This window comes from Kogia breviceps, chromosome 13 (genome assembly GCF_026419965.1).
Source record: "Kogia breviceps isolate mKogBre1 chromosome 13, mKogBre1 haplotype 1, whole genome shotgun sequence".
Lineage (NCBI taxonomy): Eukaryota > Metazoa > Chordata > Mammalia > Artiodactyla > Physeteridae > Kogia > Kogia breviceps.
Window position 1 is genome coordinate 56182991 of NC_081322.1, and position 144179 is coordinate 56327169.

General features: G+C 38.3%; 1 protein-coding gene across 3 annotated transcripts; it reads left to right on the plus strand.

The window, feature by feature from the left end:
* Nucleotides 1-3138: 3138 nt before the first annotated feature.
* TRMT11 (tRNA methyltransferase 11 homolog) lies at nt 3139-67078 on the plus strand. Of its 3 annotated transcripts, none has more exons than XM_059083315.2 (13): nt 3139-3268; nt 17818-17883; nt 19714-19787; nt 24100-24181; nt 24270-24362; nt 24601-24735; nt 26221-26377; nt 33446-33526; nt 36605-36769; nt 38110-38182; nt 38327-38458; nt 45943-46063; nt 65492-67078. In XM_059083315.2, the coding sequence occupies exons 1-13, from the start codon at nt 3182-3184 to the stop codon at nt 65621-65623; spliced, it is 1398 nt and encodes a 465-aa protein (XP_058939298.1). In that variant the 5' UTR covers nt 3139-3181; the 3' UTR covers nt 65624-67078. The 3 variants fall into 3 exon arrangements, with proteins under 3 accessions (XP_058939298.1, XP_066866804.1, XP_058939302.1); XM_067010703.1 differs by lacking the exon at nt 3139-3268 and adding an exon at nt 9520-9685 and having other exon boundaries at nt 65492-66039; XM_059083319.2 differs by lacking the exons at nt 3139-3268; nt 17818-17883; nt 19714-19787; ... (1 more) ...; nt 24270-24362; nt 24601-24735 and adding an exon at nt 31908-32019 and having other exon boundaries at nt 26253-26377; nt 65492-66039.
* The last annotated feature ends 77101 nt before the right edge of the window (nt 67079-144179 follow it).

Consider the following 144179-nt stretch of genomic DNA (forward strand, 5'->3'; position numbering starts at 1 on the left):
GGTGTGAAATCTTGTTGAGTTTCAAAAAAATCCACCCACACCAAGCATTTCAAACACCTAATAACCAAACTTTTGCAGGGCAAGGGGAAAGTGTCATCTAGCTCCTGCCATCTTGTTGACTCTCTTTTCCTCTACTTCTCTCCTTGCCTTTGGAACACATTTATCTTATTTTCACTCTGGAATTTTAAAAACTTTCTCTGAAGCCTTAGTTCTAGTCAACATGCCTGGTCCACAGGAAGTCACCTAACTTTGGAAGCTATACTAGGTATTTTCTCAGCTAAGGAGATTATCTTAGATTCTCATTCTGACTAGTAAGACAGGGATATTCTTCTTGTATCTTCTGCTGAGAAAAATATTTGCAGCATTTTGCAAATTTATCACCTAAATTCTCTCCCCAAAGTGGGTGTGAAGAAGGCAAAACGTGCTATTATCTGTGGTACCAGGGAATCAGAGCCCATCCATCCACCTACACAGCTCTCTCCCAGGCAGTGGTTCTCAAATCTTAGTGTGCATTAGAACCACGTGGTAGGCTTATTTAAAAGACTCCTGGGCCCCACACTGGAGTTTCTGATTCAGGGGTGGGGCGGGACAGGGTTTTGCATTTCTAAGTGGTTCCCAAGGTGATACTGATGCTGCTGGTGACTGCAGATTAAGTCAAACGCTGAGGAGCTTTTAAAAATGTCTATGTTCAGGCCACATACCAGACAAATTAAATTTGAATCTCTGGGGATAGATTCTGGGCCTTGTATTTTTAAAATCTCCTCCAGTAATTCCAATGTGCAGCTAAATTTGAGAACCTGTGCCCTGTGGGATTGAATAAAACTCTTTGGGCCCTGTTATAGTAGACGCTCAGGAAAATCCCTTTTATGGGACTTGAGGCTATCTATACTATATATAATTATTTTCCTACTCATGGGAAGCAACTAGGAGCAAGAGATGGTGATTATTGGGAATTGTGCTTAAACAAGAATCTGTGTTTTTTTTCCTAGGAAAGCTGCACACCTACTTTGAGACAATATTTGCAAACTACCTGGCAAAAGCCTTTCTTTCTTTCTTTAGAAATCATATTTGCTTCTTTTATTTTAGGAAGGAAAGAAGGAAGGGAGAGAAGGAAAATGAGAAGGAGGAAAAGAGGAAGGACAAAAGATCTGGCTCAAATGAAGTAAATGCACTGTGAACTTATCCCTAATACACCAGTTCTGCCCAAGAGAAGTAATAAATGGCATTCCATTCAAAGATGTGCAAAGCCACCTAAGCTACAAAGCTGAAGCCTGGAGCAGCATAGATGATATCCAGGTCTTGCATGGCCTTGTATTTGAAGTGGAATAAAAGACTGATACCATTATTGGTATCTTGCAATCTTGATCTCATTGCAAACAAAAGAATCAAATTAAGGACTAGCCCAAAGAGGAAAGGCATCCCTAATTTTGGCAGGCCCTAGGTTAGGCTCCTTTTGGAAAGCTGTTTCCATTTCATGCAGTTGCTCAGACTGGGGAGAGCTGGTTTCCTCTAGCTTAACTCAATTATGCTGCCATCTTACATCTGCCTGGAAATGTATGGCCCTTGATTATTAGAATTGTGGCAGAATTAGAGTTTAAGGATGACCAGGAGAGAAGGCTGAATCTCCAGCCTGTTTTCCTTCACATTTTTTCCTATGCACAGATCTTGCTTCAGAGGAAGCAAATTAGTTGGTCTAGTTTGCATTTAGGGCTTCAGGTTTGTTCTGGGGAGTCTTTTCACCAGAGGATGAGATCTACTTTTCTCCACTTCTGGAGTTCTTGCTTGTTGGAAATTGGACATCAAGGAGCTGAATCATATTTAAATCCATTGCAGTTGCTTATGTCTGAACAGGTGCCTCAGAGTCCCAACTTGTTCAGTTTTGTTTCCTGAGAGCAGCCAGTGTTTTTTCCTCTCTTCTCTTCTTCCTGAATTATCTTCTTTAAGACTGAAGATGCTGAGGACCCTTCTGGAATCTTGTGAAATAGAACTCCCTCAGGAATGCTTCACTATAGTGAAGTTTCCATAGTTCTTATATGACTTGTTACAATAAAACTTTACTCTCCAAGCTGTTCAAAAACCCCTTGGTTTTTACTCATTGCAAAAATCTAGTCTTACTATGTATGAAGAGAGCTTTTCTCCCTCTCATTGGTCCACAAATCCCTATGGTTCTAAACCATAGGGACACCTAAACCCTTTTCAAGTGATAGATGTTTAGTCAGATGTATGGGCAACTTTGACATTATACGTGACTTCTGTCACTGGGACCTGTTAACTCGCTAATTTCCTTTCTTCACTGACTGTGTCCTACTAGTCTCAACACTGTAGTGACCTGTTATATAACCAGAACTCAAAATTCTCCTTTCCAATTCCTGGTCCTTCCCAGGAATACCTCTGGTTTTTCAATAAACAGCAGCCTATACCAGAGGCTCCAATGCTTACACAGTAGTAATCTCACAAGAGGGGCCAGGTCTCTACGAGATCTGCCTTGGTGCGCAGGCAGAGCTTTGCATCTGTCCAGGAGACAGACTGAACCTCTTTGCCCCTTCCAGTACAATTTTTTGAAAAAACTGCAGATGCAAACTAGTATATATAGAATGGATAAACAGCAAGGTCCTACTTAATAGCACAGGGAACTATATTCAATATCCTGTAATAAACCAAAATGGAAAAGAATATAAAAAAGAATATATATATGTATAACTGAATCACTTGGCTGTACATCAGAAACTAACACAACACTGTAAATCAACTAGACTTCAATAAGTGTAGCTAAGTCCAGCTAAGTCAGTCCCCAAAGCCTGGAGTGGTTAGAGAAGCCCGCAGGGAAAAAACAGACATTTCAGTTCAGTTTCGAAGACCTAGAATTTGAAGAGTTGTAGGGGAAGTTAAAAGTACATTCCTGATGGAGGATCATTGGGAACTACACTGTCTCATCGCAGACTGCTCTTGAACACAACACAGCTTCTCACACCAGCTCCTGGTACACCGGGACCGCAAACAGAACGCACCCGACAGCTGAGGAAACCTCTCCTGGAGCTGCGGGGCTCAAATCCCGCAAGCCGGGAACCTCCGGAGAGAACCGACTCTCCCCACTTCCGCTTCTGGCTCCTCAGGCTCCGCCTTAGCGGAAGCGGTCTGTAGGGGAAGAAAAGAGTGAGACTCGCTCGATGGCGCAGGCGCGATGTGGGCTGATGGGATGGCGCTGCCGGGACCGCTGAACAGGTATCTTCTGCTCATGGCACAGGAGCACCTGGAGTTCCGCCTGCCGGTAAGCGCCGCAGTGACCTCCACCTCTTTCTTCTGTAGAGGACGGCGGGGTGGAGGTTGGTGTGCGGGCGGAGGCGACCCACGCAGTCCGAACCCGCGGGCATTGGGGGTCTGTGCTTGTCGGGGAGGTCATGCGTCCCCCCAGTCCCTGGGCCCCTGGTATTGGTCTGAGCTCTGCGGAGGGTATGCGAGAGAAGTCCGAGACAGCCTCTCAGCCTTGCTAAGCATTTTCATTCATTCTTAAGCCCATGTGCCAGGTACCGGAGTCAGGCAGGTGAATATGACCGGTCCTCTCTCTCCTGGAGCTCTTCATCTAGAGAATAGAGACAGCTGACAGAAGTGCACAGGGTAGTGTTTTAAGTATCGAATATGCGGGTCAGGTTTCGTGGGGGTTGGCATAGTGATGGTGATGGTGGGTGGTAGGGTTAGATGATGGAAAAGTTGGGGAAATTGTTTTATTTATTCATTCAAGAAACATTTTCAGAGTACCTGTAATCGAATATTCTGGACGCTGGGGATATAACGATGACGGAGTTTCTATCTTCAAGGAGTTTACTGTTTAGGCTAAGGGGTGAGCAGATGCATAAACATAGCACTATGAAATAACGTTGGTAAGTGCAGTGATAGGTAGGGAAATATCAGCATATAGAAGGGAAATATGACCCACCTGAGGGGGTGGGTGATGTTGGCCATTAAGATGGCTCCCAGGACGGCATGACACTTTAACTGTAACCTAAAGAAGAGTAGGAGTTAGCCAGGCCAAGGAGAGACATAAGTAAATTAGAATTACAAGCTATTCATTATTACGGGATTACCAAATATATATAGCAAAGAATGACAAGAAGAGAGCAGGAGAGGAGGGTAGGGTTCAGAAAATGCAAAGCCTTAGATACTCTGGATCTTAGAAGGGGGCTTTATTGAAGAATTTTAAGGAAGTGACAGAATCAGATTTTTTTTAAAGAAATCACTTTGGCTGCAGTACGGAGGATGGATTTGAGCAGAATAAGGTGTTAGGAGTTGAGTCTCTTGGAATAGTCTTGTTAATAAATTAAGAAGGCCTGAACTAGGGCAGGGGGTAAGAGGATGGAATAGACTGGGGAAATATTTAGGTGGTAAAATCACCAGGGCTTGATGATTGATTGAAGGTGAGGGCATGAGGGACCAATCAAGGATGATTGCTGGTATGGATATAAGGGTGCTTCCACTTAAAATAGAGAGCACAGGCAGCTGTATGATTTAAATTTTGGTTATGCTGAATTTGTTATGCTTGTGTAACATCAAATGGAGATGACCAGGAGGCAGTGAATATGAGTATGCACAGATGTTGATACAGATTCATGTACTGGTAATTAATATTTGGGAGTCTTCTGTATATGAACTCTAGGAGAGAAAATGAAATTATTCAGAGAAAGCATAGCTTCAAAAGAGTGGTGGGCCAAATGCAGGTACTTGGAAGCATTGATATTAAAGGGAATTGGGAAAAGGAGGTCATGAAGAAGATAGGCAAGTGTCAGAATAGGAAGTATGTGAAACCATAAAAATCAAGAGGGCAAAGTTTTAGGATTTTGCTAGAGTGGTTGTGTAGTTTTAGGCGAAGAAGCCAGATTGCTTGGTTTAGTGGTCACTGGAAAATGAGGAAGGGGAGATAGACTGCTCTTAACATAAGAAGGGAAAATAAGAAATTGGTTAACAGTTTGAGTGGGCCCTAGAGTCAAGGGAGGATCCCTATCCCTGTTGGAGAAATTGGCATGTTTGTAGGCTGAAGGGGAAAATGGATATAAGGACACAGTGGGAGGTGTTGGCCTTTCAGTAGAAGGGGAACGTGGGCAAAGGAGACTTAAGATGGGTGTGGGTAGTTGCCTGAGGGCCTGTTTTTTGGGTAATGAATGAGTCAAGGTTATTTCTTGAAAGATGGGGGACCAAGAGATTAAATGGAGAAATTGAGAAAAATAGTAAAATCTGAAATAATCATTGAGAGCAAAGAGGGAGCTGATGAGCTACAACAGTTGAGTAGAGAAGAACTCAGGTGTTACAGCGAGGCTGAAAACCCAACTGAGGGTGAAGAGCATGTATTTGTAATTGTGCCAAGATTCTGTGATTTTCTTCAGTTGTGTTCAACTCACTGGCCTTAGGAGTTTTGAAGGAAGATTGTGGCATTGATTCAGGACTAATGTGTTGCTGGGCAGGTGCGTTGATAAGATGGGGTGCAAGGACATAGAGTTTCATGGAAGAAGTAATATTTTAATTAGATCTTAATTGATAAAGGAGATATTCTGGGGATGAAGAGGACCAGAAAGCCCATTTCAGTGAGAAACGAAAGCAAGTGTAGAGACACAGAGGGATGGTTGATTATGGTGGTTTGTGTGTGGAATGTGAGGGGAAGGAGGATGAAGTAATGGGCACTGAGGCTAGAGAGGTGGGTAGGATCCAGATTTTGGAGTGTTATGAAACCATTGGAAGGAATTTGGATTTTGTTTTAGATTTAACGGAGAGCCATTGACTCTTTTTTTTTTCCTTTTTAAGCCAGAAAGTGACAAACATTTTTTCTTTTTAAATCACTAAGTGACTAGCAATCATTTGTGTTTTTAAAAGATAGTTCTGGAATACCAGAGAAAGGATACCACTTAGAGGATACTGGGGTGGAACTAGAGAGAAGCCAAGGAGGGTGAGTGCCTATAGTCAGATGATGCAGGGAGAATGGAGTGGTTAGGCTGCAGTCTTAAAAATAGCATCCCTAGTATTTGCTGGTTTTACCTGTTTTTTCTTTCTTAAATTCTTCTTGGAATCTTTCCCTTGTGCCAGTTTAATCTTCCAAAAGCTCAGCCCTCTCTTCTGTCTCCATCATCCCAAGGCTGAAACTCTAGTCTGGCATTCAAGGCCTGCAGTTGCATGGTTTTCTCCTCTGTATCCTCCTACCCCCTCCTCCCATGAACAGTGCAGCCAAAATAGACTTCCCCATTATTCCCTGAATGATGCCCTCTTGTTTAGGTCTTTCCTATCCCACACTTCATTTTACTGATTTTATATAGTCAATATTCATTTAGATTTGCCCACATATTTGTTTATTTTAGGTTTATATTTTTTACTTGATTCTTTTTCAAATGTGCAATTTCCTTTTTTAAAAAATCCTCTACCAAAATTCTTAATTTTGTCTTTTATCCCCTTCAATATAGAAAGCACAGTTATGTTAAAGTATGTAATTGAAAAAAGGGGTCCTATGGGTCTATTTCTTTTATGTATTGTTTCTTTTGGTTCTTTTTCATATGTGTGCTGGGTGTTTGTTAAATATATACCAGATATATTTGAAAATTTATTTGAAAAAATAAGTGAGGGCTAGGATGATGTAAATCCTCTTGAAGAATATAGGAGCATTAACACACTAGGATCACTTGAACTCATTTTCAGCCATTAAGTTCTGTTTCTGTTCTGATTTGCACATACTGCTAGTGTGTATAGCTTTTGGGGAATGCCAGTCTAAACTGGGTGGTTTATCAAACTTCCTTTCCTTCTCATTGTTGGCCCTATCCTCTTTTTGTTCCTCTAGCTCCATTAAGCTGTCAAAAGGGCTGTCCACCCTCATAGCTGCTTTTGGAATTGGTAAATATCCCAGGGAGAGAGTGACTGCACCTTGAGATTTCTGTCCTCTCCTGGATCTTGGTTTGGTAATACTTGTAATCTCTTGATGCCTTCAAGCAGAAGTCAGGTTTTTAAAAAAAATTCTTTTCAGCAGGAGGCTTAATCTGAATCACCTAGTTTGCCATCATTGGAAGTGAAAGTCCTCTCTCTGTACAGATTTTCCCTGTGTTTCAGGGCTTAAGTGAGTTTCCATTGAAACTTTTCTTCGAAAACTGAAGTAATCTTTTCTTCCTTTGTACTCTGGTACAATACTTCTTTGCTTCTTTAAGGGCACTCACTGTTGTACACCTCACTTTTCAGTTACTGGATTAAATGTTAGTTCTAGTAGAGCTTAAGCTCCCTCAGGATAAATATATATTTATCTTTACATAGCTCAGTGCCTTGCATATATTAGTTGTTTAATAAATACTGAATTGAGTGAAATAGGATCTCTTCAGGGAAGGCACTCAAAAGGACAGTCTACACTTTTGGACCCATCTACTGTATGAGAACTGCTAGGCAGGAAAGCTATAATGAGTAGATGCCTTTATGATTTAAAATGAAAGATTGAGTGCAAGTGTGGTCTGGTTTTAGCTCTGTGCGGTTAATCAGGGCCAGTTTTAGTTGGCAGCTGCCTTGTTGTACTAAAAGTAAAATTCAGACCCCTGGGTTTTATTTCTGGTTCTAAAGCAAACTAAATGGATGAAAGAGTGGCTAAAAGAACTGAAAAGCTCATATGAATTAATGCATCAGGTATGCATCAGATCATGCCATATTTTTATATCCAATGTCTAATATAAATTCTTCTGTTCCTGATGTAAAAAGATCCTCAACTGGAAAGTGAATTTGCCATATGATGAATCTTGTGTTTTGGGCTTCCCTGGTGGTGCAGTGCTTGAGAGTCCCCCTGCCAATTCTGGGGACACAGGTTCGTGCCCTGGTCTGGGAGGATCCCACATGCCGCGGAGCGGCTGGGCCCGTGGGCCATGGCTGCTGAGCCTGCGCGTCCAGAGCCTGTGCTCCGCAACGGGAGAGGCCACAGCAGTGAGAGGCCCGTGTACTGCAAAAAAAACAAAACAAAACAAAACAAACTTGTGTTTTGATTTTTCCAAGTAGGTTGATGTTGTAGTTTAATATGTGTTTTGCTTTTAAATTTGAAACTTGTATTATCACATTTACTCTCACTTTAAATCATTGCTTAGATCTTAGGTAATGGTGCTAATCCTATGCCGTAAAATTTCCAATAATTCTCACTTTAAAAAAAAAACTCTTAGAACCTTTGTGCTTTAACCTGTTGCTAATTTCTAACAAAGTATTCCAAGAGCAGCACACTTTCCTGTTTTAAATGTAAAGCTGATTTCATAATATGGTTTAATACAGAATGAACAATAATCATTCTAGGTCAAGAGACAATCTATAACTTCATTTTTTTCTTTAAAGTATTATAACTTTGTCAGTCTCGCTTGATTTCTTGACTCACTGGACTTTAAGGATAGTGTTGGTCATCATCAGCTTGATTCCTTTAATAAAAAAAACAAAACAAAACAAAACAAAACAAAACCCCACAGCTACTATTTGGAAGAACTGAAGAACAAATTGTGGTCTGACTCTGAGGACCAGTGATGCATTCTGTTCAAATTTGTGTCACCCATGTTGCAAAATGACTTTAGGACTACCTTCAGTGATTTACTGATAGTCTATGCTAGTTCTTGGTCTGTCCATGTGATTCAACTGAGTTCAGCACCTTCTAAGGCCAGGGATTAAAAAAATGGTTTGTTGCATAGAAAAAAGGGAAAACAGAGAAGGTACTAGTTGTTCAAACCTCCCATTCTTCTTGGTCTTGAGGTGGAGGACTTTCATGGTCTGGGTGTACATTCTCTCGTGTTGGCTGTGGTTCCTGATGGGCTTGGTGTTAAACGTTCCTTCCCCTAGTTTGGACGAAAGGGGATTGTAGGCACCCCGCAGTGGGGACACTTATCTCTCATTAGGTTTACTCCTCTGTAAGACCTATACAGAGGAGTGGGATTCTACCTGTTTTATGTTATTTGGGGAAGCAAAATTTGTAAGTAGTATAAATCATAAAGTTTGTATAATCATCCTGTGTTTATCAGTACAGTGATTGCTTCATAGACTATACATACTATCTGAACAGATTTCAAATTTGCATACCTGATGTTTTAAAGTAGCTTTTGTATTCTCTTTCTAGTTCTGTAATTTTATCCAGAAAAGAGGTTAATGTACTATAACTTGTACATAATGAATCCACAGTGATGCTTCCTAGTTAATCACTTTTCTTTTTTTAAATTTAACAAATATTTATTCATCTAATTAACTGGACAAGACAACAGAGTTAATGTCTAAAGGCACTCCTGACATTTGGTAAAAGTGTATTCTTCATCTTTTAGTCTTTTAATCATAAATTAATACATTACTAATGATTTTAGTTTCTAGAAAAAGAATGGTTCCAAATGCAGGTTGTAAACAAATATAGTAAAAATAATTTTCTGTGCTAGTAATCAAAAAATTAAAATAACAAGTTAAAAGTATTATTTTTAAATCTACTTAATTAACAAAAACAGTACAACATCCAACTGAGCAGTAGTGAAGGCAAATTGATACTCTCACCTTATAATTTAGAACAGTCCTTTAAGAAAGTGTTTTGGGAGTGGCTTCAAGATGGCAGAGGAGTAGGCGTGGAGATCACCTTCCTTCCCACAAATACCTCAAAATTACATCTACATGTGGAACAACTCCTACAGAACACCTACTGAATGCTGGCAGAAGACGTCAAACTTCCCAAAAGGCAAGAAACTCCCCACATACCTGGGTAGAGCAAAAGAAAAAACAGAGACAAAAGAATAGGAATGGGACCTGCCCCTCTGGGAGGGAGCTGTGAAGGAGGAAAAGTTTCCACACACTAGGAAGCCCCTTCACTGGCAGAGATGGGGGTGGTGAAGGGGAAGCTTTGGAGCCACAGAAGAGAGTGCAGCAACAGGGGTGCGGAGGGCAAAGTGCAGAGATTCCCACACAGAGAGTTGGTGCCGACCAGCACTCACCAGCCCGAGAGGCTTGTCAGCTCACCCCCTGGTGTGGGTGGGGGCTGGGAGCTGAGGTTCAGGCTTCGGAGGTCAGACTCCAGGGAGAGGACGGATTGGCTGCCTGAACACAGCCTGAAGGGGGCTAGTGTGCCACAGCTAGCCTGAAGGGAGTCCAGGAAAAAGTCTGGACCTTCCTAAGAGGCAAGAGACCATTGTTTTGGGGTGCACAAGGAGAGGGGATTCAGAGCACCGCCTAAACGAGCTCCAGAGATGGGTGCAAGCCGTGGCTATCAGCACGGACACCAGAGATGGGCATGAAATGCTAAGGCTGCTCCTGCAGCCACCAAGAAGCCTGTGTGCAAGCACAGGTCACTATCCACACCTCCCCTCCCGGGAGCCTGTGCAGCCTGCCACTGCCAGGGTCCCATGATCCAGGGACAACTTCCCTGGGAGAACACACGGCACACCTCAGGCTGGTGCAATGTCACACTGGCCTCTGCTGCCACAGGCTCGCCCCGCATTCTGTACCCCTCCCTCCCTCCAGCCTGAGTGAGCCAGAGCCCCCGAATCAGCCGCTCCTTTAACCCTGTCCTGTCTGGGCGGAGAACAGATGCCCTCAGGCGACCTAAACGCAGAGACGGGCCAAATCTAAAGCTGAATCCCAGGAGCTGTGCGAACAAAGAAGAGAAAGGGAAATCTCTCCCAGCAGACTCAGGAGCAGCGGATTAAATCTCCACAAGCAACTTGATGTACCCTGCATCTCTGGAATACCTGAATAGACAATGAATCATCCCAAACTTGAAGCAGTGAACTTTGGGAGCAACTGTAGACTTGGGATTTGCTTTCTGCATCTAATTTGTTTCTGGTTTTATATTTATCTTAGTTTAGTATTAAGAGCTTATTATCATTGGTAGATTTGTTTATTGATTTGGTTGTTCACTTCCTTTTAAAATTTTATATATATATATATATATTTTTTTTTTTTTGCTTTTTCTCTTTTTGTGAGTGTGTATCTGTATGATTCTTTGTGTGATTTTGGCTGTATAGCTTGGCTTTTGCCATTTGTCTTAGGGTTCTGACTGTCTTTTTTTTTTACTCTAGTTTTTTAGCACTTGTTATCATTGGTGGATTTGTTTTTTGGTTTTGTTGCTCTCTTCTTTCTTTCCTTTTTTTAATTACTTTTAAATTTTTAATAGTTTTTTTTTTCTATTTTAATTATTTTATTTTATTTTTTCCTTTCTTTCTTTCTTTTTTTCCCTCCCTTTTCTTCTGAGCCGTGTGGCTGACAGGGTCTTGGTGCTCCGGCCGGGTGTCAGTGCTGAGCCTTGGAGGTGGGAGAGCCGAGTTAAGGACATCGGACCACCAGAGATGTCCCGGCCCCACGTAATATCAATTGGCAGAGGCTCTCCCAGAGATCACCATCTCAACGCTAAGACCTAGCTCCACTGAACAACCAGCAAGCTACAGTGCTGGACATCCTATGCCAAACAACTAGCAAGACAGGAACACAAACCCACCTTTAGCAGAGAGGCTGCCTAAAATCATAATAAGTTCACAGACATCCCCAAACACACCACCGGATATGGTCCTGCGCACCAGAAAGACAAGATCCAGCCTCATCCACCAGAACACAGGCACCAGTTCCCTCCACCAGGAAGCCTACACAACCCACTGAACCAACCTTACCCACTGGGAGCAGACATCAAAAACAATGGGAACTACAAACCTGCAGCTTGTGAAAAGGAGACCCGAAACACAGTAAGTTAAGCAAAATGAGAAGACACAGAAATACACAGCAGATGAAGGAGCAAGGTAAAAACCCACCAAACCAAACAAATGAAGAGGAAATAGGCAGTCTACCTGAAAAAGAATTCAGAGTAATAATAGTAAAGATGATCCAAAATCTTTGAAATAGAATGGGGAAAATACAAGAAACATTTAACAAGGACCTAGAAGAACTAAAGACCAAACAAACAATGATGAACAACACAATAAATAAAATTAAACATTCTTGAGAAGGAGTCAATAGCAGAATAACTGAGGCAGAAGAATGGTAAGTGACCTGGAATATAAAATAGTGGAAATAACTCCTGCAGAGCAGAATAAAGAAAAAAGAATGAAAAGAATTGAGGGCAGTCTCAGAGACCTCTGAGACAACATTAAACATACCAACATTTGAATTATAGGGGTCCCAGAAGAAGAAGAGAAAAAAAAAAGTGGGACTGAGAAAGTATTTGAAGTGATTATACTTGAAAACTTCCCTAATATGGGTAAGGAAATAGTCAAGTCCAGGAAGCGCAGAGAGTCCCATACAGGATAAACCCAAAGAGAAACACGACAAAACACATATTAATCAAACTATCAAAAATTAAATACAAAAAAAAAATATTAAAAGCAGCAAGGGAAAAGCAATGATAAACATACAAGGGAATCCCCATAAGTTTAACAGCTAATCTTTCAGCAGAAACTCTGCAAGCCGGAAGGGAGTTGCAGGACATATATAAAGTGATGAAAGGGGAAAACCTACAACCAAGATTACCCAGCAACGATCTTATTCAGATTCGATGGAAAAATTAAAACCTTTACAGACAAGCAAAATCTAAGAGAATTCAGCACCACCAAACCAGCTTTACAACAAATGCTAAAGGAACTTCTCTAGGCCAGAAACACAACAGAAGGAAAAGACTTACAATAACAAACCCAAAACAATTAAGAGAATGGTAATAGAAACATACATATCGATAACTACCTTAAATGTAAATGGAGTAAATGCTCCAACCAAAAGACATAGACTGGCTGAATGGTTACAAAAACAAGACCTGTACATATGCTATCTACAAGAGACCCACTTCAGACCTAGGGACACATACAGAATGAAAGTGAGGGGATGGAAAAGGATACTCTATGGGAATGGAAATCAAAAGAAAGCTGGAGTAGCAATTCTTATATCAGACAAAATAGACTTTAAAGTGAAGAATGTTACAAGAGACAAAAGACACTACATAATGATCAAGGGATCAGTCCAAGAAGAAGATATAACAATTGTAAATATTTATGCACTCAACATAGGAACATCTCAATACATAAGGCAAATGCTAACAGCCATAAAAGGGAAAATTGACAGTAACACAATAGTAGTAGGGGACTTTAACACCCCACTTTCACCAATGGGCAGATCACCAAAAATGAAAATAAATAAGGAGACACAAGCTTTAAATGATACATTAAACAACATGGACGTAATTGATATTTATAGGACATTCCATCTAAAAAAGAGTAACACTTTCTTCTCAACTGCTCATGGAACATTCTCCAGGATAGATCATATCTTGGGTCACAAATCAAGCCTTGGTAAATTAAAGAAAATTGAAATAGTATCAAGTATCTTTTCTGACCACAGTGCTATGAGACTAGATATCAATTACAGGAAAAAAATCTGTAAAAAATAATAATACATGGAGGCTAAACTGTACACTACTGTATAACCAAGAGATTACTGAAGAAATCAAAGAGGAAATAAAAATATACCTAGAAACAAATGACAATGAAAACACAATGACCCAAAACCTATGGGAAGCAGCAAAAGCAGTTCTAAGAGGGAAGTTTATAGCAATACTGTCCTACCTCAGGTAACAAAAAATATCTCAAATAAACAACCTAACCTTACACCTAAAGCAATTAGAGAAAGAAGAGCAAGAAAACCCCAAAGGTAGCAGAAGGAATGAAATCATAAATATCAGACAAGAAATAAATGAAAAAGAAATAAAGGAAACGATAGCAAAGATAATTAATCTTAAAAGCTCGTTCTTTGAGAAGGTAAACAAAATTGATAAACCATTAGCCAGACTTAAGGGAGAAGACTCAAATCAGCAGAATTAGAAATGAAAAAGGAGAAGTAACAACTGACACTGCAGAAATTCAAAGGATCATGAGAGATTACTACAAGCAACTATATGCCAATAAAATGGACAACCTGGAAGGAATGGACAAATTCTTCGAAAAGCACAACCTTCTGAAATTGAACCAGGAAGAAATAGAAAATATAAACAGACCAATCACAAGCACTGAAATTGAAACTGTGATTAAAAATCTTCCAACAAACAAAAGCCCAGGACCAGATGGATTCACCGGCAGGTTCTATCAAACATTTAGAGAAGAGCTAACACCTGTCCTTCTCAAACTCTTCCAAAATATAGCAGAGGGAGGAACATTCCCAAACTCATTCTACATGGCCACCATCACCCTGATACCAAAACCAGACAGAGATGCCACAAAAAAAGAAAACTACAGGCCAATATCACTGATGAACATAGATGCAAAAATCCTCAACAAAAATACTAGCAAACAGAATCCAACAGCACATTAAAAGGGTCATACACCATGATCAAGTGGGATTTATCCCAGAAATGCAAAGATTCTTCAATATATGCAAATCAATCAATGTGATACACCATATTAACAAATTGAAGAATAGAAACCATTTAATCATCTCAGTAGGGCTTCCCTGGTGGCGCAGTGGTTGAGAATCCGCCTGCCGATGCAGGAGACGCGGGTTCGTGCCCTGGTCCGGGAAGATCCCACATGCCGCGGAGCAACTAAGCCCGTGAGCCATGGCCGCTGAGCCTGCGCGTCCGGAGCCTGTGCTCCGCAACGGGAGAGGCCACAACAGTGAGAGGCCCGCATACCGCAAAAAAAAAAAAAAAAAAAAAAATCATCTCAGTAGATGTAGAAAAAGCTTTTGAGAAAATTCAACACCCATTTATGATAGAAACCCTCCAGAAAGTAGGCATAGAGGGAACTTACCGCAACATAATAAAGGCCATATATGACAAACCCACAGCCAACATCGTTCTCAATGGTGAAAACTGAAATTATTTCCACTAAGATCAGGAACAAGGCAAGGTTGCCCACTCTCACTATTATTATGCATAGTTTTGGAAGTTTTAGCCACAGCAGTCAGAAAAGAAAAAGAAATGAAAGGAATCCAAACTGGAAAAGAAGTAAAGCTGTCACTGTTTGCAGATGACATGATAGTATACATAGAAAATCCTAAAGATGCCACCAGAAAACTACTAGAGCTAATCAATGAATTTGGTAAAGTAGCAGGATACAAAATTAATGCACAGAAATCTCTTGCATTCCTATACACTAATGATGAACAATCTGAAAGAGAAATTAAGGAAACACTCCCATTTACCATTGCAACAAAAAGAATAAAATACCTAGGAATAAATGTACCTAAGGAGACAAAAAACCTGTTTGCAGAAAACTATAAGACACTGATGAAAGAAATTAAAGATGATACAGACAGATGGAGAGATATACCATGTTCTTGGATTGGAAGAATCAACATTTTGAAAATGAATATACTACCCACAGCAATCTACAGATTCAGTGCACTCCCTATCAAACTACCAATGACATTTTTCACAGAACTAGAACAAAAAATTTCACAACTTGTATGGAAACACAAAAGACCCCAAATAGTCAAGGCAATCTTGAGAAAGAAAAAGGGAACTGGAGGAATCAGGTGCCCTGACTTCAGACTATACTGCAAAGCTACAGTAATCAAGACAGTATGGTACTGGCACAGAAACAGAAATATAGATCAGTGGAACAGGATAGAAAGCCCAGAGATAAACCCACACACATATGGTCACCTTATCTTTGATAAAGGAGGCAAGAATATACAATAGAGAAAAGACAGCCTCTTCAATAAGTGGTGCTGGGAAAACTGGAGAGCTACATGTAAAGGAATGAAATTAGAATATTCCCTGACAGCATACACAAAAGTAAACTCAAAATGGATTAAAGACCTAAATGTAAGGCCAAACACTATGAAACTCTTAGAGGATAACATAACCAGAACACTCAATGATGTAGATCACAGCAAGATCCTTTTTGACCCACCTCCTAGAGAATTGGAACTAAAAACAAAAATAAACAAATGGGACCTAATGAAACTTAAAAGCTTCTGAACAGCAAAGGAAACCATAAACTAGACAAGAAGACAACCCTCAGAATGGGAGAAAATATTTACAAACGAAGCAACTGACAAAGGATTAATCTCCAAAATATACCAGCAGCTCATGCAGCTCAATATCAGAAAAACAAACAACCCAATCCAAAAATGGGCAGAAGACCTAAATAGACATTTTTCCAACAAACACATGAAAGGATGCTCAACATCACTAATCATTAGCGAAATGCAAATCAAAACTACAATGAGGTATCACCCCACACCAGTCAGAATGGCCATCATCAAAAAATCTACAAACAATAAATGCTGGAGAGGGTGTGGAGAAAATGGAACCCTCTTGCACTGTTGGTGGAAATGTAAATTGATTCAGCCACTGTGGAGAACAGTATGGAGGTTCCTTAGAAAACTAAAAATAGAACTACCATACAACCCAGCAATCCCACTATTGGGCATATACCCTGAGAAAACCATAATTCAAAAAGAATCATGGGGCTTCCCTGGTGGCGCAGTGGTTGAGAATCCGCCTGCCGATGCAGGGGACACGGGTTCGTGCCCCGGTCCGGGAAGATCCCACATGCCGCGGAGCGGCTGGGCCCGTGAGCCATGGCTGCTGAGCCTGTGCGTCCGGAGCCCGTGCTCCGCAACGGGAGAGACCACAACAGTGAGAGGCCCGGGTACCGGAAAAAAAAAAAAATAGCTAGGACATGGAAGCAACCTAAGTGTCCATCTACAGATGAATGGATAAAGAAGATGTGACACATGTATACAATGGAATATTACTCAGCCATAAAAAGAAAGAAAATTGAGTTACTTGTGACATGGATGGACCTAGAGTCTGTCATACAGAGTGAAGTAAGTCAGAAAGAGAAAAGCAAATACCATATGCCAACACATATATATGGAATCTAAAAAAAAATAAATAAAGTTCTGAAGAACATAGGGGCAGGACAGGAATAAAGACGCAGATGTAGAGAATGGACTTGAGGACATGGCGGGGGGTATGCCGGGACAAAGTGAGAGAGTGGCATGGACATATAGAGACTACCAAATGTAAAATAGATAGCTAGTGGGAAGCAGCTGCATAGCATAGGGAGATCAGCTCTGTGCTTTGTGTCCACCTAGAGTGGTGGGAAAGGGAGGGTGGGAGGGAGCCGCAAGAAGGAGGGGATATGGGGATATATGTATATGTATAGGTGATTTACTTTGTTTTACAGCAGAAACTAACACACCATTGTAAAGCAATTACACTCCAGTAAAGATGTTAAAAAAAAAAAGTATTTTGGCCACATACAGTCTAAGAATACATAAAATTTTTCACATCTCTGAGTATAGTTATGCTACTTTAAAGAAACAATCTCAAATGGAAAAAGCCATATATTTGTGAAAATAAGTATTTAGCTTTGTTTTAAACTGATCAAATTGAAAACACCTAAATGTCCAACATAAAGTATATTGGTTCCTACTGAAAAATTTGCAATCCTGATGCCAAGGAAGAAAATGTTTATGATATTAATATTCAAAGGGAAAACATAGGAATCCTAAACATCATTACAAACATGTTATTTCTTTTCTGAACATCCTCAAATCATCTAATTTTTTGTATTGATTTACTAATCTATTGTTTTTGTAATCTGCTTTTTCCTTTTAAAAATCAGGGCATTTTCTCAAAGTTTTTTGGCAATGCTTTTTTTTTTTTTTTTTCTAAAATTTCTCAGAAATTACTTACCATGATTGTGACTGTAAAATTTTTTTAGAACCCAGAGTTGTAATTTGTCTGGTATTGACATTTAAACACCTAAGTAGATAATCTGCTCTTTGTGTGTGTGTGTGTGTGTGTGTGTGTTTTATAACTGCATCTTAATAGACTTAAAGTTCCCTGTGTTAAAATGTATTCTCTCTCTGATATTTTCAATATAGGAAATAAAGTCTCTACTTTCACTGTTTGGAGGTCAGTTCACCAGTAGTCAGGAAACTTATGGAAAGGTAAGTTGAATTTGTATTTTTCATTAGACCGTATGTAGTATCCTTATAAATAGAACCTTGGATTTAAAGAGAAGAACTGAAAATCTTAAATTTATATTTTTATGGTTACTTGTGTCTGTTTTTAGGGGCAATTGAATAAAAAGGATATTTTGGAGAAATTTTGATTTTGGAAAGTTAGATTTATTTCCAGTATTCACTTATTTTATTAGTTTTTAAATTGTAGTTCAACAGTTATACCATAATTTATATCTGTCACTTCATTGGAAAAAGGGCTGTCTTCTATTGATGAGGTATAATTAGAATTTAGCTGAATTTCAGGCTTATTTTGGTACTCATTTTAAAATTTGTAATTGTGCATGTGTGAAATTGTGAGTTTATTTATATATTTTGTATTTGATGGTTTATCAGTGTATTAGAGGAGTTTGGAAAGTAGAAAAAGAAAAAAATCATTCACAGTTCTTCTTCCTTGACGTGACTTATAATTTGGGGATACTGCCTTCTAGTCTTTTTTCATATACGTTTTTTCCCCTCAGTGTTAGTAATGCTACCAGTGAACTTCTGCATCTCTTTTTCATTTGATAGCATTAATATAGGCACATATTTCTGCATAGTTTTCATTACTAACAGGACTGTGTAATATTTTCCATCAGTTAGCTCTACCGTAATTTATCTAATGATTTCATTTCATTCAGGTTGCTTTTAACTTTTTCCTAATAAAAATAATACTAAGATGACCATCTTTTTTCCTGTTTGGATTATTTTGAATTTTTCTGTAGGGTAGTGTAAATATTGGAATAAAGGCTGGGTGTGGCAGGGAGGACTTTTCACAAAAGATGAGAGAACTTAAGTTGAAAGTCTCCTGGTGTTGGACTTGTACTCCTGAATGAATTTCACTTATTGAGGGAGGAGGAAAAGAGGGAGAGTGTGGATATAATTGGGTGAGGGTGTTAAACTGTTAGGATCCTGCTACATTTTGCTGCATTCTGGCAAGTGGTTATCTGGGTGGAGTACAGAAGTGCCTATAATCTTGGGTATTAAAACCCGCTGATGCACTTGGAACTTTTTTCCTTTGATAAAATAATAAAAATAAATGATAATTTAATAATATGCTGTATACTTTGTGACCACCTAGAGGGGTGGGATAGGGAGGGTGGGAGGGAGGGTGACACAAGAGGGAAGAGTTATGGGAACATATGTATATGTATAACTGATTCACTTTGTTGTAAAGGAGAAACTAACACACTATTGTAAAACAGTTATACTCAAATAAAGATGTTAAAAAAAAAAAAAGAAAGATCCCCCCCCCAAAAATAATAATAATATGCTGTATAATTTTCCATCATAGCTATTGCAGAGACAATAACTATGTTTCCCACCCCCTTGGGTGGCCACAACTACCTAGAAAAAAGGGATCATTCAAAGAAATACGTTACTTAGTAGTTAAAAATAAAATAGCTGTGTTATAAGAAATAATTAGCAACAATAAAAAATTCTGAAATTATATTTTGGGGTAAAATATTCATTAATTCTTGATCAAACTATATAAGAGCAAATACAAAATTAACCTGAAGTTTAAATATCCTTAAATTTGCTGGTGTTTTCATTTATACAGTCATTTATAAAAGTGTTCTGATATTGTACTGTATTATCTTAACAGGTTACCTATTAAAATAATTTACTTTTAAAAAAAAATTATTGTAGCAATTTTAATTTTGGTTAGTGTCAAATCAGATATTCTTACATAAAAGTAGCAGATAGGAATCTCTCCTTATTGACTTCTTAAATGAAAGCATATGAGGCCATAAAACTATATATTGTTGTTTCTTTCAGTCTCCTTTTTGGATTCTTAGCATTCCCTCTGAAGATATTGCCAGAAACTTAATGAAACGGACAGTGTGTGCCAAGTAAGAAAAACTTATAGTGTCCTCCTGCATGAGTGTAAACCAGACTTCTCATAACTACTCTGTCCTACTTTTTGCTTATGTTGGCAGAAGGTAGAAGGGGTTGATTGGGGAGTTCAGCTTAGTTTGTAGTTACATGTATTTGCCACTGGATGGTGGTAGGAGAACAGAGGAGAGTTATCTGCTGAAACAGGGTGAGAGAATTTCAGTGGTGAAATGCAGAAACACTTTAGAATAATTTCTTTAAACTTCTACATTAAGCAAGCATATGGTATAAGATGTAAATGCTATGTTACTACATAGGATAAATGCCACATTTAATTATAACCAAAGTATTGAAAACCTAAAAATGTTTTTCTTATAGATGGTTTTTAGTTAGATGAACAGATTGGTGAAGTGTAAGATGACAAAAAATGAGAACTACCATAAAGTATGTTTTCTGTTTTATTTGTTAGAGGAACTTTGATTATCATATCTTGATATGGATTAATATAATGATGTCATCCTCATTTATCCTGCCTGAGTGTTTTCTAGCTTTTATCTTTAGTATCTGATCTTTTTTCATTTCTTTTCTTTCTTTCATTTTTTTTTATTGTTGGAAAATTCTCTCTTTGGGTTTGAAAATTAAACTGCATTTTTAGCTATGATTTTAAGAACTGAACAACTTATGTTATCCTTGAGTTGCTTTTTTTTTTTTACATGCCCCCTCGCCCCCAAACATTTCTGAAAACTTCTTTTTTCTTAGAAATTACAGTATTTAAAAATGCAGTGCAAATAAGAACTTACATATATCTACTTTTGGTAGCATGGTTAGCAATACTTTTTAGCATAATATGTAATTGTTATATTATTTTCATAGACTATAACCCCCATATTAAATTTATCCTATTGAAAACTAGCTGCAGTGCTAAATCTAATCTCATAAGTTGAGGCTTGTTGATGGGTCTTACTTAGTCAATAAAAATGACTAGAAAGCAGAAACAGAACTAAGAAACACATCCTTTGAATAATTATTACTCTACATTAGCATATTAAAATTTATGGCTCTAAGAGGTGTTTGAATTCCAAAGATAAAGCTTATAGGTTTAAAATAGCTACTTGAGAACCAGAACTTGTATACTTCCTTCAAAGCTCATATCTTCTGATGAATATATTTGAGTATACAATAAATAGTTGTGTAAAAATTGTATAACATTATGAAATAATGTCCCTGGCTGCTTTTTAGTCTCTATATATTTTGCATAGCTGAGGTTATACCTTAAGTGATAACTAAGTAAGAACAGTATTACTGCAGAGGCCTTCTCTCTATAAATTTAATACAAATGGGGGAATTCATTTTCAGAGGATAAAATTTACAGTTCTAATTGTAGCATTAATTGTTCTGGAACTAAATAGACTTTTAGAACTGTGCATTCAAAGCTAACTTAAATTCAAATTTTTTTGTGGTAGAATAGGGATTGAAAGTTGATTTTATTTGACATTTTTTTTTTTTTTTTTCGGTACGCGGGCCTCTCACCGTTGTGGCCTCTCCCGTTGCGGAGCACAGGCTCTGGATACACAGGCTCAGCGGCCATGGCTCACGGGCCCAGCCGCTCCGCGGCATGTGGGATTCTCCTGGACCGGGGCACGAACCTGCGTCCCCTGCATCGGCAGGCGAACCTTCAACCACTGCGCCACCAGGGAAGCCTTATTTTACTTATTTTTAACATGGACTATTTTGAGCATATCACAAGCAATGATATATAGCAAACACCTAGGTACCTACCTTGTTAGATCTCAACATTTTGAGATATTTGCCACAGCTTTTTTTTTTTTTTTTTAAGAAATAAACCATGGGGGCTTCCCTGGTGGTGCAGTGGTTGGGAGTCCGCCTGCCGATCCAGGGGATGCAGGTTTGTGCCTCGGTCCGGGAAGATCCCACATGCCGTGGAGCGGCTGGGCCGGTGAGCCATGGCTGCTGAGCCTGTGCGTCCGGAGCGTGTGCTCCGCAACGGGAGAGGCCACAACGGTGAGAGGCCCGCGCACCAAAAAAAAAAAAAGAAATAAACCATGATAGAAACCATTGGTGCTCCTTGTCTATCTTTCCCCATTCTATTACCCTTCTTCCTTCAAAGCACAGTTTCTTAAAGCGTTTTTATTTGTCAGAAAGGTTTCATTATTACTGCTATAATCAGTGAAATATTTTAGGTCATATTGATATTATATTAGTAAGTTGACATCCATGCTTATTTATATAGCACCCATGAGATGTGGCAATTCATATAAGTTTTATAATATCTAAAATAGGGATCATATATTTACAATAGCCAGGACATGGAAGCAACCTAAGTGTCCATCAACAGATGAATAGATAAAGAAGATGTGGCACATATATACAATGGAATATTACTCAGCCATAAAAAGAAATGAAACTGAGTTACTTGTAATGAGGTGGGTAGACCTGAGTCTGTCATACAGAGTGAAGTAAGTCAGAAGGAGAAAAACAAATACTGTATGCTAACACATATATATGAAATCTAAGAAAAAAAATATGTCATGAAGAGACTAGGGGTAGGACGGGAATAAAACACAGACCTACTAGAGCATGGAGTTAAGGATATGGGGAGGGGGAAGAGTAAGGTGTGACGAAGTGAGAGAGTGGCATGGACATATATACGCTACCAAACGTAGGGTGGGTAGCTAGTGGGAAGCAGCCGCATGGCACAGGGAGATCAGCTCGGTGCTTTGTGACCACCTAGAGGGGTGGGATAGGGAGGGTGGGAGGGAGGGAGACACAAGAGGGAAGAGATATGGGGACATATATATATGTATAACTGATTCACTTTGTTGTAAAGCAGAAACTAACACACCATTGTAAAACAGTTATACTCCAATAAAGTTGTTAAAAAAATAATAATTAAAAAAAATAAAATAAAATAGGGATTATAATAGTGCAGTCATATATGTGAAAACCGTTTACTCCAAAATCTAAATCCCAAATGTGTTACTCCAGTGTTCCGATTATAACTGAAGCTTATGATGTTATATATCTAATATTTTTATTTTGCCATTTAAATATAAATTTATTAACATTATATAAATTCTTTCTGAAAAAGAGGGTAGGAAGTATTATTTCATTTTTACTGATTCTAGGTTATCACTACAAGCATTAGTTCCTATAAATTACTGTATAATGGTTCATTAGGGATAATTATGATTTATGGAATTGTCTGTGCCTTTCCTGAATGGCCTGGAGTTCTGTCTTTTTGCATATTTATATCTGAGAAGCATTGTATAGATTCTGGAGTCAGATGGATTGGGTTTGAATCTTAGTTTCACCTATTTCTGTATGACCTGAGAGAGTTATGTAATCTTTCTGTGCCTCAATTTCCTCATTGGTTAAATGTATGATGGATACTGGCAGCTACCTAATAGGATTCCTGTGAGGAATATGTGAATTAATATTAAATGGCCTTAGAACAGTCCCTGGTACTTTGAGTTACATTGTTAGCTCTTACTTAGCTAAGTAAGTGTAGTATTACTGTAGAGGCCCTCTTTCTATAATTCATTACAAGGGAAAGGAGGAATTCATTTTCAGAAGATAGTATGCTCAGTCCTAACGGCAGCATTACTTACAGTCATAAAGTAGTTGAATTCAGATGCACAGAATTGTGCTAATATATAGATCAAGTTCCATTACAACTTATTCTAAGAATTATTTCATTGATGACAATGAAATTTTGCTTAATTTTTTATGTTCCTTGAAATTGATAGATGCTTGAGATTTTTTCGTAGTAAGAGTTTTGTTTTTGTAATAGTCATAAAAGTAATTATTACTAAATGTTATTAAATAATGGCTAAATATTAATGGTAACATTTCTATCTGGTCATTTTTCCTTTTGTTTTATTCAGAAGACAATGGGAATGATTGAATTTCCTGTACCTTTATTACTGTTTCACTAAAATCACAAGTCATTTTACAGAATCATTTGTGTTCTAGTTAAAAAATGAAGTGATAACACAACATTGTAAATCAACTATACTCCATTAAAAATTGTTTTTAAATGATGAAATGGTTATGATGAAAATTTCAAAAAATCTTGACTTACAAATCCTCCTTCTTTGTGTGAAGTTCAACTTCTGTGTATTTAGACTTAAGCTATATTTGTTTCCAGGATGCATATTTCTCATTTATAGCTTAGAAAACAGGCAATAATTGTTTTAGTGGAGCAAGCATAAAGAACCAGTGAAATAATTGTTACATATTACTGTATGAACTCATTTTTTTTTTTTTTTTTTTTTTTACTGAGGTTAATGTCAATCATTTATTTCCTAGGTCTATATTTGAACTATGGGGTCATGGAAAGTCTCCAGAGGAGCTGTACAGTTCTTTGAAAAACTACCCTGTGGAGAAGATGGTGTGTAGTGAAATGTGGTTTTCTGTAAGCATATCTCTATATACTGTAGAATTACTAAGCTTAAAGAATTTATCTGCTCTTATTTTAGGTTCCATTTCTGCATTCAGATTCTACATATAAAATAAAGATTCACACATTTAATAAAACGTTGACACAAGAAGAAAAAGTCAAACGGATAGATGTAAGTGAATTTAACAAAAACCAAAAACTTGTGAGATTAATGTAATATAGCCACTGTTGATATATAATATCTGCAATGTCTACTAAGTGCTTCTTTTGTACCACATTATGTACTAAGTACTTTTCATGTTTTGTCTTATTTAGTGCTGATACCAGACTTACAAGATTGGTATTATTATATAAACACTATGTTTTCTTTTAAATTTTTATAGGACATTAGAATTACTTTTATTTTTTAGGCACTTGAATTTCTGCCATTTGAAGGAAAAGTTAATTTAAAGAAGCCACAACATATATTCTCTATTTTAGAGGATTATGGTTTGGACCCAAACTACATCCCTGAGAATCCACATAATATCTATTTTGGTAGATGGGTAAGCAAGTGTTCTTTTTACCTATTCTATGAAACAGAAACAGAATCAGGGACATAGAGAATAGACTGGTGGTTGCCAAGGGGGAGAGGGGTGGGAGAGGGTAGGAGTGGGAGTTTGGGATTAGCAGATACAAACTGTTATATATAGAATGGATAAACAACAAGGTCCTACTGTATAGCACAGGGAACTATATATTCAATATCCTGTGATAAACTATAATGGAAAATAATATGAAAAAGAATGTATATATATGTATAACTGTCACTTTGCTGTACAGCAGTAATTAACATTGTAATTCAACTATACTTCAATAAAAAATTGAAAAAAAAAGAAAAAATACTAAGTGGTAGGCCTTTGTATTTGACTCTTTATATGTAAAACTTTAAAGGAGCTGAAGAGTCAGAACTACTATGAATTAAAATCAGTGGAAAAGGGCTTCTCTGGTGGCGCAGTGGTTGAGAATCCGCCTGCCTATGCAGGGGACACGGGTTCGTGCCCCGGTCCGGAAAGATCCCACATGCCGCGGAGTGGCTGGGCCCGTGAGCCATGCTGGGCCCGTGAGCCATGCTGGGCCCGTGAGCCATGGCCGCTGAGCGTGCGCATCCGGAGCCTGTGCTCCGTGCAACGGGAGAGGCCACAACAGTGAGAGGCCCGCGTACCACCAAAAAAAAAAAAATATCAGTGGAAAATATGTGGTGGTGTGTTTTGTTTATCCAGAGATTCTGATGAAATGCAAGAGGATTGTTAGATATGGGGCCCAGGTAGGAGGTGATGTACCTGGAAGTCTTAAGACTCATCGGAAAGTGTGAACTGCTTTCTTAATAAAGCAGAGAAAAGGCAGAGTGCTGTGATAGCAGGATTCTCATTTGTGGAGCTCTCTGATCTAGGTTTCCATTCTGAAGAGAAATGAAATTACTGCAGAGCAGTTCTGCCCACTTCCCTGAGGCAGGAAGCTGTGGCTTATGTTACAGAATATTGTTATTTAGGAGAAAAAAAAGAGGTGGCTAGAGCTCACCACCAAGCCCTGGAATAATTGCATTCAAATTCAATTCAGATTTGCTTTGAAAAGCAAAAGTAAATGAGAACACACTAAGAAATAAAGGTATTTGTCCATAACTGCGTTAATCACATATTTATGTGAAGCAGTGGTAAATGAAAGGAAGTTCTCATTATCAAGATACTGTGGGAGGGGGCTTCCCTGGTGGCGCAGTGGTTGAGAGTACGCCTGCCGATGCAGGGGGCACAGGTTCGTGCCCCGGTCTAGGAAGATCCTGCATGTCATGGAGCGGCTGGGCCCGTGAGCCATGGCCGCTGAGCCTGCGCGTCCGGAGCCTGTGCTGCGCAACGGGAGAGGGCACAACAGTGAGAGGCCCGCCTACCGCAAAAAAGGGGGAAAAAAAAAAAAGATACTGTGGGTTTATTGTGAATAATTATCTTAAATCTGTTCTATATATTTACACGAATTGAAAATTATCTCTAATCTAGATTGCAGATGGACAGAGAGAGCTTATTGAGTCATACAGTGTCAAAAAGAGACACTTTATTGGAAATACAAGCATGGATGCTGGTTTATCATTCATCATGGCCAACCATGGAAAAGTGAAAGAAAATGATATTGTATTTGATCCATTTGTTGGAACAGGTATTTTTATTTAATTGTTAAACTAGTGTAGAGATGTTGCTTGTTTATATTAGTCAAGGTCATAGTAATATTTTTGCTAAAAGATAAAATAATCTTTTATTTATCATTATATAAGGGACAACCACATATTTGTATAGTAGCCAATATTTACCACTTTTGCCACTTCCGAAGAGGATGCTGAAAGAATTTTGTGGGCTTTTCTTCCCCAAGTAAACCACTAAGGGGAGTATACCATATATTGTAGAAATGTTGTAAAGCTATATAGTTTATTTAAATAGGAAAACTCTTACTATACTTCAATTTAAAAAAAAAAGGAAAACTCTTGGGGGGAAGAAAGACTTGAGTGACAAAATTTTAAAAAGTGTTCATCTTTTAAAATTGATAATTATATACTTACATGGAAAAAAAGTAATGTGCCTTTGGTTTGTGGAGGTTCATATCTGAAGTTTGAAAATAAGAAAAGTGACTAAGTATCAGTGGACTAGAGCTTGACTGCTGAGGCTATGACCTGGGTTCTGTATGCACTTGATTGGATGTCCTCTTAATTAACTTTGTGTGGAAGTCCTAAAAGTCCAAGTTTATTTCATCTGACTCTGAAGACATTTTCCTGCTTCAACCCATTTTTTTCCATCTTGCCTATAGTTAGGGAGTACTCACATTTAGGTTCATCTGGCTAAATTCATTATGATTCTGATTGTTTAGGAACAAATTATGCATGGTTTGATTTTCTCCCTGTTGTCGTCTTCCCCATCAGAAACTGATCAGAAACTCATCAGAAACTTTGTAAGCAGTGATGATGCAGTAGCTACTATTTGTTGAATAGTAAACATGTCAGGTACTAGCTATGCACTCCAATGTTACTATCTAATTTAATTCTTACAACTGCTGAAATTGAGATACTTAAAAAAATCTTCCTGAGATTATGGCACAGACAGAGGTTAAGTGACTTGATCAAGGTTATACAGTGTAGAAATCTAATGAGATTCAAACTCAAGCAGTCTAACTCCAGAGCTCGTGCTCTTTACTATCATAATGCTGCCTCTCTCAGCCTTAGGATCTGCCAGCCAGCTATTGTACCATAAACTAATCTGAGGAATACAATCCCATGTCATTAGGAGCAAATAGAATCAAGGTCAAGAGATTCTAACTGGTGGAATTATTTCCTGTGTTGTTGAATTAATCTTAGTGAGTCTCTCTTCTGCTATTCCACCATTGTCTTCATATATCCCACCCCCAACATACTATTATACCTATTCCTTTCTTTCCTATCCTTATTATCCTAAGTGCCTCCCCAACTTTTTGAACTTTACAGGAAATAATGCCTAACTTATAGAAAAGTTACAAGATTAAAAATAGAAGAAAGAACACATACATATTCTTGACCCAGAGTAGACTGTTGTTAAAATTTGGCGTCATTTGCTTTATCATTTATTTTCTCATTTTGTTTATGTACAAGATATTTTTTTTCTGTATCATTTGAAAGTAAGTTGCATCCATTACATCCCTTCACCTCTCAAAGACTTGAATATGTTTCTTAAGAATAAGGATATTCTCTTACATAACCACAATATAGTTTTCAGTGTTAGTAAATGTACTACTAATACAGTACTTTAGTGTTTGTATTCCATTTTTGGTTATTAACCCACTGATGTCCCTTTATACCATCTTTTTTCCTTTCCAGGTATTTTATTTTGTTGTTAACATTTCTTTGATCCCTTGATGTGGAGTATATCCAAAATCTTACTTTTTCTTTTATAAAACTTAAAATTTTGAAGAATACTATCCCTCCTCTCTATTTCTTATCCAGAATGTTCCTTATTTTGGGTCAACCAAACATATACATATTTTAGAAATTGTGAGTTTTCACATATACTGCAAATTCTGGTCTAACCCTACAGATTTCTTTTTTTAATTTCACTTAACTTCACTTAGTATTTCTTAGAAATAACTTCCTTTAGTTCATAGAGATTATCTTTGTTCTTTTTTATAGTTGTACTCCATGGGTTTATGTACTGTAATTTATTCAAACAATCACCTAAACTTGGATGTAGGTAGTTTCCCATATTTCACAGTTACAAAGAATGCTTGCAATGAATAATCTGTACATATATAGTTTCATAGTGTTGGAAGTATAGCTCCAGGGTAAATTCCTAGAATTAGGATTGCTGGGTTGAAGAATGTAAGCGTATGTAGTTTTGTTAAATGTGGCCAAATTACTCTCCATTATACCATTTTGTTTTCTCGCCAGCAATATATGAGCCCCTGTTCCCTCACAGCCTCACCAGCAGAGTATATTGTCAGGCTTTTGAAATTTGCCAATCTGTTGGATGAAAATGTTATCTCAGTGAAGTGTTCATTTGTATTTCTCTTACGAGTGAAATCTCATCACTTTTTCTATTTTAAGGTCTAGTTTTATAACCTTTTTGGAATTATCTTCAAGTCTTTTGCCTATTTTTCTGTAGACTTTTTGATTCCCCCCTGTTATTTTTAAAAATACTTTATATTTTAGTCACTCTCCCCCTTTTTTCCTGTTTTATGTATATAAATATATAAAATATTTTCTCCCAGTTTGCCCTTTATGTTTTGACTTTGCATGTAATTGTTTTTTTGCCAGGCAAAAACTTTCCCCCTACATCCAAGTTATAGAGTAATTCAGCTCTGTTTTCTGGTACTTTAGTAGCTTTGATTTTTTTCCTTTTAGATCTCGAATGCATTTGGAGTTTATTTTCTTGTATGCCGTGAGGAATGGATTTAATTTATCTTTTTCCAAATGGTAACCCTCTGTTAATTCTTAATCTTGTTCTTGGACTTCTAAAACCTTTTCCTGTGAAGTGATTCTTTAAGATACATACATGTATGTGTTTAGTATACACACATACACATAGACCAGACCATGAAGTTTAAAAATAGTTACCAGTATGGGTAAAATTTCCTTCCCTTGATGTAGACAAGGCTGGGCGTATTTTGAAATGCTAACTTCCATAGCAATCAAGGTGTTGACTACTTTTAGTGTGGTAAGGGGTAAGCAGACCTGCCCCTAATTTGCTTTAAGGCTGCTCCTTAGGGTGGGTAGCATATCTTGGTCATTTGACTATTTATACTGTATAGGACAATTAATGGAAAATTAATTGCAATATGTAGGACAGTTAGTGGAAAATTGCAAGAGGAAGATCTTTGCAAAGATGCTGCTAAAATACATTTCATAATTTGTGTTTGTTGTTTAAGCATAGCTTTAAGACTTTAGCTAGGTTTTGGTGCTTTTGTTTTATAACTGGTAATGGCTAATAATTGAGAATAGGCACAGTTCTTAAGCAGTTTGTCCTCTTTCCTGGACCTTTTGTCTCTTCGATGGGTAGTACCTTCTGAAGGATTGGAGAAATAAGTAGCCTTGTGCCCTCCTCCATGGTCATAGTTTTTCATAAAGTATTGGATGATACTTTTTTCCATTTTCCTTTTTTAGTATTTTTGTTTTAATTCAAATGTGTGGTATCCATTTTCCATTCTAAAGGTACAAAATTGATGTTTATTAGTTTCCTGAAGGCTTTACCCACAGACTACTTATGGCTTGTGATATTCTCAAGGTTATAGAGTAGGTTAGAAAGCTTCTGGGAAGTTGAAAGGAGAGATATAATCTTTTCCTCCCTAAATACCTTTCCTTTTTCTTTTAGACAGTGTGTTCTCTTGTCTAGAATGACATTATGAGCTACAGAAACACAGTTTCATTTCCATTTTAGTAAATACATTGATTCTCATTATAGTAAGATTTATTTTAAGTTGTACATCTCCATTTTCTCAAGGGGGAAGATATATATCATGGGTCAGCTGTCAGTAATTAGGAAGTACTGCTGTTCTAATATGAACATTGCTAAAGGAATGATCAGCATGCATAAGTTGAATACCTATAATGGCACAGGCCTGCCTGTGATGTGATACAAGACTTGTGAATTGTATGCAACTCTTATTAACTGAGTGTGCAGCCTTAATTAATTTAATTTGTTTAATAACAAATTTTACTTTTGTGTATCTAATTAGTAGGCTAATGAATATTAACTTCAATTACTGCTGACCCTAAAGGAGGGTTGTATAGTATAGTGTACCATAAGAGCAAAGAGAGTGAGTTTTAAATCCCTACTCTGTCAGTTACTCTGTGGCTTTGAGCAAGATGCTTTACTTGTCTGGGCCTCAATTCCATCATTTGTGAAATGGTAATAAGTAATATATTGTGAGGTTTAATGAGGTAATATATGTATATGAAATTCTTAGGAAATTGTATGATGGATGGAAGACAGTCAGTTAACCATACTGTTTATCATTTTTTAATTATTTTGTTAAGCACTTAGATACCTTTTTGGTGAAAGATGTTAGATATAGCTAATATTGAATGGTGATGATGAACAATTTGGCCATGAATTCATTTTCTAGTTCCTTCTTTGGCTGATTTCCAAGATATTCATAATTTGCAACTATTGGCAAATTATGGCAGCAGGCAAGGTAATTGAGGGTTAAAATTGTAAACTTCTAATTCTTTGTTCATAGTGAAAATAATTGGCACAAGTGTGTGCCGATGTCTGTAGGTGCAGTGACGTAGCTCTGCAGCCCTAGCTCTGATTGCTTTTCCCTTTCCCCTCTCTCAAATGAGTCCACTCCTTTAGTAGACTATTGTGTACTCCTTGCCTGTTCTACCTTCAAATGGCTCATAGGTTTAAGGAAAGGAGTAAAACTTTGAAATTTTGTCATTGCAGATGATAGACATGGGAGCAAGGTGTTGAGAAACCCACTGTCTACCTCTGGGAGGAGACTATGAGGAGGAAAAGAGAAAGTTAGCTGAGAGATAATGGATCTCTGTAGGTCTTTGGGAGAATCTCTGCTTCCCATTTTATCCACAACTCTTTGTAGACCCCTTTTCCTGAGTCTCATAGTTTGGTAGAATTTCTGTTTTCTGGCAATATCCTTTTGCTTAAGCTGCTAGTTTAATTTATGAGTTGTTTTTGTTTGTTTGTTTGCTTTAAGGATTACATAGATGACATAGTATTACAATTTTTCTTCCTTTTCTTTCAGCAAAACCAAAGCCCAGTTCTCGTTTTCACATTTTTATAAGGCTTTCCACTTAAATCTCTACAGATGAAACTCATAAATTTGTTTCTATATCATAAAAGTTCAGTTATTGTGTCCTTTTACCTGTAAGATATTACTCTAACCTTAAACTGGTTACTATTTAGGTAATAAGACATTAAAATACTGATTTGCTAATCTAGATCACATATGTGGTATTTTTACACTTGATAGCTAATAAGAAATCGGGTGAGTCATGTTATCTGCCCCCTCAACACTTCACCCGCTCCTTTTTTATCACCCCTTCTTCCACCAAAAAGCTTCCAAGGAAAAAACAACTAGGTGATTAACAGTGATTACCCAGTGACCAGTTCAGAGAAGCTAATTTCTAATGATTTTATTTGAAACTTGAAAAGCTTTTAAAGGGCACAAAGTTAACTAACAGATGTAGTCTAACAGATTATTCATCTCCTTTCAGCAGTGTACTCTAAATTGGGTCTTCTCAAAACTCACTCTAACCAAATGGATAAGGTTCTGTTTAAGGAACACAGGAAAGCTTTTCTGTTCCCCTTCACAACTAGTTCTTCTAGGTGAGTATCTGCCTTAATTGGCAGAATTGTAGTAATTCCTCGTAATTTGGGTGAAGTGATTTTTGTATTTCAAGTCATTACTAAATATAGTACCTTTCCTAAATATGGACTGTTCCATTTATAGGCTAAGAATTATGAGGTCTTACTTAACCTTACCTCCTCAAACAAATGCTTTTTGTAGTTAGTATGAGGGAACCTAGGTTTTGGTTTCTGCTGTACTTTTAGTCTTCCATTTCTCTTATTCATGGCTCCATTAGGTAGTAGTCAGTTATAATATTTTTCATTGAGCAAAGTATTTTTAAGTACATGTTACCAAACTGTGTTTTAAATGGCTATGGAAGGAACACATTAATTTATAGACCTTGACCCTCTGGAGGCACTACCCATCTTAATTTTAGAGAGTACATTTCAAAAGGATATAACGGAAAGAGCCCTAGTTATTTCCCCATATCCAAGTTTGTGCATAGGCTAAGAATATTGTTCTGTATATTTCTGATTTCAGTTTGGCTGACAGATCGTTCTGCAGTATAGCTATTAGGACTTACCCAAGTACTAAGAACATTTTTAATTTGGATAATTAAAAAAGTGAAGTTCATTGAAGAGAACAATTTTAAGATATTTAACTTGTTGAATTTTTATTCTTAAACAATTAAAAAATATTATACCTTTTAGTTCAAAGGATTTCATTAATTTTTAATCTTTATAAGGATGTTCCTTCATAGGTGAACTGGTCACACCTACCAAATTACTTAGTCTAGTCAAATTGTGTTAGGACATTTGTTCTTTCTTTGTTCACAGCACTAAGTAAAGAGAAAATTCATTGTATTAACTATTTTTGTGTATGTCTGATAACAGTTATTCAGAAATTTGTATCTACAGTTTAATATCCGATAATTACCTCACTGATAATAGGAGCAACTATTTGTTGTCCTCATATTTTAATTTTTGTAAGAATTAATCTCTTATATATTAATTATGCCCTCTTTAAGTTATTTGAAACTCTGACTTCAGTGAGAATTAAGCCCAATTGTCAGACTTATTTATTGCCAGCTCTTTGTGTAGCAGCCTTGTATGTTCATTGTAAGAAAGGAGTAAGATGCTTTTGTATAGACTTCTCAAAATAAGATGAAAATGTCTATATGCACATTATTTTGACCCAAAAAAGGATAATTTTCCCAAAGTAGTGCTGTTTAAAGTAATAATGCCAGGGCATATATTAGTTCCCTGCTTTGTGACCAGTGTGATGAGCACAGCTTAGGGGTTTGTTTTTTCAGTTCTGAAGCCTACTAAATATGGCCAGAACCAATGTCATTCTAGGGTACTCTGCCTACAGCTGGTTTGTAAGATTGGGTCAGATTAAATAGGGGAAGAAATAAGAGTCTGGGACTTTTTGGTTAACAGATCACAATTGTGTGATTTTTTTCAGGTGGCCTTCTGATAGCATCTGCTCATTTTGGTGCATATGTATATGGGACAGACATAGACTACAACACCGTTCATGGCTTGGGTGAGTAGTGGTTCTAGACAGTGTTACAGTCTTTGCTTTTGTACCACATGTGCCTTTAAGATACTTAAATAGTTATATATGGCATTATACGTCTTTTTTTTTTTTTTTTTTTTTTTTTTTTTTTTTTTTTTTGTGGTACGCGGGCCTCTCACTGTTGTGGGACGTAGGCTCAGCGGCCATGGCTCACGGGCCCAGCCGCTCTGCGGCATGTGGGATCCTCCCGGACCGGGGCACGAACCCGCGTCCCCTGCATTGGCAGGCGGACTCTCAACCACTGCTCCACCAGGGAAGCCCTATACATCTATTTTTAATGTTAAGGAGTTGTGATATAGTTTTAGTTATTCTTACAACAATAAGACTTCATTTAAGACTGCTTCATAAGACTGCTTTTTATGAAGTGATCCAGTGTGAGCAAAATACCCCCCGGGGAAACACAAAGATGAGTAGGAAAAAATCCCACCTCTCAGAGGTATTTTTGGTCTTAGATTTTTAAAAAGTAGGCAATCAATAAGGTTGTAAAACTTTGGGGTTGGGAAGGAAGTGGGAGAGGGACTAGTCATTTTTAATTAGCATATTCATGTTAGTAAAACATAGAGTTTCTACTTAAAATTTATCACCGTTCTTTTATTCAGCAGTCATGTGTATACTCTAATTTCTAGTCCTTAAGTACCATACATGTTTTTAATTTCATAACTGACTGAAACATCTTTGAGACAGTTAAGGTGACAGTAATAGTGAAGATTCTGCATTAGACTGAGAGTAATTTGAGATAAGCATCTGCTTGCTTTTGAGGCAATTTTGGAAAATACTTTAAAATCTAGAAGCTATGCTAATGAAGTGTGATTGGATGAAATTGAATCAAACTGAAAATATTTCTTCATAGCTGAATAGTATTAAAAATGTAAAGTTTCTTTGATTTTGAAATTGTATTTATGCTGGTATTTCATTGTTGTAACTAGAATCAGCTTATAAAACAGGCTTTTCCTTTTACTCACCCAGTGTAAATTATTGTATAGGTGAGAATTTATTAGACTTTATTTTCTTATGCTTAAGTAATTTGATATATTGTATTTGATGAACTGTCTTTTTTCCTACCTTGCTATAGGAATTTAGTACTGTAAGGAGAATGAGTAACATTTTATAAAGTTCACCTAAATGGGCTAACCAGAAAAAGATAGTCTTTGCAGTATGTTAGAGTAGACAAAGTGCTAAGAAGAATTATTCCTGTTTGCTTTTAGTAGAAGCAGTATGTTTGCTTTAAGGATATTGTCCTATATAATTCATTTGAATTTTTATTTATTAGAGTTTTGTTTAAAAGTTATGTGATAACCTTTCAGTGTACTTGGGTAGAATTCTGACTGAGGTAGAGTTTCCTCAGAGCTTATCCAAGATGCTGTTAGATATGCCCTCTGTTTCCTATGCTTCTAATCTCTTAGTATACTCTCAAATACTTCCAAGTTTCTTCTATTTTAAAAATACAGAACTTCTTCTATCAATCCTATAGGGACCCTCCTAGCTACTACTTTGGTTTCCTCTTCCTTTTACCAAAGTGTTTCTTTTTCCTTTTTTTAAGAGACTGAGTTTGAAAAATTTATTTATTTATTTATTTATGGCTGTGTTGGGTCTTCGTTGCTGCGTGCAGGCTTTCTCTAGATGTGGCGAGTGGGGGCTACTCTTCATTATGGTGCACGGGCTTCTCACTGCAGTGGCTTCTCTTGTTGCGGAGCATGGGCTCTAGGCGCGATGGCTTCAGTAGTTGTGGCTCATGAGATCTAGAGCGCAGGCTCAGTAGTAGTGGCACATGGGCGTAGTTTCTCCACAGCATGTCGGATCTTCTTGGACCAGGGCTCAAACCATGTGCCTTGCATTGGCAGGTGGATTTTTAACCACTGTGCCACCAGGGAAGTCCCCCAAAGTACTCCTTAAAAAGACTAGTTTATTTGCTATTCCTCTTGTTCATCTCTAACTGCCTTCTGCCTGTTATTTTTCAGCTTGCATGCCTACTGAAAAATCTTACTAAGGCCACAGATCTACAGTATTTGGCAGTGTTGACCTTCATAAAGCATCCCTTGGTTTCCTAGACAGTGGCTTCATTGGGTGGTACTTTGATTTCTTTGTTTCCATCTCAGTCTCCTGAAGGCCCTGCAGTTTTCTTCAATGTCTGTTTATATGTTGCTTTTCTCCAGGCATCTCTCTTTGACCCCTTTTATCACACTACATATTGTGCAGAGTCATGTCATTCTTCTTCTGATTTTTAAGTTTTGTTTTTATTGTGAAGTAGATCATAATACAGAAGAGTTTATTAAAATAACAGGAGTAATTATCGAACAAACACTTATGTAATTGCCACCTAGGTTAATCAGAAATATTCATTCTTATAGATTTAACTTAAGTTTATATACTGATATCTCAAGTATATATATTCTGGCCTCTAACTACCTGCTGAATATCTCTTTCTGAAGCTTCTGTAGGTACCTCAAGGTATATCAAGATTGATGTATCTCAAATGAATCTCATCTTTTTTCCTACATTTTCTTTTCCTCTTGGTTTCTCAGATCTTAATTGATGGTATCATCATCCACTCATGTCTCCTAAAATAAAACTTTTGAACTTCTTCCTTGAGTCACCCACTTTAACTTTTCATCTCTTGTGTTCTTGTTTTACCTCCTCTGTCCATGGTTCACAGCTCCTGCATTTCCCAAGTTAGCTCTCTTCATTTCTGTTCCATTTATCTAATTCATCAGTATTTCTACACTGCTAGAGGAAAGGGACCATGTTCTGTTTAACTCTGTATCTTTATTAGTATGCTTTGAATGCATTAATTATTGAATGAGTGTTTTAAGGCAGTTTTATGTGAAAGGATAGTTAGACATCAGTGCAGTTTACTTTTCAAAATTCTTTTTACAATAAGATAAAATAAAAATAATTGTTCCTTGTATAAATAAAATTAAGATTTTAAATGAAAGCAAGTTTTATTTGATTAAATATAGGTTTAGATAAGTTAAACGTTACTTTTAGCTAAATGATGAGATAAGAATGTTGTTTGTTAGTTCTGTCTTCCTTTTTCTTTCCCTTCAGGAAAGGCTAGTAGGAAAAACCAGAAATGGAGAGGACCAGATGAAAACATTAGGGCAAATCTTCGTCAATATGGTTTAGAGAAGTATTACCTTGATGTCCTGGTTTCAGATGCATCTAAACCTTCTTGGAGGAAGGGCACATACTTTGATGCAGTCATCACTGATCGTAAGTTTATTTTTATACAAAAGGAGGAGTAGGATTAGGTTCCTAAAGTCATTTACATTTAAAGTACAAAATTTATCATTACAACAAAAAAAGCCAACTTGTGTTCGTGTTCCCCTCACTCCTGACTTCTTCACATAGTGAGAAGGAAAAAATTATGAATGTAGGGCAGGACACCAATTTAACTAAGTGGTTTTGATTTTTTAAACTATATGTATTAACTTGTCATCCCTTTTTCTCTGTGGCTTATTTTTTAAGACATCAACTTGTTTTTATATTTGTTTTATATTTGACCGTAATTGGTTATTAGTATAGCAGCTGGAGCCAAAATGTCATTTGCAATTATGGTATCAGATTTGAAGAAGAAAGTTTCAGATATCTCCCATTTCTCTGTGTGTAAGCTTTTATTTATTTATTTATTTTTTTGTGCCCGTTGTAACTGACAGCTCCCTTATAGAGTTACAAGAAATTTGGGTGTGAGCCACTGTGCTTGTGAATCACTGAGCTTCAAGAATGTGCATGAGACCTTGTTTTCTCATGCCATGTGAGTTCTTGGGCTTTTCAGGCATCCTATCTAAGAATAAATCTGCCTTTTCTATAGTATTTGGCAGTAAATCTGTATATAGTGGCATACAGTATCACAACCCTTACATCTCAGATCTTTTCAGTTCTTTGGTAACTTAGATATTTTCAAATCTAACAAAAGAAAAATTAGCAAGTATGGATATACTTTTGAAAATTGAGTGACTTTTTATTAATAATCTACTTTATTATTTGCTCTCACTCTCTATGTGTATTTCTAAAAATATGTAATTTTTTCCTGATCAATTGAGAGTAAGTTGTATACATCATGGCCCTTCACCCCCACCGTACTTCAGTGTATATTTCCTAAGAATAGGGATAGTCTCTTAGATAGCCAAAGTACCGTTACCAATTTCAGTGAATCGCTAATTCTTTAATCTGTAGTTTCTCATCCACTTTTGTCAATTGACCCAGTGATATCCTTTATAGCATGTTTTTCCCTGAAGTGCAGTATCCAGCCTAGTGTCATGTATTGCCTTTAGTAGTCATATCTTTTAGCCCTCCTTTAATTAGTAACATTTTTTACAACCTTTCTCTGTCTTTTATGACATTGACATTTTGAAGAATACAGTCACCTGCTCGCCTGCATTCCCAGTGTTTTAAATAGAATGTCCCTCTTGTTATGCATTCTCAGCTGGAATATTGCATAGGTGATGTGTCCTTCTCAGGGTGTCACATCTGGAGGCACATGATGTCCATTTGCTTCGCAGTGGTGATTAGGTGACGTTTGACTATCTGTGTTACCTCTGTTTTCTGTCTAGCTCCATATGGTATTAGAGAGTCTACAAGAAGAACAGGTTCACAGAAGGAAATACCAAAGGGGATAGAAAAATGGTAAGTAAAAGTTAAATATGGTATGTTACTACTTTGGGAAGAAGTATATTGCTTTTTTTAAATTAACTTAGTTTAATAGTCTTAAAGTTTTTCACTGGTTTTTAAGTTTTTCACTGATTTTGACATTTCGTTTTCTTCATCTAGTCCAGAAAGCCACGTTCCTGTTTCCTTGAGTTATCATCTGAGTGATATGTTTTTTGACCTGTTAAACTTTGCAGCTGAGACCCTCGTATTAGGTGGAAGACTAGTCTATTGGTTACCAGTGTACACACCAGAGTATGTAATATTAAATAATTTTACTTTTAATTATTTAAAATATTAAATAATTTTACTTTTTCTTATGGTATTTGTATATCTAGCATACTGTTTTTCCCTGTCTCTAATCATATTCAGAGTAAATATCTTTGTGTTTAGTGTGTATGATGGCCTTCATTTACCAACACGCTGCATAAAACAGGCCCCTTCTTATTGATTGAATTGCTTTGAACTTTTTATTTTACATCAGGGGTTGGCAAACTACAGCCTATGAGCCTGATATGGTTTTCAGCCTGTTTCTGTAAGGCACTTGAGCTAAGACTAGTTTTTACCTATTTAAAGGGTTGTTAGAAAATAAAAAAACAGCAGAGAAGAATATGTGTCAGAAACACTTGTGGTCCACAAAGGCTAAAATATTTACTATCTGGCCTGTAAGAGCAAAAGTTTGCCCCTGTTGTATATCATACTTGGCTCAGGGCCTGTGTGTTCAATAGCTCTTTTGCTAGGCCATAAACTTAGATAAACTTTAACAACTTAGCTGAGTGATTCATCTATCTGCTGCTAGTTAGCTTGAATATATATTGGCTCTTATGATCACCATAAGTGCAGTAAAATCTTTTTTAAAAGCTAAGACCAAACAAACTAAGAGCTATGCATATATTTAAAGCCCTGATTATGTTCAACATTATTGGTTTGGGTTTTATTATTCGGTAATTATTAATTATAAACAGAGCTTTGTACACCAACAATGAAAGACAAAGATGTGTTGACAAAACAGGATCTTTAGATTTGAAAGGCAGTGTCAAGCTGAAAATTTGGCTATTTGTTCAATATGCTATAGATATTTTTTTTAGGAATTATTTTAATTTCTATATTTACTATACATAATTGTATAAAAAGCATTTTAGACCAGTGTTATCTTGTTTGTCTTTTCATAATGGTGGATGGTCCCTCAGCAGTTGGAAGCTATGCTTTTTTGTTGTTTCTTTTATAAATGTTTCATTGGGAGCTACCATGACCTAACTATTTTTTTATTATTATTATTTTTAAATAAATTTATTTATTTATTTTTTGGCAGTGTTGGGTCTTCGTTGCTGTGCACAGGCGTCCTCTAGTTGAGGCGAGCGGGGGCTGCTCTTCGTTGCGGTGCACGGGCTTCTCATTGGAGTGGCGTCTTGTTGCAGAGCACGGGCTCTAGGCACACAGGCTTTAGTGGTTGTGGCTCACGGGCTCTAGAGCACAGCTCAGTAGTTGTGGCACAGGGGCTAATTTACTCCACGGCATGTGGGATCTTCCCGGACCAGGGCTCGAATCCATGTCCCCTGCATCGGCAGGCGGATTCTTAACCACTGCACCATCAGGGAAGCCCTGACCTAACTTTAGTTTTGCATCTTGTTTTTCAGCTAATAAGACTGTACACATTCATACCCATACCCCTTAACACAGGGCTTATGTTCTGTTAAGAAATTAATTATTTCTTAATTTTGGAAATAAGAGAAATTAATTCCAAGGAGTGAAATGACTTGTCTAAAGTTAAAAGCTAGCTAGTTTATTGTTTTCATTATTTCTAGTGCTGTTCACATAATTCAACATCTTGCCAAAATCTCAGGTGTCTGGTATGTAAAGTGATAGATGGTGTTTTATTAATATTTTCAGAGAAGAGCATATTTGTTTATTTTTATTCAAAAGTGGTTTCTGCCTTAGACAAGCTGAACTCCAGCAGCAAACTAACTTGTCTTTTTGTTTTAATTCAAGTTTTCAGAGCTGGAATTTTTAAAAATTTATTTGAAATTTCAAATTTACAGAAAAGTTTCAAATGCAAAAGACTCCCATCTCTCCCCCATCCAAATTTTCCAACTATTAACATACACCTTCTCTACCACCCTTTCCTCACCCATTAAATTAATCACATGCCCATTATCATTAATCTTTTTCGGAACTGTTTGAGAAGTTACAGATATGATGCCCCATCACCCCTGCATATTTCATTGCATTTCTCAGAAGCAAGAGCATTGTTGTCAAGTCAACATCAACCCCTGAAGTCTGGAAATCAGCATTGATAGTGCTGCTGTCCAGATCATGGTCCCCAGTCAGGTATTACTGATTGCAGTCTTTCTAGGAAATGTACTGCATTGACCCATCATGTCCTTCTCCTCCAGTCTGGACTATGTCCTCAATCTTTCCTTATCTTTTGTGTCCTTAACAGTTTTATAGAGTACAGAGCTTATATTGTGAAGGTTGACCCCTAACCCAGTCCATCTGATGTTTCTTCTTTGACCAGCCTCAGGCAATGCTCTTGGTAGAAATACCACAAAAATGATACTGTGCTCTTAGTGCACTGCATTATGGGGCACACAGAGCCAACCTCTACTGGAGGTCTTAAACTTGATCATCTGGTCATATTGTTCTCTGTCAGGTTTCTCCACTGTGAGTTATCATGTTCTTCTCGATTAGTATTTCGCAGGGGGAGGTATCACAAGATTACACCAGTATCTTGTTCTTCGTCAGGTGACTACTCACATTGACAGCTCTATTGTTAACAGCCACCGTAATGATGACTGTTCTGTTCCATCATTCCTTCTGCATTTTAAGTTGGCATTCTACTATAAGGATTAGTTTTCCCTTCCCTCCCATTAATTTATTAATTTATATTGGTATGGAGTCATAGATACCTATATTATTCATTGGGTTATAGTTTATTACTATCATTATCTTGTTGTTCAAATTGTCCCAGATTTATGATCAGCAGGAGTCCCTCTGAGGTGGCTCCTCTGTCCTTTTGAAATATCCTCATTAGTTTTTGTGTGTTTCTTATATTCTGGCATTTCTGACTTTCCACTATTTTGCAGTTTATTATTTAATTATAATTGAAATTAAATGTGGTTATGAATATCTTCTGTAATTCTTTTATTCTTTTTTTATAAAAAGTCAAACTGGAGGCACTTTTAACTATTTTAGTACTTCTGAAGACCTTAAAAAATGGCCACTGGTTATTTCTTAGCGACTTCTCTTTCAATAATTTTTGACAAGGGGAAATTTCCAAGTCCATATAACCAAAGGGATTTTTTAGAAGTAAAAAAGGGAGGCGTGTTTTTGTCACTTTTTTTTTTTAACCTTAGATGTTTTATCAAAGGACAAATTTCATCCAAGCTAGGACACACATGGAAAGACTACTATGGCATTTACTTCCCTGACTTATTTGTCAGGTCTTCTGATGTTCATCACCAGACTTCTGTTGTGCCTTCTTCTCCCCTTAACTCAAAGTGATCTTATTAATGAACTTAGTTTGTCTTGAGTTTATATTAGGGAATGAACTATTTTCACTTTTGCAGTAAACATAATCCAAAGTATTTACTCTTTTTAAAATAACACAGTATTCGATGAACTTAAAACTAAAGTCATCTGCAAAAGTTTGAAATAATGTTCTTGCTTCTGAATTAAACAATTTAGAATTAGTTTGGTTATGTTGTATTGCAAACATAGCTTTTTATTAGACTAGGAATAAAGAATTCATTTTAAAATTGTACCTTAGCACAGCTTAATTTGAAAACTTTTGTATCTTTGGTATAGTGAATGTAGGCTTTTAGTCCCACTATCGAATTAATTTACTCAGCCAAATCCTGTTATATGATTGAAGTTTAAAACTAAGACTTGCACATTATAATCAAGTTAAGGTATTATTCATTAAACCCAGAACATTTTTATTTTTTTTAAACCCAAGACAGTTTGAAAGGTATAAGACAATGAAAACAAAATACTACCTAACAGCTTAGTTATTTGTGAAGAATTGTCAGAACTGATGATTGAAAAAGGATTTTCTCACTATTTGGTAATTTAAATTGTGGTGAAGAAACTGCTACTCAACAAACTTCTGCTTCCTCTAGTCCATATTCTCCCCACTCTAGTATATTGTATTTTTGGCCAGCATCAAGACACTCTGTATATGTTATATCCTTCAGCCTTTATTTATTCTGTACCCATTGCTTGATATACTGTTTCTTCTTTCCTCAGCTGCAAAAATTCTAGTCATCTTTCAAGGCCTGGCTTAATTGTTACCACCTCTGTGACACTTTTCTGAAACCTTCTAAGCAGAATTCATCAATCCTTCATATGTGCTCTCCTAGTAGTTTACTCTTATTACTCATAGAGACTTACCACATAAAATTATTCTTGACTTTTGGTATTTGTGAGTTTATTATTCACAATTTCAACTATTTGCAAAGGACCCTGAAGATCTGTGTAACATTCATTTGGGCAGGGCATACATTCAACTCGTGTATTTGATATTATAGGAGTTGCTAAGCTGTTGAGTGAGTGTAGCTTTTTGCCCAGGTTCCACATAACCCTATGTGTTGTTTTCTAATTGTCATTTATACACAGATAATGCTCTTGAAGTGATTAGAAACTGTGTTTCTTTGTGAAGGATGTCCTTTACTAGAAATCCAACTACTAGTGCTTGTGATAAAAATGATGACAAAGTGAAGAAGTCTAATAAAGTACTCCAAAGTAAGATTTGGGGATAAATTTTAATTGTGATAAAACGAATTTTGTGGTGGCTCAGAGCCACACAAAACAGAACAGAACAATGTTTTTCATCTTTCATACAGGAAACAGGGAAAAGTGATTCTTTAAATTGTTTTCAGTAAGTGCTCCAATCAGCACAAAATCCGTTTCTCAAATGGGAAGTGAAACTCTAATGACATTTGGAAATATTTAGCTTGAGTCATGAAGATTCACAGGAAAGTAAATGGCTGTCAAAATTGATTGATGGAAAAGCTAGGGACCTATACACTTTTTTTTTTTTGCTTTTTAAAAAAAGGTTGAAATATAATTTGTATACCATGAAAGTCACCCTTTTAAAGTGTACAACTCCATGGTTTTTAGTATAACCTCAAAGTTATGCAACCATCACCACTGTCTAATTCTAGAACATGTTTTTTTAATAAATTTATTTTATTTATTTATTTATTTTTGGCTGTGTCGGGTCTTCGTTTCTGCACGTGGGCTTTCTCTAGTTGCAACGAGTGGGAGATACTCTTCGTTGCAGTGCGTAGGCTTCTTTGTAGTGGAGCATGGGCTCTAGGTGTGCGGGCTTCAGTAGTTGTGGTGTGTGGGCTCAGTAGTTGTGGCTCGTGGGCTCTCGAGCACAGGCTCAGTAATTGTGGTGCACGGGCTTAGTTGCTCCACGGCATGTGGGATCTTCCTGGACTAGGGCTTGAACCCGTGTCCCCTGCATTGGCAGGTGGATTTGTAACCACTGTGCCATCAGGAAAGCCCTCTAGAACATTTCTTATCATCCCAAAAAGAAACCCTGTATGCATAAGCAGTCACTACTGCTCTTGTCCCTAGCAACCACTTATCTATCTCTGTGGATTTACCTATTCTGGCTGATTTAGATTTTAAATAGATGCTTAGATTATAGGGGAATAGTACTAAAAACAGGGAATTAAGATAAGATACCATACTATCATAATAGTCTAGGCATAGTATAGATTTATAGCTTCTACTTAACAGATTGCAAACAGTCCATTAGTATGAAATATGTTAGTAAATATATAGTAAATAAATTTTAACTGCTGTTTTTTATTTTTTAGTGTGATATTTTGGGAGTACACTGTTAAATTGATTGGCTCATTCATATAATAGAGTAGTGGTTAAAAACAAGTTTGTTAATGATAATGATGACCTAAATGATGTCCTTTCATGCTTAAACTCAAAGATCAAGTCAAAAAATAATCTAGAACATGTAAATGTTTTTCTGCTGTTAAGCCAAATGCCAATGACTTAGTTTCACCAGTTTAACATTATTCATGTCATAAATATTAATTAAAACTGTATTGGTTTTGTACTTTGATTTATAAATTTGTTTTGGGTTTTATAGTTATATAAATTATATAAGCATGAGGAATTTGTATACATTTAAGAAACATTTTAATAAAAATACCTTGTCAATAAAATGTATATTAATAAAAAAATACCTTTTCCTTTGCCAAGAAATAAGATTTTTTTCTTTAAAAGGTACATTACTAAATTTGACAATTTCAGACATTTATAAACCCTGATGTTTGCAAGCCTAAGGTCAAAACTATATCTTTTCTTTGTTACCATTACTTAAGTCTGTCAACTATGGTGTAGAATGTATTCTTTCATATCATAAATGCTTTGTGTGAAGACTCCAAATCTGACATCAACTTAATGTTATAGGAGCACAACATTTCTGACTGTATAGTGAGCATTAGAGAATTATTAGGTGAGAGATGAAATCTGAAATGGCCATTATTTGTTGGAAAGCCCTAAGGAGGGAGGCAGAGAATGACTTCAAGAGAATTCCTTCCACTGATAATGAAGTGAAGTGCATTATGAATGTTGCTTGGTAAGTGGGTGATGAAAGTTTTGAGCATGTGGTCAAGGTAATGAAGGAGAGCTTGTTGAAGGTCACAGGAACCTAGAGAAATCAGTGAACGAGTGGTGGGGAAGACAGTGTTGATGCATTAGAATTGGCTGTTCGGATGGTGGTCCTTTACAGGAAGCGCTGATCAGCACTTTTCCCATTTTGGATCAGAGCTTTAAGATTTCCCTTATAAGAAATGTTTGCAGGCTGTTTATCTAGAAACATATGAAGGTTTGCAAAGGAAAAATGAAAACTGGCAATCACAATGTTCTTAAAGGTGCCCCATACCTAGTGAGCCCTCTCTCCTGCTGTTCTTCTGAATTCTGCTCCATAACTGTTTCCCCCACATTTGTTACCTGTTTCTTCTACCAAGAAGAAACTCTACCAAGATTAGTGGCAACAACCTATCAGACATGAAGTTCTGAACTACTGCACCCTGACTGTCCTGCTTTCTAGGTGTCGTCATCTTCATTCACTGAGTACATGTGCTGTACAGCAGCAAGCACCACTGCTCTTTATCATAACTTTGGTTTTATTTCATGTCAGAGGATTGATGTCATCTGTAGTGTTTAGTTTAGTGGTAGTTGATCTGAATAATCTTATATAACAAGGTTAATAGAGGGCTCAAGATGTCATAAAAAATTTTTCAGGGACATTTCCTTTTAAAGGAGTATAAGCTGTAGTGGACTTGACTTCGGGAATTTATAAGACTCCCCAGTTGAATCAGTCCCTCATGAATGTTAGGGGGTTGTTGTTGAGTGTATTTCTGTCTGTCTTATGTGCTCTTGTGGGAGCCTTTAGGGTAGACTTGTCATCTTATATTTTTGTGGTTTAAATGCTTGGCATTCTTCAATAAAACATACTTGTGTTCTCTCTCATCCTCATTATACAGGTAAAAAAATTAAACTACTTTCTTTGGATGTGGTAGTGTTAAATACTTTGCTTTTTAAAAATGCAGATTGTTTATAGACTATATGTACAATTAGCGTATGTGAAGTAAAATGGTACAGCATGTAGTGGGAGGACGTCCCATACCACACTGGATAACCCTCATGATGATCCTTTGCGGGGTGCACGTGTGAGTGTTCCTAACAGTCAGCTGTTCTTTCTTCAGATACACTGAAGAGATGGTACCCTGGCACCCTTGCCTGAAACTCATCAGCAACTGTGAGCAGAAGCTTTCCAGTCACACATCCAGGCGCTTGGTAACGATGGAAAAGGTGAAGGAGTTTGAGGTAAATTATCCTAGTGTTTCTCAGATAAATTCTGGAAGAATTAGAAGTAGATTTTTCTAGTTTTCCTCTAATGAAGTTTGGAAATGTTCGTCCTTGATTTTTTAAAAAATTATTGACGAGTTCAGGAAGAGGCAAAAGTTGAACAGGTTTGTGTGGCCTTTGGCGGAGTTTAGAGGGTAGGAATAGAATATAGAAGTTGAAGACTAGAAATAAAAGTTGGCCTTTACTTTTCAGGCTTATTTGACATCCTTGGGCTAACTCAGTTATAAAACAGAGCACTCTTAATTAAACAACCATTATCTAATTAGCAGTGTACTAGTTACCGTTTCTCTCCAAAAGCAGAACCTACTTGATTGCAGACTATACTGAAGAGAAAATGTCACTTTGTATAAAGGAGAAAGTAATTTGCCCCCATCTGTTAGGGTCCGACACGTGTTCTCTCTTTTTCTTTCTCTTTCTACCCCACACATAATTCATTTAAGCTTGAGAAGAAAGAACAAAACATCTGTTACTTCATATCCAGATCAGAATTGATATGAATAATACCTCATAATGGAGCTTAATTAAATCTACAGAATGCTCCTTGGGCTGTACTTATATTGATTGACAACCAAAGCTCTTCCATATTCACTAGAAGTTTGAGTAAGCCCCATCTTTGTTTTGGATTTGTAGGGCAAGCAGAAAAGAACAGGGTGTTACTGCCTGAGGATTTTGTCTTACTCATCCTTACTCTGCATTTGATGCTTTTCATCTACTTCACAGCTTATGGGTTCTTTCACAATAATAAAAACTAATGTTTGTACAGTTCCTTTTGCATGTATTATTTTACATATTTCTTGTTTTTGTCCTTTTAATTTCCATTTCCTGTCTGTCTCTAATTTAGACCCTTATTACCGTATACCTGGTTTATGCTGATAATCTCCTAAATTACCTTTCTCCTTCCATTTTTCACACCTCTAGTTCTTACATGTTAAATAAATCTTCCTAAAACACTGCATTCATTAAGTCACTTCTTGATGCAAAAATTTTCGTGACTCATTTTTATAACAGAATAAGGTTCAGAATCTTCAATGTGACAAAATTTCCTCAATAATTGGGCTCCAGTATCAGGGCATTTCTGAAGGCTCTAAGCTATGTGTATATATACATATACGTATATGTGTGTGTGTGTGTGTGTATAAAGTTGTTTGGTGTCCACTCTTACGTATATGTGTATGTATGTAAAGGTATATGCGATGTAATTAAAATGAGTGTCTGATAGTCATTTTAAACAAATACTAGAAGTTTATATGCAAATAGCAGATATTCTTGGAGTGGCATTTTGTACTCAATATAGTTATGTCATAATTATTCAGCATGTTCTTAAAACTTTTAGATTTACATTTAAAGAATAAATATATTAAACAGTTATTTTACTTTATAGTACACCTTGCTTTTCTTCAAATTATATTCCTGGACTTTGCTGCTCATATTTTATACCAGACAGCTCACTTAATGTTATTTGGAAGTCAAATCTCGTTCCAAGGATGACAGTTTACCGTTAAATGTTTAAAACATGAGCAGTTTTCAGAAATTCCAAAAGAGGAGTTTTCAAATTGTTTGACGCAGTGACAGCCTTCCAAAGCAGTCATTTTAAATGGCCACCATTTATTTGGATATGCGGTAAGCCCTCCCTATCCGAGGGCTCCACATCCACAGATTCAGCCAAACTGTGCATCCTAAATGTGGTACACGATCCACAGTTGGTTGAAACTGAGCATGCGGAACCCGTGGGTGCCGAGACCCGACTCTCAGACTCGAGCATCGGCCAATTTTGGTATCCACAGTGGGTCCTGGAACCAATCTCCTGTGGATGCCAAGGGAGGACTGTACCATAGAAGCCCTCTTAACCAACCTCATTTCAAACTCAGTTGATTAACCAGTACTGGGTATTCCTGCTCTAAAATGTAATGCATGATGCCTAGAATAGGTCAGATACTTTGAGCTAGTGAGTTACTTGGTCTCTACTAGATCTGTACACTTCTGTACTTACAGATGAATTGTCTATTGTGAGTCACTTGTGTTTTTCCTGTGAGCTGTTTATGCCAGTTATATTTGCTATGGCATTTATATAATCTGATTAAATTCTAGTTAGACCAGTGAAATATGAATGGAAGAATCCAGTTGTCATTTCTGTAGAAACAAATATGAATGCTTTAGGAAGATAGGACAAAGTGAATTGCTAAAAAATGTAGAGTCTTGTATTGGAAATGGTTGAGATAACTATAACAGGTTGGAAAAAAGTTACTGCAATCCAGGTTTCTGTACTGAGGTTGCTTTCTAAGAGTCTATGTTCTTGCTTCATCTTACAGAAGCCAAAACTGGACATCTTTGCAGGTCTTAATTCTGTATCAAAAGATTGATAATGCGGCATGTGGAATCTTAGTTCCCTGACCAGGGGTTGAACCCACGCCCCCTGCAGTGGAAGCGTAGTCTTAACCACTGGACCACCAGGGAAGTCCCTGAATATACAATTTTTTAAGTTGAAATAAGATGTTTAATATATTAACAAAGCATTTTAATTTTTTCCTGCTTTTACTGACTTTTAAAATTAACTGTAGTCTACTCAGCCTGCTATAACAGAAGACTGCAGACAGAGTGGCTTAAATAAAAGAACTTGATTTTCTCACAGTTCTGGAGGCTGGAAGTCCAAAGCCAGCAGGTTTGGTTTCTGATGAGACCTCTCTTCCTAGCTTGTAGACAGCCACCTTCTCTTTGTGTCCTCTGTATATACACACTGCTGATATTTCTTCCTCTTAAGGACATTGGTGCTATTGGATTGCCACCCTACAGTGATGGCCTCATTTAACTTCATTCACCTCCTTTAAGGCCCTCTGTCCAAGTACAGAAATATTGGGGGTTAGGACTTCAACATACGAATTTTGAGGCACACAATTCAGTCCATAACACTGATTATCAGTATGTGGCACATTGAATAAAAGCCTTCTGTTGTATGTTAGAGTATGCTTTTTTCATACTCTCGCAGTCACTTCTCACATCTTTTATATTTTGAGGGAAGTAGTAAGACATTTGATAGTTCAGATAGTAACATTACAGCTCTTAGAAATCACAGCACTTAATGTATTTATTTGAGTTAGTAATAATAAGAATAATAACTAACATTTATGTGCCAGCCACATGAGTAATACATATATAAAACAAATATTACCTATAGATTTTGTAGTTTTAGTCTTGAAATGAGAAAGTAAAGTGAGTGATGTTAGCATTCTTAATGAGGTATAATTGACATATTTCTCATCTAGACATCATGGTTCAATGTTTGTATGCATTATGAAATGATCACCACAGTAAGTCTAGTTAACATCCGTCACCATACATAGTTACAAATTTTTTTTTCTCATGATGAGGACTTTCAAGATCTACTCTCTTAGCAACTTTCAGATACACAATGCACTGTTATTAACTAGTTACCATGCTGTACACTACATCCTCATGGCTTATTTATTTTATAGTTGGAAATTTGTATTTTTTGACCCCCTCCACTGTCTCCCACCTCTAACCCCCTGACAACTATCAATCTGTTCTCTGTCTTAATAAGCTTCGTTTTTTTGTTTGTTTTGTTTTTTAGAAACTACATGTAAGTGAGATCATATGGTGTTTGTCTTTTTCTGTCTTATTTCACTTTCCTTAATGCCCTCAGGGTCCATCCATGTTGTTGCAAATGGAAAGATTTCATTCTTTTTTTTATGGCTGAGGAGTATTCTATTATACATATCACGGCTGCTTTATCCATTCATCCATCGATGAACATACAACTTGCTCCCATATCTTGGCTGTTGTAAATAATGCTGCACTGAATGTGGGGGTGTATGTATCTTTTCAGATGAGGGTTTTCGTTTTCATAAGGTAAATGCCCAGAAGTGGAATTGCTGGGTCATATGTTAGTTCTGTTTTTAATTCGAGGGGTCTTCATATTGTTTTCCATCGTGGCTGCACCAATTTACCTTCCTTCCAAAAATGCACACAGGTTCCCTTTCCTTTTTATCCTCACAAACATTTGTTATTTCCTTTGGATAACAGCCATTTTAATAGGTGTGAGATGATATCTCATTGTGGTTTTGATTTGCATTTCTGTGATTAGTGATGTTGAGCATCTTTTCAAGTGCCTGTTGACCATCTGTATTGTTGTCTTTGGAAAAATGTCTATTCATATCCTCTGCCCATTTTTTTATTTTAATTTTTTGCTTTTGAGTTGTATGAGTTCTTTGTATATTTTGGATATTAACCCTTATCAGATACATGATTTGCAAATGTTTTCTCCTATTCAGTAGGTTGCCTTTTCATTTCATTGATGATTTTCTTTGCTGTGCAGAAACCTTTTAGTTTGATGTAGTCTCACTTGTTTATTTTTGCTTTTGTTGCCTTATTTTTAAAGTCATATCCAAAAGATCATCACCAAGATCGATGTCAAGAAACCACCTGTGTTTTCTTCAAGTCTCTAATCCATTTTAGTTAATTTCTGTATATGATGTAAGAGGATAGAGTTTCATTCTTTTGCATGTGGCTGTCCAGTCTTCCCAGCACTCTTTATTGAAGAGACTGTCCTTTCCCCGTTGTATATTCTTGGCTCTTTTGTCATACATTAATTAATTGAACATAAAAGTGTGGATTTACTTCTGGGTTCTCTATTCTCGTCCATTGATCTATGTGTCTGTTTTTATGCTAAAACCATACTGCTGTAATTGATATAGCTTTGTAATATAGTTTGAAATCAAGGAGCATAATACCTCCAGCTTTGTTCTTCTTTCTCAAGATTGCTTCAGCTATTTGGGCTTTTTTGCAGTTCCATACAAATTTTTATCATAAATGGATGTTGAATTTTGTCAGATGCTTTCTCTGCATCTATTGAGAGGATCATATAATTTTATTCTTCCTTCTGTTAATGTGGTGTATCACGTTTCATTGACTTGTATTGAACTCTTCTGGCATTCCTGGAATAAATTCCACTTGATCGTGGTGTATGATTCTTTTAATGTATTGTTGAGTTTGGTTTGCTAATATTTTGTTGAGGAGTTGTATATCTATATTCATCAAGGATATTAGTCTGTAATTTCTTTTCTTGTGGTATCCTTGTCTGGTTTTGGGTAATGCTGGCCTCGTAGAATGAGTTTGGAAGTGTTCCCTCTTCCTGTATATTTTGGAAGAGTTTGAAAAAGATGGTATTAATTCTTCTTTGAATGTTTTGTAGAATTCACAAATGAAGACATCTGGTCCTCTGCTTTTGTTTGTTGGGAAGTTTTTGATTACTGATTCAATTTCTATTAGCAATTCGTCTATTCAGATTTTCTGTTTCTTTATGACCCAATCTTAGAAGGTTGTGTGTTTCTAGGAATTTCTTCTAGGTTGTGTAATTTGTTGGCATATAAGTGTTGATAGTGGTGTCTTATGATCGTTTGTATTTCTGTGGTATCAGTTTAAAGTTTCTTCTTTCAGTTCTGATTTTACTTATTTGAGTCTTTTTTTTTCAAGTGAGTCTAGCTAAAGGCTTGACAGCTCTATTTATCTTTTCAAAGAACCAGCTCTTAGTTTCATTCATCTTTTCTATTATGTTTTTAGTCTCTATTTCACATATTTCTTCTCTGATCTTTATTTCCTTCCTTCTACTGTGAGCTTTGTTTGTTCTTTTTCTAGTTGTTGAGGTATGAAGTTAGGTTGTTTATTTAATGTTTATTTTAATGCATTAAAAATACAAATATTACCTATAAATTTTGCAGTTTTAAGTCTTGATATTAGAAAGTACAGTGATTGACATCAGCAATCTTTATTTGTGGGCTCCATAAAAAGTACTTGCACCATATGATGATTATGAGGGCTTGAAGCACTGTTCCAAATAATTGGAAGGAGAAAAATGTAGAGAAAAAGCTTTAATAATTAATGGAGCCCCATAATAAACCAGTCATTTCTGTTTTAGTGACAAAATTAAGACCCATTGTGGACAATTTCACATTTGCTTTTCCCTGAGTTTAATTTGTTTAAGAAAGTCTAGTATATTTGGGGGGAGAAGACTTATAATATTTCCCTAAGCAAATTTGATACACAGAAGAAGAAATAGAGAATGATCTAAGAATGCTTCTGAGAATGCTTTTTCCTATCTAAAAATGATAAATAAGGGCACTCATCTTAGATATTTTTAAACCTATAAAGGCAGTGTTAATTTTTGTTTGGTTGCTTTTTATCATTTTACTTTCGTCCTTTCAAATTAATTTATAAAACAAGGAAAGCCCTTTGCTCAAGTAATTTTTTAAAATGGCCTTCACTTTATAAGATCAAATTTAATCAGTGAGTTTTAACTTGTATGGAGTTTATTATAACTGAAATTACTTTGTCATGTTAAATTAGTCGTGTTTGGCTTTTAATTAATTACTTCATTTCTACCTTCTGTTTGTATGGAGAGGAGTGTATATAATTGCAGCAAGATCCCAGTCCTTTATAATGAAAGTGATGACATAAAATTGTCAAACAGTTCTCATGCACATCTAACAAATTATTCTCGACCTTGTTCAGTGTTGTTGACTTTGGCAGTGGAAGACTATTAATTTTAGATTTTTACACTTTTGTATACTGTGTCTCTTCATTTTTGATTTGTTACTTGTTAGGTTTAACTTCAGTATAACTTTTGACCCACTTGATGTGTTGTTATAAAGTGTTCTCCCCCCCCTTTTAAATGTAAACATAAGTTATAAATGTAAAAAAATCTAAAGAATATAGATATTTCATAAAACTTTGTATCTTTACATTATTGGCTATAGTTTTCAGACTTACTGAACATTAGTAGTAAAGGAGAAAATTCTTGCTAACCATGTTAAAACTATGAAGATACCTGATTAAGAAAAGCTAGTTTTCTGTCATTATTCCCTGTTGATATAGTCTGAAAGCTAAGTGAATGACAAATAACACTGTTTTAATGCTTTATTTTTTACAGCGGTTTCACATCCATTTGACCTTATTATTTTTGCCTCTGTTAGAGAGGAGGAAGTGGCCAAGGCCTAGCCCAGTCCACTTAAATAGGAAGTGGCCAATTTGAGACCAAAACTCCTCTTTGTCCCTGAAATTCTCTATCCTTTTTTCTAGATCATGTTGCCTCTTCACCAAAACACAATTCTACCTTTAGAATATGCCAAGATTAAAAGGCAAATGTTCTTGAGTAGCATGTTACAAGTTTCTTTTAAAGCCAGCTTTTTCTCATCACTCATGGAGCCACGGCAGAATGTGATTTGTTTTTACTAGAACTTATTTTTCCTGTTGATATAACATGTAGTCAATGCTGCTATATATAGTTGTGGTCACAGTGGTTACTCCTATTAAACATTTTTCTCATATAAAATTCATAGGAGAAAAATGCTGATCTCTAGAGTTGTCCAGAACAGTTCAGAAATCAAGTGTAGTAGTTTGTCTTCAGTGAAGTACCCAAAATAATACTCTCTCAGTGTTTTATACCAATATATTTGGATAGACAAATGAGTACCCAAAGCAGCCATTTTCAAGACTTCCTTGAAATTTTTTTTCTAAACATTCATGCAACTTTTATATGCTATAGTACTTGGTTAAATATAAGAAAATTATCTTAAATTGTCATTGCACTAAATGGGCCATCATGTGCCCTATTTGTTTTGTGGCTTATTTACTTGACATCCTGCTTTACACTGCTGGTGGTTTGAAAGGACTGAAGTATAGATAAATTTAATTTTAGATACCATATGAACATTAATTTAGACTAAAGTTATAGTATTGTGTAAATCAGTTGTTATTTTTTTTATAGCTAGCCAGTATAGTTCACATGATTTAAAGTAGAGAATATTGAGAGGTCATAGTAGCAGGTGATGAAAGTTAATGTAATTTTTTATTTTGGACCAAATGAAAGAGTCCAGTAACATGAAGCCTATGAATGCTTCATTAATCAGAATGGAAGGTGGCCAAAACTGAAAGACTTGACTAAAGGACTGAAAGATTTTTAAAGCTGTGGAGGGAGAAAAGAACCATTAACATTATAACAACAACAGTGTTTTAAATGAGGAAGAGAGAGAAGAGAAACTGAGTCACTTGTTTGAGAAAATGACTTATGAATGGCTTGAAGTGGAAGAAATTAGTTTTTGTATAAGTAGTTTCCATATTAGAATGATAGTAGTGTTGCTAATCATAAACTGTGGTGTTTTGCTGACATAAATCTTGTGCCTGTTTCCATTATGCATTATCCTTTCCCAGGATCAATGTTGTCAATTCTTTTTCCTTTGGCAGCCATTTGAATTAAGGGTGGTCTCTTCCTATTGACCTTTATTTCTGAAATACTTTTTTTTTTGTCTGTCTCTTGCCGGGATGGCTGGGTATTTTCCTTTTGATTAGAGCTATGAAAGATTAGAGATTAGGTATGAAGTATTTCAATCTTATAACATGCCTGGTGGGAAGTAGATGCTACTTCATTTATCAGTGAGAAAAATAAGACAGGGTGACACTAAGTCAGAACATGATAGTTGGATATGAACTAAGTCTAGGTCATAGTACAATACAGTATTCATTACCATCAAAATGTGTGTCTGTGTGTGTGTCTCTGTGTGTGTGTGAGAGAGAGAGAGGGCAAGGGAGAGAGATGGAGAAAGAGAGACTCTTTAATTATTTTGCATTAGAAATCAGAAGGAAGCTGTTTGCATTATTTATAAATTATATTTCAACTTGAGATATTTTTTAAAGGCTCATAAAAACAGAAAGAAGCCTGATGCTGCATATCATATTGTATTAATTCAGTTTTAAGGATCATGCCATCTACTTAGTTCTGAATGAATCACTTTTGCTGTTAATGGTACTTTTCCTTGAATTTAAATTTTAGAGAGTCATCCCTTGACTTTTTCTTTTATACTTCTGCAACTAAATGACTTTTGCCAAACTGGATTTTTTGTTAAATTAATGCTATCATAATAGTTTTAAATTACTATTGCCGGTAAACAAAGAAAAAGCAAAAGTCTATCCCCTACTAGCTCCAAGAAGGAATCATTTAAGATACCTGGATCCTTCTACTTATGATGCTATTTGGATATGACTCTTTTATTTGCAGGAAAAAGAAGTTCTCTGAAGGCACAGAGAGCATCCATCTTAATGTTCCAGCTCTAATGCTCATATTTTCAAACCATGGCAATAAAACAGTCTTTAACTGCTGTTACAGAATCTTAGGCAGAGGTCAGTTGCAAAGTATAAAGTATGATCTAGGAGTCCAAGGCATGAATGGTTTAGGGAAATGGGAAGTTTATATTCATAGTCAGCATTATCCTCTGGAGCTTTTTTTATAATTCTCAAATGACACATTTTCTATTTTTTGTATTTTTATTTATTTATCAAATGGTTATTTAATTTAGAACTATCTTCCTAGTGTTTTTCAAATTCAGACACAAACTAGGGTCTTCTTCTCACTCCATGACCCACCAAGAATCCAACCCTGAGATTTAATGTGTATTTTTTTGCCCAAAACCTAAAGGGTACAGTTTAATGAATAATTATAAAGTAGACATCTCTGTAACCACCACCAAGGTCAGAATTACGGAGTATTGGAGCACCCCCTTTTGTGGCTATTTTTGATCATAAACACCTCCTCCTGCAGGTATAACCACTAATCTGACTTTTATGGTAATCACTTCCTTACTTTCCTTTGTAATATTATCACTATCGAATTCATCCCTAAGCAAAATAATTTTGTTTTTGATGTTTACATATATAAATGCATGTGTATTTTAATTAATTTTTCTTTTAATGGATTGTTGATGATTTTAAGAAGTCACCTAGGAGATGAATTGTCTCCAAATTAAAGCAAGAGTATGTGTGTTCATGTCTATACGTGTTTTGGTCTGTTACTCATCCTCTGCTGCTTAGAGTAAGTAAGGTTCTTCTTAACTTTAATTGACTTTTAGATATAGTAACTAATAAGTTGTCATTACATTTTTATCCCCTGTGTTGGCCTGTATTTTAATGTTTGAGCTTAAGTTTTGAATTTTATGGAATTATAAGTTTTAGTGGAGAGTGTGTAGAAAGTATTCATAGTTCTGTATCATCATGATAGCACAAATATCCATGATGGTTTTTTTTTAGTTAGAAAGAAATTATGTGTTGAGTGCCAGATGTCAAAGTTCAATCATTAGATATCACTCATTTTCAGAGCTCTAGATATAAAGATTTTTATATATATTAAAATATTTTAACAAATTTTAGGTAACAATATCTTACAGAGTAATTAAACTTTTTACAAGTACAGGTTATATGTAAATACCTAGTTTAGGGATGAAGATTTCCAACCCTTACCTTGCTCCTATTAAGAATAGTGCTAGAGGGTTTTTTTTCCTTAATAGTATTGGATGCCAGACTTTTGACCTGCTTGTCCTTGGTTTGGAAATGGCCTAGTGCTGTTTATAGTTGTATAACTTTAGCACAAGTGGTTTCTATAGCTACTGTCCAGTACCAGATGTAGAACACTGGGAAGCTTTGATAAGGGGAGCAAGATTTTTAAACAAAAGCCGGACATGGATAATTACCCTGAAGCTGAACTGAGAGGTCCATTATGTTCAGCACTGTCATTTACATTTCATTTTCACTCTCTGCTGATTATATGAAGGAAAATCTACTCACTGTTTTCCTCTTCCATCTCTTTGCCTTCTTCCTCTCACCTTATTAAAGAATGTGTATTTATACCTTTAATCTGTTTCATGAATCCTCAACAGAATTAGGTGAGCATCACCAGTTTGATGGCTTTTACTTACAATGACAGCATCATTGGTTTCCACTTATCATAGAATAAGTTTCGTAAGCCATTTGTATTCAAGTGTTTGCAGTGAAACTGCTGTTTTGTATAAACTGCTGCCACTTTGAGAATATAAATGACTTAAGGTTAATACTCGTGAGGTAGAAGAAATCATTATCTTATTATCAGGAGCTGTCAGTAAGTGAAAGGACAACTTAAACCTGACCTATAATTAAAATAGAAGCCATTTGGTTTTCTTCCAGATGGTTTTCAACTTCATCCCCAAAGTGACACCTTTCTAGGCGAAAGCTCTTGTTTTTAAACAGTAGTTTTTATAAATTGATGATTATTCTTAGGTATATTGTTGGGGGATTCTTTGAAAGTAACTCTTTTGGCAGTAAAGGGATACCGTGAGAGAGGATTTTGGCTTCAGTTAGAATGTGGGTTGGGAGTGATGTGACAGACTGTAGAGTTAAGCAAGGGGATCCAGTTTGTAGTAGAGGGGGGCTGGGGACAAGGAAGTTGAGAAAATTCATACCTGGTGACTCCTTTTTTTTCTCTGTAAAGAAGGATGCAAGTTTTTGTTGAGAGTGAATGGAAAAGGTAGTGTGAGAAATGAGAAAGAAGACGATCTTTTACTGATTTTTACATTCATGTATTTTTCATATTTTTGTATGTTTTCTTTTTCTGATTTGACTGCATGTTCCCTGAGGGGAAAGCCATGGCTTTCGTCACTCAGCATGTGTTTATGGGACCGTTTGTGTCATGTGTCGAGACAGAACAGACTGATAAAACATAGTCCTTATCCTTAGAGAACTTGCATGGGGGAGAAACGATGACCCAACCCATTCCAGCGTAACGTGTTTGGTTCCGTAGTGATCAGTGCACGTTGCTCTGTGAACACCAGAGAGCGCCTGCCCGAGGAGATGGCGCGTGAGTCAGGGGGCCAACATTTTCAGCAAAGGTACAGAGACATGAGAGGGGTTATGGTGCATTCAGGGAACCTTAGACATTTAAGCATGACTGAAATACTAAGTATGTGGGGAGGAGTGGCTTGAGAAGGGGAAAAACCAAAGGCCTGCCTAGTGTTTAAGGTCTTTACATACCAAAGAGTTTCAAGTTTATCCTATGGGTGATGGCAAGCTCTGAAGAATGTGAGTTAGGAGAGTGGCAGAAGTTCTTCTTTCAGGAAGGTCACCCGGGCTTTTTTTTTTTTTTTTGCGGTACGCGGGCCTCTCACTGCTGCGGCCTCTCCCGTCGCGGAGCACAGGCTCCGGACGCGCAGGCCCAGCGGCCACGGCTCACGGGCCCAGCCGCTCCACGGCATGTGGGATCCTCCCGGACCAGGGCACGAACCCGCGTCCCCCGCATCGGCAGGCGGACTCCCAACCACTGCGCTACCAGGGAAGCCCGGTCACCCGGGCTTTAACATGCAGGCAAGTTTTCATTATGGAAAGATGCCTGTGATACCAGCCTGGAGGCTTCTGGCATGGTCATGTGAAGATGATGAGGCTGTCAACTAATAAAGGTAGAAACGGGAGATTGCGGGCGAGACAGTGGAATTGAGAGCTTCCGGGGAGGTAGATGTGGCAGGGCCTAATGACTAATTGAATAATTGGGGTAAGGGAGACAGGAGTTAAGGATAACTTTTTTAGAAATCTGGCTTGGGGTAGCTGAGTAGGCACATGTATTTTTATCCTTCCCCCCTACTTCCCAAAGGGCACGGCGGTGCAGTGCCGCTTTCCTGGACTACTGCAGTAGTCTTCCAGCTGGTTTCCCTGCCTCTGGAATTTCTCCTACCATTACGTTTCCTGTACGGTAGCCAGAATATCTTTCAGAATGTAAATAGATAATGAAACTCCCCTGCTTAAAAGTCATCAGTAACTTTCTGTGAAATTTAGACTAAAATTCAAAATCCTTCACATAACCTTCAGGCCGGCCTGATCTTAGACTTCTGGCCTATCTCTCCAATTTCATTTTGTGCCACTTTCCCTTTAGTTTTGCAAGCCTTAGCCACACTAGCCTGCTTTCAGTTCCCAGAATGTACTTAACCTCTTTCAAGTCTTGAGTCTTTTCACATTGTGTTTCCTCCCTCATTGTGTTCCCTAGAATGCTTTCTTCTCGTCTCTTTCTATGAGTAAATTTGATTCATCCTTTAGGTCTCAGATAAATGTCACTTCCTTAGGGAAGCCTTTCTTATCCATTCTCTTCTCCCCCATCTAACTAGGTGTCTCCTTATATTCTTATAGTACCCTTTTCTTCCCAGTGTTTAATCATGGTTTGTAAATACATGTTTGGGTATACATTGTTTAGTGTCTGTTCCAGCTAGTATATAACTGTGAATTCATGGAGCTTGACTGTTTGGCTCACGGCTCAGTAAATATTTATGAAATGAATAGTAATTGTTCAGTGATTGTTTTGGGCCCCTCTAGAATAAAAACAATTAAATTCAACAGCATTTAAATCATCCATTTGAAAGAAGAGTAGGAATAGATAGTTAAGGCTAGCTAAAAGTTTTCTGTTTCAAAAATACACTGAATTTTATCATTACCCTGATATCACTCCTCAAAAGTCAGTGGTACAGAAACATTTTAATCCCATCATACTTAGGCCTCATTTCTCATGAGAAGCAAACCAAAAAAGCAGCTGAATCGCCATACTGTGGAAAATCATAACACCTTCCTTCTGTTTGAGGAGGAGATGATAACAAAGACTGGCAGGTTTCTGGGAGAAGGCGGTAATTAGAAGGGTAGTTTTACCTACATGGCGTTGTCAACTTTAGTTCTTTAAAGTCTGAGCAGTTTCATGATGTTCAGGACGCTCTTACATATATGTATTCTCCCAGTGTGACCCAGGGTGTCAATAGTTCATTCAAAGTGGCAGCTTCAGATGTAACTGCAAAACATAGTTTTTTTTCTTTTCTTGAGAAGTTGTTCCCCTTTAGATGAACATTTATTAAATTACAAGTGGCTGAAGTACCTTCCTTTTAATGTCTCCTGTGTTCTTTTTTTTTTTTTTTTTTTTTTTTTTTCCGATACGCGGGCCTCTCACTGTTGTGGCCTCTCCCATTGCGGAGCACAGGCTCCGGACGCGCAGGCTCAGTGGCCATGGTTCACTGGCCTAGCTGCTCCGCGGCATGTGGGATCTTCCCGTACCGGGGCACAAACCCGTGTCCCCTGCATTGGCAGGCGGATTCTCAACCACTGCGCCACCAGGGAAGCCCTCCTGTGTTCTTTTTGATGCTCTACTTTTGATGTAGAGTTATTTGTAAAAATAAAGATTAACTTGAATAAGGTCTAGTTTATGTACTTTTCCTTTATTTTTCTCGAGGATAATTTGCAAATGGACATAAGTGACAATGATACACTTGACAGTCACTAAGGTAAATATGTATTTGTATATTTCCACACTATTCTTCTAAAAATGAAATGGTGTGAATAAATGCCAGTGCCCTCTGAAGGAAAATGGCCATCACGTTGCTGCTCTGTAACTCTAGATGTTTACAGCAGTCGGGACTTAGAGACAGTGAGGGAAATAGAGCGCTCCTGACTGTCGGATGCATGATGGTCAGCTCTGCTTTAAACTATCTTTATCCACCGCAGGAAATACTATAAAGAAGGATTTATCTGCTTCAGCCAGCAGAGGGCAGTGTACACATAAAAGTACACTACCAATTGTAAAGCTTCCTTTGATTTTTATTTGGCAAGTGTGTTAAAATTCCTCGAGTGGTTTATGTTTAGAATTAGCAGTACTGATAGGACAGGAAATTGGCTGGGTGGGACAGTGGTTAAAGGGGTTCTGTCTAAAAGTTTAGATCTGAAATATGTGCTACCAAATACGTTGCTGTTCCGTGAAGGATGTCCTCTAAATGTCAAACTCCATTTTGAACGACCCACTAATCTACCATGTGGGAAGTTAACTCTTTAACCATTGTTTTCATGTAATTTCTACTTAAAAAAAAAAAAAAAGTGTGATGGAAAAGCATGAGCTTTGAAGTCTGATCTAGTCTACAATTCTGGAAATACTGCTTACTAGATGTGTGACTTGTGGCAGATTATTTAAACTCTTTTAGTCTCTTTCCATGTCTGCAAATTTTAGATAATAATCTGCTGTGAAAAGATGCAGAAAATTAAATAATTCACTTATGTAAAACACATAGTTGCAAATACGTATCAGTTGCTTTCTTGAATCAGAACTTGTATGTTTCTTGTCATATTTACAATTGCTGTTTGTCTTACAAAGTTAAGTGATAGGTCCAAAAGCTGTGTATTTCCATTATGTAGCCATCTGTAGCTAGCACAGATTTTCCTACAGAAATTCTTGATTTCTGGTTATAAAAATGGTAAACAGTAGATAGTGTAATCAACAATCTCAATATTTTATTCATATTTCCTTAAGTACTGCCATGTGCCAAAATTTAACCAGTAGTTATGAAATTTGGGCAAGGTGGTCTGTAATCTTCCATTGCCATAGTTTTCTTTCTTGGCATTTCCTAATTCTTTGTGTATTTTTATTTTCCATGAAGTATTTCTTGCTTACTAAAGATTGGCAGAACTCATGTTTTATGATACATAGATGATATCATGACTGATAGTGACAGACAGATTTGGAAGTGTTAGAGAAACCAGAAATCAAACATTGGGGCAAGATTGAGTTAGTGAGGGTTATCAAGGGTTGTGTTGCTTGAGGATACTCTTCTCCTTTTAAGTAAACCCTTGGCCTTTGAGATACTGAGTTGAAAAAAAAAATCTGCAGATATTCTTGGTTGAGATGGGCAGGGAATGTGAACAGAGAAGAGTTATCAAAAGGTGATGAAAAATATGTAGAGTTGAATATCATCATCTCAAGTGTGAGCCCTGGTAAACTAAACTAAAGATAGGATGAAAGAGAGAGGGAAAAGAGCAAAAAAAAATAGCGAGTTTGACATTTTATTCAGCATCAAGGTAACGTAAGTTCTGAATGCAGCAAATGGTATTTTTCACAAGGACCAGAGTATATGTTAAATGTGTATTGTTCATAGGCAATGACATTTACATATATGATATGTATGTAATAATATGTGGACCATAAATGTACTGAATGTTTTATGTGGAACATTTTATGAACCATATCTTCACTTAGATGAAAATGGTAGCCAAAGTCTCTGGAGTGTCTGGCTTATCCCGAAGCAGGACTTAACGCTGCTAGTAATAGAACGGCTCTTGCCAGGTCCCTGGCTGCACAAGGGATTTGGAGCTTTTGGGTTCTCCAGGAGTTTTTGTTATGAATGTCTTATTTCACAATTAGGGGGCGATCAGTCTTATAGAAGGAGGCGTTCCAGTATAGGACCCAAACACATACCTCACATTGATTCTTCGCTACTCCCTGGGAGATAAATAGGATTTCCCCCAGCCCCCAGAGGTTGCATTTTGAAGGTTAATAGTGTTTCCCCACTTTTTCCGTAGCATGTATTTCTTTGTCACTGGATCTCTGTAGCACTGAATATATGGTCTGTTAGGGGCTTATTTTGCTTTTACTACTGTATGTTCTGAGCGAATCTTGAAGTCTAAACTAGTTAGATAAAGAAAGCCAAAAAAAAAAAAAAAAGAATGCCATAGGTAGTATATGTTTTCTTGATGAACATTAATTGGCATAGGTTTTAATCATTACTTTTGGGTTTTCCAGGTTTCTGCTGTTCATTCTCCGTCTCTGCCTCTGGTCTCCTCTTATAGTCTCTTCTTCATCCTCAGTTTGTCCTATATATACCCTTTAAGTCAAAAACAAACTATTTGGTTAAGCTCCCACTTTGGTCTATGAGGATACCTACCTTCCATTGTGCTTCGGCGTTTCTCTCCTGCTTCCCCCAGTGAGCTGCGTATTTGGCAGTTTAGGTGGCTTAGGCACACAAGTAACTGAGCCCGAGTCAGTCCCCGGGCCATCCCGCTCTTCCACTGTCTTACCATGCCTCTCCCTTTTAAGCTAGCACTCTGGGATCACACATTTCTGTCCTGTCATACCACTGCAGCCCCAGGACATTCACTGAAGTAGTCTGCCGTGCATTTTGGGATGTGGAGGTGCTCCTGCATGGCTTAGAGGAGTCACAGGGAGAAGAGAGGACAGAAGGCAAAGCTGGGAAGGATCTCACTGCCTGACAGTGTTCTGATCCCTCTTGTACAGAAGAGGAAAGGGAGAAGACATTCAGCAAACTGATGTGCAGTTGAATCCCACTCCCACATGTTAAGGGAAAAACCTCAGAATTGGGGAAAGTTTGAGCCTGTTTGGATTTTAGCCAGAATGCTGGAATATTGGATTTGCATTTTAATATGTTGCATTTGATCCCATTATGGAGAATAGAGAGGGACCCACAAAGGCAAGGCAACTGGCAGTTTAGAAAAAAAGCAAGGAGAGATGAGGAAGGCTTAAACTATAGTACTGGAGCTATGGATGAAGAGGAGGAGTGAATTTGAGAAATTTAGGATGCAGAATCTAAGATTTTTAGGACTGACTTAATGTGAGAAGAAAAGGGAGAGCGATTTGACCCAGGTTCTGATTTTGATGACTGGGTGGAGAAAGATGCAAAGAGCTGTGAGAAGTAATGAAGCAGGAGAGATGTGACATCTGGACATAGCTTTACATATAACCAGGTAAAGGTATTTCTGCCAGGATTAAGCTAATGTAGTTCAGGAAGTAGGCAAGTTTTCTAGTGATCTTGTTTGATATAAGGACAGAATGTAGAATGCCTGGAAGAGCAGATGATGGCAGGTCCCTTCCTTTCCTATGACTCTTCAGTCAGACTTCTGATAAAAGTTGGCATGCACGAGGCAAGGCGAAGTGCTGGCCCATCGTCCTGTATTGCTGCTCTGCCAGGTCCAGTCTGGAGATGTGGACGTTGAGTCCTCCTGTCCAGTCGACAGTACTGCTAGGGTTAGGGTATCCCTCGGGCGTCCTGTGGCTCCTTATATCTCCTTCTAGTATGAAAATTTCACGTCATTGAAATAATCCTCTTAGTTACGAGAACAAAGTTAATAGCATTTCTGATCCTGGTCTCTTCCTTTCTGGGAAGCCTTTGTTCATCACATGTTTATTCCCAGAGATACTCCTGCTTCTTGAGTTGAGGAAAGAGTTAGCTCTTTTGGGGGAAAAAAAACTCATTATGTTATAGTTAAAGGGTGTAGTCCCTGGGTCTGGTAGACCTGTGTTCAATTCCTAGCTCTGTCACTTACCAGCTGTATTATCTTGGGCCTGTACTCTTAAATAACTCCTCATCTGTAGATGGTAATAATAGTGTACTTATCTCTTAGAGCTGATGAGTTTATATTAGATAGTGCATGTAAAGCATTTAGGATGGTTTTTGGCCCATAATAAATACCCCATAAATACTACCTTTCATTTGGTATTCTTTAACTTTTTATCTTTTGGGGATTATATAGCCTGAAGTTAGTAACCATTGGCATGCTTTCACGTGCTTGCAAGAATTTGGAACTGTAGTATACTTAGTGCCATAAAATTTAAATAGCCACTTTTTTTCTTTTTAAATGAATCCGGAAATCTGGGCATGTTTAGTAATTTATTTTTTTGTGTAATTAAGAAAAAGAAACATGCTGGGGAAAAATAGTTTCTGAATAAACAAATCAGCCAACATAATTTTATTTTGGCTAAACCTGGGCTTTTATTAATATTAGATGTGAGGAAGAGAATGAAAGTATTCATCTCATACAGGAATGAGGAAAAACACAAAAATATTTTGAGGATTGTTATGTTCCAGATATATTTGTAGAAATCATTTTGATACTGAAACAAGGATAAATAATTAGGCTTCATATTTTCTAATTATGTCTCCCACCTATTCTCAAAATCACATTAACCCCTGTACATTTGAATATGAATTAACAGAAATGCATGGGAAATGAGATTTTATTTCTAATTGGATTTTTTTTCACAGTTTCAGGTGGCTAGTGAAATTGGCTGAGAAGCTGATGTTTCAATGTTGTCTGTCAGTCTTCTTATCCTCAATTTTCTAAGCTGAAACATGACACTTTATCCCAGGTTAATATTTCTGGTTTCCAACTGTCAGTCTAAGCACTAGTCCTCACCTGTCTCTGAAGTCTAAAAGTGTGAAAATCACTTGTTTATCCTGTATCTTCATCTACTGAGGTTACTTAAAGTTGCCAGGAATAGTTTGTTTCGTTAACTGAACGTGCATGTACCCCCAAACAGTTTTACTGATCTGTGTGACATCATACAAAGGTAATAATTTGTTGTTGTACACCACTGGAGTAGAAGCTTCCTTGCTTGATAATTCTTATAGTCAAAGACAGTTTCAGTTTGTGCGGAACTAGGAATCGGAAGATGCGGGTGGTTGTCCCAACTCGAGTTGCCTGGATGATTCTCTTTGCATTCCCTGGGTCTCTGTTTTCCCAGTCAAAGTTTTTGTCTTCTCTGTGCAGAGGACTGTTGTGTGGATCAGATGGGGTGAAGTAAGTGAAAACACTTTGGATACCCAGGCATGATACAGATATAAAGTGGTGGTGTATTTCTTGTTCATGTAATAAAGGAAAACAAATGTGTACAAGAGAGTGAGATTTTGCTTAAAGTAGATGACTGCTTTGGTTGCAGGCTAACGAAAGAAATAACGCAGACATCTTTATTTTCTGTATTTTCCAACCAACCAGAACCGGGACCAGTATTCACATCTGCTGAGTGATCACTTTCTGCCGTACCAAGGTCATAATTCCTTCCGTGAGAAATATTTCAGTGGGGTAACAAAAAGAATTGCCAAGGAAGAAAAATCTAGCCAGGAGTGAAAATTAGGATTTTGACAATGGAGAAAGAATAAGGATTTGATAGAAAAGACATCTGGATGTGAACTTTCATGTATGTTACAGGAAATGTACTGTTTTAAATAATTTTATATAACAAAATAAATTCTATAAAGTCAACTGAACAATTCTTTTAACATTAGCTTTGTTTTATAGACTATTTTGTTGTATATGGCCATTTGAACTTTATATTTATGCTTTCAAGTGTTATGGAAATTGAAAACAGTTATATTTTTGGTAATTAATTTACAAATGGTGTTGACTTTTTAAACAGATATCTGCTGGAAATGTTATAGGCATTAATAGTGTTTGAGAATTTATTCATTAGGTAGGCTTGTTTAATTTTGTTTTCAATTGTAATTGTTTTACATCGTCACTAATAAAGCTTACTGAGGATTCCTAAAATCGTGTAGTATACGGAGGGGATGTGATGAAGGAAATGAATTTTTATTTATAAATCCCAGACAAGTAAGTAATCACAGTGATAATGGTGATGATGAGAAAGGCTAGGACCTGACAACCTAAAAAGATTCCAAACTCCTTGAGGCCTGTCCACATCTGAAGCTCGTCTGTACCTTGGATTTGCTTCTGCATTCCTAAACCTTGACTGTCGGTCAAGTTAACTACCCACAATTTTTGGTTTAGAAAGTAACTGATAGTTAAAAGCAGTAACAACAACACAAATCCTTGATGGTTCCCTAATGGTATTAAGTCTAATCAGAGCTCTTTGAAATAGAAGCTGTATTTTCTTGAAGGAGAAACTTTGCTGAGTCCACATTGTGTCCATCATGAAAATATCTTGTTTGAAAACCACTCTACCCATTAATTCAGGATGCTAATAGCTTTCCTGCTCTCGGTGGTCAAAGTACCTCAGCAGGACAGCAGTAAATGAATCCTCTCTCTTTAACCAGAGCCTATTTTTATTTATGCTATTATTATTATTTTAGTGTTACTGCTGGCTTTTATATAGGACTCACAATTTGAACGTGCATAGCTTAGGACCTTCAGAAGACCAGTGCTGCCCAAGCAGAGAGAGAGAGAGAGAGAGAGAGCAGGCCATCTGCTTAGTTCTCCCTCCTTTTCTTGTCCTGCAGCTCTGAATTTCAGCAACAGATCTCAAACATTTCAGTGATTGTTTTGTTTGGGTTTCTGGATGTGATTTGTGGTACACTGGGGAAAATCTAAAAGTATTCAAGGATGATTTATTTTCAGTATTTCTGTTGTAAACTGACTTATTTAAATTTTTTTGAGGTTATATGGGCGGTGAGTTTGAAACTTTGTAGCTGACTAAATTTGGAATGAGATTTTAGCCTTGCCCCATTTTTTGGTTGCCACAAAAATCAGTCCAAATTAGTTCCAAATTAGATCTGGAAAAGTTGCAACATTAATTTTAGTCACTTTGTTCTTAAAAATTATCCAACATTAAAAAAATATATTTCGAATTATTTCTTATTACCACTAGTGGAGGCCTTCTAATCTTTAATTCTTCGTTGTTGTGAGGTTTATTTTCATATATATCAATAAGTTCAGTCTCCCATTCCTGAAATGTCACTGGACTCAGAGTGTGAATTTGTGCAGTTGTTTTTAGGTTGGTACTCAGAAGTGAAAAAGAAACCCGATCACTTTTAACCGATTTTGATGTTAGTGCAGGTAACACGTCCTCTTATTCTAAAAAAAAGAGACTTTATTTTCTGGCATCAGGATCTTACTACTTCTGCATAAGTTGGAGAAGATCATTTCCAGGATTGCTTTAGTTTTATGTGTATTCCTCATGCACTTACCAGCAGGAATATCACCTAGCAAAATGCCTACATTTTAGGTAGTCCTATAGTATGAATTTATAGTGTAATCTGTGAGTGAACCCTAGGTGGTCTGTGGGCTGGCCTATTTAATGTTTATAATATGACAGACTCTATAATTTTGTTTCTGGCATATATTAAAACACCCGTAAAATACAGACGGTTATGGATGTAACCGTCTTGGTGGTGTTTCATCATGAGTAACGTCCTTCCCATCCATTCTGGTGGATTTTTTTTTTTTTTTTTTTGCTGTGATAGCTGGAAAGGAATAGTGGAATAGGAGGTCTTTGGGGTATTTAGCCAAAGTGGCCAACAGATTAAAAAAAGTTTAAAATCTGCTACAAATTTCTAGCCACTTCCTGCCCAAGGTGACCCAGGTTTAGGCCTGTTTGCCACTAACTTCCTTATGACTGATGTTTTAAGTACAGAGATTAAGCAATGAAACATTTTCATACTGTTTAAACTCTGGGAGGTAAGTCAGTGTTACCATTATTTCCTTATGGCGGAAACTCACTTAAAATTTGATACACCCTACATATTTAAGAAGAGCGGTGATTACAACTAAAGAACTTTATTTCAAGTTTGGTAGGGAAAAATAGAGTATGAGTTAACATACCAAATGCATTGTAGTGAATGTGTTTACATTATTGGATGAAAAATGTGCTTTAAAAGTTTGGGACAGGGGCTTCCCTGGTGGTGCAGTGGTTGAGAGTCCGCCTGCCGATGCAGGGTACACGGGTTCGTGCCCCGGTCCGGGAGGATCTCACGTGCCTCGGAGCAGCTGGGCCCGTGACCCATGGCCACTGAGCCTGCGCGTCCGGAGCCTGTGCTCCGCAACGGGAGAGGCCACAGCAGTGAGAGGCCCGCGTACCACAAAAAAAAAAAAAAAAGTTTGGGACAGAAACAACTTTTAAGGTAATATGTTTTATACTGTTATAATTAAACAATCAGGGATGACTTTTTTTTTAACATCAGGAAATTAGATGTTAAGTTTGTGTTATCTAGATGCCAATATGAGCAAATCTAACTCTTGAATCAAAGGCCTTAGTCCTTTTGGGTTAAGAGAACTAACCCATGCTGGAAATATTATCAAGTATTGCTAATCCAAAGAGATATGTAATAAAACATTATGTGTTGAAAATCAAAGGTGACATTTTTTGGGGGAAATGATCTTTCTACACCATTCTAATCTCCCTTGTAAAACCACAGTGGAACTAAGCTGATCTTCATGGTTCTCATACTAAAGAAGGCACTGGCCCTGCATAAATTCATTAATGGAACATAGGGGTGGAGGTTGGTGTTGCTGAGAATATTGATGACCTTATTGTTGATTTGCCTGTTTGACCAAAAGGGAGTAAATTATACCAGAATAAGGACTTTGGCTCTTTTTACAAGAGCGTGGGTTTTCTCCATTATAAAGTTATTTAGAAAACTAAACACTTGTAAGAATCTTTCTGTCTTAGAAGGATTGTATTCATAGAATAAGCGAAGTCTACTTTGATTTCCAACTCACCCACTCCCATTTTTCTCAGATATTTATCAAGTAATGTGGTTTGTAATACAAACCAAAAAAAAAAAAAAAAAAAAGTGCCTTAATCCAGAACATACACATGGACACAATAACGCTAGACTGATGATGTTTGTACTTTACTAAAACATTGAGATTGTCTCTAAAACAGAGTGGTTTAAGAACATAAGGTCTAGAGTGTAAAGAATTGTAATGGAATGATAAACATATCTGTGATTCTATCTAGCCATAGAATCATGGAGACAGCACATTCCTGGATGTCCTTTGGGCAAACCTGACTCTATTCCCTTAATAGAGGTCTGCCTCAGGATGTTCATATGTTTCACTATGTGGGATAAGCAAGTTGACATTTAGACATAACTGAGGCCAACCTGGAATTTGGCTCTTATCCCTTGCTTTATAAGCCATTGTAGACAGGCTCTTAGGGGGATGGAGGCTAAATTCTCATGGCAGTCTCTTAAGAAGCTTGGGCCATGGAACAAAATAGGCTTAAAAGATGAATGTTAAGATAAGCCAGCTTCACTTTCTGTAACGGCTAGCCCTGTTTCTTGGGATATTAGGACGTGCTTAGTATATTTTTGTTCTAGAATTTGAATGTTCTCACTAAGATAATTATATCGCCGTGATGCCAAACTGAATCACCTAAAAAGGAATCTGCTTTGACCTCTATGACTTTAAAATATCTCCTTTAATCAAGCCTTCCTGACTTTCTCCTGAGGGCTTATCAGAAGAACTCTATTTTGTCTAACATCCAGCAGTGGAGATTAGCTGGGCTTATGTGTGAAGTTAGTCAGATTTTTTAAATGGCTGAGGAGAAAATTAAAATTGGAAATGAAATGGTACTTGGGTTGGGCTTTGATGGGCTGCCCAAGTATTGTATCTAACGTGTTGTACATTTGTGAAGTGGATCAGGATGGTCAGAGCTGGTATTGGTGAGCTTTAAAAATCTGTAAAACCTCTTTAATATCTGTTTATTTATAAATCATGGACTGGAGTATCTCACCACAAGTCTGAGTGCTTCCAGCACAAACAGCAAAACTTCTTTTTGCATTATTTTTCTATAGTTTTTACCTCTTGGGAGACAATTCTCCATAGATGCCTTTCGTTTCTGTATACCTAACTAAAGGGGGCGCTGACCCCCTGCATCGTAGACCGTCTTTTGGTGGAGTGTGAGCACCCTTGAAAGGTAAAGATAGTGTCTCCACCTCCCCTGCCTCCTCCCTCTTCTGAAAAGGGAAGAAAACTATTCTAGCTAATCGTCTGCTAACGATTAGCCGACTACTGGGCTCTTTTCAAAACTGAACACCTGAGCCATCCAACCTGATCCTTCCAAAGTGGAGTGGCTCACACAGACTCACAACGACCAAGATAGAAGGGCCCAACAAACCTCACTTGTCCAATGGAATTGGTATATTCAAGAATGCAGCTGGCTTAGCCCTTGTTGCATCTTGGATTTAGATGAAAAGGTGGCAGCTATCTGTTTGGGGAAAGTTTTACCCCCCATTCCACTGCCTGAAACAAAGGGAGTAGCTCAATGGTGCCCTTGATTCATAAAGGTTACATTGAGGGTGGGTTAAAAATACATTTAGGTTACAATTAGGAGATTCCTCTAAATGCCTTCTGCCTCGTTCACTGATGGATTGGCCAAACTGAAACCCAGCGGTGTTGGACTGCTGTGGCTGCTCGATCTCAGCGCCAGGTACACAGACCTGAAAGTGGATGTGGCTGGCCTGGTCCATGGGCAAAAACAGCTATTCTTATAACTCCAGCCAATACCCTCTTTGCTGAGCCCTGTTATACTTTTACTGACTTTTAGGCTGTTGCTAATGACCTACGGTTTGTTCTGCCACTTGGGAAACTACAGATTAGCTGATTAAAGATACCCTTCCTTAGGGGCTACAAACAGTGGAAACAGACTGTGGCTGCTGACAGAGCTGTCTGGGTCATCCTCTGATAAGAGCAACTAGAATAAAGCTGTTGGTTGGGCTGGCACCACCCAGATTGCCATCATCGTTCCCTGGATCCATCATTGTCCCGCACATGGCAGCGCATCCACCATTATATAGACAGGACACGAAGTAAAGGACTATGTTTCTGATGCAGAGTTACCATTTGCTGCCAGACTTGTGACTCCTGCCAGAGGTAGACCTGATTGCCTTGTGGTGAAGGAGACCACATTGCATGGAGTGTTGTCCAGCCTGCTTCTGGCAGATTGATTATTTTAGATCTTTGCCCCACTCTCAGAGCTGTTGGCACTTTCTCGGGTTACAGTATTGTTCTTCAGTTGACTCCAGCCACGTCACTTTGGCCCTTGAGACTAATTCGTGTCACATGTTTGGCTTTGTGGACCATTTGGTATGACAATGGTATTATACCTTTCATTGCAAAAGCCACTCAACCATGGGCTGATAGTCAAGGTATCTGTTAGACTTTCCATGCTCCCTACCATCCACAGGCATCTGGAATTTTTGAGCTTTGGAAATTTTCTCTACACTGTTCTGTGTTTTCTCTGGCAGTCATTTACCAAGCCTTCTCAGAAAGGCTTAGTACATTGCTCCAGAGTTGGCTCTGACTAGTGCAGTGTTTTGTCCTTTGTCAAACACCTAAGTCTTTTAGTTGATGGGTTTCAACTCAGAGACAACTGTTGATTAATAGCTTGAGTCTCAGGCTGGGAAGGTTTCCAAAACCAGCACCAAAGAGGGAGCTGTGACAATCCGGTCCAAAAGGACTCCTCTACCTAGTATGCTTTATTATTGATGTTGAAGCTGGAAAATCAATATTTCAGCTGATTTATTATCTTTAATTTTCTTCTCCTTACATTTTCCTCTAGATCCCAAAAAATGTAAACAAAAATTGTTTTCTGTTATTTTAATGGTAACTGCCTTTCCCTGTAGCAGTCATATGTGCTACTCTATTTTCCCTATTATACATGTTCTAAGGCTTGCCTGCTGGTGATTGGTTGATGCCAGGGCATAGAAAAAGAGCATGGTGTGTAGGGGAGCTACATGTGGTTTAGAATCACTGAAGGGTGATGTGTGACCTGGGAATCAACAAAGTAAGCCTAGAGATTATGGCAGGAGGGGTTTCTACCTTGTCTCCCTCTGCTCTGGGGGAGGAGGGGAAGCTACCTCCGAATTTTTAGTGGGAAGGAGATATTATCAGGCTTGGTCTATCACCATCACTCCAGTGGTAATAGTTTGGAGTGAAGGGAGAGATGCACTAGAAGCTGGGATGTTTGTCAGAGGTTGTTGCAGTCACCCATCCAGGTTAGATATGTAAGGATCTCAACTAGAGCAGTGGTAGTAAAGATTGAATGGAGAATATTAAGAAGATGAAATGAGCATGTCCTGGTGATTGACTGCGCCCAGGAATGAGTAATGGATGATGTCCAGGGTTCCAACTGGGTGACTGCATGGATGGCATGACACAAACTGGAATAGAAAATAGTGGAAAGAGGATCTGTTTAGGATCGGACAGACATCGTGAACATGAGAAGCCTATGGAACAGGCACGGAGACCTGCACAGCAGGCTGTTGAGTATTCAAGGCCAAAGCTGGATAGTGATTATAAACGTGAGGAACAGAAGATCCCTGCATGAGACAAAGAACTACTGGGTTAAGATACCCCATACAGCGCTAAGGTTCATTCTGTTGCATTGTCCCCCTGCATGTCCCCCCGGTATGTTTAGCAAAGAGAATTGGCACGACGCAATACCCATGAGACTGGATCAGGCAATTCCAAAGTTATTACAAGAAATTTATATTCGAGTTACTAATGAGATGAAATTACTACGTTGTACTACTAGAAGCTGCAGAGAGCAACACTGGCTTTGGGGTGGTGTGCTTCTGTGCGACTGGGTGTGTGGGTGCGTGAGCTCCATTTGTTGTATACATCAGTGAGCCTCATCGTACAATTAGAACTTTAAAAACCGATAGGCTGCTGTTAGTTGCCTCTAAGACAAACCTGCTAAAGAAACACAGGCCACTGCTGTTTGAACTCTGGATGTAGAAAAAGAAAAACTCAAGCGTTTTTTTTCCTCTTCTCCTTATCCTTTAAAATTAAAAATACTTCTCCTTTCTCTTTTGTAAGTAACTATGTAATAACTTTTGGGTAGCAACATAAAAATTACAGGGTAGGCCAGAATGGGGAAATTTTTAATTAAACTGGGGGTTTGGTTTGTTTCTTCGTTATTAAAAAAAGTTGGGCCAAAATCCCAATTTCCCTCTACTCCCTTTTTATATATACTTATGCATTTGGCAGAGTTCATGACAAAACCTCTTCCCAGCTGAGGACGGGCCAAAAACCTTTTCTGAAGCTCCTACTAATTTGGATTAAACTAAACTGGTCGAAAGCTTCACACAAATTCTGCCAGGAAATGTCATAAGATCCCTTGACATTTAATTCTACAAACAGTCTTATCTTTTGGAGCAAAATAGAGAATAAAAATTTATTTTTTGATTTATGCCTTTGTTAGCTTGTTTTCTTTCTTAGTTTTGGAAAAAACAGATCAAGAACCTGAAAACAACAGAACTTTGTTTTTGCCCGCAGTCTGGCTTCTAAACCCATAAAGAGGAACTTGCATGATGCTAAGTGGGTTCCTGAGGAAAGAAGGACAAGATGAGTGCCGTGTAACGAGCAAGGCTTCTTGGAGAAGACATGACACATTTCCACGAGCTGTGAGTGGTCCAGGAGACTCAGTCCTGCAGCAGGTGATGTCACCTAGTGCACCAGAACCGAGGGTTAGACCTCAAAGCCTATCAGGTTGATCTCTGTATACTTTGTTGCCATTCTTAGCGATGAAAAAGACCCAGCCCCTGTCCTCAGTGAGCTTACAGTCCGTGGGGCTACAAGTGGTAGTAAACAAGGAGGTAAGTAGTCAATTCAAACAGTCGCCAGTCTTACCAGAGCGTTAGTCCATGGTGAATATAAGGGGAGCATTCAACCACTTCGTATTGTGTAGGGTGTATTAACCATGTGTTTCTGATATTTGGCCATGTGGGACCTTGCTGATCTTAGAGAGACTGCTCCTTCCAGGGCCAGCCAATTCCTAGAGGCGGTAGAGGACTCGCCTGCTAGTGTGTCTCTCATATGCAGACTAAGCAGCTCAGAGCCCATATACCCCTACGTCCTCTCTCAGACCCTTACACTCTGGGCCACTATTCCCATGTCATAATCACTCAAGGGCCAGATACAGACAGTTAGGGACAGACCCTACACCCCAGAGCCCACTGAAACTATTCAAACTAGCCAATCCCAAGCCTGCTTACCCTGCTTTACAGTTTGTTCCTGTGGGAACCCCAGTAAAGGCTCTTGCCCACATTTTCCCCTCACTCCCCTCTTCCTTCTGACCAACCTGTGTGCCCCTGCATGGCAAGACATGCTCTCTTTTGGGAACTTTGAGGAACAAACTATCTTTTCAATGGCAGTCATATTCTGATCTGTTGGTCTCAGCTTACTTGAGTAATCATAAAATCTACATTTTAAAATATAAGCGGTGGGAGAGGATAACATCTAAGTAGACTCCTAAAGAAGAAGCAGTGCAAGTTGCCAGTTGGCATCAGGTTGTATGAGGGCGAGAGGGAGATTCCAGGCAGGGGGGAAAGCACATTTGGATAACAATTCAAGTAGTTCGGATACTTGGAGCTAAACTAAAAGTGTTGAGTGAAGAGAAGAAATGAAGCTGGAGAGGAAATGAGGGCCAGATCATAAAGGACTTACATGCCTTTCTACAGAGTCTGGGCTTGAACTGGGAGAAGTTCCCTCCGTACGATGATCGTTCCCTTTATGCTGTTGTCAAGGCTCTTTAGGAAGTTGTAGCTTCTTGCAAAATGGCACCCTGTGGCTGAGATGCTTGACTTCCTTGACAAAGGTCCTATGGTGGTGGAGTTTGTGGCTTTGCCACTGCTCTAGGATCTGTTCCTTTCTTGGTCTGGGTCTCAGCTAATGACCGTTCAGTGGGGCAAGCCACATACTTAAGGCGGCCTGAAGCAAAGCATTATTTACTACCTGGGAGCTTCGGTTTCTTCATCTTAGGCTCCCTTCTTAGGCTCCCAGTTACACTCTGTGAAAGATTTCCCACCTAAATGCAGCAGAAACCTCCCTGACCCTGACTGACAGACACTTGCTTCAGAGCCAAGAAAGAGTCTTGAGTTATCCTCCTGCATTGAGGGAGATGCTTTTTATTGGTTTCACTCTTCACACAGTGCTGACGGTGTAAGTCTGCAGAAGAGCAAGCTGACAAAAATCAAGACTCTTGAGTTGCCGGCACTTGTTTGTCCTTATTTCCAAGGGCAAACACAAACCCTGTCTCCGGGAGCTGCTTCTTCACTCCAAGACAAATGAGCTGTTGAAATGTCATGATTTTGAAATCCTAGCAATAGACATAAAGGATATTTTATTGATCAACCTCAAGGAATCTTTCATAAATAAAAAACGGTTTGTGATTCAAACACTGTTGCTTGTTTCAGAGCTTTGCCTTGGGGTCCATTGTTCTGATGTCTAAGACCTGGAGTGTTCCCTGAAGGAAAATGGTTCAGAACCCCGAGCACTTATCTTTCTCATTTTCTTGAAGTAGCCTACCCAGAGCATACGCATACAGTCTTTTTTTTTTTTTTTTTTTTTTTTTGAGTCACCAAATTCTGATGACCCTTTAAAAACCCGTCAATAACGAGGATGAGAGGGAGGGCATTTGTTTGTCATCCTTCTTTCCTCTCCAGTCGCCTCCCTCTATCATTCCCTTCTTGCTTCTCCTTCAACATTTACTGAATGCCTGATGTATACCAACCACCTTGGACAAAAAGATGATAAAAAGCCTGTTTCTTGGGCTGAGAAGCTATATACATAGTCTTTGATTAAGCTAATTTTTGTTACACTATTAAAAATCATATTCTGAGTTCTAAACTCTGGTACTTTAAAAAAAAAACAAGCAAAAATATCAAACACAAAGCTAGATTGTGCCACTTTCAATATAATACTGTTCTCTTGCTGAGGAACTAGTGAGGTTAGGAGTGGTGGGGAGATATAGGCTGGGAGATATAGTCAGTCTTAAAAGAATTGAAAAATATTCTCCTTTAGTGTATATTTCTTTCTTGGGGCTGCACCGTGGGGCATGTGGGACCTTAGTTCCCCGAGCAAGGACCAAACTCATGCCCCCTGCATTGGGAGCATGGAGTCTTAACCACTGGACTGCCAAGGAAGTCCCTTAGTGTACATTTCTTCATCCCTTAACCATTTTCTTTAAATGTTCATGTTTCCTCCTATAAAGCTCTACAGTTATCTTTTTCATGCTTCCTCTGTGTTCTATAAAGTTCCACAGTCCTTTAAACATTTTTTAAAAATTTGGTGAATAGGCAATAAGTTTACATGGTTTAAAATTCAAAACAGCTTAAAAGGATATACCCCGTGAAAAGTATCCCTCTCCCCTCTTTCCCTCCCAGTGGGTGCCTCAGCCACCCAGCTCCCTGCCCTGGAGACAACCACTGTCACAGATGGCTTAGCTCAATGTCAAACAACATAGGATAGTCCAAATGTGAAGCCATCATTGCAACACACATGTGGAACATGGCAAGAACAAATTGTGACCGACCCTTTCTAGTTGGGCCCCAACAAGCGTCTTCCTGCCCGGTGTCATTTGAGCTAATAGAAAGAGACCAAGTTCGGTTCAGAAGCAAAGGACAGTTTCATTCTTTGATCAGAGACTGGTGAGGTGAGAGCTCAGGCTCTGGAGTCCACGCTGTCCCTGACAGGCCGTGATCAGGGCTGCTTTACTGGGTTCTTCTGGCCGGGGGAGGGGGCGGAGCAGATCTCTCACGGGTCTGTCACTGGCGCAGGCGCCGCTTTGCTGCTGGGGCTCCAGGTAGCGGGGGCGGGGGCGGGGACGGGGGTGGGGTGGGCGGGGTGGGCAGCGTCTCTGCACACGGCCGCCGCCATCTTGAATTGCGGTGTCGAGCGCAGCGCTTCTGCTCAAGGTCCCCGAGTGCGGTGTCAGTGCAGTCTTTTGTCACCGGGAACTCTGGTCTGAAGGGCCGGGGCAAGGCCTCTGCACGCGGCACCCTGTGAGCAAGTGAAACTAGACCAAGCACAAAGGAAAAGGAAAAACAAAAGGTTAGACTTTATTACCTGGATTCTATTTTTATTTCCCAGGAATTGTTGATGGGCTTTGCCGGTAACAAAAGAACCAGAAGTGAGAGGGTCCCTCCCAGCAACATCAGGATAGCTCTGACTTCATCTGTGTCTACTTCTCACTGTTAACCTAAAAATAATAATAATGTTTCCTTAGCTATCTCTCTTGGAATGAGAGTCTATTGAGATGATGTGTATAAATGCATTTTAAAAGATTGTTGTGTAAGGGAAGAGAAAACCCAGAGCCTAAAGTAAACCTATCAGGCGTATTTGTCATGGGAAAGAGTCAAATCCTCCAGGCTATCGTCCAAGAAAGTCTTTCACTTGATTTCAAAACTTCCAATGAAGAGACGTGGAGGGGCTTTGGGGCTAAGTAGGGAAAGGTGAAGGATGGATTTATTTCCTGTCAATTTTCAGATTCTTTCTTGAGTCCTCCCATGACCTAGTGGAGGCAGTGCCCTTTCTTAGGTGCATAACTAAGCAAAGAATGAGACTCCTTTTGTAGCTGCCAGATCGGCCACCTTTGGGATCAGCTGAGGCTTATTTCCTGGGCTGCTTGATTCCTTTCTGGTTCGTGGAGTGGTTTCCAATCTAGAAAAGATCTGGTCAAGGTTACTTTGAAAAACATGTGGGAAAAGATAGATTGCTGGAGGACTGTTTCTTCAGGGTGGAGGTCACCATCCTCCCTGAGGCAAAGCGTGCCCTTTACTTGGGAGGAAGTTGTACTTCTGGAAGGAATGCGGACTCGGTGTGCCGTTGAATATGCATGTGTGAAGGGGACTTGGCCTGAGAGCCGAGGCTGGAGCCCTTGTTTATCCACAGAAGATAAGAAGTAGGGACGGAGATACGGCGGGCTTTGATGTGTGTGTGCCCGCACCTGGCCCCGGAAAGGCTGTGTCTAGGCAGATAGCAGCTCGTGTAGGCAGCCCACTGAGTCTTGTGTAGTGACAAATAGCCCTGCAGTTATGTGGACAAGACCCGTGTCCTCTGGTCAGTGAATTCTGGTGCCATTTTATCAAAGGATCCCTCATCTTATGCCCTTCATAGACTTTTCTTTTAAAAGAGAATTATTAATATGTACATACTCAATAAATGATAAACTTGTTTTGAGCATTAATCTTCCTTTACAAAGCAGCCTAAGCAAAGCCCCAGGATGCCTGGGAGAGTGTCCAAGGTTGCAAGACTTTACTGCCCTGTATCTCCCTCTTTACTCTTTTCCGTCCCTCTGTGGCAGGAAATAAAGTTTATTCCACAGGTAACTGTCTGATGGTGTCTGTGGTTTATGTCTTGACTTTCGATGCTGGGAATTAAGTCTTATGTGTTAAGTTTTCTTTGAAGTTATTTATCTTCCATATATTAGGGAGAAATCAGATACTTTTCAAGGAGAGTCTTTTGGTGAATCATATTGGGATATCTGGGTGGACATACTGTTTCTATTCCTTGCTCTGTTAGGGGATCTCTGGAGAAGTTTAGAATCCCCACTGATTGGAAGGGATTGGTGGCGTTTTGGTCAGTGTTGAATATAAATCAGAGCTCTGAACACTGTAATTCTAGGAGAAATCATAGTGACCAGTGAACAAAACAAGCTTGGTTAAAGTTGCTTTAAATGCACAGACACCAGGTGTTTTGTAATGGGTTTGGTGATAATTAAAATAGTTAAAATGCTTCTGTGCAGGGAGCAATTAGTCTTCAGGAAAAACACAGAAAATGTGTCATTTACACCACTGTCTTCAGGCAGTCAAACCCGCCATCTGTATGTGAGATGGTTTTAGCTTTTTCACAGCAATGGAACTCAAGGCACATAGGTCAAGCCCTAGTGGCCTAAGAGATTACATCCTATGGCCCTCGTTGTCTTCAAAGTCTTTCTACTAGAGCATCTTTGCTAAAGGGCAGGTGAGGATTGAGAGGCTTAGCTGGGCAGCTCCATCTCCCCAGTAGTATTTCAAAAGGATATGGCCAATGCAGATGATGGAGCTGGCTGGATTTTTCTTATTGTGCCTCAGATGGGTCTAGGAGCCTACCTTGGGTACTGAGGTTATTCCCTTCTATGCCTCTGGATGTATTGAGTCCTTGCACCTCTGCTGTCTATCAGCACCACTCTATCTCCCTGTTGATGGCCAAAGATGTGGCAGGTAACAACTCTATGATAAACAGGGTTAGCTACAAGATTTCTAAGTTTCTCTTCACTTTTAAGATTCTGGGCTTAGAAAGATCCCAGAGGTGGTACAAGCCAATCATACATCACACAATTCAGGGTGTTCCTCCCTATTCTCTCAATGTATTTTGGACCAGGGATTGTGTGGCTAAAATGAGTGTCTATGACAGCTCTTATAAACAGACCAAAAACATGAGTAGTAGGAGAAACAGTTAGTGGATAGAAGGTAGAGGCCAAGCACGAGGAAATTCAGTGAGCTGCAATGCTAATGATAATAATTACTCAAATATACCAAATATTTAATAGGCTGACATTATAATAAGTGCTTTTATGGAATATTTCATCTTCATGGCCATTCTATGCCATTTTACAGATGAGGAAACTGAAATTCATGGAGACTAAATGAAGTAAGTGGTTTAACGGTGAATAATGTTAGATTTGAACCTGCATTTGACTGATGACATCTGTACTTTTGACCATTACGGTCTACCAATAGCTATTAACTCTTTTCTCCTGTGGACTGTAGGTTTCTCCAGGATAAGGCCTCTGGCCCATTTATTTTGGTGTTCTCAATACCTAATCATATTGTCTGATTGTATGGAATGAAATCCTGTTCTCAAGAAACTTTTCTCCATTGACAAAGAACTACACATTGTCATGTCCAGAGACAGCTCTGAGAATATATTCAGAAAATTTATCTGGAGGAAAGGAAGGAAAAAAATCATGGTCAATGGAAATGTGGCTGAGAACTGTTTCTGCTGGCCATGACGTTTTCACAAGCTCTCTGCTCACCAGCATTCTAATGAAAATGAATGGACAAGGACCATCAAGACTCAGAGAAAAATTATATAAACCCTATGGATTTACTTCAAATGCATTGTCACTTTTTACTTTTTCTGAGCAGGTTGTTTTTTTCTTCCTTTCCTCATGCTGTAGACCCAACCTAGACCTGGTTGCAAGATTTTTATCATATTTATTAAATTCAGAACCTTAGGTCAAGAACTCAAATTTAAAAATTGAGGAATTGTTTTCCCCTTAGGGTTAGCTACTCTATTACCTACAAGCTCTAAAAATAATGCTTCGCCTCAGAACCTGACATCCGCTGTCTCTGTTTTACTTTTATCTTATCACTGGCTCTCCAGCTCAGTCTGTGCACTGAGGGAAGTGAAATGCCAGAGGGGGTGTGTGTGGTGCCCTCACTCTCCTTCAGGCAAGTAAGGCCAAGTGTGCTACAAGAACACTGTTGACTCTGTCTCTACAGAGAGAATAGACCATTCACTCCATGTTCTGTCACTCAGTGCATCTGTGACAAGGTGCAGATAAAAGCACCTCACAACATCCGGAGGGTCTGGGTTGGCCCTGCTCACAGGATGTGGCCAGTCACTGCCAGAGGTGAGGACAAGGCCTGGGCTCTGTCCAGCAAGCACACAATAGATTTGTTTCAAAGTTTCCCTTTTTTCTTTTGATCGAGAAATGAATCCCCCAACTCTGATGACAGACAATGACCCATTTTAAGGGCTGATGTAAGTCAGTATATTAGATTTCTGAGTTGAGCAGCATTTTGAGAATGCAACATAAAACACTGTGGTCTGCTTTTAGATCAGAGGACAAATGGATTGTAGTTTCTGTGCTCAGGGAAAGGGAATCACTTGGTGTCTTAGTCTGTTTGGGCTCCTATAACAGGATAACATAGACTGGGTAGCTTATAAACAACAGAAATTTATTTCTCACAGTTCTGGAGGCTGAGAAGTTCAAGATCAAAGTGCCAGCAGATTCGGTGTCTGGTTAGAGCCCACTTCCTGTTCATAGATCGTTATATTCTCGCTGTGTCCTCACACGGCAGAAGGGGCAAGGGAGCTCTCTAGGGTCTCTTTCATAAGGGCACTAATCTCATGCGTGAGGCTCCATCCTCATGACCTAAGCACCTCCCAAAAGCCCCACCTCCTAGTACCCTCACACTGGGGATTAGGATTTCAAAGAATGAATTGGGGAGGAACACACACATTCAGTCCATCGCACTTATATAAATGATATCCATAAGACCACGTTCGTGGGTAGTTTCAATCTTCTTCCTCACCATATCTTTCTAAAAGTTGCCAGAAGGTAAGTAGCCTCTTGTTACTTGGAAGTGCTGGTGAGTAGTGCAGGGGCTGAATGAAGGACCACATGATGTGAGAGGAGAATCACGGCCATGGCCACGGGGGAGCCACAAGGTAGGGGGAGGCTCAGCCCTCTGGTACTTTGCTGTTATCACTCCAGAGCTTGTTAGAAATGCCTGATCACAGGCCCCACGCCAGACCTGCCAAATCAGAATCTGCATCTTAACAAAATCCTCAAGTGATTTATATGGACATTAAAATGTGATAAGCACTGCTCCAGACTCAAAACAAGTTTCCATTAATACCACATATGTAACAACTATTGTCTAATAGCAGAGAAGAAAGATGACTAAAGTCATTAACATAGTTCTTAAACTTTTGTTATCAAGGTTAATTATTTGTTTATTTAAACTAAAATGGCCTACTCTCTCCAAAACCATTTATTATACATCAGTAAATCACAGGCTTCTTTTTTTTTTTTCCCTACACGCTTCACAATCCTCAGAATGAACCAAGGATCAGTCAGTTCTTTCAGTTGCTGATGCCTGTAACCAGTTAAGTCTGATAGATGAATTTGTTGGTGTCCTTCTTTGCCACCAATAGCCAGTGTGTAGTCATTACACTGTTAGAAGATAATGGCTATTGTGGACAGCTGTTGGTCTTGGCCTGCCCAGAGGTCCATTTCCCTTTTATTTCATAATAACGTGTTCCTCATCAGAGGCCTCCAGATTGGTGGGGATGTCAATCAAGGTCCTCTCCCCTCCAGTGACCAGATGAGTTGGTGTGTGAACAAACCAGGGCCAATCAGGCACTCTCTGATTGTGAGACTGAAGCTCATTTATTCTATCATAAGAGCTGAGAGGACCATTGCTGCCTAGATCCCGGAGTTTCTGGATTACCATCCTGTCTGAGGCTTGGCTGTTCAACTTTTTCTTCTGTTGCTATTCCAGGTTCTTACAATATAGTCCATTTTTATTTGCCTAAGATAGCCAGAGTTCCTTTCTGTTGATGCAAACCAAAGAACTCTGGCTGAGCGAAGGAGTCTAAATATGTTTCATGTTGTGGAAAACCAATTTTGTTTTTAATGAGGAGGGATGGCACTTATGAATCACCACAACTTTCCACTTTGTTTCATTGACTGGGTTGTGTTCTATAGCCATGTGTAAAAGATTTTAAGGTTGTTCAAACGTTATTTATAACTTTTATCCTGTACCTTGTAGTTTTTTATATATATGTATGTCTTTGCGAAGGCTAATATTGATCAATAATCACCAGGATACAGGTGGGTGATACTTCCGTGGCAACTTCAACCTTAACCTCAGTGTGTTTTTTAGTTTTTAAACTTATGACTTTGGTTTTCATGTGCTCTTAGTACATCCTAAGTGAATTCAAAATTAACCCCAGGGAGAGAAAGAACACATGTATAGCTTATCAATCTATTGTACAGAAAACAATACTGTTGGTATAGGCCAATCCACTTAATGACCCTCAAGGGATGTTACCTAGTGGACAGATTTTGGTTTTATCTATTCATAGAGCTGCATAAAAACTCACACACTTTTCCCACAGATGTATTTCTTAATTGTATTAGTGAACACAAAGGACTGAAGGTGATACAAATTAAATGAATAAATGATACTGCTTTATAAACAATCAGTTGAATCAAGCCCAGAGGATAGCTAACATGTAGTTACTTATTTTTTAAATGCCTTTGGAAGAAAATAGACATGGATCCTGGTGAAACATTGGTTGTTTTAATGTCCTAAATAAATAATCAATACTCTTCAGCCATTTAAAAAATACTGTAGATTAATATTTATTGGACATGTGTTGTCCATGATAGATAAATGAAAAAAGGGTAGGTACCATGTGATTGCATTTTATCATCTGTTATTTGTAATGATGTTACATATACACAGAAATATTGCAGTGTCTTACAGTGGTTATCTTTGCATAGTTTTATTTATCTTATTTTATTGATTTGTTTTATTTCCTTCCAATTATGTGTTTGTTTTTCTGATTTTTCTATAAAAACATGTTTTGCTTTTATAACATGAAAACAAGAAAAGGTTATTTTTAGTTAAAAATAAGAGACTCAGTGAACTTTGTGTGTAAATTAATATGGGGAGATATGTCAAGGATTAGATATCTAGACTAAACCTTATTATACAATGTAGAAATCATATACAAAAATACTAAATTTTCCTGAGAATGTGGAAAGTCTTAATTAGCTTTTATTTTTAATTAACCAAATTCAGTGGAACTTAAATTAAGAAAATATTTCTGCAACAGTTCTGATTTTGTAAAAGCATCCTGCAATTGGGGATTAAAAAAAAAGAATAAATTAAACTTGTGTTAGAACAAACGTTTCTGTTTTCTAGACCAGAGCTTCTCAAATCCTAATGTGAATCCCCTGGGAATCTTGTGAAAATGCAGATGGTCTGTGGTGAGGCCTGAGATTCTGTATTTCCATCCTGCTTCCAGGTGGAGCCCAATGCTGCTGGTCTGTGGCCACACTTTGAGTGGCAGGGGTCTCTAGACCAAAGTTGTCATTCTTAATGACATTGGAAATCATTCCAAGCCAAGGAAAAATAAACAATCACTGAGCAAAAGCTTTTAGAGTCCAGGCCAGAAAGCTGGGAGGATTTGAATCTTCTGGGTCTGGGACTTGAAGGTTTCATCAGAGTGGAACTGAGGTCAGAGTTCTAGGAGTAGGAGTGAGGGATTAGATGGTGGATCAGAACATGTGGAGGTGGGTCGAGGGGGGACCGTGCAAGGAGGGAGACCATCCTCCTGATGTTTTCGAACCCTAGTTTGTGTGCCCAATGCACAGTAAGGCCAAACAAACCAAAACATCGGGGTTTGGGGCAGATAAATTTTTATTTCAGGGCCAAGGAAGGAGACTGGTGATTCGTGCTCAAAAGGCCTGAACTCCCCACTGATTTTGAGGGAAGAGCTTTTATAGACAAAATTTGGGAAGAGGAAGGCAGTGTGTGTGACCGTCCTCTGATTGGATGGTAGTGAGGTAACAGGGCCGTGTTGCCGGAATCAGACTTCTGGGTCCATGTGCTTATGCTCGGCTTGAAGTTATCATCCTCCACCTGGATAGGAGCCGTATTTCCTGTAGAAGAACTCAGAAATATCACTCCCCTAATTAGAATTGTTTGAATCTGCCCTTTAGAACTCAGGGAGGGTCTAGGAGGCCGAAGCCTTTTCCCTACTAACAAGTAATGGGGGACATGGAAAGGCGTTTGTTCCCAGGAGAGTCCCACAGGGTCCTGCTTGCTTTCACTGGCATGGCTGTTCCTACAATATTATTTGATATAACATTCCTGAAGATGCCACTGATGGTCTCCTTCACCCAGTGGATTAGAAAGAGCTAGAGGTTGGCAACATTTGGAGAGGATACTTTGGGAGAAGTGGCAGCTCGTAAGCATGGGAGGAGTGGAGGGAGGAGGTGATGGTGAGGGCTGATGTTGGTGCTGACTCCTGAGCAAAGGTGGGCCTGCAGTGGAGGGACGGAGGGACCAGGCAACAATTTGGGACCCTTGACCTGTGGGGTATCTGAGGACAGCCCAAGGCATCTCTGAAAGTCTGCCTATGTGCCAGCTGACACCCTGGATTAAACCAGAGCTCTGTGGTCCACTTTTAAGAACATGGGAACAGTTCCAGAAGGATTAGTATCTTCTCTTCTCAAAATGGGAATCAGAGTACATTAACTACACTGCTGCCAGAGTCACCCAGAGCCGTGGACTCCTGGATTGAGGTTGTGTAGGGGAAATAGAGGCAAGAGCTATTAGACTGCATTTCCCAATCAGCCTGCCTCCTGAAGCTGAAAGGCAGTGTTATAAGAAAAAATTAATTTGCCTCCAATATACAAAGAAAATCACAATTAAAGATTGGAGACAATCTTTTAAAACTTTCTGTTTAATACACTGTGACAATTTCTGACAAGATAATAATGGTCAATAAACTATAAGGAGCAAATTCTATTTTGAGAGCAAACACCAGGTCAAAAACATGGTTTCTGCAGGCCAGAAAATCATGTGAGTTAGGAGGCCCAGTGGTTTTCATTCTGTCACTTAATTGTTTGTTTCAAAGCCTTGTTTTATGTTTGCTTACTACCTTTGATGCAGAGCAGGGATAGTTACAAAGGATAATTAACTTGATACTAGAACAGAACTTGCATTTGCTTTGGAGGTGAAGACTGATCCCCTGGGTGGAGGGGGGGGGGCCTGCTTTGAGTCTAGGAGCATCTAGATTCAGCTGAGATCCTCATCTGCGGATAAGTCCAGAGTCGCCACTTACACTCACTAGGGGACAGAGATGACAGAAGGAGAAAGTGAAAGGGTAGAAACTAGTTCCCAAAGCTAGAAACCACTGACCATAGTTCACTCACAAAAAGATGTGAACTATTTGCCTATGAAAAGAAGCTCTAAAATCCCAAATAATTGAATCTGAAGGTTCTTTTTTTTTTACTCTTAAGTAAATAGCTTGACAAGACCACCTACTATAAAGGGAATCTATTAACTAGAGTACTGTAAAGGAGAGATGGTTCTTGGTCCAGTCATCTGTTTCTTCTGTCGTGATGTCCACTGAGCCTGGGCCTGGAGAAGCTTCAGGACTCCTGTAAGATGCAGGCAGGACTGAGCTGAATTCCACCAGCCTGAGTCCTCATGTAGCCCTGCTACCCAGCGATGTAAAGGATGCCCCCTTTGTGTTTTATCCACTGACAGTGACCTTCTCTTGGTACATTGGAAGACTCCAAACCAGAAAACAAAATAATCTATCCTTTAATTCTGGACAACCGCTAGCTAAATTATGATTAAGTAGGCTTGGTTTAATTCCTGATGCCTCTGTTCACTACTATCAACACCTTAACTTAGTCCTCTCTGGGCTTCAGTGTTCTTAACTGTGAAATGGGAATAATCGTAGTACCTATCTCATAGGGCTGTTGTGAGGATTATAAATTTAACACATGTAAAGTGCTTAGGAGAGGGCCTGCACACAGTAAGTACTCAAAAGATAATACTTTATCATCAAAATTATATTATTATTACTCTTTAGCTGTGCAGTCAAGGGCAGATTGTACTGTTTCTCTGAAGCTGTTCCTTATATGTACAATGAGGATAATAGTACCTATTTCATGAGCTTATTGTGGGTAAAAAAGGATGGATGCTGAGGCAGATGCTCAGACTGTGGACAGGTGGAGGAACTCAGATGGTATCAGGTAGAGTTGCCTGCACATTTACATTTACACAGGAGTGGAAACTCCCTAGAGAAATGGACTAGGATTCAGACCTCCTCCCTTGTTGGATGGCTCCAGGGAACAAGATCAAGGCCAGACTGTAAAAGTAGGTGAGCAAGGAAGCCCTCTGGAAGAAATGCATTTTGCAGGCCAGTACCAAGTCTGGCCTCTGCCGGCTGGCCAGGGTGAGCCAGGGGTGCCCTGGGGGCCAGAATTCATCCTCTCCTGCCTTGTAGTGAGTGAATCACAGGCCCATGCTGTTTGGCGTGACTCTCTGTGGACTGAATATACTCTTCAGTCGGAATACTACATTCTCTTGCCTAGAGATGATGGAAACCCCAGGTGAATTGGCAGACCTACCCTGAGGGTGAGACAAAGGGCGAAGTACATGGTGCAGTAGAGGTGAGGCTTGACGTGCCCTCTACCTGAACAGCCAGAACATTGGCTCCACGAGCCAAGGTGAAAGCAAGGTGCATTGCTTAATGGCTGGAATGTTGGGGGGCCTGAGCAACTCCCTTCAAAACTTTATTTTTAAAATAATTGCTATTTTGTAAAATATATCATATATAGTTAAATGTATACAACATAAGTTTATTGTTCAATAAATTATCACAGAGTAAACACACATGACTCATGTAACCATCACTTAAATCAAGAAATAGAATATTGCCCAAACAGGAAGCCATCCATATGCCACTTTCCCAACACAGTTGCCCTGGTGCCTGTTAAATGGAATCAATATTCTGACTTTCAGGTAAGCGCTTCATTGCTTACCTTAGAGATTTACCACCTAAGAGTGCATCTTCAAAAACCATGGTTTGGGGCTTCCCTGGTGGCGCAGTGGTTGAGAGTCTGCCTGCCGGTGCAGGGGACACGGGTTCGTGCCCCGGTCTGGGAAGATCCCACATGCCGCGGAGCGGCTGGGCCCGTGAGCCATGGCTGCCGGGTCTGCACGTCCGGAGCCTGTGCTCCTCAACGGGAGAGGCCAGTGAGAGGCCTGCGTAACGCACAAAAAAAAAAAAAACAAAAAAAAAAAACCATGGTTTGGTAGCTTGTTTTGCTCAACACTTTTGTGAGATTCATGTATATTGTTGCATCTAACCAGAGTTTGTTCATGTTCTTTGTTGTGTGAATATACTATAGTTTACAGTATTTATCAGTTCTAGCAATGATGGACATTTGGGTTATTTACAGATTTCGGCATTTGTGAATAATGCTGCTGCCAACATTTTTTTATGTGTCTGCTGGTAAACGCATACATTCATTTGGCCGGGTTTATACCTTGGAGTTGACTTGCTAGGTTATACTGTATGCGTATTTTCAACTTTAACAGATTATGCCAGATTATTTTCCACAGTGGTTGTACCAATTTACCTTCCCACCAGAAGTGATTAAGAACTTAATTGCCTCGCATTCTCACCAATACAATCTTTTTAATTTTAGTCATTTTGGTAGGTGTGTGCTAAGTGTGCTGTGTTTAAACAATTTTTTAAAATAATAGTTTTATTGAGATAGAATTCACATGCCACACAATTCACTCATTTCATGAATGAATGGACAGTTCAGTGATTTTTAGTATATTCACAGAATTGTGTAACCATTACTTATTGTTTGTAATTTTTATTTTCCTGATTTCTAGTAGATGAGCACCTCTTCACATGTTTATAGATCATTTGGATTTCATCTGTGATGTGTCTAAGTCTCTGCCTCATTTTTGGGGGTGTGTTGTCCATCTTTTTTTAATTGTTTCATTGGAGTTATTAAAAATTCTGAGTCTAAACCTTTCTTCAATTTGTGGCTTTTTGCTTGTTTAATATTGCTATCTGATAAACAGCTGTTTTCATTTTTGTTACGTTTAAATTCAACAATTTTTTTCTTCAATGTGAGAACTTTATGTGTCCTGTTTTAGAAATACCGTATTTTCCTAAGTCAGGTCATGAAGTTAGTCTCCTATATTATCTTCTAGAAAATCTGTTGTTTTGCCTTTCACATTTAGAGCTCTGATTCACTCAGAAATAATTTTAGTGTATGGTGTGAGTTAAGGAGATCAAATTTTCTTTTCTTTCTGTTAAAATATCCAGTTTTCCCAGCACGATTTATTTAAAACATCATCCATTCCCCACTGCTCTGCAGGGCAACATTTGACATAAACCAAGTATCCATTTATGCACAGGTCTGTTTAAGGCTTTTTCTATTCCATAGATAGAATTGTGCATGTTTGGGCCAATACCTCACTGTCCTTAATCACTGTAACTTTAGAATATGATTTGATATTTGATATCTGGAAAAGCAAGTCATCTTCTCTTTTCTTTTTTGTTTTTATTCAAAAGAACATTTTGACTATTTCTAACTCTTTGCATTTTCCTATGAATTTAAAAATCATCTCATCAAGTCCCACAAAAGCGTCTGTTAGGATTTTGACTGAGAGACTTTCTTCATTCCCTCTTTTTTTTTTTTTTTTTTTTTTCCAATTTTACAAAGTGGATCCCAAAAGAATTGTTTCTTCTCACTTTGTGAGTGACCGTATTCCAGACACTACAGCTATGATGGTGGTGACTGCGGTCTGGCATTGGCTTTTGTAGGAACCAACCTCCAGACCAGCAGTTGTGGAGTTATCCAGAATTGAGGGCTGTTGGAGTTCCTGACCTATGGGAAGAGCCAGGACTCATTTAGGAGATGAGTCAGCATATCTAGGGATTCTTGGACACATGAAAAGAGGACCACAGGGAAAGGAGAGAGTCTGCCAGTTTGGGGAGGGAGAATTTGGAGTCACTGTAATTTAAGGTATCAAGGTGTGTGCCTGGTAGCTGGTGAAATCCAGTCATTCTGATTCCTTGATAACTGAAAGATTGAAGGGTCTCTATCAGCACCAAACAATGCCAAGTCACAGAAGATGTTCAGTAAATGAGTTACCTTCCTCCCTTCTCTTGCTTTGCCCCAACTACTTGGGAGGCTGTGCTTGACTGAACACACAGCAGTCCTAGGCTACAAATGTTAGGCAGCCGTAAACCAATGGCTTGGTAGTTTGTGATCAGATATAGGAAATTCCTTTGAGCAGATGTGTTGTCTGTGATGCCAGAGAGACAAAGTTGTGAGCAACCACTAAAATGCCAAACTTTTACTGGCTGCACCTTTACTGTTTGTGGGAGAATTCTGAAAACATCCCTAAAGCAATAATCATTTGGGTTTCTCTGGTTTCTACATAGTTTCTTTTTCTTAAAAGAAGCAAACTTCTTAAGAAACAATAAAACTCCAACATTGAATTGTCCCTAAGTGTTCTTGCTGTTTTAGTTGCTTTGGACGTATGTCGGAGCCCTGCAATTGGAGACAGCTGGCAAGCTGCGAAGCTGCATGTTATCCCAGCTCCCCTTTGTTAACAGCTTCATGCTGGGAGCTCTCCATCTGCTGCTGCCAGCAGGGTGTCTGTTTCCGGAACCTGTCCTCTAGGACCTGCCAGCATTCAAAGGCATCGTCTTCTCTGGTTATTGGAAACTTCTAAGGAAGAGTTTTTCTTTTGTTTTTGAAGGCTGTAACTGTGGACATGAGGGAGAGATTGACAATAGTGATACCTTTGGTTTCTGTAAATGAAGGAGGTTTCTTCCTAGTTTCATTGAAACAAAAAAGGATCTGTCATAAATGCCCTGTTAAAGTTACCTTTGTTTTTCAAGAGTCAAATAGAGGAGTTAAGGTATGGCTACTTCCCAGTGGATCCCTCCGGGAGGGTTTGGGGGCAGTTAGAGAGTCCTACAAAAGTAGAACCACATGGAGGCTCAAAATAAAAGCAAATACAACAAATGACACAATAGTAGCCATGGGTCCCTTTCCTTTCCTGAATTCTTCATGGAAACTCAGTCAGGAAAGGGGGTCTAATCTCTGGAGACAGTGATGGAGATGTGCTGCCCATCAGAGAATGAAGGAACTTTCACTTCTTTTGCTTTCTCTGTAGGATTCCCATATCAGAATCAAGAGACGTGTTGGTTTCCATCGTAGTTTCCAGTTTGCTGCTTGTGGTTAGGGTCCAGAGAACTTTGGAAGCTGCAAGGCTTATCCTTGCTGCACAGACACCCTCTTCCTTTGTTTTTTTGGCCCAATATCACGTACCTGGTATTCTCACATGTTCTCTTTCTCCAAAATTTGAATAAAGATTGACTTTCAGATCTTACATTCATCCTAAGGGAGAGATGTTTGCAAAACCAGATGGATTCATGAGATCAAAAACCAAAAATGAAAGAATGAAGCTCTGAAGGTAGAATTCCAGGAACCAGCCAGTTGGTGGGAAAGTTTGTATGGTTTTTCTCTCCTTCCTCCCTTTCCCCCTTTCTCTCTTTTCCACTCTTCCCTTTTTTCCTATAGGAATCATAGACCTAGTGCTTTTCTTCCAGGAACTTAACATTCTAGTTGGTTACATCATCACGCGTAAACCAAATTTGAACAATAATGACGATATAACAGCACCACTTATTCAGCCTTTATGTAAACAATGTGCTAAGCATCTTATATGTTTTACTACACTTAATTCTTATAACAGTTCTGTGATGTTAGTAGTAGTATTTCCCACATTTTTACAGATGGGGAAGCTGAGGCCGAGAGAGGTTGAGCTTGCCTGATAACCGTACACCTACTAAGTGGAGGACCCAACCTGGTCTGACTTCCAACCCCTTTGATAATTCAGCCCTGTACTCTAACTTATAGGCTACAATAATTTTTTTTTTTTCTTTTGTGGTACGCGGGCCTCACTGTTGTGGCCTCTCCCGTTGCGGAGCACAGGCTCCGGATGCGCAGGCTCAGCGGCCATGGCTCAGGGGCCCAGCCGCTCCGCGGCATGTGGGATCTTCCCGGACCAGGGCACGAACCCGTGTCCCCTGCATCGGCAGGCGGATTCTCAACCACTGCGCCACCAGGGAAGCCCAAGGCTACAATAATTTGGTCTGTAAAAGAAGGAAATAAAATGCCAGTGAGTGAAGCTTTGTGGAGTTGATGGGACTTGAGTTGGTGAAGAATATATGGATGAAGTAGGCAAGTGAGTGTCATTTATGGCCTTATTATGCCCTCAATTCTGATCAGTTCTTTCCCTTCAGAGAAAATAGTCAGTCTCATTGCCAGACATGAGTGTTTGGAGTGCAGTAGTTTTCCACTTTAAGTAAAAACTGGTTATTCTTAATCAATGCGTGCAGCCCTGTTTCCTCCGGGGGGCTTCTTTTGGATGCTGATAAATCTTTCTAATTAGTTGTAAAAATCATATAAAGTAGACATCATGTTTTTGTTTTTTTTTTTTTTTTCGGTTGTGCTGGCTCTTAATTGCAGCAGGCAGGCTTTTTAGTTGCAGTTTGCCTGCTCCTTAGTTGTGGCATGTGTGCTCCTTAGTTATGGCTGGCAGGCTCCTTAGTTGCAGCATGCAGGCTCCTTAGTTGCGGCAGGCGGTCTCCTTAGTTGTGGCATGCAAACTCTCAGTTGTGGCATGCATGTGGGATCTAGTTCCCTGAGCAGGGATCGAACCCAGGCCCCCTGCATTGGGAGCTCGGAGTCTTAACCACTGCGCCACCAGGGAAGTCCCGATGTCATGTTTTAATCATAAGCCACTTGGGCCATTGGCATTCGTGTGATAGCTTGAATTCTTATTTTACTTTACCAAATTGCTTTGAATTTATGACATTTTTAGTAGATCTTCTGTAAGTCCACAGACCTCAGGATTGCAAAAGCTATGCATTGTTTTCAGTAACCCAATCACAGAAGAGCAAAGCAAAAAAAAAAAAAAAAAAAAGCAAAAGAAAACATTGACACATTGTCAGTAGTTTATTTTCCCATATGTTGGTGGGCTATTAAAGATCTTTGAAATCTCTGCAGATAATTCAATGCAGGCCTGGTTCTAAGAATAAAAGCTGGCATACTGATCAGTGAAGGAGAATTTTTTTTTTTCTCAGAAGCTAAAATGAACTCTTCCGAGAGTGGGGGAGAAGAATATGGGATTAGAAGACACATTACAATTGGCCTTTAGTGTTAAGATGTAACATCAGATCAGGTTCAGAACATAATGGCCACAGCTGGAAAAATCAAGTGTCAGCTAAAGTTTTCTCCACATCTTGGCATATCAGTGGTTCTCAAATTTCAGCATGTATCACAATCATTTGGAGGGTTTGTCACAGCACAGATTGCTGGGCCCCAGGCCAGAGTTTCTGACTCAGTAGGTCTTTGATGGGGCCTGAGATTTGCGCTGCTGATGTTCTCAGGTGATGCTGCTGCTGCTGCTGCTGGGACAGGTACCAAATTTCAGGGGTCTGATTTACAGTCCCAGCTCCATGCTATCCAGCTGTGTGATCTGAACACTTCTTAGTGTCTTGTGTCTTTTTCCTTGAATCACTTGTACCTAGTCTAGTGCAGGTTTAGGAATCACTGTAAAAGCCACTGTGATATATCTAATAGCATCTGCTGGGATCCCAGCTGATAAAAATATATATTTCATTGTTCCTGGGGAGTTCTAAGGATTAACTAATGCTGTTCTTCAGTATAAGGTCATGTAGCAATGTTGAACATAGCGCATGAAGCCTGATGATTACTTTCAGCACTTATATTCTGAAAAGAAAACACTGTTATTTCCAAAAGTCACATACTTGTGTTCTTGTCTTTGTGTATGCCACTAGCACCTAATAGAATGTGTTAAGTTTAGTAGGTGTTCAATAAATGCTAATAAGTTGAAACATTGGATTTTAAATTTATTTATTTATTTATTTATTTTGGATTTTAAATTTAAATTAGGTGCCAAGAACTCATCTGTTAAATTATAGCCTTTGTGTAGATAGAAATAATCTGAATTTTGTACACTTTATATGTGAATTAGAATTTATACAGGATTGGGAGAAGAAATTATCTGTCTTTCTCAGTCTTTATAAAAGTTGAATGTAATGATCGAGCATTTGGGGCTCAGATCATAGAGGATCCTATTTGAGGGGTATTAGTGTTCGCCTTACCAGGATTTCTAGGAGTAACCTTCTGGCTCTGTGCCTCTTTTGGGAGGCTTTTCCCTTTAGCCATTGATGGCTGGATCCTGAACATGGTTGAAAATGCAGATCTGTGTCATAGTAGAAACGCTGTGTGCCCCAGTTGAGTACCACCTCAGAAGGATTTGTGTGTGTGTGGGGGGGGGGGCTCTCACTGCTGTGGCCTCTCCCGTTGCGGAGCACAGGCTCCGGACGCGCAGGCTCAGCGGCCATGGCGCACAGGCCCAGCCGCCCCGCGGCACGTGGGATCTTCCCGGACCGGGGCACGAACCCGTGTCCCCTGCATCGGCAGGCGGACTCTCAACCACTGCGCCACCAGGGAAGCCCCAGAAGGACGTTTGCTCACTCTGAACCCAGAAGAGTGAGCACTCTCCCTGAGTCTTCGCTCGTGAGGACTCAACGAGAGATTACTAAAACCACTCTCTTATAAAATATAGTCTGAATCACTGCACCTAGCACACCAAATACACGTGGATAATTCCATTTTCTATTTTTAAATGTTAGGGCAAGTTCCTTCATTTCTCTAGTTAATAAATGAAGTCCTCTAATGAGACATTATGCGCGACCCACTCTTGTTATCCATTCTCAAATGGGTACACGAATTGCAAAGTTACAACATAAACCCACTTTGGAAATAGTTCCGTGCCTCATACTCAATTCATGTGACATGAATATAAAATAACTCCTATTCTATTATCCTATATACAGTTAGTGAGTATCAAAGAGTTGACTGGTTAGGTAATAAACTGATAGTTTTTTATTATGAGTATGTTATTATATTCTTTTTTAGTGCCTTAGGGAGATATTTTTCTTGGATATAAGTATTAGGAATATCAGTGTTTTTCCTGAACAACTGGTTTCTTTCAAACAATGTGAAATTGTTGCTAACCAAGTTTCCATGCTCACAGTAGCTATTAGACAGTTTGGGCCCTATTTGTGACTTGTCAATCAGGTAACTTACAGGATATGTGCTTTTGACTTTGTGTATGTGTGTGTTTCCTATTCCTTTCTTATGTACTTTATAAAAAAGACTATAATTGTAAAACTGTTCTTGTTTATCTTAGACTAATTGGAAAATATGGAAAAGCAAAAACAACAAACCCAGAATATTTTATAGTCTTTTTCTATACATGTATACATCTTTCTATTTTAATAAATTGGCACATTAGTATGTAACTGTGTTATAAGCCACTTTTTTCTTTAAACAGCACGTCTCTCATCGCTTACTCTTAATGTATGCTATCCTTCTGTGTTTATATATCTTTTAAACTACCTAAAATCCTTTCAGAACAAGGAAGGGTAAATGTGAATTAATCACACTTAAAAAAAACAAACCTGTATCTGGTGACTAGATACAGATTGATAAGGAATGATCGAGGTCAAACGAAAGGTGAAAAATACAATGAAATACCCTGTAGTTTCCCTAAGCAATGATGTTTGTGATAGAGAAAGGAATAAAATATATATCCTTCATATATAGGCCACCCTTCATATCAAAATACATTACCGACCTATCCACAAGAAAATATGGTCTCTAAGTGGTGTTTTCATGAGGGTGGCAGATCTGTACCACACTTAGGTCTTGACACAGCTGGGACAAAGGTCCACTGCACAGTCAGAGGTCCCACAGTTGGGGATCAGAAGAAAGCTCACTGATCCGCACAGTACTGAGGCCCAGTTTCATTCTTATTAGTTGCATGCTAACCCGTGGAGCCAATCAGCTTAGCCTATGGATTTCCACCTGCCCTCTGGCTAGCTCTCTTGGGGATCCTAACAGTCCTTGCAAGGCTAACAATGCCATATCTCAGCTTTCTGGTATCAATTTGTGCACAACGAGATTTCAAACAAAGGATCCATGGAACATGCTGTGAATTGCCCTTCCAAGAGATAAGGCACAACTTACTTGTGCCTTAAAATCATCTTTTGTAAAGATGCCCATGGTTGCAAATGGATTCCTGAATATTCCAAGGCTGATTACATTAATAAGTAAAACCAGCCAATCCTTCCTCTCTCTACTTCTGTGCCTGTGCTCTTTGCCTCAATGCCCTAAATTTGCATTTTTACCAGGCTAGTCCCGAGGACAAGCTGAGGTGTCTCTTCTGCCAGAAGGTCTTGTCTACGCTTCTGCTGCATGTACTCCTGTGCATGTAGCTTACACAGCACTTAGCACTTATTACACCGTAATTGCTCGTAATCCTGTGCCCCACTGGCACAGACTTCTTTACTTATTATAGGAGCACACTATTTGTTGAATGAATAAATGATATGTAAGTTTTTCTCAGCAAAATGGACTTCTTGGGGTGGGGATAAGTATATATAAGCTAAAATAGTTTGAATAGTAGCTATAGCTAAAAGAAATTATCAGAAGGGCCATTGCAATGGAGAGATGTTAGAGTCTAGCAGTTATCCCATTTTTTTTTTTTTTACTGTTAGATCCCTGGAACAATGTCTGTTTTTCTACACTGTTTTCTACACTGCTTCCAAAATAACAACTTCTTAATTTCTTATTTCAGTGAAACCCAGATAAATAGGAACTTAATTAGGCAGAATCCTTAATTAACTGGATCCTACCTGAACCAGAATTTAGGGGAAAATACGAAGAGCAAGTAATTAAAGAATTATTTTCAAGACGGGCTGCCAGAAAAAGTCTGAATGTCAGTGCTCATTCAATCCATTTCTTCATTTACTGAAGTAAATACAAATAATCAATTTTCATGGTGATGTTACATCATCAAAAATTTCTTAATTTTTGAAAAATAATGGTGATAAGAGGAATAATACATTTTAGAAAGGTTGTCAATAAAAACTCAAAAAATCATTTAAATGTAAACAGAACATCGTATTTGGGGAATCAGGTTTCCTAAGTTAAGTCCTAAATGCCAATTAAATGCTCTGTATAAAGAAAACACTGTCAATAAATTAATCATGGAGACATATGCCGGACACCTTAAAACAATTGCTTTTAACTCTTATTAAAGGAAACTTTCAAGTTTCCATTTTCAAGAAGTCAGAAAGTAAATGACTATGTGAGATCCATAAGTAAGGCTTTATTTAAATGATACCTCTCATCTCTCTACTGCTAAGAAATAGTAATATATTAGGTAATTAACCCTAGGTGCTGCAACATGCAAATTTCCAAATCTCAGTAACTTAATGTAAGTAATAAAGTTTGTTTCTTGCTCACACGGAGGCCAGTTTGGGTCGGGGAGAGCTTCTCCATCTGGTCCCATCCCATCTGGACCACAGAGTCTCAAAGGTCACTCTTGCGAAGATGGAGAAGACACATGAGTCTTAGTTGTCTTGGCCTAGATTTCATTCATCCCCTTTTTCTGCCTGCTTAATATGCTACTAAAGTTGATGAGGTAGGAGTAGGAGGTGGGGAAAAACTGAGGAAAAGAGGACATAGGTTGTAGATATTTATTATCTCCTCTGGTAGCAGGACCCACATTTCCTTATGAGAACCAGCTGTCTTCCCATTTTGGTTCATATAGTTCTGGCTTGACCTTTCCTTTCCCTCCAGGCCTGAGCTGTGCCCTACACCTGACCAAGCAGAGACAGAATGAGACAGGAGAGCCTTTCTTTCAGGCCTCCCTAGCTTTAGGTGCTCCATGTGCCTATAATGCCAATAACTGTGCCAATACAGTGCCATCATTGGATGTGTCTGCTTGAAAATGAAGCCAAACAAAGAAACTGTAGAGCAAGAGAAAAGAGACAGGATTTGGATGACATTGATAGAACCCCTGGAACGAGCAGTGCCAATTCATGCCTTGGCTTTACCAGTTATGTAAGCCACGTATTCCCTTAGTTTGAGCTAGGATGAGTTGGGTTTCTGTAACTTGCAACTAAAAGAGAAGAGCTAGTAATTATCACTTTACAAAATTCCAAAATAGCATCCTTATACCCCTTTGTCTTTAAACCCAAATAACTAGCGTGTTGCCTAAGAAAGTACTGATAATTATAACCCATACATTTACATCACAGAATTGTTGCTTTTGTAATATAGATACCATATAAATGAAGAGTGACTAATTGTCCTATATGTGTTTCTTCTAATCCTAGTTCAACTATTAGTTATAATTACTAGTTGGCTGATTACTATCTGAGTCAAAATGGATTTAATTCTGTTAGTTAATCATTTCCACTTGTGACAAGTCAAATATTTAAATCAGCTTTAAGAATATTAAGGGAGAAACTCCCCTCCATCCCTATCACCTCCACAAAAAACAGACTGTTAGTTAATAGAATGTTTTGCAAATATCTCAAGTAAATCTGAGTAATGTTTTCTCTGGCCATAATACCACAAAGGTATAGATCCCATAGCCAGAACCAAACTTTGCAGACTGTTAGTTAATAGAATGTTTTGCAAATATCTAAAGTAAATCTGAGTAATGTTTTCTCTGGCCATAATACCACAAAGGTATAGATCCCACAGCCAGAACCAAACTTTGCAGACGGTTTCGGGGGATTTGGCCCGGGTGTCTGTCCTATTTAACCCAACACTTCTGCAGAAACGTCTGAAAGAAGATACGCAGTAACTTTCTGGTGACCCAAACTATTGTAACCTCAGTCTCTAAATCACATGACATTTGCTTACTTTCTTTCCAATAGGCTGATTAATTATTTATCTTTATTTAGTGTTCTCAGTCAGGAGCCAAAAGAAGTTGAAGCAGCTGGGGCCAATTTTTAAATCTAAAACTAACAGAGCAATTTGGCTGTCTGATGTGGAACCGAAGAGTGACTTTCCTTTAACATTGTCATCACCACAGTGTCCAACATACTCTGTTTCAGATGTGCAACATCTGGGCTTTGAAGAGTATGATTAGGAAATCAAACAAGACACGTGGACAACCAAAATGAGATAAGAGGCTCCAACAGATCACTTTCCTTTCTTATGTAGTTTCTTTCATCTGATTCTGTTACAGTTTGCTGGAAACCTCTACCTGGAAAACAGAATTCCTCCTCTTTTACAAGCAAGGCAGCAAATGTAAAGAAAGTTTTATTGTCCAAGATAGTTAAATGAACTGAATAAGAATCCACATGAAAAATCCCCTAAATCCCTCCCCATAGATTTTCCTCAGGTAATAAGTTGAATTAAACCAAAATCCTCTTACGGGCTGGACAGAAAGTGTTACTGGCCCTAGAGGGGTGAGTGGGAGGAATCAAGTTTCCTCTTAGAAGACATTTCTTTTCTTCCCAGATTGGGGCTGTTTTTCCTTCAACATATATAAAGTAAACATTATTTTCTTCCCTATGTGAGAGTGGAGACTTAACAACTCAGCTGAAAACTTCAAATGACAATACTTGATCTATAGCAACTTCAACTGGGAAAGGCTAATGTTAAACTTTAAGTGGGATTCTCTAGGGGTAGAGAGAGTGTTAATCATTTGACTATTAGCCTGTTCTTCATTACAACTCTGCTTCTTATGTGGTTAACATAATCTCCTCATGTCTAAAAAATCCTGAAGTTACATAAACCAAGTCTGGGTTGAATCTAGTCGTCTCAGTTGAGTATTAGCATATATATGGACATATGGGATGGAGCACACATCCTTTGAGTATTTGTTGAGGATACCCTTCATGCTCACATGGTACTAAGTGGATGGGGGCAGTGGATCAAGTCCCTACCTTATCCTAATCTGGTTGCTGAGATAATACTAGCACAGATTAAACAATGGTTACTAGTAAGAGGCAGCATACCACTAAAACTGTGTTATGGGGCTTCCCTGGTGGTGCAGTGGTTGAGAGTCCGCCTGCCGATGCAGGGGACACGGGTTCGTGCCCCGGACCGGGAGGATCCCACATGCCGCGGAGCGGCTGGGCCCGTGAGCCGTGGCCGCTGAGCCTGCGCGTCCGGAGCCTGTGCTCCGCAACGGGAGAGGCCACAACAGTGAGAGGCCCACGTAACGCAAAAATAAAAAACAAAAACTGTGTTATGTGATATAGACTAAAACTCTTTAGGAGCTCAGAAAACAGGCTGTGGTCATGATAAATTGACAGCGAGAGTGAGGGGTTGTTCTGAGATTTAAGAAAGGTTTAATCACAGACCGTGCACCTCACCCCCTATGTGTGTCTGAACAATATACACCCTTAGTCACAAGGGAGACTGGTTTGGGAATATGGGAAGCCTCATGCTAACGTGTTATCCCCACCAAGGAAACAGCATTTGTATCCTACTTATTGTGGCTTCATTGCATACATTTTATGCTCATTGGAGAGAATATTTATGCATAATCTATCCTATTCTTTCTTATTCTTATAAAAGAGATCTTGGAAAGGTAAGATAGTCACTTTCCTGAGGGAAGTATAGGACTCAGTGATGGAGGGCACTTTGTGATTGGGAGAATTGCCTGTGAAATCAAATTTAGGTAAAAAGATATCCCAGCAGCCATATGTAAATTGTTCCCTCATGTAGAAACAATAGTGTGCACCGGATAATTCAATAGAAAACATTAGTCATTTATCATCCGTAATTATCAGTCATCTCTAACTGCATCTGGTTTGCATTTTTTATTAGAGACTTTTTTTTTTTTTTGAGTTGGATCCGGGCATTTTTTTTCTTCCGTTCATGATTTCATTTTGTTATTCTTTTAAAAATTCCATCACTAATTCCCATGATGTGAAGAGGGTTCTATTTCATAAGGCACAATAAATCAAGCAGCTCCTCTGTCGTAATGTCGTCGTTACTGTGCATTTGTCATAGGCCCTGGATCGCTGAGTTTACTTAAGGTTAGAGAGTCAAGCTGCTTTGAGGACAAACTCAGCCAGCACTGAGGGGTATGCACGTAGCCCCGCCAGAGGAGCCAAAGGTATACAACTTCAGTCAGCTTGAGGGAGAACAGCTGCTTCAGAAAAGACAAGTGGCAAAAACTGACCCGGGGACATCTGGAAGTTTGCATGCTTTTGTCCTGCTACTCTGGACAGTGTATGGTGGCTGAGGTGCACTTTTTTTGTGTAGAATTGATGCATAATATTCTTCTCTTATAGAGTAATGGTAATAGCTAATATTTCTCAAATTTTTTCTATATACTCTGCATCATGAAATGTATTACTTTTATACATTATCACATTTAATCCTTACAACTACCATTTGAGGGAGGTAAATATTATTTACATCTTTCAGATGAGCAAACTATGACCCTAAAATGGTATAGTTGCTTGTTAATTTTTTGACCAGGGAGTTCCTGGACCATAAAGGTAGAATAAATCAGAACTTTAGACCTGCATGAGGTAGCCAAAGAGAGAATCATTTTTATTGTGCAAATCCCAGGACACGATAGGACAGTTCCTTCTTTTTTCTCCCCATGATATGGGGTTTCTTTTTACTGAAGGTGTAGGCAGCAGGGACATAGTAGTCATCAGAGTGCATTGGACTTTAGCCATCTTTGCTGATGGCTAATTGATCATGGTGTCCCTAGGAATGAAATAGGAATGAGCAGTATACTAGAGTATTCCTTGTTCTATATAATAGAAAAACTCTAGTTCGGGTAGACAAAAGCCTGACTGAGTTGCCACAGTGGAGAGTAAAGGTCACTCACCAAGTTTTCTAACCTAATCCAATTCACAGATTCAGAGTCCCTTGATTGAAGGAAAGGCCAGGCCCCCTTGAGCAAGGACCCTTCATTATTGCTTCTAGTAAATACCATAGACTTCCTGCAAGTCTTTTCCCAAAGGGACCTGCAGCCATTTGATAGAATGAGGGTGCATTGTGGAAAAGGAAAAAGAAATACCTAGGTCTTTCAGGAGTTACTAGATACTGGCTCTTAATTATGTTAATTCCTATGACTTAAACTACCCACCATAGCCCACCAGTTAAAATAGTGGTTTTCAGTGGTCAGGAGACAGATGAAATCTGAGCCCAAGTTTAACTCACTGTGAGCTCAGTTGTTCAACTGACCAATTTTGTGGTTATTTCCCCTGAATGTATAGTTGTAGAATTTGGAATGTATAATTGGCAGCAGTCAGAATCCCTGCTTAGGCTCTCTGACCCATGGAAAAAGGGTCATTACAATAGGAGGAGCAAAGTAGAAGCCCCTGGAATTTCCCACCCCTACAACTGTAGTAAACCAAAAGCAGTATCACATCCCTGGGGGAAATTGCAGAGATTAGTGCCACCATCAAAGACCTGAAAGGTGCAGGGTACCCATTCCCGTGCCCATTTAACTCACCTGTTTAGCCTATGCAGACATTGACTGGATCTTGGAGAATGACCGTGAATCATAAATTTAAACAGGTGGTAACTCCAATTGCAGCTTCTGTCCCAAAATAACTAGAACAAATAAACACAGGCCCTGGAGCTTGGAATATAGCTATTGACCTGAATAATACCTTTCCCTCCAAACTATTTTGCAAGGATCACCAGAGGCAGTTTGTTTTTATCTGGCACAGCCAACAGTGGACCTTCACACTCTTGAGTCTGGGCTGTGTCAGTTCTGCTCTCTGCTGTAAGATAGTTTGCAGAGAAATATATTGTCATGACATTGAACAAAACATTACACTGGTGTTCTACATAATATCATGTTAATTGTATCTAAGGAGCAGAAAGTAGAAATCAGATGCCTTAGTAAAAAAAAAATGTGTAAACACGAGAGTGGGACATAAACCCCACAAAAATTCAGAGGCCCAACATTTCAGTGAAGTTTCTGGGGCCTCAATGGTCTAGAGTAAGGTGAAAGATAAGTTGCTGCACCTTGCACCATCCGCCATGAAAAAAAGAGGTACAGTGCTTGGTGTGTGGTTCTAAAAAAAAATTGAGGTCACATATACCACATTCGAGCATGCTCCTAGCTATGTGCAGAGTTACCCCATCAGGCTGCCACTTTTGAATGTGGACCAGAGCAAGAGAAGGCTCTGCAGCAATTCCAGCCTCAGGGCCTGCTGCTCCACCACCTGAGCCTTATGATCCAGGAGATCCAGAGGCAATGTGTGCATAGCAAATAGGGTTGCTGTATGGAGTTCTGGCAAGTAGATCTCTAGGCTTTTGAGGCAGATCTGTGCCTTCCTCTATAAGTAATTATTCTTTTGAAAAAGCTTCTGATTTGCTACTGCACCATGTGAAGACTGAAAGTTCAACCACAGGACACCAAGTGAGTATGTGGCTTGAGCTTCCCATCATGAACTGGATGTTGTCTGACCCACGAAGTTGGGTGTGTACAGCACAGTCTATCATCATGTGAAAATGATACATAAGAAACCAAGCTCGGGCAGGTCTAGAAGGTACTGGTAAGTTGCTCTAGCATGTTGTTCAGACTCTCAAGATTGAGTCCTCATCCTCGATTCACGCCTATGACCTCCAGTGGAGTTCTTTAAAGCCAACTGAACAAAGAAGAAAAATCTTGAGCATAGTTTACAGACAGTTCTGCATGTTAATGCCAATACCACTGAAGTTGGACAGCTGCATCATTATAGCTGTACTTAGGGGTGACTCTGACATATAAATATGTCAACAGGTTTCTGTTTCTCTGAAACCTGGATAATACAATAGATGATATTATTGTGATATATTATATTGTAATATTGTCAATATATTATTGGGTATTTTCAATATTAGGAATTGTAATATAACATCAATTGTATATTGTTAATATAAATTTAATAATATAATATCAGTTAACCATTTGCTCTGTGTTCTTTTCTTTGAAGACTTGGTTACCACACTGTGGAATCTTGCTCCAAATTACGATCATGTTCATTTTTTATAATTTGTTTTTCATTTTGAAAATTGGTCTTTAGGCATGTTCTGTATTCTCTAAAATTCTTTAACTACTATCAATTTTGATCTACTTTATATCAGGTTTCCCAGTGTTCTAGAAATGAACCAAGAGACTCTTATTTCAGAAAAAGGTTTGATATGTGAGGTAGCATAACATATTTAATATGAGGATGGCTGCTCCTTGTGGCCCTGAATGTGTCTCCATGTCCTGTTTGTACTCATGAAGGCCTATAGCATCAGTAAGCTACCATAGGCCAATCCTTGACACAGTGGATTTCTTCAGTCAGTTGACATCCTGGCTGTGTTCAAGGTGATGCCTGCCTGTTGTCCCTTTTCTGGTCTCAGAGGTTAAATAAATGGTTTCAGAGGTCTATGGTTTTCACAACTGGAGGAAAATGTCCTTAGATGGCTCACATGAGAAGGGTACATTTTCTAGTCTCTAATTCCTGTGCTGATTTATTTAAAAGTAATGGATTCAAATTAAGAAATACTCAATACAAATATCATCCAAATAGAATCACAAATGAAATTTTTCCCATTTTATTCATTGAATCATGAGTGAATTACTTAGATTCCCATTATTACTTAAACACATTTGCTTAGCTTAGTTCTGGGCAAAATTTATTTAAGCCACAATGAGTGTGAGAGGAATGTTTAGTTAGTGGTGCCACAGTGGGCAGTTGCTCAAGCTAGAAACCTAGACATCATCCTTGACTGCCTTTTTTCTATTCCCATATCTATCCTCATCGGATCATTCTGTGTATTCTGTCAATTCTATCTTCTACTGGCTCTCAAATTCATCCCTTTTCCTACGTATGAATTTCTACCCTTTTGGTTCATAGTCTCTTTATTGCTCACTCAAATCACTGCATCTATTTCATCTGTTCTTCTCCTTGTCCTCAGTCTGTTCTCCAAATCACAGCCATATTAAGCCAGATCATGTATCTTCCTACTTAAACTTCTTCATTGATTCCTCATTGTCTATAGAGTTAAGTTCATGCTTTTTTGGTACCACATACTTCCATACTTGGTTCTTGTTCATCTCTTCAGTTTTATCTTGGGTTACTTCTTCCATGCTTTGAGCTTCATGATCTCTTGTGACATTAGGCCATTGTACAAACCGCTTCCTCTTCCTGAGGTGACTTTTCTCTCTTATTTGTGCAGCTAAAAGCCTTTGTTTTTACTACAGTTGAGACCCCACTCAGGGATGGGATTATCCTCCCTCTAGGCTTCCCACAGCTCCGTGTGCTTACCTTTGTCATGCCATTATTCATATTGTGTTTGCACTCTGTATTTTTCTATCTCCTCCCCACCCCAAAAAGAATCATAAGTTTTCTGGAGGCAGGAGCTGAGCCTTATTTGTGCCTAACCTGGTGCCTGATGCAGAGAGGGTGTCTCAGTAAACATTTGTTGAATAAATAAATTAATGAATAAAAGGACTAGAGTGTACATCCAAAAATTTCCTCTTCTATATTAGTTCACAGAGCTAGTTAAGTTAGTAGTTTTCCAATTATAAACCATCACAAGCTCAATGCAGGAACTCGCTTTTGTTCTAACTGAATACACTGTTCTTCAAAGACACAAATGACATTAAATATTTTGTAAATGGACCCACTGAAGTGCAAGAAGGAATATTATATTGGAAAATGTTAAGCAGATCATTTCTCAACCACAAATTGCAAATTAAAGAAGAAAAATCCTCAACCTTTAAAGTAAATACTGCCAGCATTTTAAAGGGAGGACACAACCAAATCCAGTGAGCAAGACTGTAGACTGAAGACAAATGGTAAACTAAAGAACATTAGCCAAGAAAATAAAATGTCAGGAAAACCACTTGGGCAATGAGTGAAAATGAAATAAACTCAGGAGTGTTAAAAATGTCTTGATTTCTACAGGGTTTTTCCATTGTTTTTGGTTTTGCTTTTCCCGATGAGCTGATCTCAGAGACTTTTTCTTTGCAGAAAGAGGCCATGGCTGTCATTTTATCATGGTGTGTGTCTGTTCATATCCTACACAGGTACCAAATTATGAAGAAAGGAGAACCTAGCTGGAGGCCAGGGGCAGGCTGGGTATGCCTTTAAACGAGACAATGATAAATAAGCCCAGCTAGAAAGATGACTTGAAAACTGGATTCTTCCCAGTGTACATCCCCAAAAAGAAATGCTGAACTTCTCCTTTCCTCTCTGCTTTTACAATTCTTACCTTGTAAAGATCTGTCTCAGTTTTCCCCAGTGTCCTTGAAGCGTTCCCTAGAAATTCAGCCTCTTTGGTCATTTCTCCTGACCTTCCTGAGACTCTAGAATCAGACCATTCAATTATTCATATTATTATGTTATAACTATCACTAATTATGTTTTTGTGTGTGAATGTTGTCTTCCCAGTTAGATTATTTCCTCTGCTAAGAACAGTGTCACTGACTTTAAAAAAATATTCCTGACAGTTATTAGCACAATGTACAGTGTACATAGCAAGGACTCAGTAAACATTGCCATTAAATTGAATTAAATTAAACAAAAGACATTTTATGACATTATTTTTCCCTTGCAAAATTATTAATGGAACCAAAAATCAGAACATGACCATCTTCAAGTGTCCCTGTATATAACAAATAGTTTCTTTTCTCTCTTTCTTGTTTTCAGTATTATAAGAGGGCATTATGCCACACCAGTGGTTTTAAATCTTGGATGCACATTTGAATTGAGTGGGGAATTTTTGAAATGCAGACACCAAGGCTGCTATCTAGACCAATTCAACCAGAAGGCACAAGGGAGCATAAAGCGATCCCCAGGTGATTTTAATACAGCCAGAGTTTAAAAACACTGTGCAATTGCATCAGTTGAAGAGTCAGTCAGTTGACAGTGCTAATTATTAAGGTGTTCTTAGAAACTGCTTATGTGGGCTTCTACTGGTTGCCCTTTTTAAGTGTGCCATGCTGTTCATGAGTTTTTAGGTTTCTCAAATATCTTGATATCCCCTTCTTTGGTGTATAGGTACTTTTTCTTTCACTCATCTATTTATAATAAACAATACAAGCAACGTTTAACTAAAGAGTACTTTGGTACAACCAAAATTCAAGAAGTTTAGGGAGAGCAGAAGTTTAGGTTGGTTCTATACACTTACAGGTAAAAAGAGAATTGACTGACTTTGCTAGAAAAATCAAACCCCAAACCATTTTCATCTGAAACCCAGATCCTTTTAAATATCTAAAGTAGCTGTATTTTCAAAAATGAGAATTAGTTCACAGTTACTTGGATAATTACATAAACTCCTAATCTTGCTTGCAGTTACAGACTAGTATTGTATTGTCTTGTTTTGTTCTTATTTTCAAATCATTTATTGAAATCTTACTACATGCCAGATTCTCTGCAAATCTCTTTACATACAATCTCATTTAATTATCAGACTATCCATTTGAGGCGTGTGTTGGTATAACACAAAGAAACGAAGGCTCAAAAAGGTAAGAAACTTAGGGTCACATATTTACTGAGAAACAAAGGCAGGATTCAAACCCAGTTGGGAACAGGTCCAAAGTTCTTAATCTTTGCACTATGCTTCAGGAATAACTTCTACCATATGGTGCTTCTGAGCAAAGAATTGAATTAAATGCTTAATCTGAAATCCAAGGGTGATGGAAAAGAAATAAATTGGAGGAGTTTCTTCCTCATTGAAGTTCAACTGTAAGTCATTTGTGAATTTATATCTACTGTAATTGTGTTTGTAACTTTCCTCTAGAATGTGTTTTGCATGATCTTGTAAAATTTCAAAGAAAATTCATGGGATTTTTTTTCTCAGTATTAAAAGATGGGGAAAAACCGCAATGTGGCTTTAATGTATGGTTTATTTATAAGGAAATTATAGAATATATTAACACAACTGTTCTGTGTTTAAATCCAATGACAGTTCAACTACTGGTTCTTGAACATGCTGTGCTGTTTCTTGCCTCTGTGAATGTGCACATGCTGTTTGCACTACCAGGCCCTATACCCCGCTATCCTTGGTCATGTCTACTTGTCAAATTCCAGCTAATCCTCCAAGATGCTCAAGCATCTTTCCCCTTGTTGAACTCTTTTCACTGCTACCTGCCAGGGAACTAAATAACATTTTTTCTTTGTTTCCCTAATTCAGCCTAGACCTTATGACTTTCTCTGTTAGTTTCTACAGTTCTCAAGACAACCCTTTCTCACTTGTCTCTCCTGGGAAACTTCTCTGAGGCAGAACTGTTTCTTGATTTTTCTATCCATAGTGCCTAGCACAGGGTATGTGCTCAGGAGATGGATGGTTGAATTTTTGAATGAATTGCGATTTAGACAAATTGGAATTGACCAAAAAGACCATGCTGTGCAAGTAGAGCAAAGCTTCCATCCATTTCTGATTAGAATTCTGTTCTGCTTGAAAACCTGTTGCCTCCCCCCAAAAAAATTTTTAAGGGAAATACAGGTATGCATATACAAATAAACACATTTACTGTTGATCAAAGATAAAGCCTTCTCTGAAAGCAGTTAGTTGATTTACAGTGCCATTGGTAGCAATGCTTATGTACGTGGGTGTGTATGAATGTAAGTCTTTATCTCATGTCCTCTGTTTATCTCTTGATATTGAATTTAATTTAGTAAACCAAGACATCCTTATATCACTGTTCGCTCTAGTACATAAGACTGGTTCATCCTGACATTCATCTGTGCAATTTCTGTGACTAAAATAACAACTTTGAGAGAGACTCCATACATGTGGGGTGTGGGTGTTAGTTTGTTAATATGGGAAACAGCATCTGAATTCATCTTCTTCAAAGCTTTCCTTTGAAACAGATGTGCTCTCTCACACTGAGGAGAGATATTTGGGGCAATGTCTCTTGGGTACACTGGGTCAGGTCCCATCTGCCTGGCACTGTGAGGGTCCTCAACCTCAAAGGGCATGGTAATCTAGTGTGGCAACTTGATTGTTTACGTAGAATCCTAAGGAGGACTGGTTACCTTCTTTGGGGTTGAAATGTTAAAACTCAAACAGTTGTCTCGGTCTACAGAATATTGTTCATTTTGATGACACATTAATTGCTTTCCATCAGTATATTCTGGCCTTAAAATGACTGTATGGAAATTCATTCAATATCTTGAGATTTTTCCAGTTTGCTCAAATTCTGGCTTCTTAACTTATTAATTCATATTCCATGTTTTAAAATTACTTAGAAGAGAGAAGTTAAAAATAACTCATCACTGTGTTTACGAGTCCTAAGAAGCATTTAAGTTATATACAATCATATGATCTCAAAATTTAAGAAGCTGTGTAAGAAACAAATAGCCAGTTAAGGTAGTTATTCATATGATTCAAGTTTAGTCTTATAAAAACTTTATTTGGGGGCTTCCCTGGTGGCGCAGTGGTTGAGAGTCCGCCTGCCGATGAGGGGGACGCGGGTTCATGCCCCGGTCCGGGAAGATCCCACGTGCCGCGGAGCGCCTGGGCCCGTGAGCCGTGGCCGCTGAGCCTGCGCGTCCGGAGCCTGTGCTCCGCAACGGGAGAGGCCACAACAGTGAGAGGCCCACGTACCACAAAAAAAAAAAAAAAACAAAAACAACTTTATTTGGTATGATTAATCATAATTACTTGCTCATAGTGGTTGAATTCTCTGTGTAGATTTAGTTTTCATTTTCATTTAAGTACCACACCTGGTTTTCTGTTAGAGGAAATGAAGCACACAGTGAATATGATCTGAGACCTTTTGCTCTTTGCTGTGGCTAGTCCATATGTTTGTTTATTTCTTTATTTTTGTTATGATATTTTTTAAAATTTAATATAAGGGGTTTTTTTATACGGCAGGTTCTTATTAGTCATCCATTTTATACACATCAGTGTATACATGTCAATCCCAATCTCCCAATTCATCACACCACCACCCCCTTCCCTCCACTTTCCCCCCTTGGTGTCCATATGTTTTTTTCTCTACTTCTGTGTCTCAATTTCTGCCCTGCAAACTGGTTTGTCTGTAGCATTTTGTTATGATATTTTGAGTCTGTGGTGACTGTGAAATTCTGCATTTGTCTTGGTGATTTCTAGAAATTTCAGGGACTTTGACCAATTCAGTGGTTCTACTTCCAAAGATTTGTTAGCTGATCAACTGGATACCAGAATTCTCACAAATGAGTAAAAATGACACATTCTTAATTTGTGACTCAGAAAGTATGTGAGCTCTACCAGTCTTGGTGGAGCCAAATGATACAGTTCTAGAAACTGTACAAGAGTTCTAAGTTTACCCTAATGTACTCTGGACCCCTTGCTCAAATCTCGTATGTGCTAGAGTTTGTCTGTGTGAAAAGGAGTCTTACATTTTAATCTGCTCCATGAACTGTTTCTTACTTATGAAATACTTTCCACATTGTTTATTTAATTGAGGTGGAAAGAGGGAGATATTTTCCCAGAAAGGTGTTAAATTATCTTTTTAAAAGTCCAAGTATAATTTTGAGAGTTTTATGAGTTATCCTCACATTTGTTTGATCACAAATCTGAGTTATGTGGGTAAGATAAAAACACATAACAAATTAGTGATTTTTCCTAACATGTCAACTCCATCACATTGCCTACTTTGAACTTCAGACACCTGAGAGAAAGATGTAAACGCTATTGGCTGTGGTTTTCAACACTACAAGATTTCTTTCCTCGTTGCACTCTCTGTATGTTATGTATTTGGAATGTCAAGATAAATTAACTGTAAAGATAATTCCAATGTAAGTATGTAGGATGAGAAGTTTGGAGACCAGTAGAAGGGACTTATAACTCCTTTCTTCTGAGTGTAACTGGGTTCCAGACACACTAGGGGCAATGCTACTTCAGGCTTCAGTACACTGGCCAAGATTGTTTCATTTGGTACTCTAGTACAGAAAATAGGACATATTTTTTTCTCCCTAGTACTGGATGATCAGTTGGGTGCTGGAGCTTTTTCAAGAACTTAGAAACGGAAAACAAGAGGAACTCTGTTAGAGAGTTAAATTATAGAATTTACACAGGTTAGTGGGAGAGTACAGTTAATCAGGTACTTGAGTAGCTTGAGGCCTACAAGACATAATATCTCCTACAACTAATAAGTTAATTTAGCAAGTTCATAGGACATAAAGTCAATATATAAACATAAATTACATTTCTAAATACTAGCAATGAATAATTGCAAATTTCCTGAGTTAGTAGACTTATCCAGGATGCTTCACCTAGCTCTAGAGTTTTTTCCAAAGTGTGATATAAGCAGCAGGAGGACTGAATGCTTTCTGGAACTATGTTTTTGAGCTGACTTTCAGGGTGGTATGTTCTTGAACAGTTGTTTCTTGATTCATGGTTATTTAAGTGGTGGAATGGAAAAAGTGATTGTATACGTGGGACATCACTAAGCAAACTAGTAGAGCTGTCTGTTGAGTTTTCTCTGACTACTATGTTTTTGTGAAGTATGCCTGGGGAGGTTGTATTCTCGTATTCATAGTCATTTAATTTTGTTTGTGCTTCTCAGAGTAATAAAATCTCGTGTGTCATTTTGAGCATGGTTGTATCCTTTAATCCTGTGTGGAGGTAGAAACTCTGTCAAAGAAGAGCATATATCTAGTAGGATGGAGAGGGATGTTCCTTTAGAAGGGAAATTTTCTCATTTAAAATTATTGCAGTGTTATATATTTTATATATTTATATGTCAGTTTTGACATAGCCTCAAGGAGCTTTAAAATTACTGCATTACTGCCCTGGTTGCCGGGATTCAATACTTGTGATTTTGTCATGGAGAAATAGAAAACCCTTGGTCTGTTGTGTCTTCCAAAGGCTTTATGCCCAAACCTTGGGACACAGTAGACTTGTCATAGGAAAGGTTATTCCTTGGCTGATGGGCATGGAGAATGCCAGGGATCTCATAGGCCTGACCTGGGTTTGAATGTAGAAAGAAACAAAACGATGGTTCTTTTTTGTACCTTTTAATTACTATGTGTGAGCTGAATGTTCAAGAACAGGCTTGGGGTGAACACTGTAGGTCACATTAACTGTGGTTTATTTTCTACTTAATTAATAACAAGTACATTATGTAGAGTCTTTTCAAAGAACTCCCATGTATGTTTATTCCACCAACACATTCTGCTTTATTTTACCCTCACAATGAATTTGTAAGGCAGGTGGAGATCTACCTTTTGAGGTAGCTAAAGAAGCTTGGATTGAGAATCAGATCTAGATTCTAGTAATTAATTTTATGGCCTAAATCTCCTCGTGTTTAAGATACTTCTAAAACTCTCATAATAATATTTCTACTCTCTAAAGATAAACTCATAAAACACAGAGAGTTAAGTTTTCTTCAAGATCATGCTTTTCCATGCAGTTAGGGCTGGCTCTGAGCTTATAGCATTCACCTATAGAATTTAAAAACAGTGTGCTAGGAATGTCATTACTAGCAGTGTTGGTAAACAGATACTAGTGGTAATCAATGGTAATGGATGAGACTGGCCCTCCTATGTGATTATTTAAGCATGAAGGCTTCACTGAGAAGTACAGACCTGGAAAGTAATCTCTTCAGTTGTATTGCCTACTGAAGACTGATGAAGAGTTGCATTATTTGCAGTAATCTGTCAAGGTTTCAAACATACTCTAAGGGAGAGGAAGCTGTGGTCACCCTGGTCCTTGTGTGAGGTAATGGTCTAGAATGGAGTTAACTGCATAATGCTAGAATGGCTGGATGACCTCCTGTTCATTAAGAATATTTAATTCCCTTGCTTTTTTTCTTTGTTTGCCATATAACTTTTCAATGCCAACTTGGCTTTTCATGTAGAGTCACTTATTCAGTCAGCAAAAAATTTCTTGAGTCTGCCAAATGCTAGGTCCATATATTCAGAGTTGAGAAATGTGGTCTCTGTCCTTGTCCTTGTTCATAACTTATTTGAGGTGGGGGAGGGGGAGATAAACCAAAAGTAAAAAATAATTATTTTAGAGTGGGATACCTGCTATAACAGAGATATGAACAGATTGTAATGGGAGCAATTAACTCTTCTGGGCCCAGGTTTAAGTGGGAAAGAAGGAATAAGAAAAATTTTCACATGGGAGGTAATACTTAATCCAAATCTTACAGTATGAGAAGGGGAGAAGAACCTTCTAAATAGAACCATTTGTTAAGGGATGGAGGCATGAGAAAGCATGCCTTATTAAGGAAAGAATGACAGATTTCGTGTGATTGGAGCTTGGTTTGGGGGGGGTTATGGCCAGGTGTGGGATAAAAGAAGAGATAAAACTGGAGTCAAGCTGATATCAGATATCGAGTGACTGATTCCCAGGCCAAGGTTTTTCTGCATCAAATGATGAACCAAAAAAGGGAGAAGAGTTTGCTATATTTAACCAGTAGGGGAATTCTGGTTGTCTTGGAAATTAACTATTGACTATAGAGTAGAGTATTTTGGTTTTAAGTGTAGTCTTTCCCTTGGTCCAGTACACCCATAGAATTCCAGGTTCATTGGCAAGTAACCTGATCAGTGCAAATAGGTAAAGTAGTGTTCTAGTTTACAATTCAGTCTATTCTAAGTCTTGATACTTTCAGTCTCCTTTGGGCCTGATCGGTTCTGGGTAGTTCCGCAAAACTGTATTTTTTGGATCTGCACAATGGAATACCCTCCTGTTGATCCCTTTGTGATGTTTCCTATGTCCTTAATCAGCTTATCGCCAACTCTCAATTGGTAGCAGATTGAGGTTAGGCTCTAGAACCTCTTAATCCTAACTAATTATTTATAGATGTCATGCTATCTCTAATTTTAAAAGCCCATATGAATTAGATTTCAGTCTCTTTCTCATGAGAATCAAATACTTTAGCTAGCATGGTGATCATGACCATTAGGGCATTGTTGCTGTTTGTTGCCTTGTCTTTAAACCTCTGTAAATGGAAATGGGATTTATTAATCTTTATATTTCCCCCCCCATCATGCCTAGTCTTGTGCATGTAGTAGGAGCTCAGTAACTATTCACCAAATGATGACTTCACAATCATATTTTTTCTATAAATAATTTTTGGGTTGCATCTGGGATCTGTCTCTTGCTATTTTGCGTTACCTATTAATATGAAATTGATTTAAATTGATCCAACTTTCTTGGAGAATTTCCTTAAGAAGAGGCTTGTTATATCAGAGCTATGAAAGGCTAAAATTTGGAGAACAGAACACAAGGCAGTGAGTCACTGCTACAGATATAAGCTTGGGGTTTATAACCACAGTCAATGGCTGGAACCATTTGTAATTATAGGGAATGTTATTTGTTTCATCAGACTATTCCGACTTGCAGACTTTTCTTCCTCTCAAACAGCTTAACTTTTATTTGACATTAATGTGTCAAAACTAAAGATGACTAGATACATAAATGAGTGGGTTTATATTTTTCCCAAACTGTGTGATTTGATGGTGATGGCTATGAAACAGAGGAACCTTCTGATGGTATTGTTAGAAGAAAAGTTATTAACTTCAGAGTTCTAATAGAGTATCTAGATTGGAAAATAACTTTTCTCTCTTGGGAAGGTAGTCTCCCTGACTCAGCCTCTCTGTTTGTTAGCACTGACGGTGTCTCATTAGCTGCTAAAAAGCAGCAATAAATAATGCTTACATCACGGGACCTCCATTCTGCATTAAAAAGACCATATACTAATAAATGACAATTATTTTAAATACTACTCAAGGGAAAGCAAAATTCCAGAGAATACATTTTTAATGTGCCAAGCTGATGAATAAAAGGAGCATTTTACATCATTTTAACTTGCCTTACCTTAGGGCAATAGTATATTATGGTACTTGTCTGAGAAATATGACATAATCTTTATTTTGTTGCATGCATATTGAGTGTGAAATGTTCCCATATTTTTAATGGTTTCTGAAGCATGATTCATGGATTTTTTAGTAATATCCTGGGTGTTCTCAAACTTTTTTTTTTTTTTTTCCCGGTACGCGGGCCTCTCACTGTTATGGCCTCTCCCGTTGCGGAGCACAGGCTCCGGACGCTCAGGCTCAGCGGCCATGGCTCACGGGCCCAGCCACTCCGCAGCATATGGGATCCCCCCGGACCGGGGCACGGACCCGTGTCCCCTGCATCGGCAGGTGGACTCTCAACCACTGCGCCACCAGGGAAGCCCCCCTCAAACTTTTTAATCAATTGAAATTTTTTTAAAAAATCTGAACTTAAACCAAGATTTCTTCATCTCATCTTCTTTTGCCTCTAGAGATTTAGTTGGCTTATGAAGACTAAATTTTGTTTAAGCTCTTTATTTCTGAACTCTTTAATTTCTTTACATTTCAATATGTGTGTGTTCTTGGGGCAAGGGCTGGGGAGTGTGGGCAGTAAGGAGAGGAAGTGGAGGGAAGCACTTAAAAATGCCTCTTACCCTTTTAAAGAAACATCTCCAAGCTCTCTTTGTTTATTCTTAGGGTAAGTGGTTTTACAAAGTGCTGGGTAGGATAATTTCCCTGAAATTTTCCCTGGATTTTAATGACCTGAGAATTATTCAAAATTTCTCCCAGAACACTAAATGGAAGGGCATGTGGTCTAGTCTGGAGTTTCTTCACTGTTTTTCTGGACAGATCACACCTCTGGACTCAGCAGGCCACCCCAGAGAAGATGTCCTTCCTTCCTCTCATTGAAGAACTCTTCTGCCTCCCCTGCCCTCTAAGCTATTATTTGGGGTAATTACGTATTGCATTTGGGGTCTACTCACTCTCGTCTCTGCTCCCCTCCATGTCCTCTTTGCTGCTGCCCTCAATTCCCTAGTCAGGTGCGGCACAGCCTCTGCACAGGTGTTCCTTACCGCACTATGGAAGCTTTCTCTATAAGGCCTCCTCTCAGTCTTGCCCACCCTGAACTTCCCATTACGACTTGTCTTCTCTTTGTCTTGGGTGCTATTTAAATTTAAAAGAATTATTCAGTTATTCATATATATTCCTCTTAGATATACTTGCCTTTTAATTAAGAGTACGCGTCAGATGCATTATTGGAATGCAAAGAAATGAATGGTGGTTACTTTGGGTTCCATAAAAGTCTGAGCATTTTAAAAGTGTGCCTGTATCACTCCATATAGGCCACAGGTGCCATACAACCCATTTACATTCCTGCCTCAACCTGCTTCTCTCTTCTGCAGCAATTCTGTCTTTCCCCCTACATAGTTGCAATCATCTCCTTTCTTTAGCCTTCTTGTAGAGATCTGAGAAACAAGATTGAGAGAGAGGAGGGGGCAGGACAGGACAAGCTGGAGAACAGTATAGTTAGTAGAAGCCCAGTAAGGAATATTAATATGTACCAGCCCCTCACTTTAGTGATCAGTTTCCCTCTTGATCAAATGGGCCTACATAAACAGAGGCCTACACTGTTTTGCTCTTTCATGTTTCAGCAGCTTAAGAAATGTCCAAAAAGGGGATTTCTTTTTTTTTTTTTTAAAGAAATGGGTAAAAAATTTATGGGTTTAAACTACTAATTAATTTAGAAAGTGTAGGTGTTCAGCATTCATTAACTCTACAAGTATGTATTGAGTACCAGTTATGTGCCAGACACAGCTGGCAGATAATTAAATTAGGCAGCTGCTCACGTAGCATTAAATCTACCGAGGAGTTGCTTCCCAACCTCCTTCTTCTGGGAGTTACTTCTCACTGCTAGGAACTTGGTAGCACCCTTAAATTATCTGTAGTCAATGTGCATCATTTGGTTGCCTTTTAAGAATATATTGCATTTGTGTATTCTGCTTCGAATGTGTTGTGTTTTGAATTCAAGAGGGCAAATTTCCCCAGATTTCAGTAAAGCCCTACTTTGGTGTAATATTAATACTATACCTCTTAGCCTTTACGTTCACATTCTCTATATCCAATCACACCAACCTGTTCAGCAAAATTCTCTATCTAGAAGTCTTGTTCCACGTATCTCTGTCAAAATGAAAATAAATTTTATTCATTACTCAAAATTTGTCCACATGCTTGTGAGTTGATATCAGAACTAATAGACTATACATAATTGACTTTCTGTGTATTGCTAAACAAGACTTAATGCTGAGATCTGCCAGGTAATTCTGATCAACTTCGTGCATGGGAAGTTGGATCCCTGTTCTTTTCCTGATAATAATAGCAGTTAAAATTTATTGACGTCAACTAGGCTGAGCTTATGTGCAGTATCTCATTTAACCTATGCTAGTCCTGTGAGGATGGGTCCATTTTCTTCCCAATTTTACATTAGATGAAATGAAAACTTAGGTTAAGTCATAATGATAGCAAGTCAAATTTAGTGGATGTATTTGGGAGTGTTAGAAAAATCAATTTCTTCTTTAACATCTGACACATAATAAAGGTAAAGTAAGATAATTTTTTTCTCAATATATTTTGAGAAGGAAAAAGAAAATGAAATACTTTAAGGATTGTGAAATCCTTCCCACATCTTTGCAACACTGAGTGCAAAAACAGAGGGCACGGATTCGATCTTAGTTAAAAAAAAAAAACTGTAGATATTATTAAATCTTTCTTCATTTTGATATATTGTATAAGTCTGATTATTACACAACCCCAAGTATTAGGCCATTTTTCATTTCTCAAATGAAAAGATAACAAAATCAGTTTTGTGGCCAATCTGAACACATAGCTCTTTTAGGGATAGATAAAATAGGTAATTTGTGCCTATAATAATAATTGACTAATTAGTTCATGCATATTTGAAATAAAATAATATATTGATTTTAGAGTCACTATGTTGATATGGAATAATACATGAACTAGTATATTGATTTAGAAATGATTTTTTCCACACTTACTTTTCATGAAACAATTTCACTGAAATGCTTCACCTACATCTTCAACATCACTTTTTTATCACTAGAAGAACTTTTGAATCACCCATCAGAGTTTTCCCAACAACTTCATATTTACCTGCACCTAACTATTGAGTTATAACATTGTTCGATTTAGTATATGATGCCGACACTGGAAATTTTATGCTATTTGTAATTTCTGTATTATAATAACTTATTTTCAAAAAGCCTACTTACAGTGTTAAATCTGTATTAAGTTTCTTTGCCTCCTACCTAATTTTTAAAAATCAGTTCTTTCAGGTGACCTCTATAAGCGTTGTCTGATACAATTTCAGCCAACATTACTTTCGTTCAAACTAAAACAACTGAGAAAGTGCCCTGCAGTATGAGAGATATTGTAAGGACTTCAGTATATGATGATTCTCTCATTTCTGAAGTATAGTTTTTGAGGGAAAACAAAAGCTAGCTTTATATTCATGAATATGTTGTAGTTCCAGAAATTGCACTTCTGAAGCACAACCATAGTAATTTATGGTTGTAAAATGATGTGGAAACTGTGTATCAGGTCCAAAGGACTCTATAATGTCTATATGATCCAACCTTTTATTTTAAGCTCTTTACTTACAGTGAAGACACCAAGACCAAAGATAAGATGTTTACAAAGTTTCTTGGGTTAAGAGTAGAGGATAAAATAGTACATGGAGAGTCAAACTTGAATGCAAAATATATTATCAAAAAGGAGGCACAGAAGCTATTTTTTCTAATTCTGCTTGAAAATCATGATGAAAATAGGCATTCCCCTTCATGTGAGTGCATCTTACACCCTCCATTTCATGCTTCTTTTTTCTCATCTGATGCCAAAAACAAAAATGCAAGGGGAGGCAGCATAACTTACCTCTCTGAGGTCAACAAGAAGACTGACCCCTGCCCAAGAAGAGTGAGCCACACCTCGATATGTTTGAGTAAGTAGCTGGAGGAGTATCAGGAAAAACCAACTCTCTTTTTTGATAAAGATCTTATGGTTTCATATTAGGCACTTTTGAGAGCTGAGTATGTGCCTGGCACTTGGCTAGGTTTTGGTCGCTGGTGGTGGTGGGTATGGTTTGACCCAAAGAAAAATAAAAATGGTCTCCCAGTTTTCAAGGAGCTCGTGGTCTTAGAAGGGGAACAAGCCTCAAGATCTGAGCTATGAGAGGAATTCCAAATTCCTGGTCTCCAGGAAGTGGGTAGGGAGGATAATTTGGTTAAGGCTAAAAGTGGAGGTACTTCAATAAGGGAAGACAGACCAGGTAGCTACTTTGGGAAAGAGGTTCAATGAAGGAGGGTGGTACATGGGTAGCTCCAGAATCAAGGGAAGAAATGGCCTAAGACTTTGTTGTTGTTGTTGTTTTTAATTCTAGAGATTGAAAAGGAAATCAATCAGACTTATAAGGTGATATCTGGGATTGGAAAGAAACATGTGGTTGTGGGTCTGGAAAAGATGGGCCTCTGTACCAGTCTGGGCATGGAGCCTTTAGAGCAGCAGGGACTTTGGAAGGGCCTAGCTGAGCATGTGCCTGGCAGGTCTGGCAGCTTGGGTGGAGTGCGGTGCCGAGAGGGTAGTGCTGCTGACAGTTTTCTCTTCTTTCCAGAGGCCATTGCAACCTATGGCACTTTTTGCATGCTTTGGATTGGAAGTTAGTTGACTCTTCTAATTGGTTTTTGTAAATCTGGGGTTCTCAGATAATTCAGGGGAAGGAGAAGAAGGTGAAGTAGAAGATGAAGCCCAGTATAAGATTCTTGAGTTCGTTTTAATCCTATCTGGTGAAATAAGAGAAAGGATCTCATTTGTACCCAAAATTTTATAAGCATTTCAAACTAGTTCCATTTTATAGATTAGGATTAAAATTGTGATTAGCTCAATGTCACATAACTAGTAACTCACAATGCTGAAATTTCAATAGCTGTAACCAGATACCCTAGGCAGTCTCATTTCTGATCTGTTATGTTCCTTCTTTTTGATAGTCTTCCCATTTTGAAATTCTCCCCTTTTCTTTGTATCCTTATCTCATTATTGTCTCCCTTATGGTTTTAGAAACCTTTCTTGTTGCAGGTGACAGAAACCCAACTTAAACAAGCTTGAGCAAAACAAAATTTGCTAATGGAATCTACTGTATAGATGTGGGGGTGACTTCACATACTCTGAGGGTAAGAATGGGACTGAGCCTCAGGAACATTGTCCCAATCATCTGTGGCCAGGAGGACTCATTCTATACCAGCATGGTGGCTTCCACACTACAGATGAAGTCTGGGCTAGGGGAGGGGCAGGGGGGATCTGAGGCAAAAGTTCCCAGAAGAAGGTATTCTCTTTGGCCGACAAATGTTTATTACAGTTAATAATAATTTTGTATTTATTATAATGTATGCCCCACTTACAAAATGATTCTATGAAGCTAATAATAATAATAATAATATTTTTGAGGCTCTACAGATCTTCCTCAACTTACAAAGAGATGTGTCCCAATAAATCCATCGGGAGTTAAAAATATGTAAGTTGAAATGCGTTTAATGCACGTAAACTACCGAACATCGTAGCCTGGCCTACCTTAAACGTGCTCAGAACGCTTACATTAGCCTACAGTTGGGCAAAATCATTGAACACAAAGCCTATTGTGTAATAAAGTGTTGAATGGCTCTTGTAATTTATTGAATATTTACTGAAAGTGAAAAGCAGGATGGCTGTGTGGGAACAGAATGGTTGTAAGTCTATCAGTTGTTTGCCCTCCTGATCACGTGGCTGACTGGGAGCTTCAGCTCACTGCCACTGCCCAGCATCATGAGAGAGTATCATACTGCACATCACTAGCTCAGGAAAAGATCACCATTTGAAGTACAGTTTCTACTGAGTGTGTGTTGCTTTGGCACCATCATAAAATAAAAAAGGAGCCCAATCATCATAAGTCAGGAACTGTCTGTATACGTTACATGATCTAATTCCAAATCACAACTACTTGATGCAGTCAGGTGGCAGGTGTGTACCTGTTCCCATTTTATAGATGAGGAAACCGACGTGCAGAGAGGTTACAGTTTGCCCAAGGACACACAGCTGGTGAGTTACAAAGATGGAACTCATGCATTTACCACCACATCCTCCTCCTGGAGGCTTTAATTCTCAAAATAAATCAACTCTGTTGTTTAGGTCTTTTTCATTTATTTTAAGGAAACAACATTCTGGATTAATTTTCAGTAAGAGTACCCCGAAGGTACACTGAATTTTCAGACTTGGACAGCTGATGATCTGATGGAGCTATAGTGTTTCCATTTCTCTTCTGGTTGGGAGAAAGGCCATTCTCCATGCTTCTCTTTTCATTTGATTTCCTATTGGCATCTCTGTTTCCCTCTATACTCTTCAACAGTCAAGCCAGATGCCAGTTGTCTGTGTGAAGATGCACTGCTTCTCAAATACACCAGGATGTCAAATGTATGAGTAATATTTGACCATATGTAACTCTCCCAAGTAAAATCCTGGGTACTTATGTTCCAATGTCAGCACCAAACAACAGGAAGACTGTAAATTCCATCACCTAACCAGAAGACTCACATATGCCTCATATTTATAAATTTTCTATACATGTAATGCAGTATAAATTTGACTTTTTAGTATGATAAAGATGTTGTATGCTTTCTCCATGGAGGCAGTGAGAGCTTGCAAAAATACAAATGGATGGGACCTCAACAGGTTATTGCTGTCATTATTGATTATAGCAATTGATTAATGTGGAGAAACTTGCAAGCAGGGAACATTTCTCAAGACGCATCCTGAAAGAAAAGAAGAGAAGAATGTGTAAGTGGTAGGCAATAGATATGCTACAAAAAAAAAAAAAAGGTTGAACTACATATACTAACTGGGCCAAGAAAATTCCCTGTGGCTGGACCGAGTGGGCTTAAATTCTGGAACTTCAAGCAAAGTATTTCAAAGGACCTAGGATAGAGGCTAGAATTTTAAGAAATGTCTTTACCACTTCCCAACCCCCTCCCAACTCCTGAGATGCTGCCCTGATCATCATTGAAAAAACAAAAACACAAAACAAAACCCCTATAGGAGGGTTTACTACATGCAAAGCTTTTTTCGGGACCTGGTGCGAGTTAAGATGAAATAGGCCTTCGTCCTCAAGTCACTCGTGGTTTAGTACAGGGAAACTTCATTGCCATCAAAATGCCTAACAACACAAGGCAGGAAGCTGGGAGTGGAAAGCAACATTTCTTTGAAATGGCCCCGGTATTGGGAGAGAGGCTGAGACTCTTAACTTGCCTCTGAGCTGGCTAAAGGATCTGGTGAAAGAGAGGTCTCTGTTGAACTGCAGTCTCTTCTTCTAGCAGGTATTAACAGTCCTATTGGTAATAAAAGAGCAAGTATTTATCAGGCACTTAACATGTGCTAAGCACTTTAATTCTTTTCTTCATTTGACTTTCAAAACAACTTAATGGAGAGATACCATTCTTATACCTGAATTACAGTGAAGTGAACTGAGGTGTCCAGGATAAAATAACTTGTCAAGGTCATATAATTGTAGGCTCATAAAATTGTTGATCCCGTAGAAAATTGCATTTTCATTCTACAGAGATGGGGATGTTAACAATTCTCTAAAGGAGGTGTACTTCGAGTCACAAATGTGTTAACTTTTCGCCTCTGCCAAAGCAAACCCTATTCATCCTGCAAGAATTGTGGGACTGGCTCAATTTCCATCAGAAACTCTTCCTGGGACCCAGTGACCTGTCTTTCCAAATAGCACCTAGAACACTTGTGCCTGCCTCATTTATATGGCAATTAATTATGAACTGCCCTGAGCTCTCACTTATCACACAGTACTCTTTAACTTCATTTAATCTTTCCATCTGGCTTGTAAACTCCTTCAAAGTTGGAGGCTTTGTCTTAGGAATCATAAAAATAAGGCTTCTATAGCATCCACCACACTGTCATTGTAATCATTTTTTAAATGTATTTGAATTAAAGTTGTATTCATTATCTGTTGGGGCTTAACAAATTACCACAAACATTGTGATCTTACAATTTCCGTGGGTCAGAAGTTGGCCACATCTTGACTATGTCCTTCGTAAAATTGCAACTGAGGTGTCAGCTGGGGCTCAGTTCTCATTTGGAGGCTTGCGTGGTGATGGTTATGCTGTCAAGCTCACTCAGGTTGTTGGCAGAAGTCACTTCCTTGTGGATGTAAGACTGAGGTCTCCAGCTTCTTGTTGGCTATCAGATGGAGCCGCTCTCAGCTTCTATAGGCTGCCCCCAGTTCCATGCTACATGGTTCTCATCCATAGATCCTCTTCCAAAATTGTAGTTTCCTTCTTCAAAGCCAAGCAACGAGAGCCTCTGGAGTGAGTCCTTTGGTAAGATGGAGTCTTACATAATGTAACAATCCCATCACCTTTGCCATATTCCATTGGTGAGAAGCAAGTCACACGTCCTGCTCACTCTCAAGGGGAATAGAATTATTCAAGGGCTTGAACAACAAGAGTTGGGGATCATGAGAAGCCCAGCTTGGAGTCTGTCTACTGCAAAAGTGAGAGAAGCAGAAAATGCGCAAATATTTGCGACTGTCAAATTCATCTAGCAAATCAATAATAGTACTTGAAATAGAATTCAGAAATCCGATTCTGATCTTGTTTTAACTACTAAATCATCACCATCAATAGTGAGATGCCCTTGGCTACATAGTCAGTTCTGGCTGGTGGAGACAGACCCCAGGAATTAATCAACTAGGGGTGTGTGTTGAGGGAGATAAGTTGCTCTGAATAGTCACTGTCCAAAGTGGTGTGGTCAGCTCAGACTTCACTCTTGCTGGAGCTGAGATACAAGGTTATCTATCCAGGAGTGGGCAGCAAAGACCTGAGTGTATTAAGATTGTGGTTAATTCAGTCTCTCAGAGAGAAAAGTTGGAAAGGTCCCGCTAGTTTGTCAGGACCTTAGCCTGAAAGGACCGGGATATAACCTGGTGGAGGATTCAACTGCTAACAGGAAGCTGAGATGGAGCCACAGCTATGAAGGATGGAGAAACACACATGTGGGGTGGAGGTTGGATTGTGGCTCATTGCGCCCATTCCTCGCTCACAGGACTAGCATTTGGCTGCATCTGTGGGCAGATGGCTCTGAAGGCTCCTAATGTACTCCTTGTGGAGGGCCTCACTGAAGGGAGAAGCTGAGAATTATCTCAAGAAATGTACGCTCTGATTCCATGTTGATCAAATTTGTCAGATCCAATACATAATTGCATTTTGTTTTTATCTGAATATAAGACACATTTTCTTAATTATTTTTAATGATTTCTTTTTCCATCTTCCTTTCTCTTCTTTCTCCTTTTCTTTAAACACTTTAACTTTTATTAAAATCCTTGGATTTCTATCCACTTATTCTTTTTTCATTGAAAATCTAATGATAAGATATAATCCTATCGATTGAACAAATTGTATCAGATATGCTTTTTTGCATATTGCTTATTTATTACAACTTCCTATACATTTAAAAATAACACATGTTTTATAGGGCCTTTCTCCCATGACTCATTTTTGGAGCTGGTCCAAGAAGGAGTTATTCTCCAGACATGGCACCATTGACCCTCATTTCGAATTACATTTTTAATTTATTTTTTAAAAGATATTTCATTCACAGAATCCCCACTGAGCTTTTTATTGTGGAAAATTAGGGCCTGTAAATCATCCCCCTTGGAAAACTATAAATTTTATACAATTGAAACATTCCATGGACTGGGCTTGGCACTTTGATGAAATCACTCCTTTACTTCTCATAATTTATGTGCTTCCCCCATTCTCCTCCCTTCTGCGCCATCATCACCTTGCCCTCCCAGCAAGAGTAGGGGGTGGTATCGTGCCTTTAAATTGCTCACTGCGGTTTATTGAGTATAATTTTTGAGTGAATTCATATAATCCCACAATATTACAACCTATCCAAAATTATGAATAATAAAACTTTTCATTTTCTCCTGGCAGGCAGAAGAGACTGGGTTGATCACGAGGGAGTTATCTCAGCGTGACGCACTGGGGAAGGACAAAGTCCCTGGAGCCAGATGACATGGGATCTGTGAGTGGCTTCCTGAGTCCCAGGCCTCAGTTTCCTCAGAAATTGGTAGGTACAGATGGGTGATTTTTAAGGTTCTTTTTAGCTGTCACTCATTCTGATTCTATGGCTTGAAGATGGTTCTTGGCATGTTGCTTCTTTTAAAGGGTAGTTAGGAAACCCAACAAGATATATCTCAAAGGTTTGATGTGCTATCTTGAAGGTGGGTGGTTAACTCTCATTTTTTAGGGGAAAGCACAATAGTAGTAAAGAGCAAAGCACTCCTGGTTTTTGTCTGTTGGTTTTGCACTGGATTGTGAGGTCTTGGAAACTAGGGGCTGTGTCTTATTTAACTTGGAAACCTTGGCTTTTAGTGTAGAACCTGATACTAAATAATAATAAAAGCATTCAATAATAAAAGCATTGAATGAACACAGAGAATCCAAAGGTGTGTTGCTTCCATAAATTCAAGTGCCTGGAACAGTGCCAGACACACAGTAGGTATTTGACACATATTTGTTGAATTTCCAACAGATGGGCTACTTGCCATCATTGGGATGTTCGAATTTCCCTGTGTCCATTCCCAGTCCAGTTGGAATCTTTATTTTTATATCTTAGTGTTCTTCCTCACTAGAACTCCAGATGGGTCTTCTAAGAAATTGCTAGCTTTACGGCATCACTAGTACTCACAATCCTGGAAAGAGTTTTGCTGCTGGAGAAACAGGACAGAATTAGAAGATAGAAGTGGTATGGCAGATTGGATGAACTTGAGCTTTGGAGTGAGACCTGGGCATACATCTTAAAATCACTGTGACCTTGGTTGGAATATTCCCTCTGCTAAGCTCACTCTCTCTATCTGTTGAATGGTGGGGGGGTGGGGTGTCATAATTGTATAGCATGGTGGGGGTCATAATTGTACTTATCTGTTAGGGTAGAAGCAAAGATTCAAACAGATCATCTATGTCAAGTACTTAGCCCAGTGCTCGTATATAGTAAATATTCAGTAAATGTGGGCTATGACTTATTTTTAATTATTATTAGTAGTATTGGTGTATACATCAGTACTTGCTATAGTTTTTACTTTTGTGTTGAAATTCTGATTCTTTTGTGGCAGTGTAACTATTGTCCTATGTAAAATTTGTTTCAGTTTTAATTTAACCATTTATTTAGCTTTTCAGGGCATATTTTGAGATCCTTGCATTAAAAGAAAAGAGTATCTCTGATACTCATTTAGAGAACCTCACCATTTTGGATGGAAAGTGTCACTTCGATTTCTTGTTATTCTGAAATACAGCTTTTGTGATTCCAGGCTTTTGAGAAACAATGAGAATATAGTGCTCTATGGAAAGGGTCTGGTATCTCTTTTTTCCCATGGAAATTTTTTTCCCAGTAGTTGTCAGTTATGACTTTGCCTACATGCAATTATAATATAACACACTACTATTTAAGGAAGAATATTACTTAGGGTCAAGAATGCAAAACTGTCTGAAATACTACTTGAAAATCAAGGTGAAGCCAGTTGCCTTTTCTTTGACCTGCTTGCAGGTTACCCTGACAAGGTATGAACTGGAATATGTGTCTTGGAAATATTTACCCCCTAAATATTAAAAACATAAATAAGCAGTAGAGTTTGGGGTGACAGTGGATCTAAAGTGATGGCGCCCAGCCTTTGCTGGTCAAATATAGCTTACCTAATAACATTTCAGCCCTAAATCACTTCACTGCAGGCAGGTTTGCAGCTGAGGTAGTTGCACAAAAACATTCCTTCAAGACCATTTAAAAAGGCTGAATAAGCAAAGTATCCTGTGTGACAACACTCAGAATATCAAAGGGGCGTTCAGGTACACATATTATTGCCCATGGCTCCATGCCCAATAACCTTTTCCTCATAGAGATATATTCCCTGGACAGAAAACAAATCTCTTTCCAAGTCAGAGAACTTTATCAGATTTATCTCTCATTGTCAGATCAGCATGTAGGAAACAAATGCAGTCTGCAGCATGATTCACATTAGAAGCAGAGCAATTTACAGTGTTCACTGGCTTCTCGTAAACCTTGTTAATATTTGGCACGGGGTGCCAACGAGCCATAAAGAATCGTCCAGCTGAACATTTATATCTGCTTAGTCTCTTATTATATATCCTCAAAACAGCTTAAACAATGGCAGCCAGAGCATCTCGTGAGCAGGAAATGAGAAAGTTACACATGTTTTTGTCTCATAATCAAATATTCTTCCCTATCTTTTTAAAGTCTCCCCCTGGGAGGCAAAGTACTGTTTTTTTGGTTTCATTTTTCCTTAAGCTGTTGCCTGTAATTTCTACTTTGTTTCAGATTTGTCACAGCTCTGTAATGGAATTGGTTTGCTTATTTATGCTCCTGTCTTCTATTATTTTGGATTTCTTAATTCAGTCATGGCTATGTAGTTGCTTGAATTCGTATTCCCTTTTGAGTTCTAGCCCATAGTGTCCTAACAATGTGAACACATTATGGATAGCACCAATTATTCATTTATTAGAGTCAAATTTTCTTTTTCTTTAAAGTCCTCAATATATTTAACCTAATAAGACAAATAGGTTTGTACTTACTATATGGCAGGCATCTTACATTTTAATCTTACTTAATCATCATAAATAAGGTAAGAGCTAGTATCATGAGGTAAGAACTAGTATCACCTTCATTTTAGAAATGAAAAAAAAAAATCGTTTTCCTGGGATACACTGCTATAAACAGAAGAACCAGAAATTGCATCCTAACATCCTGCTCTTACCCATTGCATTGCACTCCATCTCTGACACTATAGTTCATTGAATGCAATGCCTTAGAAAGCATGAGTGTAACAGAGAAGATGGGAGGAAGATGCAAAGAAAGAATGTTAAATGTGGAAAGAGGAATAACATGGAGTTTTACCAAGAGTGGAACTGAGGGAATCTTAGTCACACAGTTGGCTCTTGTTGAACTGAATTGTCTTCTCAGGTGCCTTGTTAATGGGCAGTGATATGGGTGGGTCATTCACACATTCTGATCACTAGAAGAGGACAAACTTATGCTATAGAGGATTACATATTTTTTAGTACTTTTTAATTTTGAAATAATTTTACACTCAAAAAAGTTTTAAAGTACAGAGAACTTCATACTCCTTTACTCAGTCTCCCTCAATTATTAATATTTTACATTTGTTTTTATCATTTTCTCTCTCTTTAGATACTTAATATTATTTTATGAACCATTTGGGAATAAGTTACATACACAATGGCCCTATACCCCTAAATACTTTGGTGTACATTTTTTTAAGAATAAGTAAATTCTCTTACATAACCACATTATAATGGTTATCTTCTGAAAATTAACACTGATTCAATGCTAATATCTAATCTATAGATTTTATTTATATTTCACCAGTTGTACCAATAAAAATATTTTGGGAGGGTGTGTTCCGGCACCAATCTAGGATCACATGATGCATTTAGTTGTCATGTCCCTTTAAGTCAGGAACAGTTTCTTTGTTTTCTTCATTTTAACATTTTAGAAAGGAATTCAGGTCAGCTGTTTTGTGAACTGTCTTTCAACTTGAGTTTGTCTGATGTTTCCTCATGATCGGATTGAAGTTATACACTTTGGGGGGGAATAACACTGAAGCAAAGTTGTGTTCTTCTCAGTGCATCATGTCAGGAGGCACATGATACTAATTTGTCCCGTTACTGCTGATATTAACAGGTTTCTTTAGTGTAAAGTTGCAATTTTTCAATGGATTAAAGTTAAAATTTGATTTAGGTGCTGGTTTCTGGGAATTTGTTTCAAAGAAGTTCCATTACCTGAGCAACTTTGAATATTCTGAAAAAGCTAGTTTCCCGATCTCTAAGTCTCAGGAACACACTGCGAAAAGTGGTGATTCAGCTGAGATGTTCCTTTAGGGAGAATTAACCTAAATCCCACCCCTGTCATCAGAATCTCAGGTTGTGCTTCTGTTGGTACTTAAGGAAGTGTCTTGGTATTTGGTGAATCTTTAATAGATACGTGAAATATCAAAATATTTCTGTGTTAAGATAAAATATGATTTTTACCATAGATTCAGATTATGGGTGAGCAGAGATATTTCTAGAGCAATTGCTCTTGGGGTGGGAATAGGGGAGTGTGATCAATTAGCTCTGAGCTGTTGTTGGACAAGGAAATAGATGCCTTCCTATCTAGTCTGAAGGCCCAATTCATTGCAGCAAAATTAGGCTAAGTGGGAAGGGCTGACATCTGAAACTGCAACCTTCCTTGAAATGGAGGAAGTTCAGTTTGGCAGAACATCATCTCCTGGAAGGCAGTAAGGGATAGTGCTACTTGTGAACATTTGGGGATTATATTAAATGATGGAGGTGTCCATACAGCAGGCAGTTGGGTCTACCAGCAGCCCGTGTGTGTGTGTGTGTGTGTGTGTGTGTGTGTGTGTGTGCGTGTGTGTGTGTGTGCTTGTATGGGGAAATGGGGAAGGTGTGTAAGTGGGGGTGGCACAGATAGAGAAGAAAATTAGAAAAGGAAAGGCAGGTGAGGACCCAACTGTCAAGGGCTTGGGGCATTAAGCATATGCACACACTGGTACTCCAGCCCAGGGAAGCAAATCAGAAGACTGTAGAACTGGACCTCAAACCAAGTCTGGGCTGGTACTAAGTATCACTTGAAGGAGACTCCTGACAGAGAGGCTAGAGAGCTAGTGAAATTTTTAGCGTAAAGTCTGGTCTGGTCTTAGAGATTGAGGAAAAGAAACAGAGAATTTCAGCTGGTGGAGAAGCAGGGCACAGGGTCTGTGGAGCAAGTGTGATGGCTTATGCTGTTAAAGATCTGAGGTGCATAATCAGCATTTAGGCAATCAGTGTGAGCAGTTGTATTCACCTCAACCAAGCCACACTCACCTTAGGGTTGCACTGGTTTTGGATGGGGTAGGGTTTTTTTGCATTTTATGAAAATTTCTCTCTTTCAAGGTTATCCTTCAATCACATATCATTTGTGCAATGTGTTGGGGCTGAGAAACACATAGCATGATTTGGTCTGGTCTCTATACCCTTCCAAGAAATACCTTAAGACTGAGAAAATGGTTTTCTTTCCATACATTTGAGTTGGGTGACAGTAGAAGGAGAAAACCAGAATGCTCAATGAAATGTGTGTTGTTAAAGAACTGTCAGAATAAAATTATTTTGGAAAATAATTGCTTTTAAAAAAATTGGGTAAGATGTAGACATAGAGAATGGACTTGAGGACATGGGTGGCGGGGGAGGGGAAGTTGGGACGAAGTGAGAGAGTGGCATGGACATAAATACACTACCAAGTGTAAAATAGATAGCTAGTGGGAAGCAGCCACATAGCACAGGGAGATCAGCTTGGTGCTTTGTGACTACCTAGAGGGGTGGGATAGGGAGGGTGGGAGGGAGGCTCAAGAGGGAGGGGATATGGGGATATATGTATACATATGGCTGATTCTCTGTGTTGTACAGAAGAAACTAACACAACATTGTGAAGCAATTATACTCCAATAAAGATGTATTTTTTAAAAAGAAAATGATTGCTTTAAAAAAAAAAAGCTCATTCTTGCCTCTGTAATTCTGTTCCCTTTCAGCTTCCTTTTTTAAAAATCCCTTTCTTCTCCCATGACATTTCCTATTCGTTTAATTTAAGCAGTGTTCCTAGAGAGTTGTATAAACATAAAAAGGGGCAATGGAAACCCATAGAAACACATGCGTGTGTGTATATAAAGCATTTTTGGGGTCAAAGCTTTGCAGGGCTCATGCAATTGGGAAAAAGAAGTGTTTCATTGTGATCACACTGCTATTTGAATCTAGTGTTGTTGTCATCATGATTTAACATTTATTGCAAGTCTGTAGTTCCCTGGACAAGACCCTGGAATTAAATGTCAACTCTGCTTAGTGAATTTATGCATGAAACTAGATAGCAAAGCCACAAAATGGAAAAAGATAATACTTCCAAAACAGAAATGTTGAATAATGCATTCCCAGAAAAGGTAGGTAAGGAGAAAATGAGTTTGATCCAGGCAGTTAAGAATGAAGCAAGTGTGAGAAGACTTAAATATAGAGCTTAGGGGGTGGTTTGCAGCCATTTCCAAGAACCCTGGGAGGGACCATGGAGACTGCATGACCTAACACTTTAATCCTCCTCTGCCACAGCTCAGACCCCATGGGGAGGAGTCTTGATGAGGAGACTCCCTGTCTTGGATAAGAATAACAAGCTGCCCTCTCTGTGGCAGATTTTCAGGTGGAAGTCTTACTCTGCTCTTTGCATAACCAATGCAGCAAATAATCCAGTCCTCAAACTGGGAGGAAAACCTTGAGCGTTTTTTTTTTTTTTTAAGGATGTAAATGTCATTCAAAAATAAAGATAAAATTTCTTAGAATAAGTTTTTTTTCCCTTTAACATGTGCGTCAGACCATCTCTTTCGTACCTCAGACACCCCCTACACTTTTAAATATTAAATGTCTCTTAATAACAAAAGTAAACTGCATGTTATTTATGGAAACTGCACAATATTAACTTTGCTAATTACATGGTTGCTCACTTTCCCAGGACCCCGTCACCTCCTGTTTATTTCCAACTGCTGTGGCCACAATGTGTTTTAAGAGTAAGACAGAAATAATATACTGCAAGTTTCACATGTTATTTCTGCAGCTCACACAGGGAATTTGCCATCTGGGTTTGTAGGGTGCATCATCTCAATGGGGTGAGTTGGGCTTCCCTTTTCACCTGCCTATATAGCTTTGGGGAAATTTCAAATGGTGTTTTGAGGCCAAAACAGCCCAGGTTCAGAGACCTGGTATGGCAACTTACTTAGTATGTGAAATCTTCAGCAAATAGCTTCTCTGCCTCTTGGCTCTCTGTATATAAATTAATGATAATGAGTCCTAATTTCTAGTGTGGCTCTGAATCTTGAATGGTGTGATACAAGATGGTGCCTGGTGCTTGGCATAGGGTAAGTTGTCAATGAATGATGGTTCTTAGTTTTTTTCCAGTCCGTTTTATGTTCCTTCAAGCTTCTGAATGCTAAACTGAGAAGGCACAAAACATGTCATACATACCAGCCTTGCTCTAAATCCAAAATTAAAAGCTCAAACTGGGCTTCGTTCTGCAGGGGGATTTGCTGTGTCATGAGAACTACTATTTGCCTGGTGTTAACTATTCCTCCCATCCCTCCTTGGTTAGTGAACTGGTGCCACCACCTGCTTATAGGAGAACTGGGCTATTTGTAGAGGGATGTACATCTCTGGACCCCAGAACTGAGCTTGACTAAACTGATAAGTCAGTCAGCAACCCTTTACTGAGGTCTACTAAAAATGGCAGGAGTGGTTCAGCCTCTCCAGATCTGTGAAATAATTCCTGTGGTTACATCAACTTGCGTCTTTGGATCTATAAATTCTTTCTGTCTTTTCTTTTTTTTCAAGGGCTTTCTACTTGAATACTGTTTCGCCTCAAACAGCCTGTTGCCTTCTGACAGAGTGGAGATATGGAGTTTCCCTCAACTGACACAGCTTGGCTAAGTGCCAGCCAAGAGTTCCTCCAGGGTATTTTAGCTGTGGGATAAGTTACAGATAGCTTGGCCTTGCTATCTGCAACGATCATTTGTTGTAGTAATAACAACCACTGGGTACATAATTGGTTGTCCAAAAACGTGAACTTTATTAATTACCCTCAATTTCTGCTTGGCTGCTGGCAACTACGTCTAGACTCTATTTCTTGGCATTCTCTCATCTGCCATTTCTACCACAAATCCTTTACTGATTTTTAGCTGCCTACTTTCCTCTATTTCATTGTCTGTCTTTCAGCCTCTGGCTCTTACTGTGATTTTTCACTAAACTGGAGATTTAATGTCCTCCTCTGTTGTAAGGGAAAGAAACTGGGTCCCCTTGAATCAGTATCTCCTCATATCTTCTGTTTTTCTATGTCTGCTATAGCCCAATAACCTATTACTGAAGTAGGCTATGCATTTCTAGACTATCAAATCCATTCAATATACACTTATTGAACTTATGGCCTCAACTAGTCAGGCAGTAGGCTTGCAGCTGGAAACAGAAGTGAAACCCCCTCTCTGTCCTTGAAGAACTCCCATTTGGGAAGTTAGGCATTTAAACAACCACCATACAATGTGCTAAGTGCTATAACTAAAGTATAAACAAAGTGGCTTTGGGGGGTCTGATGTTGCCTCCATATGCATCTGAAGCAAGCTACAGTATTTTGACCTCCTCTAGAGTAACTATATATCTCTGTTTGCCCAGCAGTTCTGATTTATTAATAGGGCCCTCTTTCACTTTTGGTTTCTTTATTTCAAGGATAAATTGCATGGTTTTCCTATTTATAAATCAAAGACCAACATATGAGGCTAGTTTAGTTAAGGAACAGTTACATTGCTATTTATCATTAATTTTTGAGTTGCCTGGATTTACATAAGTGGTTGAGGCATTGGGGTAGGTTCCTGATCTGGTTCACCTTTCTCACCAGCAGTGATACTGTACTTTTTTCAGCTTACATCAAATGTAGGGAGACAATCCTTTGCCCCAGCCTCTTTGTGTTCTTTTAATAAATAGATTCAACAATAGTATGAGTTTCCAAAATAATTTTTCCCTCACCCATTTGAGTTTCAAAACAACTCCCCAAGGAGCTGACTAAATATCTGGGGGAAAAAAAAACAAAAAAACAAAAAAAACCTAGTCCATTGAAAACTATTGTAAAATAGAATAGAAAAGAAAAAAATTGGAGTATCTTTCATACCATGATGATGTGTTGTTTTATTAAACTTGTCTCAGCGTTTTATATACACACACATATATATGTACTATCTTGATGAAAATGTATTTATTTTCTTTAAAGCTTTTTAAATTTAATTTAATTTATTTTTTAAACAGCATGTTCTTATTAGTTATCCATTTTATACATATTAATGTATACATGTCAATCCCAATCTCCCAATTCATCCCACCACCGCCCCCCCGCCACTGTCCCCTCTTGGTGTCCATACGTTTGTTCTCTACATCTGTGTCTCTATTTCTGGCCTGCAAACCGGTTCCTCTGTACCATTTTTCTAGGTTCCACATATATGCGTTAATATACAATATTTGTTTTTCTCTTTCTGACTTAATTCACTCTGTATGACAGTCTCTAGATCCATCCACGTCTCTACAAATGACCCAATTTCATTTCTTTTTATGTCTGAGTAATATTCCATTGTATATATGTACCACATCTTCTTTATCCATTCATCTGTTGATGGGCATTTAGGTTGATTCCATGACCTGGCTATTGTAAATAGTGCTGCAATGAACATTGGGGTGCATGTGTCTTTTTGAATTATGGTTTTCTCTGGGTATATGCCCAGGAGTGGGATTCCTGGGTCATATGGTAATTCTATTTTTAGTTTTATAAGGACCCTCCATACTGTTCTCCATAGCGGCTGTATCAATTTACATTCCCACCAACAGTGCAAGAGGGTTCCCTTTTCTCCACACCCTCTCTAGCATTTATGTTTGTAGATTTTTTGATGATGGCCATTCTGACCGGTGTGAGGTGATACCTCACTGTAGTTTTCATTTGCATTTCTCTAATGATTAGTGATGTTGAGCATCCTTTCATGTGTTTGTTGGCTATCTGTATATTTTGTTTGGAGAAATGTCTGTTTAGGTCTTCTGCCCATTTTTTGATTGGGTTGCTTGGTTTTTTAATATTGAGCTGCATGAACTGTTCATATATTTTGGAGATTAATCCTTTGTCCGTTGATTCATCTGCAAATATTTTTTCCCATTCTGAGGGTTGTCTTTTCATCTTGTTGTTTCGTCTTGTAGTTTCCTTTGCTTTGCAAAAGCTTTTAAGATTCATTAGGTCCCATTTGTTTATTTTCTTTTTTATTTCCATTACTCTATGAGGTGGATCAAAAAAGATCTTGCTGTGATTTATGTCAGAGTGTTCTTCCTATGTTTTCCTCTAAGAGATTTATAGTGTCTGGTCTTACATTTAGGTCTCTAATCCATTTGGAATTCATTTTTGTGTATGGTGTTAGGGAGTGTTCTAATTTCATTCTTTTACATGTAGCTGTCCAGTTTTCCCAGCACCACTTATTGAAGAGACTGTCTTTTCTCCACTGTATGTTCTTGTCTCCTTTGTCATAGATTAGTTGACCATAGGTGTGTGGGCTTACCTCTGGGCTTTCTAGCCTGTTCCATTGATCTATACTTTTTTGTGCCAGTACCATATTGTCTTGATTACTGTAGCTTTGTATTATAGTCTGAAGTCATGGAATCATGTTCCTCCAGCTCCTTTTTTTTTTTTCCCTCAAGACTGCTTTGTCTATTCGGGGTCTTTGGTGTCTCCGTACAAATTTTAAGATTTCTTGTTCTAGTTCTGTAAAAAAATGCCACTGGTAATTTGACAGGGATTACATTGAATCTGTAGTTTCCTTTGGGTATTATAGGCATTTTCACAATATTGATTCTTCCAATCCAAGAACAGGTATATCTCTGCATCTGTTTGTGTCATGTTTGATTTCTTTCATCAGTGTCTTATAGTTTTCTGAGTACAGGTCTTTTATCTCCTTAGGTAGGTTTATACCTGGGTATTTTATTCTTTTTCTTGCATGGTAGATGGGATTGTTTCCTTAATTTCTGTTTCTGATCTTTCATTGTTAGTATATAGGAATGCAAGAGATTTCTGTGCATTAATTTTGTATCTTGCAAATTTACCAAATTCATTGATTAGCTCTAGTAGTTTTCTGGTGGCCTCTTAGGATTCTCTATGTATAGTATCATGTCATCTGCAAACAGTGACAGTTTTACTTCTTCTTTTCCAATTTGTATTCCTTTTATTTCTTTTTCTTCTCTGATTGCCATGGCTAGGACTTCCAAAACTATGTTGAATAATAGGGGTGAGGGTGGACATTCTTGTCTTGTTCCTGATCTTAGAGGAAATGCTTTCAGTTTTTCACCATTGAGAATGATGCTTGCTGTGGTTTTGTCATATATGAGCTTTATTATGTTGAGGTAGTTTCCCTCTATGCCCACTTTCTGGAGAGTTTTTATCATAAATGGGTGTTGAATTTTGTCAAAAGCTTTTTCTGCATCTATTGAGATGATCATATGGTTTTTATTCTTCAATTTGTTAATATGGTATATCACATTGATTGATTTGCATATATTGAAGAATCCTTGCATCCCTGGGATAAATCCCACTTGATCATGGTGTCTGATCCTTTTAATGTGTTGTTGGATTCTGTTTGCTAGTATTTTGTTGAGGAGTTTTGCATCTATGTTCATCAGTGATGTTGGTCTGTAATTTTCTTTTTTTTGGAGTATCTTTGTCTGGTTTTGGTATCAGGGTGATGGTGGCCTCATAGAATGAGTTTGGGAGTGTTCCTTCCTCTGCAATTTTTGGGAAGAGTTTGAGAAGGATGGGTGTTAGCGCTTCTCTAAATGTTGGTTAGAATTCACCTGTGAAACCATCTGGTCCTGGACTTTTTTTTGTTGGAATATTTTTAATCACAGTTTCAATTTCATTACTTGTGATTGGTTTGTTCCCATTTTTTATTTCTTCCTAGTTTAGTCTTGGAAAGTTATACCTTTCTAAGAATTTGTCCATTTCTTCCAGGTTGTCCATTTTATTGGCATAGAGTTGCTTGTAGTAGTCTCTTATGATGCTTTGTATTTCTGCAGTGTCCATTGTAACTTCTCCTTTTTCATTTCTGATTTTACTGATTTGAGTCCTCTTCCTCTTTTTCTTGATGTGTCTTGCTAAAGGTTTATCAATGTTGGTTATCATCTCAAAGAACCAGTTTTTAGTTTTAATGATCTTTGCTATTGTTTTCTTTGTTTCTATTTCATTTATTTCTGCTGTGATCTTTATGACTTCTTTCCTTCTTCTGACTTTGGGTTTTGTTTGTTCTTCTTTCTCTAGTTCCTTTAGGTGTAAGGTTAGATTGTTTATTTGTGATTTTTCTTGTTTCTTGAGGTAGGCTTGTATTGCTATAAACTTCCCTGTTAGAACTGCTTTTGCTGCATCCCATAGGTTTTGGATCATCATGTTTTTGTTGTAATTTGTCTCCAGGTATTTTTTGATTTCTTCAGTGATCTCATGGTTATTTACTAACGTATTGTTTAGCCTCCATGTGTTTGTGCTTTTTATGTTTTTTTCCCTGTAATTGATTTTTAATCTCATAGTGTTGTGGTCGGAAAAGATGCTTGATACGATTTCAGTTTTCTTAGTTTTACCAAGGCTTGATCTGTGACCCAAGATGTGATCTATCCTGGAGAATGTTCTGTGTGCACTGGAGAAAAAAGTGTAATCTGCTGTTTGTGGATGGAATGTCCTATAAATATCAATTAAATCTATCTGGTCTAGTGTGTCATTTACACCTTGTGTTTCCTTATTAATTTTCTCTCTGGATTATCTGTCTATTGGTGTAAGTGAGGTTGTTACAAAGTCCCCCACTACTATTGTGTTAAAAGATTTCCTCTTTTATTGCTGTTAGCATTTGCCTTATGTATTGAGGTGCTCCTGTGTTGGGTGCATATATATTTATAATTGTTATATCTTCTTCTTGGATTGATCCCTTGATCATTATGTAGTATGCTTCCTTGTGTCTTGTAACATTCTTTGGTTTAAAGTCAATTTTATCTGATATTTGTATTGCTACTCCAGCTTTCATTTCATTTCCATTTGCATGGACTATCTTTTTCCATCCTCTCACTTTCAGTCTCTATGTGTCCCTAGGTCTGAAGTGGGTCTCTTGTAGACAGCATACATACGGGTCTTGTTTTTGTATCCATTCAGCAAGCCTGTGTCTTTTGGCTGGAGCATTTAATCCATTCACGTTTAAGGTAATTATCAATATGTATGCTCCTATTAACATTTTCTTAACTGTTATGGGTTTGTTTTTGTATGTCCTTTTCTTCTCTTGTGTTTCCCACTTAGAGAAGTTCCTTTAGCATTTGTTGCAGAGCTGGTTTGGTGGTGCTGAATTCTCTTAGCTTTTGCTTGTCTCTAAAACTTTTGATTTCTCCATGGAATCTGAATGAGATCCTTGCCGGGTAGAGTAATCTTGGTTGTAGGTTCTTCCCTTTCATCACTTTAAATATATCGTGCCACTACCTTCTGGCTTGTAGAGTTTATGCTGAGAAATCAGCTGTTAACCTTATGGGAGTTTCCTTGTATGTTATTTGTCGTTTTTCCCTTGTTGCTTTCAATAATTTTTCTTTGTCTTTAATTTTTGTCAGTTTGATTACTGTGTGTCTCGGCATGTTTCTCCTTGGGTTTATCCTGCCTGAGACTCTCTGTGCTTCCTGGACTTGGGTGGCTATTTCCTTTCCCATATTATGGAAGTTTTTGACTATAAACTCTTCAAATATTTTCTTGGGTCCTTTCTCTCTCTCTTCTCTTTCTGGGACCCCTATAATGTGAATGTTGTTGTGTTTAATGTTGTCCCAGAGGTCTCTTAGGCTATCTTCATTTATTTTCATTCTTTTTTCTTTATTCTTTTCTGTGGCAGTGAATTCCACCCTTCTGTCTTCCAGATAACTTATCCGTTCTTCTGCCTCATTTATTCTGCTATTGATTCATTCTAGTGTATTTTTCATTTCAGTTATTGTATTGTTCATCTCTGTTTGTTTGTTCTTTAATTCTTCTATGTCTTTGTGAAACATTTCTTGCATCTTCTCAATCTTTGCCTCCATTCTTTTTCCGACGTCCTGGATCATCTTCAGGGTCATTATTCTGAATTCTTTTTCTGGAAGGTTGCCTATCTCCACTTCATTTAGTTTTTTTTTCTGGGGTTTTATCTTGTTGCTTCATCTTGTAGCTCACCTTCTGCCTTTTCATTTTGTCTATCTTTCTGTGAATCGAAGATGTATTTCTTAATGTGGGTCTAAACCAATAGAAGTTTGAATTAACTGCTCTAGACAAGCTTACCTAGGCACAGAATGAAGTGCTCAGAGCTGACTGCAGGCTAGAATGTAGAGGTCACCCAAAAGGGATTCTGTAAACATCTGAACCATCCAGAATCCTAGTGGGAAACTCCCAGGAAAAAGTAGAATATTGGTGCTAGGGACATTCTCTATCAGGGTACCAATTTGTGTGATGATTAGGTCATGAGATACCATGTTTAACTGTATGTGCCAGTTAATGTTAGGTTTTTCTTTTTAAATTAATTAATTAGGCTGCATTGGATCTTCGTTGCTGTGCACAGGCTTCTCTAGTTGCGGTACATGGGGGCTACTCTTCGTTGCAGTGCACAGGCTTCTCGTTGCGGTGGCTTCTCTTGTTGTGGAGCATGGCCTCTAGGCATGCAGGCTTCAGTAGTTGTGGTGCATGGGCTTAGTTGCTCCATGGCACGTGGGAGCTTCCCGGACCACGGATTGAACCTGTGTCCCTTGCATTGGCAGGCAGATTCTTAACCACTGCACCTCCAGGGAAGTCCCAACATTAGGGTGTTTTTGCATGACCAGATATTTTGGACTGTGAACTCTTTGAGGACAGGGCCTGTGTGTTATTGCTAGAGGCTAAAACAGTTCCTGTACCATAGCAGGAGTTTCCTGTGTACCCTGAATTTTGTTTCCTTCATACTATGCAACATACATATGTTGCCATTAACGTCCTTTCTGCCTCATCCACTGGGAACCATGTCTTATCATCTTTGTTTTTTTCTAATGTCTAATTAAACATCTAAAAGTAGATATTCAGTAAAGTCATTCATTCAATAAATATCTTCTCTTTTATTCTGCAGAGTATTTTCTGTCAGCTGTGCAACAACAGTTCTAGAAGGCACACAGCTGAACAGGTTTGATAAATAGCAACTCTGTGAAGAACAACGTCTACTATGGCCTAAGTGTCATCATACTGCATAGCAAGTCACGCTTGGCACTGATTTTTATACTGTATTATTTTACTTTCCATTCCTTTTGCTTAAAGTTTTGGTTTTTCTCCAAAAGTTTTGTACGTCAACCCTATCTCCTACTGTCAAGCATTTCTTACTTCGTGTGTGTTTTTTTCCATATACTTTGCTGCCTAAATCACTATGGAGCTGGAATAACATGGTCTAAACATCTACCTTCTGACCACTGTTACTGAGGGCATCAGCTTTTTCTGTGCTGCAGTTGGGGAGCCTTCATGGCACAGAGCTTCCTCTTCCTACCAGTCCCACCACCAAACCTACCTCTCCAGCTTCAGTGATTGCTGCTGTTTCTAATCTCAGGTGATTCCAATGTGCAGTGAAATTAAGAACAACTTCTTAGACAGAGAATGAAGCCACTTCATATTTAAAGTTCAAGAACTTTCTTCAGCACTCAAAGTACATTTATGTCTCTTCTAGCCTTGCCCAAATCTGACAGTATTTATATTGCTGTTTGAGGTAAAGCAGTTAGAATGTATGTTACCCAAGAGGGAAAAGGCATTAAATCATTACTTAACCTCTCACCTGTGCTGGTTATTAATCTATTTTCTTACCTTCCAGATTCCATTTTATATTCCACTTTGTGATGCCGGGGCTGGGAATCTACAAATGACAATTCTTAGCCCTCTGGCTCATTGGGGGTGCTAGAGGAAGACCCTGTGGGAGGGAGGGGGAACTTGCTTCTTGCTGTCTGCTTTATGTTCCTTCAGCATCACCCCAGCACTGACCTTTCACCCTGGAGTGGCAGGAGGTATTAGTTTCCAGCTTCTTTGGGTGCTCCCAGAAGCAGTCTCGCTGCACCCTCTGAGAGGAACTGGTAGCAATCAGGTGTGGATCCCAGCCTGTGGGCGCCTCCTCCAAGATTCTAGGTTACTGTAATCTCCTGTAGTTATTACCTGTGTTACTTTAGTGTCTTAAGAAAAAAAAATCTTTCAATACTTGTTTAACCAGTTTCCTATATTAAATTACTGTGTGCAAATATCTGTTCTTTTCTTCTCTGACTGGATCTGACTCTTAAATTGCCTTACTTCGAATTAGTCTTTAGATTATCCACTTTAATTAGTATGGCTCTACAATGAGGTGGGCTTTCAAGGGAGGCAAAAAACAAGAAGGCTCAGGTAGCTTGTCTCCATCTGGGGCAATGATTGTGTGCTGGAAATCTTCCTAGGGGCCAAAAGTGGGGGAGAGGATGCGAGAATGAAGAAGAGGTGGACAGACATGGGAGATGAAAGTACACTGGATACAGTCCTTCATAATTTTGCTTGATTTGTTTTAGCTGAGAAACTCTGGGAGTATGAATCAGAGGTAAATGGTAAGCAAGGAAGAATCCATAGTAATCCACAGTGACATTTGTTAGTAATACAAACCTTATGGCCTCCATCCCCTTTCCTTCCTATAGGCCCACAGTTTACAATTTTTTTCTGTATTTGTGGTCTCATCCTTAATCACAGGGCAGTGCAAATTGCTATTCTTCTTTTGGATGTGCGATTCACTCCTCCTACTGCTAAGAGTAGACCATCCTATCTGTTCTTACATAACATGTAGTAAATCCATTTGGATATGTTTCATTAAGTCAAAAATTTAGGTTCTGCTTTCTCATATTTATCTGTTTTGGTCAGCAGTATCTTAAGTCTAAAAATAAGGTGGGTTCTATTTGGTCCAGTTATCCCTACTGCATCTAATATATTTAACGTTACAACCATTTTCATACAAGCAATGAGTTGACTCACATACTGTCATGAATGAACTTTAGGCATTAATGAGGGAGAGTTAAATTCACACACCACTTTCTTATACTGTTTCATTGTCTTGAGACTTTGCTATTATTAACTTTTTTTGGAGTTATTTTGTGCTAAAAATGAACAAATATAATCACCTCCTGAGTATATTTTTGCATATGCAACAATGTAAAGAAAAAGCAAATCTTGCTAAGATGCAGAACCTAGGATCAACAGCTAGTCTAGAGGTTCAACCCTAGAAGGGTTCTGAATCACAGGCTCAAGCCTGTGATTCAGATTGTTACACCAAAAAATTGCAGAGGTATATTTTGGTGGGGTTACTTATCAATAACTGAAACCACAAATATTAACTTTATGAATGTCTGGGTGCTACTTTGCCTTAAGTGCACCAAATGTCAAGATTATATATTAAATTTTTATATTCATGCTAAAGAAATGGGATAACTATTCGCCAGTATATTTAGGGGAAATTTAATACAGCCTAGATCCTCTACCATGAATTCTATATCTCCTGGCCTCTAAAGAGATCTTTATTTCTTGCTTCTGATGCTTATTACTAATTATAGAAAAGTTTTTAGTCTTAATATCTGTTGAATTGGCTGAGCAATACTGCAGCTTTCTTTTCCTAATCCAAAGAAGCTCATCTGCCTGTTCTTTGATGAGTCTATTTCTCTGTATGAGCAGCATTCTCTATGGCATTGGAAGGGATGCTCTGTACCTTCTTTGAAAGGGAGAGTCAGTTCCTGTTTGTCATCTAAAAATGGTTTCCCTATTGTATGATAACATCCAGGAAACAATCATCCTTTTTCCTCTCACCTTGAATAGGTATGTTGAGCCACATTGTTAATATTGTCTAGTTTATTCTTACATTGATTATGTTAGTTTCAGCGCATAGTGTAATCAAGACCTTCAAGACCTTCAACTGAACCTTTTATTCTGACCTGTGATTATTCCACAGGACCATTCATTAACTTAAAAGGAATATGGATGACTAACTGTAACCCTACCATCTGACTGGGAAAAAAAAAAAAACAATTATAATAAACCCTTCAAAATATTTGCCACCAGAAAGCAGTGAATAGGAGAAAGATCACTGAGAATTGAGTCAGGAAATAGAGTTTCTAGTCAAAGTACTACTACTTATTAACTGTGTGACCATGGGCATTTCACTTAACCACTCTGAACCTTAGTTTCCTATTCTATAATGCAAAATGTAAGTTATAATATGCATTTCTTCTACCTCACAGACAATGAACTCTTAAGAGCCTGGAAATTCCCCAACTCTTCTAGGCAGGTTGACTTTCTGGAAAAGGGCTTTATTTTCAGAGGATTTGATTATTGAGTTATCTTTTTATTCCACTGCTGTCAGTAGATTTACCATAAATGCTTCCTGAGAGTCTCTTGAAGAGATTCAGGCCGCAGTTAAGTTCATCCCAATTAAAAATAGAACCCTGAGAAGCAGCAGCTGTAGCACCTCTTAAACCTCTTCAAATAACATTGAATGACTAAGTGCATGCTACTGTGGAGATAGTGCCCACAAAACCAGCAGCAGGCCCTCTCAGAAGACGATAACACTGTAAGTGGCTGTCAGTCCTTAGTAATTTCTAGTAGTTCAGGGGATGCTACCTTATCTTCTAAGAGTTCTAAAAGTTCCTGGGTTGGGGGTAGGGGGGAATCGCATGTTTGTTATTAAAAAAAAAAACCACCCCAAAAACTCTCTCCCCACAACAAAATCTTTCAAAACAATACTGAACAAATAGGCATACAAGTCATAACGAAGTTCTGTCATCTGAATGAAGTAGGTAGCTGTGGTAATGTTGATGTCTGCCAGGTTTTGGGTAAAGGGCTGATGAACCGATTGCATTTAGAAAATGAGCATTGATTTCTAGGAAGATGGACACATTTACTTCCTTTCTTCCTGTTCCTTGAAGAAATTACTAGCTTTCAGAAACATGACTCAAGAATTGAATTCAGCTCTAATGGATTTTCTTTTGATTCTTTAAAAAGAGTTTGAAAACAAACTTTCCTTATCTTCTCCATAATAGAAATTCTGACTACTAAGAAATTACCAAATGAAAAATTATAGAAGGTACTGTGTTTGTAAGGCAAAGCTCAGAGGAAGATCTCTATTGTATTTCAACCAATATTCACTATGGAGACATTTCTTTTTCCTTTTCTTAAATCTAAATTGCATGTATTCATTAATAGAAAAATGACAACTATTTAGGCTGCCAAATCTCTTTTATAAACATTTCCTCAGGTAGGTAGGATTTTTATATACTTTCTGAAAGGGCCAAGTTGACAGACATGGACTTTTGCTTCATTACCACAGAGCTCTGAATCCAAATCCCTGAGTCAAAATATATGCCATTCACGTCCTACATTTGGTTGTGTGATCCCTCTGAAGGTTGACCTAAGAGAGTCCTCCTTTCTGATGAGACTTTCAGCACAACCATTAGTCCCTAGATAAACATGGGAATGTAGTCATTTGCAAAGTAAAAGCTCCCGAAGCAAAGGTTTGTCCTTTACAGTAAGAACAGGTCCAGTTTTCCTTAAAAGCTATGTGGTGTGATTTGAGAAGTCTTGAACGCTTTGTCCCAAGTATGTTTCCCATTGAGCTCTAAATTTTCACAAATAGTGTGTCACTAAGTGGGTTAAATCTGTTTTTTCCAGGCCGTTCTCTTTAAAATATGGAAATAGCTCTGGAAAGGTCCTGACCCCTTAGTGTGCTTGACTTCTAAGATCCTTTCTCCTTTGACAAAAGAGATAGGGTAGGATGAGAAAACTGGATGGCTGGCAGGGAAGACATGTGGGAAGAAGAAAAATGATACACAGAATGGAAAATGAAGTACCAGTGTGCCAAAGAGAGTCAGCCTGGTTCTCTATCAGATGTACTGAATTTATGAATGAGGATTCAATATGCCTATGCCCTGTGTTAGCCTTTGGAATGTTCCCATGAGCATCTGGCTGAGTGTAAATTGAGAATATCTTTCTGGAAAAACAAGTTGGAAATATTTATCAAGGGGATAAATAATATTCATATATATAGAAACAATAATTTCAATTGCAGGACTCTATCCTAAAAAGTAAACAGCAGTGAGCAAATTTGGACCCAAAGATATTCATTGGGACATTACTTATAGTTGCAAAAATAATCGAACAAGTTAAATGTTTATTAATAGGAGAATGAATACTATGAGAATGAATTTATGTCATGGATATGACTAAAACAGTATAAAAAATATACTAATAATATGATCTCAAGCATATAAAATACATATGCATAGATAAAAGAATATAATTTTAATTAGTGGTTGTCATTTTTCTTTATTCCTTTTGTATTTTCCAAATTTTCCACAGTGGTCATTTATTACTTTAGAAACAGAAAAAAAAATATTATTAAGAAATTCATCCAAAA

Bases quoted from the DNA above. Each gene is read 5' to 3' on its own strand.
- TRMT11 (XM_059083315.2), top strand. From the start codon at position 3,182: ATGTGGGCTGATGGGATGGCGCTGCCGGGACCGCTGAACAGGTATCTT. The intron at 19,788-24,099 runs GTAAGAAAAACT...TTTATTTCCTAG, and splicing joins AAACGGACAGTGTGTGCCAA to GTCTATATTTGAACTATGGG. The intron at 24,182-24,269 runs GTGTGTAGTGAA...CTCTTATTTTAG, and splicing joins ACTACCCTGTGGAGAAGATG to GTTCCATTTCTGCATTCAGA.